At 41.3% G+C, this 123,030-nt stretch overlaps 2 protein-coding genes across 7 annotated transcripts; one reads left to right on the top strand and one right to left on the bottom strand.

Moving 5' to 3' along the window:
* Positions 1-7,006: 7,006 nt before the first annotated feature.
* arl13b (ADP-ribosylation factor-like 13b) lies at positions 7,007-114,047 on the top strand. 6 transcript variants are annotated; one of them, XM_072585067.1, is made up of 11 exons: positions 7,007-7,131; positions 13,371-13,489; positions 28,122-28,192; positions 33,389-33,638; positions 84,507-84,612; positions 86,712-86,914; positions 89,679-89,784; positions 92,222-92,432; positions 92,581-92,688; positions 95,431-95,499; positions 109,829-114,047. In XM_072585067.1, exons 2-11 carry the CDS (start codon positions 13,431-13,433, stop codon positions 109,903-109,905), a joined length of 1,260 nt encoding a protein of 419 aa, XP_072441168.1. In that variant the 5' UTR covers positions 7,007-7,131; positions 13,371-13,430; the 3' UTR covers positions 109,906-114,047. The 6 variants fall into 6 exon arrangements, with proteins under 6 accessions (XP_072441168.1, XP_072441173.1, XP_072441170.1 ...); XM_072585069.1 differs by lacking the exon at positions 7,007-7,131 and adding an exon at positions 7,282-7,520; XM_072585068.1 differs by lacking the exon at positions 7,007-7,131 and adding an exon at positions 7,282-7,483.
* On the bottom strand, positions 63,312-77,470 carry stx19 (syntaxin 19). The gene is made up of 2 exons (XM_072585073.1): positions 77,278-77,470; positions 63,312-66,561 (listed from the first exon to the last, which is right to left on the bottom strand). The coding sequence occupies exon 2, from the start codon at positions 66,459-66,461 to the stop codon at positions 65,580-65,582; it is 882 nt and encodes a 293-aa protein (XP_072441174.1). The 5' UTR covers positions 66,462-66,561; positions 77,278-77,470; the 3' UTR covers positions 63,312-65,579.
* Positions 114,048-123,030: the final 8,983 nt, after the last annotated feature.

Raw genomic sequence — 123,030 nt, forward strand, 5'->3', positions numbered from 1 at the left:
AAAAGATATCAGATTATTACAGAAATTTTTTTAAGCAAAAATACTTAATATTTTGCTTTCCAATTGTGTTTATTCTGCAAATACATTTTATTGAAAACTTGAACTGTAAACTAACCAGTGCGAATCATAGTTACATTTTGGCTACAAATGTCTCATCGCTGAACCTTGTAAAAAAAAAGTACTTTTCCTATCTACCTTATTTCCCTTTATTTTCTACTTCTCAGTTCTCATTTTATACGTGATTTGACATTGATTTTATTCATTTTGTATTTCTTACTCATTCTTCCAGTTTTTAATACTTCAAATCCATTACTTACAACATGGAACATTACAGCGCAGTACAGGCCCTTCGGGCTGCGATGTTGCACTGACCTGTTAAACCAATCTGAAGCCCATCTAACCTACACTATTCTATTCTCGTCCATATGTCTATACAACGACCATTTAAATTCCCTTAAAGTTGGCGAGTCTACTGCTGTTAGAGGCAGTCCATTCCACACCCTTACTACTCTCTGAGTAATGAAACTACCTCTGACATCTGTCCTGTATCTATATACTTAATTATGAATACTTTGTCTATTCGCAACAACAGCATACCACACTGTCTCTTTATTTGGATCACTGTCAATTATTCTTTCTCATGATTTCCTTAGGAATGTGAGGGAAAGAAGGAGAGGAGTGCAAAGAGCTAGGACTCTCTTCCTTGATAATTGGAAATTGCTGTAGTTTCGTTTTTGTATTAGTAGTGTAAGATTGCTAGGATTTGAATGTTTTATGCCTCAGTGAAAGGCACAATGTTGTAGGGATGCATCTCCTCTGTCAGCTGCAGGAGAACAGCTTGCACTGAGAATTTTTTCTGAATAAAATAAATTTCTCTTCTGATTCTAAGGTGCAAATGCCAATGGCAAGCTTGTCTGCTGGTTCTGAGGGTATGGGGGTCATTTTTAAAAAGCTCAGTGAAGAGGTGGATTCATTTACTGTTGAACAGCCTATCTTTCTGACTGCTTTGCATCAGTGTACATCCTACTTATAGCAATTGTATGATCATAGCAACTGAATGGTAATCCTTAAATTATGTTAACATCTTGTGAGTGACTTCTCCTTACTTGCAAGTTTTAATGTAATTTCAGAAATTCAGGGACTGCAAGTCAAGGGCTGCATTATTGTTTTGATTTTAAATTATGCATTTCATGATTTTAATGGCCCTTTTTAACATAATTTTTCTTATGTTATCTCTTATTTCAGATAACTCAATCACATAATATTATATTATTTAATATTATACTCACAGTGTTACCTGAAAATTCAGTACCTTTGACATGTTGTCATTACTGGCTTTTTAACGATTTTTTTCTTTTGATGCAGAATGAAATATTGCAAGAACTACATTATGTTCAGGTCCTTGGATCTGACAGATGTGTCAGGTTTGCTTGGGAGAGCAACAGGGAGTAATTTTGAGATCCTGCCAGCAGCCAGGTCTCATAAATAATGTGCAACTTCCTTTCTCTGTGTTATTAGTAGGCTACTGTCTGTGGTGTAGACAGTGGGTTAGTTTAATTACAGATGAGATTGTTTTTATTTTGCTTTTCATTTGAGAAACAATCCAAAATTAGAGCCTAAATTTGCGTAAGAATCTCATTTACATTTTCCAGTCACATTAAACTAATGCCTATAAAACCTAACTTAAAATTAATGCAAAATGTAAATAAGGGTTGTATACAAAGAACGTGCAGAACATAGAACAATGCAGCACAGAACAGGCTCTTCGGCCCTTGATGTTGCGCCAACATGTGAACTAATCTAAGCCCATCCCCGTATACTATCCCATCATCATCCACGTGCTTATCCAAGGATTGTTTAAATCTCCCTAACATGGCTGAGTTAACTACATTGGCAGGCAGAGCATTCCACACCCTTACCACTCTCTGAGTAAAGAACCTGCCTCTGACGTCTGTCTATCACCCCTCAATTTGTAGCTATGCCCCCTTGAAAAGCTGACATCATCATCCTAGGAAAAAGACTTTCACTGTCCACCCTATCTAATCCGCTGATCATCCTGAATGTCTCTATCAAATCCCCTCTTAGCCTTCTTCCCTCCAATGAGAACAGACCCAAGTCTCTCAGCCTTTCCTCATAAGACCTTCCCTCTAGACCAGGCAACATCCTGGTAAATCTCCTCTGCACCTTTTCCAATGCTTCCACATCCTACCTGTAATGGGTCGACCAGAACTATACACAATATTCCAAGTGCAGCCGCACTAGCGTTTTGTATAGTTGCACCATGACATTGCGGCTCCGGAACTCAATCCCTCTACCAATAAAACTTAACACATTGTATGCCTTCTTAACAACACTCTCAATTTGGGTGGCAACTATCAGGGATCTTTGTACATGGACTCCAAGATCCACATTACCAAGAATCTTTCCATTGACCCAGTACTCTGCATTCCTGTTATTCTTCCCAAAGTGAATCACCTCACATTTATCTGCATTGATCTCAATTTGTCACCCCTCAGCCCAATTCTGCAGTTTATCCAAGTCCCCCTGCAACCTGCAACATTCTTCAACACTGTCCACTACTCCACCGACTTTAGTGTCACCTGCAAACTTACTAATCCTATGCCTGTATCCAAGTAATTTATAAAAATGACAAACAGCAATGGTCCCAAAACAGATCCTGCGGCACACCACTAATAACTGGACTCCAGGCTGAATATTTTCTATCAACCACCACTGAAATTCCAGAAAGCCAGTTTCTAATTCAAAACTGCTAAATCATCCTCAATCCCATGAATCTGCAATAGCCTACCACTGGAACCTTATGAAAGGCTTTACGGAAGTCCATGTACACCATGTCAACTGTCCTACCCTCATCCACATGCTTGGTCACCTTCTCAAAAAACTCAATGAGGTTTGTGAGACACAACCTGCCTTTGACGAAATCATGTTGACAATCTGCAATCAAATTGTCGCTTGCTAGATGATTATAAATCCTACCTCTTATAATCCTTTACAAAACTTTTCCTACAACAGATGTAAGGCTCAGTGGTCTATAATTACCTGGGCACAACATTTGCAATCCTCCAGTCCTCTGGTACTAAACCCTGGGCAGCATGGTGGCTCAGTGTTAAGTACTGCAGTCTCACAGCACCAGGGACCACATTCTCCCCGTGTCTGTGTGGGTTTCCTCCTGGTGCGCTCCGGTTTCCTCCCATAATCCAAAGATGTGCAGATTAGGTGAATTGGCCATGCTAAATTGCCCATAGTGTTCAGGATGTGTCGGCTAGGTGCTTAAGTCAGGGGTAAATGTAGAGTAAAAGGGAATGGGTTTGGGTGGGATATTCTTCAGATGGTCGGTGTGGGCTTGTTGGGCCGAAGGGCCTGTTTTCACACTGTAGGGATTCTGATTCTAATTCTAATGTCAGTTTCTGGAAGCTCTGTGTCAGTTTCTCCTGCTGTCATTCCACATCCAGGCTGAACAAATCAAGTGCAGCAACCAGTACTGTTAGAAATTTTAAGAAATTGTCCTTATACAATGCATTTCACATTCACAGGATATTCAAAGCGATTTGTGGCCAATTAAATACTTTTGAACTGAGTCACTCTTGAAACATGGGAAATACAGTAGATCAACTGTGTAATGCAAGATCTCACAAATAAAAATGTGGTAATGTCCAATAATCTGCCTTTGTGCTGTAGATCAAGCAATAAGTATTGGTCAAACAACAAGGGTACTTTCCACAACCTTTTTCAAAATACTGCAGCGGAATATGTTACATCCGTCTTTGAGTGTTGATGGCACATCAGTTCAACATCTCATTCAAAGCTAGCACCTCTGACAGTTCAGAACTCCTTCAGTATTGCACTGCCATGTCATCCTTGTCCTTTATTTGGCTTATGTCCTGGAATGAACCCTTATTCTTCTGTTGCACCGCTGCCCTTTTAGTCCCAACTAACACTAACCAGACAATGAAAAAATTTGAATATTCATTGATAGGACTACAAAGTATTGTAAAGGGGTACAACCCATCTTTCAGAACAAACAAACAGATTTACTTAAATTATTGATGTTCATTATTTTAAATTTATTTTATTGTTGAAGTTAACAGCTTTATAACGTACCTTTGTGCCATTAGCTGTGGGTATGCCATTTATCCTCTTTAATTTTTCAAGCTGTTACAATCTATTTCCCAGTAGCATTACAGCTTCATCTTGTTCTTTGGAGTGTGCAACAATAGTGATTAAAAATGAACCACTGATTTTCAAATTCCATCACATTACATTAATACCTGGTACTTTCATGGACTGAAATAGTTTAAAATGGGAAACACTGATTTAAAACATCCATAGCAATCAGCTGACCACACAAGTTTGGCAAACTTTATCAAAACAACATGAAATAAACAAAAAGATCTGAACTGAAATTAGCATTTTATCAAAAGACATTGAAATCAATCCATAAAGTCAGGCTTGAAAAGGCTCTCATCTTTTTTGATTTCTACTTGTATGATAAGTTTCACATGTTGGAGATGGAAGACACCAGCTGAAATGATCAAGTTTGGAAACAATTAACTCAGAAATTGAAAAAACACAAATTTGCTTGCAACTCTGGGAATTGCTTCTGGCAAAACAGAGGAGGTAGATTTTCAAATGCCACGTTCATACCAGCTGGACCGCCTGATGTCTCGAAAAGAAGTTTCTGATGATAGAACTAATTATTTGACCTCTGCTTGGTCAAAGCACAACTGAAATATTAACACCTGCTGAAGATACAAGACATCAATTGAACAGTCATGGTCTTGTGTATAACCTTGTGCCTGAAGAACATCTAAAAGGGCTTTAAGTTGTATACCCCTTTCATTTTCCCTTTATAACAGAGACTTTCCTTTTTTAACTGTGTTCCTGTCAGTATGCATGCTTGGTTGCATTTTTATTGCCTTCTCAGAGTTAGCAGAAAATAAAATTGTTTTGTATTTCTATTCAAGAAAATCTTGTTAATGGTTCCTTAATGATACAACAGACATTGGGTAATTACATTGTTATTACAGAGGTATATTGATTTGTCTTAAGAATAACATAAAACTTGCAGCCAATTGATGAGTCTAAAATGCGCAGAATTAATTGAGCCCCCTCCTCACGCAGTAATAACAAATTTAAGAGCCAGCATTTACAGGGAAGGGAGGGGAGATGTAACATCTTGGTCAGTCAATGTAAGAGGCATTTGATATCGATCTGTAAGTTTCCCCAACAAAGTATCCAGTAAAGGTGTTGCGGTATCCATTTTAATCAGGATCTCAATGATGAAGCTTATTAATGAATGAAACCGCAAAATAACCAACAGTACATCCCCATTGCAAACATGATACCGCCAATATATCTAAACTATTCTGGATAATGATGATATCAGATCATTCTAGCCTGCCATGAACAACATCAGAAAGGTCACTGCATTGATACATTCAAAATCAGAGGAAGCAAGCACTGATTTGTAAGCTTATAGATACAGAATGCCCTAATGTTTAAGAAGTCAGAAACATCACTTCTTTATATATTCCAAACACTTTAGGGTTTTCGTTGCTCAAGATGCCTGCCTCTTCACTCTGCAGTTTTGTGCGTACCATTGTGACCCTGCAAAAACAGCGCACATATGCTTGAAGTCTTCTGCAGCTAACTAACAAAGCAGGGACTAGAGTACATAGTAGAAATAATGATTTGGACTTTCTGTTGGCTAGGTAATCATTTCTGAAGTATAGCTGAGAATTCTGCATGGGGACCCTGCAGAATCCCCATTCTAGGAGACTCCCAAAGAATTATCTGGGCGATTCCTCTATGCCTGGAAACCTATGAAAGTACCCATTTGAATTGGAGAATTTGGAGTTTTCCTTCGAAGTTAAATAAATAATTTCTCAAGAAACATTAGGCTATTAAAAACATAGTCTAACTCCTGAGTAGCTGTTCCACTCCTCTCTTTTAATTTACCACACACCCTCAGGTATACTTTCCTCTGACATTGAACCAACACCCTTGTACCCGTTCACCCCTGCCACCAGACCTGACCCTGCCTTCACTTCCGACCAGAGTTGATAAACTCCCCACCTCCCCAGGACTTGAACATTTCCCATTCCATCATCTGAAAACATGACCCCTCTTCCCTCAACACTGGAGCCAAGCCTCCTTCCACTCAGCCAAGAGATGACCACTTCTTCCCAAGTCATCGGACCCAACCTCCCTTTCCCTTGCCACTCGACATGACCCACCATACCCTTGCTGCTGGACACATCAACCATCCCTGACCCACCCACAACTGGTTGCACACTCCTATATCCAACAACTCCCCCATCCCGAGGATCCAACATCACCACCCCTCTGCCAGACCCATCTCAACTACCATCATTTGAACTCTGCATCAGTTACCTGGCCTGCTTACCACTTCCATCCTAGAACCCTGCCTTCTCATGCCTGGCGCACTACCCTTCCAGCACTTAGCTCATGCACTAACCCTTTCACGGCAGCTGTCAGAGTTCCTGACCCTGGTTCCCTGCTGTGAGAAAGGGGGCACGGTTTACTCTCGCCCTGACTGTTCTACATTGCCAGGAATGGAAATACTTCCACATTTCAGAAGGAGCCCTGATGGGGATCTCCTGTCAGAAATGCGCGAGCTGTTTCCTCTCGAGAGTGGATATCCGCGTGTGATTGCCAATCCTGACCGAGTCTGCCGGGTTTTCCCGGTGTTGTGTACGATTTGGGATTCTGCACCTTGTGCCCGTCTGAACAATGGAGCAATGTTGTTAGATGTACAGTACTTTGGTCGGATTGTATGCGACCACACTGCCGTGTTTGTCTGTGGATGCAGGAAGCGATGCACGTGCCAGCACCGCGCGCGCTCGGGTTGGGGAATCAGGGCAAACTGCCGCAGCGAGCACCGGCAGGCGCGCGGCGGGGCTGTGACGTCACCGCGCGGGGGGGTGGTTCCACCGTCACCAGGGCGACGGTGTGGAACTTGGCAACCTGCTTAGCAACGGACACCAGGGTAACCGGGAGGTGGTGGTGGTGGTGGAGGAGTCGGGGGCCGGGGGGGCAGAATACCCGGATATGACACTGTGAGTGGGGAGCTACGGCCATGGCCGGGCGGTAAGTGATGCTTCTCCGGGGGGGGCGGGGGTAAATCCACATCGAGCTGGGCCGCAGCCGCCACGCTGTCGGTTCGTGGGGCTCGCTGGGCAGCCGCTGCTCCAGGAGGCCCAGGCGACCCTTTTCTTTGTGTTGTTTCCCCCCCCCCCCCCCCTTGTCCATCCAGCCCCGCAGTGATTATGGAGGAGGCTGGCCTTGGGCACGTTCAAACCTGCAGCGCCTGCTTCCCTGGATCGGGGAAAGAAGAATCCCGGAGTTCCACCGTCTGATGTCGGGAAGTGGGCAAGAAGTGCAGGCCCTTTAAAGATGTCTCATCTTGAGGCAGTAATGTCCTTTCCTTCACACTTGGAAGGTGGGCCCATGTGGTGGGGATCAAGGAAAGCCGTACGGTACATCAGTCCCACCGCTGGGCTTGGTTGAGTTCCTTTCACGTTGCTCGCGGGCAAAAGTTTTTGTTTTAAAAGCAATGCGTTATCATTTTTTTGAAACTGTCTCTTTAGCGACTATTTGTGTCCCACCTTTCTTTGCACGTTCTGACTTGCTTGCTTGGTACAACCAGCCCAATGATTTGTGACAGCGTTATGGCACTGCATTTTCTAAACAAAGGTTTGCCTGAAATTGACATTGGCAGTCCTCTGTGAAATATACAACAAGCCGTACACCAGCACAATAAGCTGCTCAACTAGCCTGTGCTAGCATTCATATTCCCGTCTCCTCTCATTTTATCTATCAGAAATCTCAGCCTTTCAGCGTATTTATTTGAAAGCATCCAAGCCAGTTGCCTGAACCATTTACTCCTAAGTAAATCAATTTCTTGTTATTTCCTTTTTGATTTTATAGTATTGCTGCAAAAGGACGTTTTGTTGAAAACCTCAACGAATTCGACTGCTTGTCAACCAAATCAACACTCTTCTCAAACTGTGTAAATGCTGTTTCCCTTTAAGTTGATATTTTTGGCAAATTGTCCTGTTGAATGCAAGTTGAAAAGCATTGACAAAATGTCTTTTTCTTGGGTATATATACAAGAATATAGTGAAGAGAAGAGGAGGTGGTCTTGATGTTCTACCCAAATGAATCTCAGCCATAGTAAAATAGACTGATTATTATGCCATTGCTTTTTGATCTGTACTCCCAAATTATTAAATATATAGTCTCTAGTTTTGGATTCTTTCCACAATTGCAAGTCTTTATCTTTAGAAGTTACCCTAACCTGTTCAATCTCTCCTGGTCACTGTGAAATCAGTTCTGACTTTTTTTTGTTTTGATTTGTATGATATGAATGCAGGGTGGCTCGTGCCTGCTAAGCATGCAAATTGTTCTGATGTCTCTTATCATTTGCAGCTTTGTGAAACAGCAACAGGGTTGTGGCAGCTTGCAGCAAGTGCAAGGGAATGTCCCTGGTCTCAATAAAGGTACAGACAAACTCTGGTGCCAGATGAGGGTCAATATCAGAAGGAAGGTGGAGAAAGGCTCAATTGCAAAGGAGAAAACCCAGGGCAAGTAGTTAAAAAAAGTGAAGAAACAAGCAGAAAAGAAATAATTAGTAAAAGAACACAGCTGCCAAGAAATAAAAGTTTGGAAATGTAAAAATCTGAAGCTGAAGTTTCTTCTCAGAACCATCACATCTGTCTGAACAGAGCTGAACATGCAATAAAATGATCCCTATCCCACATCTGGTCTTAAGCTTAGTAGAGGTCGTTTCAAATTAATACAACAGCAAAACAACAAAGCTGCTGAATTCCATATGTATTTAGTGTTTATTAAATTCTCCACTCCTAAGTTATAATAAAGTTGCCCAGTAGATATTTCACTTGACATTTTTAAGTTTACATGCTCGCACATTGAATCATTTATACAATTTAGAGTCGAGAGAGTGGTGCTGGAAAAGCACAGCAGGTCAGGCAGCATTTGAGGAGCAGGTAAATCGACATTTCGAGCGAAAGCCCTTCCCAAAACTTCAATTTTCCTGCTCCTTGGATACTGCTTTACCTGCTGTGCTTTTCCAATACCACACTCTCGACTCTAATGTCCAGCATCTGCAGTCCTTACTTTTGCCCGTTTATACAATTCAGATATGTGGAGCAGTTCTTAAAAGGTTAGAAAATCTCGATGAACAAAGGGGACTAGGTATCCTTGTGGATAAGTCAATGAAAACTAATATGTAGGTGCAGCAAGCTATAGGAAAGCTAATAACGTTAGCCTTTCTTGCAAGAAGGTTTACAAGTAGGAGTAATGAAGTTTTAGTTCAATTATGTAAGAGTTTGATCAGACCGATTTGGATGTCAGCATAGGTATGGTTAGTAAATTTGCAGGTGACCAAAATTGGAGGCGTAGTGGACAGCGAAGATGACTACCTCCGAATTCAATGAGATCTTCATCAGATGGGCCAATGGCCTGAGGAGTGGCAGGTGAAGTTTAATTTAGGTGAGGTGCTGCATTTTGGAAAGGCAAATCAGGGCAGGACTTATACACTTAATGGTAAGGTCCTGGCTACTGTTGGTGAACAAAAAGACCTTGGAGTGCAGGTTCATAGTTTTTTGAAAATGCAGTCGCAGGTAGATGTTTGGTATGTTTGCCTTATTTGGCCAGTGGATTGAGTATAGGAGTTGGGAGGTCATGTTGTGACTATATACGACATTGGTTAGGCCACTATTGGAATACTGTGTGTAGTTCTGGTCTCCCTGCCATAGGAAGGATGTTGTGAATATTGGAAGGGTTCAGACCGAAGGGGCAACTTTTTCTCGATGAGGATGGTGCGTGTATGGAATGAGCAGAGGAAGTGTTGGAAGCTGGGACAAATACAATATTTAAAAGACATCTGGATCGGTATGTGAATAGGAAGTGTTTAGAGGCATATGATCCAAATGAGACTAGATTTATTTTGGAGACCTGGTTGGTCTGGACAAATTGGACTGAAGGTTCTGTTTCTGTGCTGTACAATTCTATGACTCTATGACCGAGCCTATGTGCAGATTTGGTACCCTTACCTCAAGAAATATGTTGTTGATAAATTTTGTTGCACACCTCTATTTCAGAGTTGTTCCTGGGATGATAGGTCTGACATGTATTCTCTATATGTTTGAAGAATGAGCGATGATCTCGTTGAAGCTTCTACTTGTAAAGCTGTCCTTTAAATCTTTAACAAAGCTTTTGGTCTTCTGACCCTAATATTCTTTTATGTTAGGTGTGCTAACATTGTTTTTTGTGCAGATAGAGGCTAATTTGGAGAGTCATTTGTTCTCTTAGCTGGTTAGTCATTGACTGTAAAATCCTTTGGCTTTCCTGCGATCATGAAAGGTAATAGATGAAATCACGATTGTTTTTAGTATGGTTCATGTCAGATTTTACTAATACTCCTCTGAAACACCTTGAGATGTTTTACCATGTTAAAAGAGCTATATAAATGCCATTTGTCATGGTCCTTTTATTATAGGGGTGGGAAAAGGCATCACTTCCTTAATTCCTCCAAACTTTTACAGATGTTAACTAATGACTGAGTAAAATAGAGTCATAGACATAGTAGCATGGATGTCTACAGCCCGGGAGAAGGCCCTTCACCAATCAAGTTTTCACTGATCAAAAGAGCCAACTAATTCTTCTACGGTCATTTTCCAGCACTTGACCCATAGCCTTGGACGCCATGGCATCACAAGTGGACATCTAGATTCCTCTTAAATGTTGTGAGCGTTTCTGCCTCTCCCACCCTACACGTAGTGAATTCCAGATTCCCACCACCCTATGGGTGAAAAATGTTTTCTTTACACCCCAAACAATCTCTTTTCTTAAATCTGTGCCCCTGGTCATTGATCCCTCCACCAAAGGCAAAGGATACTTCCCATCTAACCTATCTGTGCCCCTCACAATTTTATACATCTCTATCATGTCCCTGTCAGTTTCCAGTCTACTCATTCTCTCATCATAACTAAAACTCTCCATCCCAGACAACATCCCGGTGAATCTCCTGTTCAGTCATGAAAAAGGTTGATACTTTTTGATTCAATATCTATTATACTATTTCTCAAATATATTGCTCAATTTGGAATTACATTCCATTATATATTGGAAAACATTAAGTCCTTTCAAAATCTGTTTCAGTCCTGTATTTCCCTCCCTTGTTCACATTTTCAAATGTACTTTGATTCTCTAGAATTATAAAGAGGTATGGTTCAATGAGTCAGAAAATATGATGAAAACTGTATATTTGTTCTTTGGGGTTGGAAAGCTACATAGCTTTACCTAACCTAATAGAGGAGGTGACAGCCTGATGGTATTATCCCTGGACTATTAGTTCAGTGGTACAGGCAATATTCTGGAGACTTGGAAATAAGAGTTGCATGATCATCATTGCTGATTGTCAAGAGAACCTATCTGGTTCACTAATGTCCTTTAAGAAAGGAAACGTCATCCTCACCTGGTCTAGCCTGCATGTGACTCTAACAATGTGGGTTGACTCTTAATAGCTCACTTAGCAATTGGGATGGATAATAAATGCTGGTTTAGCAAGAAATGTTCACATCCTGTGAATGAATAAAAAACATTTGTAGAATAATTCAATGTAAAATTTATTGTTTTGGAGGGTGGCAAATCAACGCTCCATTTCCTTGTTCAAATGAGTGTGAAATATTTCACGAAACAAAACGAAGAAGCCTAGGGAGGTCTTGCTATCTTGGCATCATTTATTTTTATTTCAAACATACCAAGGAACGTTAATTTTGCTGTGCATAAAATCCCACTTTTTGCAACTTAGCTGCATTTGGCTACACAGTAATAATGATGGCACTTTGAAAATAAACTATTGGTTGCTAAGTTTTGCGACAGCCTGAGAATATGAAAAACACAATATACCCGGAGCTTAGCATTGAGTAGAATAAAACACATAGTAAAACAGTGTATGAAAGAAGTGAAAAGCCACTGAGAAAAAAAAGGAAGAAGTTCAGTCTTGAGATTAGATATAATTTATAAATATAACAGAATGAGTGACTTAAACTAGCTATGTTAAACAAGGTCCAGTTGAAGGATTACAAGAATGCAGATGGCTAAATGTAATATAACAAACATTGGGTAGAAGACCCGTGGTCTTAACTGATAATCTCTTCCCTGCTCCCAAACACCACCGAAACAAAATTGCCCTCCACATGCATACACTAATAGGCCAAAATGTTCACAAGGGAATTATGACACTAGAGAAGCCTGGGAACTGTAGACCAGTGAGTCTAAGGAGGAGTGGCAGATGAAGTTGAAGTTAGATAAATATGAGGTGTTACATTTTGGTAAGACAAGCAAGGGCAGAACTTGAGGAGTGTTGGCATTCAGGTACATAGTTCCTTGAAAGTTACGTCACAGGTAGACAGAGTGGTAAAGAAGGCATTTGGCATGCTTGCCTTCATTGCTCAGACCATTGAGTATAGGAGTTGGAATGTTATGTTGCAGTTGTACAGACTACTGGTGAAGCCACTTTTGTAGTATTGTGTACAATTCTGGTCGCCCTGCTATAGAAAGGATGTTATTAAGTTGGAAAGGGTGCAGAGAAGATTTAGCAGAATGTTACTAGACTGGAGGGTTTGAGTTATAAGGAGTGGCTGTGACTTTTTTCATTTAAGCATAGGGGGCTAAGGGGTGACTTTATAGAGATTTATTAAATCAAGAGGGATATAGGTAAGGTGATTAGGAAAGATCTTTTCCCTAGGCTAGAGGAGTTCAAAAGCAGAGGGCATAATTTTGAGGTGAGAGGATAAAAACTTAAAAGGGACCTGAGGGGGAACCTTTTCACACAGAGGTTGGTTCATATGTGGAATGAATTGCCAGAGGAATTGGTAAATGCAGGTACAGTTGCAACATTTAAAAGATATTTGGACAGGTACATGAATAGGAAAGGTTTAGCAGGATATGGCTAAGCATAGGCAATTAGGATTAGTTTAGTTTGGGAAATTTGATTGGCATGGATGAGTTGGACTGAAGGGTCTGTTTCCATACTCTACAACTCTATAAGTACATGGATGAACCTTCGAAATGTCAGAACATTCAAGGCAATGGACCAAGTGCTAGAAAATGGAATTAGTGGGGATTAATTGGCATAGTCTTGATGTGTTGAAAGGCCTCTTCTGTGCTTTATGACTCTATTTAGTAAGGAAGGAGGTTTTAGATTTTCTGACTTGTTATGTAAATAGTCTAAATGACTTAAATCATTTCCCATTAACTTTGCATGTTTATTCTTCTTGGTTTTCTTGATTTTGTTTCAGATGTTTACGTCTCCGTTGTTCGTGCATTTGCTGAAATTGCTTACAGAATTCTGAAAAGGGATGTTTAGTCTCATGGCTAATTGCTGCAGCTGGCTAAAACGTTGGCAAGAACCTGTAAGGTATGACTTAAGCATTTCTAATTAAGTTGACCATAAATGTTAGCTCTATTTCTCTGTTCATAGAAGCTTCCTGATTTACTATTCTTTTTATAAAGGATTTTATTTGTTTCAATTTTCCTGCATAATACTTTTGGCATTTTTTAATGAATTAAGTACTGCTGCTTTACCTGAGACTATTAACATAGAAATTTCCGATAATTTGTCTGCAATATTGACAAAGTACTTCCAAAAATTATTTAAAATTTTCACTAAATAAAATTTTTATATGACAATTTTATGATCTTTATGGACATAAATGTTGTTTTACAAAAGTTGAATTTCCCAGCAAGCAACAGAAGTGAACAGAACAAAAACTTTGTTTTTAGACTATTACTGTAACTAATAAACTAAAATCAACATGATCAAACAATACTTGAGGCAACCATTACATCAAATTAAAACTACTTTTAGATTAACTAATTAATGTAATTGAGTACCTCTTTTGCTGGTAGTAATATAAAATTACAAGATTGAGTTCAAAGTTTGCTTCCAGTTTAGCAGGCGGCTTGCTTGTCCCTGTCATGCCAGGTTGCAACATCCCAAACCAACTGATTGTAGTGATTCCAAAAACCTCCAAACCTCCTATCTATTCTATCTTTTTGAATAGAGAACCAACTCTCACCAATTTAGTTGCTTTTGTGGAAAACAGTTTTTATTGTTATTCAAAGTACTAGCTGTGTTGTCTCTTTCTGTCTTTGTTTCTCTGTGTCTCTGTCTCTCACTCCACAAGCAGCTATCCTTTTACTACATCAAGGCATGAAAACTGCAACTGGAAATTTAGTAGGTTTTGGTTTGTGTTTCTTTATCTATGCTGACCGGATTACATTGGCCCATCTCTGAGCAAAAGGTTTGTATTGCATCGTCATCCCCACCTTTCCTAACACTTAGTGTACACATGCAGTACCTTACCACGTTCTCTCTTGAAACCCCGCCTCCATCTTTAAATTGTTAGATTGCTTCTTCAACATTCAATATTGACTGAGCAGAAGATTTCACCCCTAAATCTTACGACAAGTGAACCCAATGTCTTTCAATATTACTACAAGCTCCCCTAGCTATATACACTCCTGGTTGCTCCCACATTTGGTCAGTGCTTGTTTATTTCTGATCGAACACACATCAGTACGCAAACATTTGCCCAATTGGCATTTGCTGATTGTTCATGTTAAATAACCTTTTGGGCTCACTGTTTCCTTTACTGGTTGGTGCCAGTGATCCAGTAAATCTGTTGCTGTCTGGCCTCAAACTCCAGACTGGACAGTCTCTTCTCCATAGCTACTATATTTGCCTGGAGAAAGGCAGTTTGAGGCTACAAACACATCTTTGAGACCCTTTCAGTGGTTCTGCGACTCACAGTTTGAAAACCACTAACCTAGCATGAGAGATCCATCTGCCTGCTGGAACAAAGTATCCAGGTAACTTCCTCCTCAATTATATATTAGAGTATCCAAAGTTTGATTTCCAGCTTGTTAACTGAGTTGATGTTCCTTGAGCTAAAGACTTTTACATCAGATGTGACCACTGTGGATGACACAGGTGTCCACGAGGTGCTATGTCTGCAACACAATATGTACTTCAGAGAAGTATAAAGAAAATTCAGTATACGAGTTAGCTTGATACATTTAATTTATTTACATTTAATTTTATTTTGAAATTAAATGGGTTTTGGTGTGTTTGCATGTGAGTGATCCTTGCAGTATTCTAAAAATATTTTTATCACTTCTGGCTTTCCAAAGTATGAAGATAGACCTGCATGATCCACTTTTGTTGTACAGAGTGTCTAAAGACACTTGATACAAGACAACTGTAAAGTAAATCACACAACATTTTATTGAGAAGTCAAAGTAAGCACATGGGAGGAAACACCCTCAGATAGTTCAAAAATGTCTCAACAATTCAACCACTCTCTAATGTATTTATCTCATTTTCGCAACATTACTTCATGGACCATAATTACATCATGAATGATATGCCCTTGTTTATGCACTCAGTTCTCCATTTACATGGGTTATTTTAAAAAGAAATCACACATGACTCTTGTTCCTAACATTAAAATATCCTGTCCTGTGATCTTCAGAACTTTCCATTTCCTCTGTTTGGTTCTCTTTTCATCAAGCATGGAAACTTAATAAAAATAGCAATGCCCTAGCCAATCTAACCTTATAATTATCAGCAAACCCATTCCCACTGAAGTCATCACTTTTGCTCATGTTGTTGTGTCCATAGCTTAGTATTAGGGCTAAGTCATTTCTGCAAATTCAGCAAGACTAAGCAAATTATATAATCTTATGCACCAATCTAACTTTACTGTTCTATAAAAAATATTATTAAAAAGGTGCAAAGACTAATGTATTGGATCATGTTTTAGAAAACAAGTGGATTGGGAGGAACAGGAATCTTGACTACCTCCCACATCGCTAAGTGAGAATGTGTTGGGTAGGTGGAAACATGCGTTAAAAATTATCAACTTTTGATTAGGAACCAAACCTAATTCCAATTATTCCATTTTAGTGTTTAACAGTGATGTGTTTGGATTTTGGTGAGAAACCAACTTTCTGTAGTCTGTGATCTAATTTATTGGAAGAGGGTGGATAGCTATTGGCATAATTAACAACTCATAAAATGACCAAATGCTTGGTCAAAGATGTAGATTTTGATAGTATTTTGAAGAAGGAAAGCAAAGTAAAGGGTGTCCGGTTTAGTGTGGGACTTTTAAAGCTTAGGGCTCAGGCAGCTGAAGGCATGGCTGCCAGTGGTCAAGAGATTTAAAATTAGGGACGTTGGTGAAGCAGAAATTAGAGGAATCTAGATGTCTGCGATTATGACACTAGAGAAATTGAATAGAAAGAAAAACATGCATTCATTCAGCATTTTCATGATCATTAGATGTTTAAAGAACTTTATACACCTAGTGAAGTTTTTGTTTGAAGTGTGCACATTGTTATAAGTAGGAAATACAACAGTTAATTTATGTTTATGTTACAATCGCAGCTGAGGACAGGAATTATACAGTTAATAGCAGGCCCTGGGGAGTATTGCCAAACAAAGGCAGGTAAGAGTGCAGATGTGTAGTTCCTCGAAAGTGGAGTCATAAGTGGACAAGATAGTGTGGAAGCATTTGGCATGCTTGCCTTCATTGGTCAGTGCATTGAGTATAGGAGTCAGGATATTATGTTGTGGCTATATAAGACATTAGTAAGGCCACATTCAGAGTACTGTGTATAATTCTAATCATCCTGCTGTGGGAAAGATAGAACGTAGAACATTGCAGCGCAGTACAGGCCCTTTGGCCCTCGATGTTGCGCCGACCTGTCATACCAATCTGAAGCCCATCTAACATACACTATTCCATGTACATCCATATGCTTGTCCAATGACGGCTTAAATGTACTTAAAGTTGGCGAATCTACTACCATTGCAGGCAAAGCATTCCATAGCCTTACTACTCTCTGAGTAAACAAACTACCTCTGACATCTGTCCTATATCTATCACCCCTCAGTTTAAAGCTATACCCCCTGTGCTCACCGTCACCATACTTGTAAAAAGGATCTCCCTGTCCACCCTATCTAACCCTCGGATTATCTTATATGTCTCTATTAAGTCACCTCTCAACTTTCTTCTCTCTAACAAAAACAGCCTCAAGTCCCTCAGCTTTACCTTGTAAAGACCTTTCCCTCCATACCAGGCAAAATCCTAGGTGACCAGAACTATACACAATACTCCAAGTGTGGCCGCACCAGAGTTTTGTACAGCTGTAGCATAACCTCATGGTTCCGGAACTTGATCCCTGTATTAATAAAAGCTAAAACACTGTATGCTTTCTTAACGACCCTGTCAACCTGGATGGCAACTTTCAAGGATCTGTGTACTTGGACACCGAGACCTCTCGGCTCATCTACACTACCAAGAATCTTACCATTAGCCCAGTACTTTGCATTCTAGTTACTCCGACCAAAGTGAATCACCTCACACTTGTCCGCATTAAACTCCATTTGCCACCTCTCAGCCCAGCTCTGCAGCTTATCTATGTCTCTCTGTAACCTACAACATCCTTCGTCACTGTCCACAACTCTACCGACCTTAGTGTCGTCTGCAAATTTACGAACCCACCCTTCTACGCCCTCATCCAGTTTGTTTATAAAAATGCGGTACACTACTGGTAACTGGACTCCAGGATGAACATTTCCCATCAACCACCACCCTCTATCTTCTTTCAGCAAGCCAATTACTGATCCAAACTGCTATATCTCCCACAATCCCATTCTTCCGCATTTTGTACAATAGCCTACTACGGGGAACCTTATTGGATTCGTTGCTGAAATCCATATACACCACATCAACCGGTTTACTCTCATCTACCTGTTTGGTCACCTTCTCAAAGAACTCAATAAGGTTTGTGAGGCACGACCTACCCTTCACAAAACTGTGCTGACTATCCCTAATCAAATTATTCTTTTGTAGATGTTTATAAATCCTGTCTCTTATAACCTTTTCCAACACTTTACCAACAACTGAAGTAAGGCTAACTGGTCTATAATTACCAGGGTTGTCTCTACTCCCCTTCTTGAACAGGGGAACCACATTTGCTATCCTCCAGTCTTCTGACACTATTCCTGTAGAAAATGACGATTTAAAGATCAATGCAAAAGGCTCGGCAAACTCCTCCCTGGCTTCCCAGAGGATCCTAGGGGACTTATCTATTTTCACACTCTGCAGGATTTCGAATACCTCTTCCTTGTGAACCTCAATCACACCTAGTCTAGTAGCCTTTATCTCAGTATTCTCCTCGACAACATTGTCATTTTCTAGAGTGAATACTGTTGAAAAATATTCATTAAGTGCTTCCCCTATCTCCTCTGACTCCACACATAATTTCCCACTACTATCCTTGATTGGCCCTAATCTTACTCTCGTCATTCTTTTATTCCTTAAATATCTATAGAAAGCCTATATATCTATATATCTCTCGATCAGGTTTACTCTGATCCTATCTGTCAACAATTTCTCATGTCTCTTCCTGGCTCTTTTGAGCTCTCTCTTTAGGTCTTTCCTGGCTATCTTGTAACCCTCAAGCGCCCTAACTGAGCCTTCACATCTCATCTAACATAAGCCTTCTTCTTCCTCTTGACCAGAGATTCCATTTCCTTTGTAAACCACAGCTCCTGCGCTGTACAGCTTCCTCCCTGCCTGACAGGTACATACTAATCTAGGAGCTTTTCCTTGAAGAAGCTTCACATTTCTAATGTGCCCATCCCCTGCAGTTTCCTTCCCCATCCTATGCTTCCTAAATCTTGCCTAATCGCATCATAATTGCCTTTCCCCCAGCTGTAACTTTTGTCCAGTGGTATACACCTATCCCTTTCTATCACTAAAGTAAACATAACAAAATTGATCGCTATCTCCAAAGTGGTCACCTACTTCCAAGTCTAACACTTGGCCGGGCTCATTACCCAGTACCGGATATAATGTGGCTTCGCCCCTTGTTGGGCTGTCAACATACTGTGTCAGGAAGCCCTCCTGCACACACTGGATAAAAACTGACCCATCTATAGTACTCGTACTATCATGTTTCCAGTCAATATTTGGAAAGTTGAAGTCCCCCGTGATAACTACCTGTCTCTCTCACTCCTATCGAGAATCATCTTTGCTATCCTTTCCTCTACATCTCTGGAACTATTCAGAGGCCTATAGAAAACTCCCAATAGGTTGACCATTCCTTTCCTGTTTCTAACCTCAGCCCATACTACTTCAGTTGACGAGTCCCCAGACATCCGAGTCCCCCCTCTTTTACCATCTTCTCTGTTCTTACTGAAAAATCTAAATCTTGGAACCTGCAACAACCATTCCTGTCCCTTCTCTATCCATGTCTCTGAAATGGCCACAACATCGAAGTCCCAGGTACCAACCCATGCTGTAAGTTCACCCACCTTATTCCGGATGCTCCTGGTGTTGAGGTAGACACACTTCAAACCAATTTCTTGCTTGCTGGTGCCACATTGCGTCCCTGAAACTTGATTTCGGACCTCCCTACTCTCAACCTTTTCTATACTCGAACTACAATTTTGGTTCCCATCCCCCTGCTGGATTAGTTTAAACCCACCCCAACAGCTTTAGTGAATTCCCCCCCACAATATTGGTACCCCTCTGGTTCAGATGAAGATCATCCTGCTTGTAGAGGTCCCACCTAACCCAGAAAGAGCCCCAATTATCCACAAATCCAAAATCCTCCCTTCTGCACCATCCCTGTAGCCACGTGTTCAACTCCTCTCTCTCCCTATTCCTTGCCTCACTAGCACGTGGCACAGGCAACAAACCAGAGACAACAACTCTGTTCATCCTAGCTTTAAGCTTCCACCCTAGCTTCCTGAATTTCTGCCTTAAATCCCCATCCCTCTTCCTACCTATGTCGTTGGTGCCTATGTGGACCACGACTTGGGGCTGCTCCCCCTCCCCCTCAAGGATCCCGAAAACACGATCAGAGACATCACGAACCCTGTTAGTAAACTGGAAAGGGTGCAAAAAATATTTACAATAACGTTACTAAGACTGAAAGGTTTGAGTTATAAGGAGAGGCTGGATTGGCTGTGACATTTTTCTCCAAGGGGCAAGAGGTAGAGGGAGGACATTGTAATGATTTATAAAATCATGAGATACATAGATAAGATGAATAGACAAGGTCTTTTCCTCCGTGTAGGGGAGTCCAAAACTCGAAGGCATAGGTTTAAGGCGAGAGGGGTAAGATTTAAAAGGGACCTAAACATATAAAACATAGAATGTTACAGTGCGGTACAGGCCGTTCAGCCCTCGATGTTGCGCCAACCTGCGGAAATAATCTGATGCCCATCTAACCTACACCGTTTCATTATTATCCATATGTACGTCCAATGCCCATTTAAATGCCCTTAACTTCGGCGAGTCTACTATTGTTGCAGGCAAGGCCCCTACTACTCTGAGTGAAGAAACTACCCCCAATATCTGTCCTAAATCTATCACACCTCAATTTAAAGCTATATTCCTTCACCATCCAAGGAAAAAGGCTCTCACTGTCCACCCTTTCTAATCCTCTGATTATCTTATACGTCATGATTAAATCACCTCTTAACCTTTTCTTTCCAACGAAAACAGTCTCAGTTCCCTCAGCCTTTCCCTGTAAGACCTTCCTTCCACATCGAGCAACATCCTACTAAATCTCCGCAGAACCCTTTCCAAAGTTTCCACAACCTTCCTATAATGCAGTGACCAGAACTGCATGCAATACTCCAGGTGCGGCCTTACAAGTGTCTTGTACAGCTGAAGCATGACCTCATGGCTATGAAACTCAATCCCCCTAGCAATAAACGCCAACACACCATATGCCTTCTTAACAACCCTATTGACCTGGGTGGCAACATTCAGGGATTTATGCAGCAAGACACTCAGATCTACCTGTTCATCGACACTGCCAAGAACTTTACCATTTGCCCATTTTCACTCAGAGGGTGGTATATATGGAATGAACTGTCAGAAGAAGTGGTAGAGGTGGGTCCAATTAGAACATTTAAAAGAGATTTGGATGGGTACATGGGTAGGAAAGGTTTAGAGAGATGTGGGCCAAGCACAGGCAAATGGGACTTGTTCAATTTAGGAAAACTAGTTGGCATAAAGTAGTTGGGCCAAATGACCCGTTTCTGTGCTGTGCGACTCAATGACTCTATAAGTAGAGCAGGCTAACTGGTACCTGATTGAGGTATGCAAAATTATGAGAGGCATACACAAAGTGGATCGTGACAACCTTTTCCCCGTGGCAGACTTGTCTAAAATTGAAAATTGAGCGGCACAAGTTGAAAGTGAGAAGTAAGTAGAGGGGATCTGAGGAAAAATAAATCACCCGGAAGCTGGTAGAAATATAGAACATGCTGCCTGAGAGGGTAATAGAGTCAGGTACTCTTGCAACATTACACAAATCTCCAGATAAGCACTTAAAATTCATAGTAGGCTATGGACAAAGTATAGGTAAATGGCATTAGCGTAGTTTGATGCTTCTTGGTCAGCATAGATGAGGTGGACTGAAGGACCTGTTTTCTATGCTATGTGACGTTATGCCTGTAATACTGTAAGATCATAAGAAATAGAAGCAGGCACAGGCTCATTCAGCTTCTCAAGCCTGCCCCACTGTTAAAGTAAATTTTGGATGACACCAGCTTCAGATCGCGGACACTTTCTTTCTGAAAACCATGGAAGAGATCCAGAGTGCCACCAAAGGAGTCTGGCAGTCTTCATGTTGGAGGCACTCCCAGTGAACCTCTGGACATTACAAGTAAACAGCATTTTTTGTATCTTATTTAAGTATAATTGATACAAAGGTTTCTGACATCACAAGGCAGAATACAAATCTTGTCTCATAGATATTTAATGGTTCTTTAAGTACGTTTGCAGAGCTGGGCAGAAAGGTGGCAAATGGAGTTCAATGAGGGTAAGTGTGAGGTGATTCACTTTGGTATGAGTAACAAAAAGATGGGGTACTGGGCTCATGGTCGGATACTTGGTAGTGTGGATGAGCAGAGGGATCTTGGTGTCCATGTACACAGATCTCTGGAAGTTGCCACCCCCGTAAATAGTGCGGTGAAGAAGGCATATGGCGTACTGGCTTTTATTGGTAGAGGAATTGAGTTCCGGAGTCCTGAGGTCATGCTGCAGTTGTATAAGACTCTGGTGCGGCCGCATCCGGAGTATTGTGTGCAGTTTTGGTCGCCATACTATAGGAAGGATGTGGAGGCACTGGAACGGGTGCAGAGGAGGTTTACCAGGATGTTGCCTGGTATGGTTTTCCCTAATCCTACCAACTAAGGACTTTTCATGTCCCCTCCTTGCTGCTCTTAGCTCTTTCTTCAGATCCTTCCTGGCTACCTTATAACTCTCAATCGCCCCAATTGAACCTTCACGCCTCATCTTTACATAGGCCACCCTCTTCCCTGTAACAAGGGATTCCAATTCCTTATTAAACCACGGCTCCCTCACACGACCCTTTCCTCCCTGCCCGACAGGTACATACTTATCAAGGACACTCAATAGTTGCTCCTTGAACAAGCTCCACATATCAATTGCGCCCTTGCCTTGAAGCCTTCTTTTCCAAGCCATGCATCCTAAGTTGTGCCTCACCGCATCATAGTTTCCCTGCCCCTAGCTATAACTCTTGCCCTGCAGTGCACACTTATCCCTCTCCATCACTAGAGTAAAAGTCACCGAATTGTGGTCACTGTCCCCAAAGTGCTCACCTATCTCCAATTCTAACACCTGGCCTGGTTCGTTACCCAGAACCAAATCCAGTATGGCCTCACCTCTTGTTAGCCTGTCTACATATTGTGTCAGGAAACCCTCCTGCACACATTGGACAAACACCGACCCAACTAACGAACTCGAGCTATAGCTTTCCCAGTCAATATCAGGAAAGTTGAAGGCCCCATAACAACCACCCTATTACTTTCACTCTTCTCCTGAATCATCCTCGCAATCCTTTCTTCTATGTCTCTAGGACTATTAGGAGGCCTGTAGAAAACTCCTAACAGGGTGACCTCACCTTTCCTATTCCTAACCTCAGCTCAAACTACCTCAGATGGCGAGTCTTCATCCATCGTTCTTTCCACCGCTGTAATACTATCCTTGACAAGCAATGCCACACCTCCCCCTCTTTTACCCCCACCTCTGACCCTACTAAAACATTTAAACGCTGGAACCTGCAACAGCCAATCCTGTTCCTGTTCTACCCATGTCTCCGTAATAGCCACAACATCGAAATCCCAGGTACTAACCCACGCTGCAAGTTCACCTACCTTATTTCGTATACTTCTTGCATTGAAGTATACACACTTCAAGCCACTTTCCTGTTTACAGGCACCCTCCTTTGAGATTGATGCCATGTTCCTAACCTCCTGACACTCCAGGTCCTGCACCCTAAAGCTACAGTCTAGGTTCCCATGCCCCTGCAGAGTTAGATTAAACCCCCCCCCCCAAGAGCACTAGCAAACCTCCCCCCAAGGATACTGGAGCTCCTCCAGTTCAGGTGTAGACCATCCTGTTTATACAGGTCCCAACTTCCCCAGAAAGAACCCCAATTATCCAGATACCGGAATCCCTCCCTCCTGCACCATCCCTGTAGCCACGCATTTAACTGTTCTCTCTCCTTATTCCTCGACTCTCTATCACGTGGCACGGGTAACAAAGCAGAGACAACAACTCTGTTTGTTCTAACTCTGAGCTTCCAGCCTAGTTCCCTGAAAGCCTGCCTAACATCCTCAGCCCTCCTCCTACCTATGTCGTTGGTGCCAATGTGGACCATGACTTCGGGCTGGGCTGCTCCCCCTCCCCCTTAAGGACCCGGAAAACACCATCAGAGATGTCACGTACCCTTGCACCTGGGAGGCAACATACCAAACGTGAGTCTCTCTCGCCCCCACAAAACCGCCTATCTGTGCCCCGAACTATTGAGTCCCCAATAACTATTGCTTTGCTCTGCTCTACCCTTCACTTCTGAGCAACGGGGACAGGCCTCGTGCCAGAGGCCTGAACCCCATTGCTTACCCCTGGTAAGACGTCCCCCCCCACAAGTATCCAAAACGGTATACTTGTTCTTGAGGGGGACGGCCGCAGGGGGGTCCCTGCACTGGCTGCTTCCTCCCAGTCCCCCTCACTGTCACCCATCTGTCTGCAATCTTTGGAGTTACTACTTCCCTAAAGCTCCGATCTATGACCCCCTCTGCCTCCCGAATGATCCTAAGTTCATCCAACTCCAGCTCCAGTTCCCTAACACGATCTTGGAGGAGCTGGAGATGGGTGCACTTCTTGCAAGTGTAATCAGCAGGGACAACGATGGCATTCCTCACCTCAAACATGTTGCAAGAGGAGCATTGCACTGCGTTCACTGCCATCCCTCTAAAAGTAACCTTTTAAAAAACACAAACTAGGTCTAAAGAATAGAACAAGCAAAATGCATCACTTACCTACTTACCACAACGGGTCTTATTATTAGGTTAGAGGAGGAGGGCGGGTGGGATGCACTACCTCCGTAGTGCCTCAGGTTCCTCTCCTGCGCGCTTTTATAGGGAAAAACACCTACCCAGGTAAGCTTGCGCTTCACCAGCTTTCGGGTCCCGGCTGCCCCTCTGGTCGTCATCACTTCCCCCTGCTGCTCCCGCTCTTTCTGTGAAGAGAAAAAAAACACTGCTGCCCGCTACCGGTAAGTAATTTTAAAACAAACTGTCTTACCTTAGCTGTAGCCTTTCGGGTTCGTTTAAACTCAGCTGCTGCTCGCACTCTGGGCGAAGTGCTGGTCCCCATGGTTGTTCTGTGTGTGTCTGGGTTAAGAGCTGGTCCCCATGGCTGTTCTGTGTGTGTCTGGGTGAAGAGCTGATCCCCATGGCTGTTCTGTGTATCTGGGTGAAGACCGGTCCTTCTCTTACCTTAAAAATATGCTCTCTTGTCTTGAGATATCCCAAGCTAGGGAAAAGACAACCACCATTAACTCTACTTATACCCCAACCTATTTATAAACTTCTATAAGGGTCGCCTCTGAACCTCCTGTGCTACAGTGCAATATGTCCTAGCCTATCCTTATAACTCAAACCTTCCATACCCAGCAACATCCTAGTAAATCTTTTCTGAACCTTCTCCAGCTTAATAATATCCTTCTTATAAATGGGAAACTAGAACTGGACACAATATTCCAGAAGAGGCCTCACTAATGTCCTGTACAACCTCAACATGACTTCCCAACTCCTATACTCAAAGGACTGAGCATTGAAGCCAAGGATGTCAAAATGTCTTTTAAACCACCCTGTCTATATGTGATGTAAACTTCAAAGAACTATGTATCTGCAGCCCTGGGCCCCTCTGTTCTACAACACTACCCAAGACCAAAGTTTGTCAGACTGACAGAAGAGACACAATAAACAGTGAGACAAAGTATCGTACCTCTGATAACAAGGAAAAGATAAACATGTAACCTCAACACCAAGGAGAGGAAAGCACTAAAAGCACTAAGAAACGATAAGAACATAATCATACTACCAGCAGACAAAGGCAGAATGACCGTCATCCTGGACAAAGCAGACTACATCCAAAAAGCGCAACAACTACTTGCAGATACCAACACCTACCAAAAGAGGGAGTTTGACCCCACCACACAGCTCACCAATAGGATAAACAACACACTGAGGAACCTACAAAAAAAGGACAGATAACCAGGTTTGACCTACAAAGAATGAAACCTGAAAGCAACAACACCCCCAGATTCTATGGACTACCTAAAGTGCACAAACCAGACATCCCACTCAGACTCATAGTATCACTACCAGGGACACCATCACACAAACTGGCCAAAGAACTCCAGCAGAAACTGAAACACCTGATCAATGGATCCAGACAATCTATACAATCAACACAGGAATTCTTGGACATCATCAGAAATACGCACATAGACAAGGAAGAAACCATGGTCTCATTCAATGTAACGGCACTGTTCACCTCTATCGACAAAACCCTAGCCAGAGAAACAATAGTCAACCTGCTGGACATACAGAACAGACAACAGGATGTTGAACCTATCAACAAAGACGGCATACTCAAACTACTGGACCTGTGCCTCACAACACACTTCACATTCAACAACCAAATATATGAACAAATCAACGGCACACCCATGGGCTCACCCATCTCTGGACTCATAGCAGAAGCAGTAATGCAAAGTTTAGAACAAACAGTCTTTCCACAAATTCAACCCAAACTCTGGGTCAGATATGTGGATGACACCTTTGTAATCATTAAAAACACAGAAATAGAGAACACACACCGGAACATCAACGCCACACTGACAGGAATCCGATTCACGAGAGAGGAAGAAAAGGACAACCAACTCCCATTCCTAGATGTGATGGTACAGAGAACACCAAACGGAAACTTCACTACAAAGGTATACAGGAAAGCCACACACACAGACCAAGTCCTGAACTACAAAAGCAACCACCCCAACACACACAAAAGAAGTTGCATCAAAACACTGTTCAAAAGGGCTACAACACACTGCAGTACACCAGAACTGCAAAAAAGAGGAAGAAGAACACATATACAATGTATTCGCCAAAAACGGATACCCTCGCAATTTCATCAACAGATGCCTAAGGGAAAGACAACGGAACGAGGACTTGCTGCAGCCCAAAGGACTAGCCACACTACCATACATCAGGAGCATTTCCGAACTGACAGCCAGACTACTACGACCACTAGGACTCATAACAGCACACAAACCAACAGCCACTCTCCGACAACAACTCACCAGAACGAAGGACCCGATACCCAGCATGAGCAAAACCAATGTAGTGTACAAAATCCCATGCAAGGACTGCACAAAACACTACATAGGACAAACAGGAAAACAGCTAACGATCCGCATCCATGAACACCAACTAGCCACGAAACGACACGACCAGCTATCCTTAGTAGCCACACATGCAGATGACAAGCAACATGAATTTGACTGGGACAACACTACTATTATAGGACAAGCCAAACCGAGAACAGACAGGGAATTCCTAGAGGCATGACGCTCATCGACAGATTCAATCAATAAGCACATTGACCTGGACCCAATATACCGGCCACTACAGCGGACAGCTGGAACTGACAACCGGAAGCGGCAGATTCAAACCACTACAAATGCCGGAGGAAACATCACAGGAGGCTCCCAAGCACTGAGGATGTCACCTAGACAGGGGACGAAACGTCTGCAACACAAATTCCCAGCTCGGCGAACAGAACCACAACAACTACCCAAGACCCTACCTTAAGTTTAGGAACTATTTGGAGTGAGCTGAATGAAAAAGGGAGAAGCAGGACTATCTTGGATAGTTGGGTTGTGACCACCTTTGTGTTCACTGTGGCCCAAAGGTGCTTTCCTCATTCACTTTAGCTTTAAATTGAAAAATGCTCTATGATTGCATCCTTTAATTCATCTAATTTTTATACAGTGAGTCTTCAAAACCAGTTGCTCTTCCTTTTGTAATACTTTCTCTCCTGCTCTCTCCCATCACCACCTCTCTCTCTCTCTTGCTTTCTCTCACTCGCTTGCTGTTTCTCATTCACGCTCTCTCTCTCTTGCTTTCTCTCTCTCTCTCGCACTTTCTCCTCAATAATTTGCCAGGATTTATGGCTGGAGCGTTACTCTTTAGCTGATAATGGTTTCCATAGGCACCAGTCCAACATCTACTTTTATGGTGACAATAGGTAGCTTTACCTCATCATTTTTTATAAAACTATAATCATTGTTGATAAATTGTTTTTGGGTTTTGTCCTCTTAATTTATGTGACGTCAGTTCCTTGTAGTTTGCTCCTTTTAAAGTATATTCAACCCAGTATTTTAACAGTGATCATACTAATATCACAGCACATTTGGGTCGTAATCTGGAAATTGTGGCTTTTAATTTTATGATTAAAACTGTATATTATTCCAGCTCTATTCATGCTCTGACATGATGCCTGACATCCATGGTCTAACATGCTTTTTGTAAAGTATTGTATATAGGAGAATTAATCTTATCTAAATACAACATGTTCTTTTCACAGGAAAGTAACTCTAGTGATGGTAGGGTTGGATAATGCTGGAAAAACTGCAACTGTGAAAGGAATTCAAGGAGGTAAGAAGTTTTTGGAGATCCATTGAAACTTTAACTTCTCTCTCTGCACATGCTGAAACATACTGAATTTCACATAAGATCTTGTAGCTTTTAAAGCATTAAAACTAAATTTAAACTCCTTTTCATATTAGACTATTCAAATGCTGTAGTGTGGCACTTCTCTCAACTAAGAAAACTAAGCTGTTAAACATACCTGAAAATTTTGACCTATTGTACCCATAGTTTTGGCACAATGGCCACTCTTTTGCTACAAGATGATATTTATGCTGAAGTGCAGACATAACAGTGAGGCAATTGTAAAGTGCACATATTGTGAAGCAGTCAGCTTGTATCACTGACTTGACACCAATGCTGCCATTTTGCAATCTTACCAATCGAATTAATGTCCTTTCTTAACCTCTCGCTGTTGAACATGAATTTTAGTAACTGAAATAAAGCCCCAATCAATACTACTCAAAGTGATCATCCACCCCTTTTGTATTAATTACTGATTATTCTGTCATAGTTTGAGTTTATGCAAGGGCATGGTATTTTGAGAAGTTGGTTAAAGTTGGGTGGGAATGGTGCTGCATGTAGCGAAGCTCTTTGTTGTCAACTGCACCCAACTATGAATGCTACAATTGCATTTCCCCATGGCTACAGCAAAAGAGCAAGATGAAGCAAATTCAACAAAGACAACAACAAACTCTTGCAGAGAGAACAGGAGGAAGAAAGAGAAGAATCGCTGTCAGCAGGATGCTTTATCATCCTGGGGTCTTCTGGAGCATTTCTCTTACCTCCAGCTAAACCAGGAGCTGTGTGTGCATAATCTGCTTTTTTAAAATTTCTGCCACTTTCTGAAACCAGATCTGCAGCTTCAGAATTGAGTGGATATCCCTGCCACTGTAAAGGTGACTGTGGCTCCTGAATCTCTTCATATGGCCTCCTGAAATAGGCAATATATCTAACAACTCTATTGCTGCGTTGGAGAATTGACAAATGCTCTTTATATTAGAACAGGGGACTTATTGTGTTCTCGCTGAAAAGAGAAATGTAGGCAGAAGACATATGATTTTACTAATCCTGTGGGATAGCAGGCTTCCCTATTATGCCACCAACTGAGTGAAACTGGCTTTGCAGCATCTCAATGTTGCAATGTACGACATCTACAAAGATTTGTACTTGCTGAATGCATATTTGGAATGTTGCTAGGTTCAGCACATGATGCTGTGAACTGTCCTGGGTACTTTCATTCTGAAAACGGTTGAACTGTTCCCTCAACCTCTGGAATTCTGCTTTCTCTAGCTTTCTTTTCATTTGTAAGTGACTCTATTCTATCCTTTTTAGGTCGAATGTGGATGACCTCCTGTTTTCCTTCAGTGAAATCCTGTTGCTATAGTTTTTTTGCCCATTAATTTTATTAATCTGTTTATAATGTTTCAATTTCCTCTTAACTAATTACTAATTTTGTTTATCTTGGTATCATTAGCAAATTTGGCATCTATGACTATCTAATTCATTTAAGTTATTAATAAATACAATGAATAGTTGAGACCCCAACTTAGCTTATTGTGGGTCACTACATGGGGCACTCTGCCATTTACACTTACCTGCTCTTTAGTGCTGTTTTATCTCTTGCTCAGCCAATTTCCAAACCAGGTCAATTCTGTAGTTATCTTTCTATTAAAGTAAAAAAAAAATCAGTTGGGTTCATCAGATGACCTACCTGTTACAAATCCATATTGGATTTTAAGTGAATAAAACCACTTATGGTACACGAAGCTCTTGGTTGTTACAGAAGTCTTGACCACAATATGTGTACTGTTGATGGCACTCAACCTTGCTGTAATCCTGGTAATCCTACTGTGACTGCAAGACCCATAGTCATTTCCTGCTGGCTTGTGTGATTCAGAAGAGGCAAAATAAATTCTTTAAATCTGGAAAACAGTCCATTTGTGATTTGTTTTTGCAGGAATGCATTGCAACTATACTTTAAATGCATTCAGCAAAAATTGAATCAGCTGCATTGGAATTTGGAGCTGTTGTCACTTTACTGCATTGCTTGTGTCAGTTAATAACATTGGGATTCCAGTCACATGTAGACCTTGATGAAAATGAAATCAGATAGATTGATTGGAGGCACGGGGGAGTAAATTTCGCATTTTTGTTTTCAAACCAATATTCCCGTATTTGTGCTTGTTAATGGGTTGAACATCGATCCTAATTCATGATACCTTTGTATGTAATTTTGGCAGTTTCTTTTTTTATTGCCAGTAAGATTTTATTTGGAGTTAACACAATGCCTGAGAACTAAAATGTTGAGGATTGTTTTAATATCAGCTGAATATTTTCCCGTTTCCATCTGCCTTAGAGCATGGATGCTATGATGCTATGATGTTGTGGCCATAACAGAGACATGGGTTTCTCAGGGGCAGGAATGGTTGCTGGATGTTCCAGGGTTTAGAGCATTTAAAAAGAATAGGGAGTGGGGAAAAAGAGGAGGGGGTGTAGCACTACTAATCAGAGAGGGTATCTCAGCTACAGAAGCTTCCATTGTCGAGGAAGATCTGCCTACCGAGTCAGAATGGGTGGAAATTAGGAACAGCAAGGGAGCAGTCACCTCGTTAGGGGTTTACTACAGGCCCCCCAATAGCAGCAGGGAGATGGAAGAGAGCATAGGTTAGCAGATTTTGGAAAAGTGTGGACGTAGTAGGGTTGTTGTAATGGGTGACTTTAACTTTCCCAATATTGATTGGAACCTCCTTTGAGCAGAAGATTTGAATGGAGCTGTTTTTGTAAGGTGTTCAGGAGGGTTTCCTAACTCAGTACATTGACAGGCCGACGAGGGGAGAGGCCATTCTAGACTTGGTGCTCGCAAACGAGCCGGGGCAGGTATCAGATCTTGTGGTGGGAGACCATTTTGGTGATAGTGACCACAACTGCCTCACATTCGACATAGCTATGGAGAAGGAGAGGATTAGGCAAAATGGGAGGATATTTAATTGGGGAAGAGGAAACTATGATGCGATTAGACATGAGTTAGGAAGCATGGACTGGGAGCAATTATTCCATGGTAAAGGCATTATAGACATGTGGAGACTGTTTAAGGAACAGTTGTTGCAAGTGATGAATAAATATGTCCCTCTGAGACAGGCAAGAAGTGGTAAGATAAAGGAACCTTGGATGACGAGAGCGGTGGAGCTTCTTGTCAAAAGGAAAAAGGTAGCTTGCATAAGGTGGAGGGAGCTAGGGTGAAGCTCAGCTCTAGAGGATCACAGGCAGGCGAGGAAGGAGCTCAAAAATGGTCTGAGGAGAGCCAGGAGGGGGCATGAGGAAAGGCTTGGCAAAACGGATTAGGGAGAACACAAAGGCATTTTACATTTATGTGAGGAATAAGAGAATAGTCAAAGAAAGAGTAGGCCCGATCAGGGATAGCATAGGGAATTTGTGTGTGGAGTCTGAGGAGGTAGGGGAAGCCCTAAATCAGTTTTTTGCTTCTGTCTTTACGAAAGAAACAAACTTTGTAGTGATGAAACCTTTGAAGAGCAGGTGTGCATGCTGAAATGGATAGAGATAGAGGAAGCTGATGTGCTGAAAACTTTGTCAAACATTAAAATTGACAAGTCGCCAGGACCGGACCAGATTTGTCCTCAGCTGCTTTGGAAAATGAGGAATGCAATTGCTTCGCCACTTACGAAGATCTTTGCATCCTTGCTCTCCACTGAGTCGTACCTGAGGCCTGGAAAGAGGCAAATGTAATTGTTCTCTTCAAGAAAGGAAATAGGGAAATCCCCGGCAATTACAGACCAGTAAGTCTCACGTCTGTCGTCTGCAAGGTGTTAGAAAGGATTCTGAGGGATAGGATTTATGACCATTTGGAAGAGCATGGCTTGATTAAATGCAGTCAACACGGCTTTGTGAGGGGCAGGTCATGCCTCACAAACCTTATCGAGTTGTTTGAGGATGTGACTAGAAAAGTTGATGAGGGTCGAGCTGTGGATGTGGTGTATATGGACTTCAGCAAGGCATTTGATAAGGTTCCCCATGGTAGGCTCATTCAGAAGGTCAGGAGGAAGGGTATACAGGGGAAGTTAGCTGTCTGGATACAGAATTGGCTGGCCAACAGAAGATAGCGAGTGGTAGTAGAAGGAAAATATTCTGCCTGGAAGTCTGTGGTGAGTGGTGTTCCACAGGGCTCTGTCCTAGGGCCTTTACTGTTTGTAATTTTTATTAATGACTTGGATGAGGGGATTAAAGGATGGGTCAGCAAGTTTGCAGACGACACAAAGGTTGGAGGTGTCGTTGACAGTATAGAGGGCTGTTGTAGGCTGTAGCGGGACATTGACAGGATGCAGAGATGGGCTGAGAGGTGGCAGATGGAGTTCAACCTGGATAAATGCGAGGTGATGCATTTTGGAAGGTCGAATTTGAAAGCTGAGTACAGGATTAAGGATAGGATTCTTGGCAGTGTGGAGGAACAGCGGATCTTGGTGTGCAGGTACATAGATCTCTTAAAATGGCCACCAAGTGGACAGGGTTGTTAAGAAAGCTTTTGGTGTTTTGGAATTCATTAACAAGGGGATTGAGTTTAGGAGTCATGAGATCTTGTTGCAGCTCTATAAAACTTTGGTTAGACTGTACTTGGAATACTGCGTCCAGTTCTGGTCGCCCTATTATGGGAAAGATGTGGATGCTTTGGAGAAGGTTCAGAGGAGGTTTACCAGGATGCTGCCTGGACTGGAGGCCTTATCATATGAAGAGAGGTTGACTGAGCTCGGACTTTTTTCATTGGAGAAAAGGAGGAGAAGAGGGGACCGAATTGAGGTATACAAGATAATGAGAGGCATAGATAGAGTCAATAGCCAGAGACTATTTCCCAGGGCAGAAATGACTAACACGAGGGGTCATAGTTTTAAGCTGGTTGGAGGAAAGTATAGAGGGGATGTCAGAGGCGGGTTCTTTACACAGAGAGTTGTGAGAGCCTGGAATGCGTTGCCAGCAGCAGTTGTGGAAGCAAGGTCATTGGGGACTACTGGACATACATATGGTCACAGAAAGTTGAGGGTGCATACATGAGGATCAGTGGTCTGTATGACATCGTGGGCTGATGGGCCTCTTCTGTGCTGCACTGTTCTATGTTCTACCTAAGTCCTCAGTCTCTGCTCTCCCAACATACTTTATATATCTTTTTAAAAAATCTTTTCTTGTCTTTTATAGAGTCTCTAGAGGATTTAGCTCCCACAGTGGGTTTTTCAAGAATTGATCTAAAACAGGACAAGTTTGAAGTCACCATCTTTGATTTGGGAGGAGGGAAAAGAATCCGCGCGATCTGGAAGAACTATTACTCGGAGTCCTTTGGTGTTATTTTTGTTGTGGACTCCAGTGATGTTGATCGAATAGAAGAAGCCAAAGACATCGTGGCAGAGGTCATAAGGCATCCTAAGATATCAGGAAAACCTGTGCTAGTGTAAGTATCTCTGCTGAGCATAAACCATAGATGCATATAATAGGTCTGTTCATATTTTCTTATCCAGTATTGGGTATGTGCATTCACAAAAGAGTAATAATTAGATAATATGTAACAACAACATATTACACTAAATTTTAGTAAGTAAAACATTTGGTCAGTGTATTCTATTTCTGTGTGCAACAGCCCACAATTTTCTGCCCATTTAAGTAAATAGTTGTTAGCTTGGATTATTGTGATGAATTTGTTGGACTTTACAGATTTAAGAACCTGTATTAAAGAGGAAATTGCAGAATTTCTGGGATAATATTAGAATTAGTGAACTTGCCTACTTTTGAGGCCACTAATGTGGTTTATATCACCCTATATAAGTTGCATTGTTCATAGACTATTTACTTTTAAGGTTTGGGCAAGGATTTGGAGCTCGGGTGCTCGTTGTTGTGGTTCTGTTCGCAGAGCTGGGAATTTGTGTTGCAGACGTTTGTCTTCTGTCTTGGTGACATCCTCAGTGCTTGGGAGCCTCCTGTGAAGCGCTTCTGTGCTGTTTCCTCCAGCATTTATAGTGATTTGTATCTGCCGCTTCCGGTTGTCAGTTCCAGCTGTCCGTTGCAGTGGCTGGTATATTGGGTCTATTCGATCCTTTCAAAGACGAAGGACCTGATACCCAGCATGAGCAAAACCAATGTAGTGTACAAAATCCCATGCAAGGACTGCACAAAACACTACATAGGACAAACAGGAAGACAGCTAACGGTCCGCATCCATGAACACCAACTAGCCATGAAACGACATGACCAGCTATCCTTGGTAGCCACATACTCAGATGACAAGCAACATGAGTTCGACTGGGACAACACTATTATTATAGGACAAGCCAAACAGAGAACAGACAGGGAATTCCTAGAGGCATGGCACTCATCCACAGATTCAATCAATAAGCACATCACCTGGACCCAATATACCGGCCACTGCAGCGGACAGCTGGAACTGACAACCGGAAGCGGCAGGTACAAACTACTATAAATGCTGGAGGAAACATCACAGAAGCGCTTCACAGGAGGCTCCCAAGCACTGAGGATGTCACCTAGGCAGGGGATGAAACATCTGCAACACAAATTCCCAGCTCGGCAAACAGAACCACAACAACTGTTTACTTTTGTAGTAGCACCTTTTATATGTCAGTGGATTACAAGACAGAAATGTGTGACAATTTAATTTTGTCCTGGTGATGAGTTGCTTATGAATGCAGATACAAACTAAACTGCCCAACTTCCAGTTCCCAGTTCAGATCAAAACAGTGTCCTTGCAAATACAGCTTTCGTCTAGCAAGTAACCGGGGAGAGGGACGAGAAATCTGTATCGTTTGGGATAATTGCAACTTGTAGGTAACATAATTCTGCTTTTCTTTCCCCCAGTCTTGTCCTGGCCTCAGGTAGCCATCTGTCAGTCCTCACACGTTTAAGTGCTACTTTCTATCATGAGGAGGTGGCAGAGTTTTAACATCTGATATAGTCTGAAAGAATGCCTAAGTTCTAATGGAGGGAGGGAACCGGTGATGGATTTATTAATAAGGATTTTATTAGGTTTTGCATGATTGTGTACATATGGGGAGTAAGTAAATAGGATGATGAGATTTTTACGGAGTGTGGCGAGCTAAATTAAAGCTCTTGCACAAACGTGTGGGCTTACATTCTGTCTAAATACAGTTGACTTTTGGAGGTATAACATTGGTAGCAGAGAATGGTCGAGTCAGAAGTAAGGTTTTAGGGAATGATTACCCATCCCTGTTTTCTGAAAATTAGCTTTATGACAAGTGGAAGAGCGAATTAGTTCTTTACCAATGAGGAAGCAAGTTATAGCCTCAGTACGTTTGTTACCACATAGAAGAATTGGAACCCGAAGGTTTAAACAATGATCAGTGTTTGGACATATTTCTTAACTTTTATGGATAAATTTTATCAAAAGGATTATCTAAAGACTGCTTATGAGGTGTAGTCAGATTTTGGCAAACTTAGAAAAGCTGGGGACAGTTCTACGAGAGAGCACAAAAGGAGTTTATCAGATTGAAGGCAAGACTGCAGAAATTTCATCTGAAAAATCGCCAGACGATGCTAGCATTTACATTATTGGACTGTGCCAGTGTATCAAGTATGGAGAAAGTTCTAGTTTTGATGAGAACTAAATTTGTAGATAGACATATACTACCAGGACAAATGTCAGAGCACTGAAAACATTGCTAGGACAGCATTCCTTTCCAGTAGCATTTATGTAGCACAAAGGGGAATACGACAGAAATTGGGCGACAGTGTTAGCAAATTGGTAAGGCTGTCTAGCTACAGTAAGTAGTGGTCTGAAAGGAGAAGTATAATTAATAGAAATGAGGGTGGAAATGCTATTGATAATTTTAAGAAGTGAAGAGAATTTTTGGATTTGTAATAAGTGAATGAATTCCAGAAATGCTCAGGGTGTGTTCAAACGATGTTTCAGGTGTGACTCAAAGTACTGCCATGCCTTGAACTGTCCCAAATGCTAAAGCACTTGAAACGAACATGAAACAGAGGATTCAGAGGAAGCAGATGAAAGTGTTGATCAAAGAGAGGACATTGTATTTTTCACAAGTGATGAATATATTGGTAGCAGAGCATTTCAACTTTGCAGTATTGGACAGTGGATGCATGTCTATTATGTGTGGATAGACTGGCTGCATTCCCATCCAGACTCGCTAAGCAAAAAGAATCTGGAAAAAGTTAAGAAAGTTGGGAGCTCCATCACAGTAAAATCTTTGAAATTATTATTTTCCTCGTAAAATAGCTGGAATCATTATATCATTAGTGTGGATGTAGTGACCAATGAAATACCTTATTTTAAAACAGACTACCAATGAAGAAAGCACAGATGAAACTGGATATATGAGGACAAATCTGTTATATTTGCAAATTTTTGAATTTGCAAATATATACAATTGGGAACATTATTGCATTCCTTCAATGGAATGTGACCCATCCACTGAAGGCATTTTAAACTATGTTATTCATATTGGGACAGAAATTTAGAAGACAAAAGTCAATTGTGTAAAAAATACATAAGAAGCTTACCTATCCATCTTCTAAAAGATTAAACTGTTAGTAAAGGATGCAGAAATAAGGGATGAGAAGTACAAGAAATAAGTAAGAGATCTGAGACCTGTAAGGAATTTTGATGGACAATATTGAGTCTTCTCTGAGCAAGAGATTTAAGTGAGGTAGTGGCCTTGGATTTAAAGGTTTGGGGTAAAGAAGAAGAGAACAGCTTTGTATTTTGTAGACTTAGCAACCAGATTTTGTTATAATATGTAATAAATATACAAAAATAATTGTGAATAACATAATAAAAATTGGATAGAGGCCAGACTTGGACCGCCAGCAAAATTTTCACTGATAATGGAGGGAGTTTTCTAATGATTAATGCAGAGTTATGTGTGTGCATATGAATATAATAGTTCTGAATCAGGCAGCAGAAAGCCTTTTTCACAATTGTATATGTGAAAGGAACCAAGCAGTAATAGAAAAAATAATTCATGAAAGTTTTGGCACATTAGCTTAACTGTGAGTTATCATCCATGCTGACATGGGCTGTACGTGCTAAGAAGTTTTTCAGATGGTGGCAATGTATGGTTCATATCAGTTTTTGTTATTAATCCTAAAGTTCCATAACTAATAGTAAACTCATCACAGCTTGGGAAGGGCCTAATTTAGTTATACATTTTTAGAGTATTTGAATGCACTTCATGCAGGCAGAAAAGCTTTTGTTACAGCCAATGAGTGAAAGAATCGGTGAGCATTCAGGACTGTGGCAAGGCCCTTGGAAACAAATTTCAATCTGGCTGATCGTGTTTATTAAAGAGAAAGCGGCTGAAAGAATAGAGACATCTAGGGAAGATTATTGGTAAAGATGGGTTTCCTCTTCAAGACTGTTTGATATGGATTACAAATTTATGAATTCTGAAGAAGGTATATAAAAAAAACAAGGAGTGAGATACCTCTCATATCCAACTGTTGCATAGCTCTGAAGATCAAACTGCCACAATGAGAAGTTTGTCTGATGATCACAATGAGGTCAGGATCCTCCAAAAGAGAGACGAAATGTAATGGGGATTTGGAAGTTAAATAAATTTTTAAATGACCTAAATGATGTTTCTAGAACTTTGTACTTCACAGTGTGATCTGTCACACTAAAATTGGGTTGATTTTGGTTTAAAGGTGAATCTACAATGCTTTACTGGCATTATAAATGATAGCTTTCAGCCATCTTTATGATGCATGTAGATGTTCTTATTGTGTGGTATGAATAGTTATTTTGAAAACCTCATAAGAGTTTAAGGCAGAATTCAGAATTGGAAGTCAGGCTTCTGTTGCCTTTAAGTCCATTGAATTGGAAATGAGGCAGAACAGTTCAAGTGTCACTTTAAACAGAATCCTATTAGGAAAATATTAGCCAAACTGGTATTCACAAAAAGATGCAGCTGCTTCCAAAACTGAAATGGAGTAATTGTGAAGTGTAATTGGGCATCAGAATTGGCTATCAAAGTGTGGTGTTGGGAAAGCACAGCAGGTCAGGCAGCATCTGAGGAGCAGGAGAGTCAACGTTTCGGGCATAAACTTTTCATCAGGAATGAGGAGGCGGGGGAAGGGGTTGAGAGATAAACAGAAGTGGTGCAGGGCTGGGGGCAAGGTAGCTTGGAAGGCAATCAGTAGATGCAGGTGGGGAATGATGGTGATAGGTCGGAGCGAAGATTTGAGCAGATATCCATCCAGGAAGATGGATAGGTAGGACAGTTCAAAGCAGTGCCGAGTTGGAGGGATCTGGGATGAGGTGGGGGGAGGGGAGATAAGGAAACTGGTGAAATCCGTGTTGATGCCGTGTCATTCATGGGGTCACAAGGCAGAGGATGAGGGTTTCTTCCTCCAGGCATTGGGTGGCTAGGGTTTGATGGTAGAGGAGGCCCAGGACTTGCATATCCTTAGCGGAGTGGGAGGGGGAGTTGAAGTGGTAGGGCACAGGGCACAGGGTGTTGGGATTGTTTGGTGCATATGTCCAGGAGATGTTCTCTGAAAAGTTCCATGAGTTGGCGTCCTGTCTTCCCAATGTAAAGGAGACCATAACAAGAGCAATGGCCACAGTAGGTGAGATGTTTGGATATGCAGGAAAATCTCTGCCGAATCTGGAAGGATTCTTTAGGGCCTTGGATGGATGTGGGTGCAGTAGCAAGAGAAGGTGCCAGGAGTGGAGGGTGAGTTGGTGGGGGGTGTGGACCTAATGAGGGAGTTGCAAAGGGAATGGTCTCCGTGCAATATCGATAGGGGTGGGGAGGGAAATATATCTTTGGTGGTGGGGTGGAAGGTGAAGACAAGGAGGGTTCTATTCTTGTTGCGGTTGGAGGGGTGGAGTTCAAGGGCAGAGATGCAGGAAGTGGAGGAGATGCACTGGAGGGTATTGTTGATCACGTGGGAGTGGGAATTGTGGTCCTTGAAGTAGGATGCCATCTGGGATGGTCTTTGAAGTAGGATGCCATCTGGGATGGTCTGGAGAGGCAATGCTCCTCATGGAAGCAGAATTGGCTTGGGATCCAAATAAAGTTGGGAGATGCTAGGCATATGCTTTAAAGAAATACTACATGATGGGTTCTCAAGTGCAGCAGGATTATAATTGTACTTGAGGGAAAGGGAGGCTCTATTCTCATTGCTATCACCCACTCAGCTCCAGGTCCTGATCACACTGCAGCAGCCTGCTCAGCTTCAGATCCTGATCACACTGTACCCACCCCGCTCAGCTCCAGGTCCTGATCACACTGCAGCACCCTGCTCAGCTTCAGGTCCTGATCACACTGTACCCACCCCGCTCAGCTCCAGGTCCTGATCACACTGCAGCACCCTGCTCAGCTTCAGGTCCTGATCACACTGTACCCACCCCGCTCAGCTTCAGGTCCTGATCACACGGTACCCACCCCGCTCAGCTCCAGATCCTGATCACACTGTACCCACCTTGCTCAGCTTCAGGTCCTGATCATACTGTACCCACCCTGCTCAGCTCCAGATCCTGATCACACTGTACCCACCCTGCGCAGCTTCAGATCCTGATCACACTGTACCCACCCCGCTCAGCTTCAGGTCCTGATCACACTGTACCCACCCCGCTCAGCTTCAGATCCTGATCACACTGTACCCACCCCGCTCAGCTTCAGATCCTGATCACACTGTACCTACCCCGCTCAGCTTCAGATCCTGATCACACTGTACCTACCCCGCTCAGCTTCAGATCCTGATCACACTGTACCCACTCCGCTCAGCTTCAGATCCTGATCACACTGTACCCACCCTGCTCTGCTTCAGATCCTGATCACACTGTACCCACCCCGCTCAGCTTCAGATCCTGATCACACTGTACCCACCCCGCTCAGCTTCAGATCCTGATCACACTGTATCCACCCTGCTCTGCTTCAGATCCTGATCACACTGTACCCACCCCGCTCAGCTTCAGATCCTGATCACACTGTACCCACACTGCTCTGCTTCAGATCCTGATCACACTGTACCAACCCCGCTCAGCTTCAGATCCTGATCACACTGCACCCACCCCGCTCAGCTTCAGATCCTGATTACACTGTACCCACCCCGCTCAGCTTCAGATCCTGATCACACTGTACCCACCCCGCTCAGCTTCAGATCCTGATCACACTGTACCCACCCCGCTCAGCTTCAGATCCTGATCACACTGTACCCACCCCGCTCAGCTTCAGATCCTGATCACACTGTACCCACCCCGCTCAGCTTCAGATCCTGATCACACTGTACCCACCCCGCTCAGCTTCAGATCCTGATCACACTGTACCCACCCTGCTCAGCTTCAGGTCCTGATCACACTGTACCCACCCCGCTCAGCTTCAGATCCTGATCACACTGTACCCACCCCGCTCAGCTTCAGGTCCTGATCACACTGCACCCACCCTGCGCAGCTTCAGATCCTGATCACACTGTACCTACCCCGCTCAGCTTCAGATCCTGATCACACTGTACCCACCCCGCTCAGCTTCAGATCCTGATCACACTGTACCCACCCCGCTCAGCTGCATGTCCTGATCACACTGTACCCACCCCGCTCAGCTTCAGATCCTGATCACACTGTACCCACCCCGCTCAGCTTCAGATCCTGATCACACTGTACCCACCCCGCTCAGCTTCAGATCCTGATCACACTGTACCCACCCCGCTCAGCTTCAGATCCTGATCACACTGTACCCACCCCGCTCAGCTTCAGATCCTGATCACACTGTACCCAACCTGCTCAGCTTCAGATCCTGATCACACTGTACCCACCCCGCTCAGCTTCAGATCCTGATCACACTGTACCTACCCCGCTCAGCTTCAGATCCTGATCACACTGTACCCACCCCGCTCAGCTTCAGATCCTGATCACACTGTACCCACCCCGCTCAGCTTCAGATCCTGATCACACTGTACCCACCCCGCTCAGCTTCAGATCCTGATCACACTGTACCCACCCCGCTCAGCTTCAGATCCTGATCACACTGTACCCACCCCGCTCCGCTTCAGATCCTGATCACACTATACCCAACCTGCTCAGCTACACGTCCTGATCACACTGTACCCACCCCGCTCAGCTTCAGATCCTGATCACACTGCACCCACCCTGCGCAGCTTCAGATCCTGATCACACTGTACCCACCCCGCTCAGCTTCAGATCCTGATCACACTGTACCCACCCTGCTCAGCTTCAGATCCTGATCACACTGTACCCACCCCGCTCAGCTTCAGATCCTGATCACACTGTACCCACCCTGCTCAGCTTCAGGTCCTGATCACACTGTACCCAACCTGCTCAGCTACACGTCCTGATCACACTGTACCCACCCCGCTCAGCTTCAGATCCTGATCACACTGTACCCACCCCGCTCAGCTTCAGGTCCTGATCACACTGTACCCACCCCGCTCAGCTCCAGGTCCTGATCACACTGCAGCACCCTGCTCAGCTTCAGGTCCTGATCACACTGTACCCACCCCGCTCAGCTTCAGGTCCTGATCACACGGTACCCACCCCGCTCAGCTCCAGATCCTGATCACACTGTACCCACCTTGCTCAGCTTCAGGTCCTGATCATACTGTACCCACCCTGCTCAGCTCCAGATCCTGATCACACTGTACCCACCCCGCTCAGCTTCAGATCCTGATCACACTGTACCCACCCCGCTCAGCTTCAGGTCCTGATCACACTGTACCCACCCCGCTCAGCTTCAGATCATGATCACACTGTACCCACCCCGCTCAGCTTCAGGTCCTGATCACACTGTACCCACCCTGCTCAGCTTCAGATCCTGATCACACTGTACCTACCCCGCTCAGCTCCAGATCCTGATCACACTGTACCCACCCCGCTCAGCTTCAGGTCCTGATCACACTGTACCCACCCCGCTCAGCTTCAGATCCTGATCACACTGTACCCACCCCGCTCAGCTTCAGATCCTGATCACACTGTACCCACCCCGCTCAGCTTCAGATCCTGATCACACTGCACCCACCCTGCGCAGCTTCAGATCCTGATCACACTGTACCCACCCCGCTCAGCTTCAGATCCTGATCACACTGTACCCACCCTGCTCAGCTTCAGATCCTGATCACACTGTACCCACCCCGCTCAGCTTCAGATCCTGATCACACTGTACCCAACCTGCTCAGCTACACGTCCTGATCACACTGTACCCACCCCGCTCAGCTTCAGATCCTGATCACACTGTACCCACCCCGCTCAGCTTCAGGTCCTGATCACACTGTACCTACCCCGCTCAGCTTCAGATCCTGATCACACTGTACCCACCCCGCTCAGCTTCAGATCCTGATCACACTGTACCCACCCCGCTCAGCTTCAGATCCTGATCACACTGTACCTACCCCGCTCAGCTTCAGATCCTGATCACACTGTACCCACCCTGCTCAGCTACACGTCCTGATCACACTGTACCCACCCCGCTCAGCTTCAGATCCTGATCACACTGTACCCACCCCGCTCAGCTTCAGGTCCTGATCACACTGTACCCACCCCGCTCAGCTTCAGATCCTGATCACACTGCACCCACCCCGCTCAGCTTCAGATCCTGATCACACTGTACCCATCCCGCTCAGCTTCAGGTCCTGATCACACTGTACCCACCCCGCTCAGCTTCAGATCCTGATCACACTGTACCCACCCCGCTCAGCTTCAGATCCTGATCACACTGTACCCACCCCGCTCAGCTTCAGATCCTGATCACACTGTACCCACCCCGCTCAGCTACACGTCCTGATCACACTATACCCACCCCGCTCAGCTTCAGATCCTGATCACACTGTACCCACCCCGCTCAGCTACACGTCCTGATCACACTGTACCCACCCCGCTCAGCTTCAGATCCTGATCACACTGTACCCACCCCGCTCAGCTTTAGGTCCTGATCACACTGTACCCACCCCGCTCAGCTTCAGATCCTGATCACACTGTACCCACCCCGCTCAGCTTCAGATCCTGATCACACTGTACCCACCCCGCTCAGCTTCAGGACCTGATCACACTGTACCCACCCCGCTCAGCTTCAGATCCTGATCACACTGTACCCACCCCGCTCAGCTTCAGATCCTGATCACACTGTACCCACCTTGCTCAGCTTCAGGTCCTGATCACACTGTACCCACCCCGCTCAGCTTCAGGTCCTGATCACACTGTACCCACCCCGCTCAGCTTCAGGTCCTGATCACACTGTACCCACCCCGCTCAGCTTCAGATCCTGATCACACTGTACCCACCCCGCTCAGCTTCAGATCCTGATCACACTGTACCCACCCCGCTCTGCTTCAGATCCTGATCACACTGTACCCACCCCGCTCAGCTTCAGATCCTGATCACACTGTACCCACCCCGCTCAGCTTCAGGTCCTGATCACACTGTACCCACCCCGCTCAGCTTCAGGTCCTGATCACACTGTACCCACCCCGCTCAGCTTCAGATCCTGATCACACTATACCCACCCCGCTCAGCTTCAGATCCTGATCACACTGTACCCACCCTGCGCAGCTTCAGATCCTGATCACACTGTACCCACCCTGCTCTGCTTCAGATCCTGATCACACTGCACCCACCCTGCGCAGCTTCAGATCCTGATCACACTGTACCCACCCCGCTCAGCTTCAGATCCTGATCACACTGTACCCACCCTGCGCAGCTTCAGATCCTGATCACACTGTACCCACCCCGCTCAGCTTCAGATCCTGATCACACTGTACCTACCCCGCTCAGCTTCAGATCCTGATCACACTGTACCCACCCTGCTCTGCTTCAGATCCTGATTACACTGTACCCACCCCGCTCAGCTTCAGATCCTGATCACACTGTACCCACCCCGCTCAGCTTCAGATCCTGATCACACTGTACCCACCCCGCTCAGCTTCAGATCCTGATCACACTGTACCCACCCCGCTCAGCTGCATGTCCTGATCACACTGTACCCACCCCGCTCAGCTTCAGATCCTGATCACACTGTACCCACCCCGCTCAGCTTCAGATCCTGATCACACTGCACCCACCCTGCGCAGCTTCAGATCCTGATCACACTGTACCCACCCCGCTCAGCTTCAGATCCTGATCACACTGTACCCACCCCGCTCAGCTTCAGGTCCTGATCACACTGTACCCACCCCGCTCAGCTTCAGATCCTGATCACACTGTACCCAACCTGCTCAGCTTCAGATCCTGATCACACTGTACCCACCCCGCTCAGCTTCAGATCCTGATCACACTGTACCCACCCCGCTCAGCTTCAGATCCTGATCACACTGTACCCACCCCGCTCAGCTTCAGATCCTGATCACACTATACCCAACCTGCTCAGCTACACGTCCTGATCACACTGTACCCACCCCGCTCAGCTTCAGATCCTGATCACACTGCACCCACCCTGCGCAGCTTCAGATCCTGATCACACTGTACCCACCCCGCTCAGCTTCAGATCCTGATCACACTGTACCTACCCCGCTCAGCTTCAGATCCTGATCACACTGTACCCACCCTGCTCAGCTTCAGATCCTGATCACACTGTACCCACCCCGCTCAGCTTCAGATCCTGATCACACTGTACCCAACCTGCTCAGCTACACGTCCTGATCACACTGTACCCACCCCGCTCAGCTTCAGATCCTGATCACACTGTACCCACCCCGCTCAGCTTCAGGTCCTGATCACACTGTACCTACCCCGCTCAGCTTCAGATCCTGATCACACTGTACCCACCCCGCTCAGCTTCAGATCCTGATCACACTGTACCCACCCTGCTCAGCTTCAGGTCCTGATCACACTGTACCCAACCTGCTCAGCTACACGTCCTGATCACACTGTACCCACCCCGCTCAGCTTCAGATCCTGATCACACTGTACCCACCCCGCTCAGCTTCAGGTCCTGATCACACTGTACCCACCCCGCTCAGCTTCAGATCCTGATCACACTGCACCCACCCCGCTCAGCTTCAGATCCTGATCACACTGTACCCATCCCGCTCAGCTTCAGGTCCTGATCACACTGTACCCACCCCGCTCAGCTTCAGATCCTGATCACACTGTACCCACCCCGCTCAGCTTCAGATCCTGATCACACTGTACCCACCCCGCTCAGCTTCAGATCCTGATCACACTGTACCCACCCCGCTCAGCTACACGTCCTGATCACACTGTACCCACCCCGCTCAGCTTCAGATCCTGATCACACTGTACCCACCCCGCTCAGCTACACGTCCTGATCACACTGTACCCACCCCGCTCAGCTTCAGATCCTGATCACACTGTACCCACCCCGCTCAGCTTCAGGTCCTGATCACACTGTACCCACCCCGCTCAGCTTCAGATCCTGATCACACTGTACCCACCCCGCTCAGCTTCAGATCCTGATCACACTGTACCCACCCCGCTCAGCTTCAGATCCTGATCACACTGCACCCACCCCGCTCAGCTTCAGATCCTGATCACACTGTACCAACCCCGCTCAGCTTCAGATCCTGATCACACTGCACCCACCCCGCTCAGCTTCAGATCGTGATTACACTGTACACACCCCGCTCAGCTTCAGATCCTGATTACACTGTACCTACCCCGCTCAGCTTCAGATCCTGATCACACTGCACCCACCCTGCGCAGCTTCAGATCCTGATCACACTGTACCTACCCCGCTCAGCTTCAGATCCTGATCACACTGCACCCACCCTGCGCAGCTTCAGATCCTGATCACACTGTACCTACCCCGCTCAGCTGCATGTCCTGATCACACTGTACCCACCCCGCTCAGCTTCAGATCCTGATCACACTGTACCCACCCCGCTCAGCTTCAGATCCTGATCACACTGTACCCACCCCGCTCAGCTACACGTCCTGATCACACTGTACCCACCCCGCTCAGCTTCAGGTCCTGATCACACTGTACCCACCCCGCTCAGCTTCAGATCCTAATCACACTGTACCCACCCCGCTCAGCTTCAGGTCCTGATCACACTGTACCCACCCCGCTCAGCTTCAGATCCTGATCACACTGTACCCACCCCGCTCAGCTTCAGATCCTGATCACACTGTACCCACCCCGCTCAGCTGCATGTCCTGATCACACTGTACCCACCCCGCTCAGCTTCAGATCCTGATCACACTGTACCCACCCCGCTCAGCTTCAGATCCTGATCACACTGTACCCACTCTGCTCAGCTTCAGGTCCTGATCACACTGTACCCACCCTGCTCAGCTTCAGATCCTGAACACACTGTACCTACCCCGCTCAGCTCCAGATCCTGATCACACTGTACCCACCCCGCTCAGCTTCAGATCCTGATCACACTGTACCTACCCCGCTCAGCTCCAGATCCTGATCACACTGTACCCACCCCGCTCAGCTTCAGATCCTGATCACACTGTACCCACCCCGCTCTGCTTCAGATCCTGATCACACTGTACCCACCCCGCTCAGCTTCAGATCCTGATCACACTGTACCTACCCCGCTCAGCTTCAGATCCTGATCACACTGTACCCAACCTGCTCAGCTTCAGGTCCTGATCACACTGCACCCACCCTGCGCAGCTTCAGATCCTGATCACACTGTACCCACCCCGCTCAGCTTCAGATCCTGATCACACTGTACCCACCCCGCTCAGCTCCAGATCCTGATCACACTGCACCCACCCTGCGCAGCTTCAGATCCTGATTACACTGTACCCACCCCGCTCAGCTTCAGATCCTGATTACACTGTACCCACCCCGCTCAGCTTCAGATCCTGATCACACTGTACCTACCCCGCTCTGCTTCAGATCCTGATCACACTGTACCCACCCTGCTCAGCTTCAGATCCTGATCACACTGTACCCACCCCGCTCAGCTTCAGGTCCTGATCACACTGTACCCACCCCGCTCAGCTTCAGGTCCTGATCACACTGTACCCACCCCGCTCAGCTTCAGATCCTGATTACACTGCACCCACCCCGCTCAGCTTCAGATCCTGATTACACTGTACCCACCCCGCTCAGCTTCAGGTCCTGATCATACTGTACCCACCCCGCTCAGCTTCAGGTCCTGATCACACTGTACCCACCCCGCTCAGATGTGGAAGGCTCTTTTTAGGACCTTGGATGGAGGTGAGGGAGCAGGTGTGGGCACAGGTTTTGCAATTCCTGCGGTGACAGGGGAAGGTGCCAGGATGGGAGGGTGGGTTGTAGGGGGGGCATGGACCTGACCAGGTAGTCACGGAGGGAACAGTCTTTGCGGAAGGCAGAAAGGGGTGGGGAGGGAAATATATCCCTGGTGGTGGGGTCTTTTTGGAGGTGACGGAAATGTCGGCGGATGATTTGGTTTGGGGCGAAGGTTGGTAGGGTGGAAGGTGAGCACCAGGGGCGTTCTGTCCTTGTTACGGTTGGAGGGGTGGGGTCTGAGGGCGGAGGTGTGGGATGTGGACGAGATGCGTTGGAGAGCATCTTTAACCACATGGGAAGGGAAATTGCGGTCTCCAAAGAAGGAGGCCATCTGGTGTGTTCTGTGGTGGAACTGGTCCTCCTCGGAGCAGATACGGCGGAGGCGGAGGAATTGGGAATATGGGATGGCATTTTTGCAAGAGGTAGGGTGGGAAGAGGTGTAATCCAGGTAGCTGTGGGAGTCAGTGGGTTTGTAAAAAATGTCAGTGTCAAGTCGGTTGTCACTAATGGAGATGGAGAGGTCCAGGAAGGGGAGGGAGGTGTCAGAGATGGTCCAGGTAAATTTAAGGTCAGGGTGGAATGTGTTGGTGAAGTTGATGAATTGCTCAACCTCCTCGCGGGAGCACGAGGTGGTGCCAATGCAGTCATCAATGTAGCGGAGGAAGAGGTGGGGAGTGGTGCCGGTATAATTATGGAAGATAACTGCTCTAGCCAACAAAGAGACAGGCATCGCTGGGGCCCATACGTGTGCCCATGGCTACCCCTTTGGTTTGGAGGAAGTGGGAGGATTCAAAGGAGAAATTAAGAGTGAGGACCAGTTTGGCCAAACGAATGAAAGTGTCAGTGGAAGGGGACTGTTGGGGACGTCTGGAGAGGAAATAACAGAGGGCTTGGAGGCCCTGGTCATGGTGGATGGAGGTGTAGAGGGATTGGATATCCATGGTGAAGATGAGGCGTTGGGGGCCGGGGAAACGGAAGTCTGGGAGGAGGTGGAGGGCGTGGGTGGTGTCTCGAACGTATGTGGGGAGTTCCAGGACTAGGGGGGATAGGACAGTGTTGAGGTAGGTAGAGATGGGCTGCTTTGTCCTGGATGGTATCAAGGTTCTTGGGAGTTTTTTGAGTTTTTGTACAATTCCATCACACTCCTGACTTGAACCTTATAGATGAAGAACTTTGGGGAGTCAGAAGATGAATTATTTGCGACAGGGGTTCCTAGCCTCAGACCTGTTGTTGTAGCCATTGTATTTGTATGGGTTGTTCAATTTCTTGTGAATGGTAACTTCCAGAATGTTGGCAGTGAGGTATTCAGTGATGGTAATGCATTGAATGTCACAGGGCAATGGTTAGATTTTCTCTTTTTGGAGATGGTCGTTGAGGATAAAATATTGCATGATTTCAAGAAAGACTTAGGTAAAGTCCTCAAGGTTAAAGGGATCAAAAACCAGGAGCAGGGTAACGATCATATTGAATGATGGAGCAAGTTCGAATGGCTGAATGATCTCCTTCTGCTTCTACTTTCTATCTCCTGGCACTGTGCGAATGTAATTTGCCACCTGACAGCCCAAACTAGGGTATTGTCCAAGCCATTCTATGTATGAGCATTGACTGCTTCAATATCCTTGAGGATTTTATACTTGTTCAGGGGATGTGGATATTGCTGGATTCTGGATTAGTGGTGCTGGAAGAGCACAGCAGTTCAGGCAGCATCCAAGGAGCAGCGAAATCGACGTTTCGGGCAAAAGCCCTTCATGTGGATATTGCTGGCCTGGAGGAATTGTATCAGTGATGTTGTAGTTTTATTTATCATAGAAAGTATCACAGAAACTATCTGAAAGCAAATAAAGTTGATATCCAGCTTGATAAGTTATAAGTAGTTATTACAGTGTTAGTTTATGTAGTAATTATTGATGCTTTGTGGGATAAATATTTAAATAGCTAAAGTTGCTATATTCTTCTGGACCACAGGGCTGCTGTGTCGTTAGAGAGAGACATTGGTGGTGGTTAAACCTGAGGGTCACCATGCCTCAGCCAAGGAAAGGAGTTGAGAAGGAAAACCCTTCATGGTAACCTCAACCCCCCCCAAGTGTGAGAATTGAACCCGTATCGCAATTCAGCAACTGGTTTTCATTGTCATTGCAGGATTTTAAAGTCATCAGTCAATAATTTGGAATGAAACCTTGTGTGCTGTGTATTACTGAAAGGGAAATGCTTTTGGAAGATATTATGCAGGTATTGAATCCATCTCATTGTCATTAGTACAGGTTGTTCTGTTGTAATGTGTGTTTTGTCAACGCGAATTCTCTAACATGATTGATGTATTGGGGGTGCTGTTTCTCAAGTGCGAACTGTTAAAATGTGTGTTGGCTACAGTGCGATTTCAGCGGCAACACTTTAAACACTGCTAAAGCGTGGTCTTTCTATAAAGCAGAGTTGCACAAGAAGACAGTTATCGTATTTTAGAAGAAATGACTATGTCTTGATTACTGCTTTGTAATTACTGCTTTGAACCTTGAGGTCATCCCCTATTGCATGTATTCTACTCAATAGACAATAGGTGGCACTGGAGCATAGAAGTATATCCACAAAAAGGAGTCTGCTTTATATGCAGTAACAAGGCAATGCATTAGATTTAAAATAGCTGAGAAATTATTGGCAGATTTTGCTCCCAAGTTAAAAGTGAGGCTAATGATGCTCATCATTACCGATGTGTAAATGGCACAACAGCTTCAGTTGAGGGACAGATCCTAGATTAGATTAGATTCTCTACAGTGTGGAAACAGGCCCTTCGGCCCAACCAGTCCACACTGACCCGCCGAAGAGTAACCCACCCAGACCCATTTCACTCTGACTAATGCGTCTAATGCTATGGGCAAGTTAGCATGGCCAATTCACCTGACCTGCACATCTTTGGTCTGTGGGAGGAAATCAGAGCACCCGGAGGAACCCCACGCAGACACTGGAGAATGTGCAAACTCCACAATGTTACCCGGTGCTGTGAGGCAACAGTGCTAACCATTGAGCCACCATGCTGCTGTATTCATTGTTAGCTGAAGATATTGAAAATTGTGATGAGTTTCCTCACTTCTCCTTAGATTTGTGCAAAAATCATTCACCATTAAACTGAATTTTTGTGGACGATACAAATTAAATTGGTCACGGAGCATTAAGCTTTGTCTCTTCAAACTTAACTTTTTTTTAACTGTGTGAGAAGTGTCATTTTACTATCAAGGGCTCTTTCCTAATTGACTTTAAGAAGGCAGTGGTGAGCTGCTCTCTTGAGTTATGTGCTCAGCATTTTGTTTGGGAGCTTTTTGGTGAGGTGATGTAGGAATATCTAGGGAATTAGGCCATTCAGTCATCCAAATCTATTCTGCCATTCAGTAAGATCATGGTTGATTTTCTACCTCAGTTCTGCCTTTTCATATGATTTCCGTATTCCCTTATTATCCAAAGAATTGTCAATCTCTGAATGCACCAAGTTCTTTGGGGAAGAGACTTCTAAAGATTCACAACTCTTGTCTCAGTTCAAAATGGATGACTTCTTGTTCTGAGACTGGTCCTCTAGTTCCAGGTTTGCAAGGCAGGATAAACATCTTCCTAGCACATACATTGTCAGCAATTTAAGAAATATACAAGTTTCAATGAGATTACCTCGCATTAAAGAATAAAGGCCTAATGTACTCAATGTAACCTCATGGGGCAAATCCCCTCATCCCCTGAATCAGTCTAGTCTCCCTTCAAGGCAAGAATATTCAGCCTTGGTTAATTGGCAGAAACATTCACTGGAGATCTTATCAATGTTCTGTTTAACTGTGTCGTGCTATTTAGTTTTGTGCTTCACTTTGATTATGTCTTGGAGTATGCGTTCAATCTCCTTCTGAACCTGTGCCAACTTTAGAGGGTTATGCCTATAAGACTGTTGCTTAATCGGAACAGCATCTCCTACCTGTACATCATGCACAATTAGGTTAGTACTTTGCAGTTTATTTCCTGCATATCTCCCCATGTAATAGTAATGACTCTTTCAAGTCATTTCAATCTGTGGAAGGTAACTTAATAATTTATCCCAATTTTTGACAACTTCCTCATTGTCCAATTTAATTTGAGGAATGTCCAATTCAGAATCCTCTGAACTTGGTTCTCTCTGTGTTGTAACCAATAATATAGTCTCCTTTTGGCTTTCCTTCCCTATCAAAATACTTTTTGAGCATAATCGCATGACACATACTGTGAGATTTCTTTCTGTCTTGAGTCCTTATCAAATCATTCACTTCACCCAATTTCCTTTCAACTTGATAAGGTCCACTAAAGTTCATTTTAAATGTTCACCTATCGCTGGAAGTAATACTAACATCTTATCTCTGATAGCAAGATTGTGAGTGTTTTATTTCTTCTCTGCTTCCTGTTTCATCGTATGCTGTAATACTTTTAAATGCTGTCTAGCCAACTCCTCTGCTCTATTTAATCACTCTCCAAAATTTAACACACTGTCCAAATGTGTGGTCTCTGAATCATGACTTACTAAATTGTCCTTAATCAGTTTTAGCGGTCTTCTCACTTCATGCCCAAAAACTAATTCAAATGGGCTGAATTTGGTCGATTCATTTGGTGCATCTCTGATCACAAAATGTACAAATGGAATTCCCATATCCCAACCATCTGGATAGTTCTAGCACTTGCTGTGACTCTGGATTGTACGCAGTAGATTTGAATTGTTCTTTTCCTAAGCTGTCCATAACTTCCTTGAATACTTTTCATGTAAAGTCTGATTGTATCTCTGAGGATAGTCCATATCTAGTGAAAAATTTCAGTAAATCCTCTACAATCCTTTTAGCTGTGATACTGCGCAATGGAATGACTTTTGCAAATCTAGTGGACACATGCATTATTGTTTACAAATACTAATTGCCACTTTTTGTTTTGGGTAGGGATCCTACACAATCGATTAAGACTCTTGTAAAAGGTTCGTCAAATGCAGGAATAAGTTTTAAAAGTGTGGGTTTTATTACTGCCTGTGGTTTTCCAATTACCTGACGTATGACATGTCTAGCAAAATTCAACTACATCCTTGTACTGTCCAGACCAGTAAAAATGTTTTTGTATTTTAGCTTGAGTTTTTCTCACCTGTCAATGACCCCCGACTGGTAGTTCATGTGCCACCCGCAACGCCTCCTTTCTGTAACCCACTGGCAATATGACTTGATGAACCTCTGCCCATTTCTCATCTGCCTGAATATGTGATGGTCTCCATTTACTCATTAAGACATCATTTTTAAGATAGTAGCATTCAGGGATACATTCGGATTCTTTTTCCTTGTATACCCTTTGATGCAATTGCTTTAAGTTTTCATCTTTCTGCTGTAACTCAGTTAATTTATCGGAGCTAAAGATGTCATTTGTCATCTATCTTCTGCTTTGTCTTAACCATCTGGTCACAGCTTTCTTAGCTATATTCTTTGATCTCTTCTGTTTCAACTGATGACTTTGTGACCTTGTTACCACACAATCAGGAAAAATCCCAGGATGTGTGTCCGGCAATAGTTCAGTTGCCTGACTTTCCACTGGCTTTACAACCACAGTCAGCAGCAGTTCCACCTGTGAACCAGCTATATCATTAGCAAGGACAAATTGTATTCCTGGAGCTGAGCGTTGGTCCAGTACTCCTATCATGACTCCTTCACTCTCATGCAACACTCTAACCTTACTCTATATAATTGAGCACTTCTTGTCTCATAATAAATTCCCATTACTAGCACCTTTTCTGGCAATAGTCCTTCAGCAGTACATATTTCCTCATCTTTCAACATCAAAGATTGAGAGAATGTTGTATCTCTTAATATTGTAACTTCTTTACCTGCTGCTCCTGGCCTATGCAAATAAACTCTACCTTCGCAAGTATATGGTTTAAGAAGATCTGGCACTTCCTCCTTAACCAGCCTCCGACCAGGTTGTACATTCTGGTGCTGCTTTCTAGCCTCCACTGTGCTTTCCGTTACCACGCCAACAAAATTCACTGGCTTATCCTGTTTTCCAGTGCTTTTCCTCACCCACCAACACTATGATTTCATGTGGCCTGCTTTCTTGCAGTGAAAACACTGGAGCTTTTTAACTCCTCTTTCCCCTTTAAGGGTTTCCTTTTTACCCTTTGGTAAGTTATCTTTATGATCTTCACCAAGATCTAGCTTTCCCTTTTCATGTGAGGATTTTTCTTTTCCCCAATTCCTATCCCTCACGGATTGAAATTGATTTGGAAGCCAAACTTTGATTTATGGACCGACTTGTAATCAGCCATTTCAGATGCTTAATTTTGCTGTTTTAACTCTCTGCTCTTCCACTTGATTTTGCACTACTTCAGGAACTGAATGTTTGAACTCCTCCAAAATAATTGTCTCTCGAAGAGCGTCATAGGTTTGCTCTATTTCTAATGCCCTTATCCACCTACTTTTGTTTGACCCTTTCAAACTCAATGAAGGTTGCACCAGGGTCCCTCCTTAGATTCTGAAACATTGTAGGCTTCTGGCACAGGCTCGTATGTACTTAAGATGGCTTTCTTCACCTCCTCATATGCCCTAGATACCTCCCCTGACAGTGATGCAAAGACCTCACTAGTCCTACCTACAAATTTTGTTGGGTTCAACGAAACCCACATGATCACGAGCCACTGCAATTGTTTAGCCATCTTTTCCAATGAGATGAAAAAGGCTTCTACATCCTTACCATCAAATTTAGGCAATGGATGAATATATTAAAACAGATCCTCACCAGGCCTTTAGCTACCATGGTTTTGCTCATCCGCACTCTCTTCCTCACTAAGCTTACTTTCACCTTTCATCTTGATCCTTTTAAACTGGCTTTCCTGTCTAGATGCCAATTTCTGAAGTTCAAGCTCCCTCTCTTTCTTCCTTTCCTCTCTCTCATTTTCTCTCTCCTCTTTTTCTTCCACTAAAGCAGTTCATTTGTTTCCTGTTTCCTCTGTTTTTAATCGTAATTCCAACCATTTCATTTCTGTTGCCCTTTCCTAGTCTTTTGCCTCTCACTCAAGCTGCTTCATTTGCAATTGACTTTTAGCCATCTCTAAAGATTCTGATGGTGTTTCCAGCAAATTTAAATGCTGAGCAATTGCTGTAATTATCTCTTTTTTTTTTGCCTCACAGAAGGAGGCCACTCCAGCTCCAGCTTATCTGCTAATTCCCGCAGCTTGGCCTTAAACGACTTTTGCAAACCCCCGAAGTCACTTCTTTCACCCCCAAAAATTCCTGCTGACTGAAAGAGCCATTGTCATCCCAAGCACTGTTCAAAGCAACCAAATTCAACACTCAGAACAAAAAACACTAACACCTACCACTCGCTGCCTTCGAGCCCAGCAACCCTAATCCTAAATTGGAACTATCGAACAAATCCCGTAAAGAGCCCCGGATAAGTTATGGACCAGACCACACCCCCTCAAAACATTTCAAGAAACTAGCCCAGACCCTAACTTTGTGAGTTGTTTTAAGCAGGTGTAGAGTGGATATTCTAGGAGTGTTGTAACTGGCCCCACCACTTAGATTTAAACAAAGCAGAATTTATTTGCAAGATTACTGAAAGAAACACAAACAAAAGAGAACAGAATATAGAATAACTTAACCTATTTGAAAACTGAACAGACTTTCCCAACTTAATGATGCTGTTCTAAATACTTGCAACAATCCCATAAACACTCTTCAGTAAAAATGGTAAAATTAAACACTGGATCTTACTGGAGAGATGTCAAAGAGATGACAGAGAGGTTCAGGATAGAACACCTTATTTCTTTGACCAGCAGCCTGAAAATGGACTGACTGCTTGCTCTGATCAGCCAGATTGTTAAAATCTGCCACCCTGGGCGGCACGGTGGCACAGTGGTTAGCACTGCTGCCTCACAGCGCCAGAGACCCGGGTTCAATTCCCGCCTCAGGCAACTGTCTGAGTGGAGTTTGCACATTCTCCCTGTGTCTGCGTGGGTTTCCTCCGGGTGCTCCGGTTTCCTCCCACAGTCCAAAAATGAGCAGGTTAGGTGAATTGGCCATGCTAAATTGCCCGCAGTGTTAGGTGAAGGGGTAAATGTAGGGGAATGGGTCTGGACGGGTTGCTCTTCGGAGGGTCGGTGTGGACTTGTTGGGCCGAAGGGCCTGTTTCCACACTGTAAGTAATCTAATCTTAAAAAAAAGCCAAAACCAAACCAAACCAGAGAAAAACTGAGCTGGGAGAACTGGACATTCCCCTTTCATTATACAAGTTTTTTTTAAACTTAAAAGCTTCTTCAAGTAGATCAAGCCTGACATTTTGGAACTCGTGTCTTATAAAACACTTGGAAAAAAAACAAGGACAATGCAGCCTTGTTAATGGAGCAGCATCATCACAACCTGCATGTTTAAGATTGGTGTGCAAGGACACCTTGTGAATTTCAATACTTTTATGGAAGAAGCATCAATTTTTTTTCGCTGCTCACCATTTAAACTGTCTTTTCTATTTTTACATTTCTCATTATATCCGTTTTTTTTAGACTACTTGCCTAACTTATCCATACGCCTTGTACCCTTTGTAATGTCCTTCTTTCTCATCTCATTTAATGTTGCATCATCATCAGATGCTTTACATTCAGTTCTTTCATTTAGCACATTGAAAGAAATTGGATTTTGGCAATTGTTATCAGTTGTGATCCATTAGGTACCTCACTAGTTATCTCCTGCCAGTCTGCAGATGACTGATTTATTCTTACCTCTGTTTCTGTCCATTAGTTACTCCTCAGTCCAATCTATTCTGCCCAATTCCATGATCTCTAATTTTTGTCTAATAACCTCTGTTATCAAATGCTTTTTGAAAATCTACAGCCATACGTTGTCCTTTATCTATTCCACTAGCTGTAACCTCAACAACATTCAGATTTGTGATATATTATTTTGCTTTCAAAAATCAGTATTATCTGAACATGGTATAATTTTCTAAGTGTTCTGTTATGATATTACATTGTAGCATTTTCCTCAGGTAGCAATACCAGATTAACTGGTCTGCAGTTCTCCAAATTCTCTCTCATTCTTTCTCGGATTGCAAGGATATGTTTATTGCTTTCCAATCCTTCTTGCAGAATCCTGGGAATGCTAAAGATCAAAACCAATTGTTCAGATGGCTGCAGGCCATTAGCCCATGTAAATGACTTTATCTAATGGTGTCTCTGGCTCCTCTAGCTGTGGAAAGTGTGTACACATTCAGCACTGAAGCAAGGACTAGATGACTTCAGGCTCATCCGTGAGAACGAGAATTTTCATGACAGGACCTTCAACAAGGTCATTACACTGAGCATGCCAGAAGAGAGAAGGGAGATAACGATGAGGAAGGAAGAAATGATTCAAGTACAAGAGACCCCGGGGGAAGTACTCTCGTGAACAGGTTGAATCTCTTAGAAACTGTCAAGACAGGTCTGCCAATCGAAAACTGGCGTGGCGGCAGAGCCAAGGAGTCAGACATCATGCAGAGCCATGGTAATAGAGGGCTCAATAGTGAGAGGGTCTGAAAGCGGTTTCTGTGGCAACAGGCCGGATTTGAGGATAGTGTGTTGCCTACCGGGTGCTAGGATCCAGGACATCACAGACAGAGTGCAGAGAATCCTCAAGGCTGAAGGTGAAGAGCCAGAGGTAGTGGTGCATGTCGGCACAAATGACGTCGGGAAGAAGAGGAGGGATATTCTACAGCGAGACTTCAGAGAACTCGGAAGAAGGCTGGAAAGCAGGACTTCCAGGGTGGTTTTCTCCGGTTTGTTTCCAGTTCCTTGGGCTGCAGAGGGCAGGAATAGGGACTTGAATGTGTGACAGAGGAACTGGTGCAGGAAGCAAAGATTTAAATTCTTGGATCACTATGGTATGTTTTGCGGTAAGGATAAATTATACAAGAAGGACGGGTTGCACCTTAATAGGTGGGGAACCAGCATTCTGGCAGGCAGGTTTGCCACTGCAACACAGGTGTGGTTAAACTAAGTAGTTGGGGGGAAGGGGACAAACTGGAAATTCTAGAAGGAAGTTAAAGGGAAAATGAGAATAAGAGAAGTTAAGAAAGACAACAGAACCAACGGAGCAGAAAACTCAAGAAGGGATCATACAGTATGGTCAAGTGAAATAGGGATTGATAGGAAGGGTGAGGGGAGTAACAAATTAAGAATATTATATATGAATGCATAAAGCAGAAGAAATAAGGTGGATGAGCTTGATGCTCAGTTGGAAATTGGCAGGTACGATGTTGTGGGGATAACTGGGACGTGGCTTCAAGTGAACAGGGCCTAGGAAATGAATATTCAAGGCTATACGTGCTATCGAAAGGACAGACTGACGGGCAGAGGGGTGGGGTGGCCCTGTTAGTGAGGAATGATATTCAGTCCCTTGCAAGGGGGGACATAGAATCAGGAGATCTAGAGTCAGTATGGATAGAGCTGAGAAATACTAAGGGTAGAAAGACTCTAATGGGAGTTATCTACAGGTCTCCAAACAGTAGTCTGGATGTTGGGTGTAAGTTGAATAAGGAGTTGAAATTGGCCTGTCGCAAAGGTATTACTACAGTTGTTATGGAGGATTTCACCATGCAGGTAGACCATCAGGATGGTACTGGACTCCAAGAAAGGGAGTTTGTGGAGTGCCTCCGAGATGGATTCTTAGAACAGCTTCTACTGGAGCCTACCAGGAAGAAGGCAATTCTGGATCTGGTGTTGTGCGACGAACCGGATTTGATCAGGGATCTCGAAGTAAAGGAGCTATAATGATGTAGTGACCATAATATGATAGGTTTTAATCTGCAATTTGAGAGGGAGAAGGGAGAATCGGGAGTGTCAATATTGCAGTTGAACATAGGGAACTATGGAGCTATGAGGGAGGAGCTGGCCGAAGTTCAATGGTTCAATACCTTAGCAGGGATGGCAGTGGAATAACAATGGCAGGTATTTCTGGATATAATGCAGAAGATGCAGGATCAGTTCATTCCAAAGAGGAAGAATGATTCTAAGGGGAGGCAGGGACGGCCGTGGCTGACGAGGAAAGTTAAGGACTGTATAAAGATAAAAGAGTAGAAGTATAACATAGTAAAAATGAGCGAGAAGCCGGAGGACTAGGAAACTTTTAAAGAGCAACAGAGGATAACTAAAAAGGCAATACGCGGAAAAAAATTGAGGTACGAAGGCAAACTGGCCAAAAATATAAAGGAGGATAGTAAAAACTATTTTAGGTATGTGAAAGGAAAAAAAAATGGTTAAGACTAAAATTGGGCCCTTGAAGACAGGCATTTATTATGGGGAACAAGGAAATGACAGAAGAGTTGAATAGGTACTTTGGATTTGTCTTCACTGGGGAAGACACAAGCAATCTCCCAGATGTAATAGTGGCTGAAGGACCTAGAGTAATGGATGAACTGTAGGGAATTTATATTCGGCAGGAAATGGTATTGGATAGACTGTTAGGTCTGAAGGCTGCTAAGTCCCTGGGACCTGATGGACTGCACCCCAGGGTACTTAAGGAGGTGGCTCTAGAAATTGTAGACACATTGGTAATCATTTTCCAGTGTTATATCAATTCAGGATCAGTTCCTGTGGATTGGAGGGCGGCTAATGTTGTCATACTTTTCAAGAAGGGAGGGAGAGAGAAAACAGAGAATTTATAGACCTGTTAGCCTGACGTCAGTGGTGGAAAGATGCTGGAGTCAATTATAAAAGATGAAATTACAACTCATTTGGATAGCAGTAAAAGGATAGCTCAGAGTCACCATGGAATTACAAAGGGGAAAACATGCTTGACTAATCTTCTGGAATATTTTGAGGATGTAACTATGAAGATAGACAAGGGAGAGCCAGTGGATGTAGTGTATCTGGACTTAGGCCACATGGTATTGGGGGCAAGGTACTGACTTGGATTGAAAATTGGCTGACTGACAGGAAGCAAAGAGCAGTGATAAACGGGTCCCTTTCAGAATGGCAGGCGGTGACCAGTGGGTACCACAAGGTTCGGTGCTGGGCTGCAGCTGTTTACAATATACATCAATGATATAGACGAAGGCATTAAAAGTAATATTAGCAAATTTGCTGATGACACAAAGCTGGGTGGCAGGGTGAAATGTGAGGAGGATGTTATGAGAATACAAGGTGACTTGGACAGGCTAGGTGAGTGGACAGATGCAGTTTAATGTGGATAAACGTGTGGTTATCCACTTTGGTGGCAAGAACAGGAAGGTAGATTATTATCTAAATGGAGTCAAGTTAGGTAAAGGGGCAGTGCAACGAGATCTAGGTATTCTTGCACATAAGTCAATGAAAGCAAGCATGCAGGTACGGCAGGCAGTGAAGAAAGCTGCTGGCCTTCATAACAAGAAGAATTGAGTATAAGTGCAAAGAGGTCCTTCTGCAGCTGTACAGGGCCCTGGTGAGACCACACCTGCAGTATTGTATGCAGTTTTGGTCTCCAAATTTGAGGAAGGACATTCTGGCTATTGAGGGAGTGCAGCATAGGTTCATGAGGTCAATGAGGCAGGACCATCATATGTTGAAAGATTAGAGCGACTGGGCTTGTATAGACTTGAGTTTAGAAGGATGAGAGGAGATCTTGATTGAGACGTGTAAAATTATTAATGGATTGGACACTCTGGAGGCAGGAAGCGTGTTTCTGCTGATGGGTGAGTCCAGAACCAAAGGACACAGTTTAAAAATAAGGGGTAGGCCATTTAGAATAGAGTTGAGAAACTTCTTCACCCAGACAATAGTGGATATATGGAATGCTCTGCCCCAGAAGGCAGTGGAAGTCAAGTCTCTGGATACTTTCAAGAAAGAGATGGATAGAGCTCTTAGAGATAGTGAAATCAAGGTTTACGGGGATAAGGCCGGAACAGGATACTGATTGTGGATGATCAACCATGATCATAATGAATGGTGGTTCTGGCTCGAAGGGCCAAATGGCCTACTCCTGCATCTATTGTCTATCTCATTTGTTAATCCAGTACTGTGTCTTTCACTGGTGGGAATTTCTTTAATTTCTTCATTCTTGCTAGACCTTTGGTGTCTAGTTTGCCCAGAATTTTATTGTGTCTTCTTCCATTAAGATATCTTTATCTTCTGTTATCATTTCTCTGGTCTCTGCATCTAAGAGCCCCATGTTAACTTTCACTAATTTCTTTTTAACACATCTATGGAAGCTTTGATGATTTGTTTCATATCTATTTCTTGTTTACTCACTATTCCTGTTCGTTTTTATGGATTTCTTGCATCATTCTTTGAATTCTAAAGTTTTCCCAATCCTCAGGTTTGCTGCACTGTTTGACAACATTATATGCATCTTAATTCATTATTATTATTCTGGCTATACCATGTATCCTATGAGGTTTTTATTGTTTGAAAGGATGTATACTCATTGCAAATTGTGAGTTAATTCTTTAACTGTCAACCATTGCTTATCTCTCATAACATCTTTAAGCTAAATTCCAATCCATCTTGGCAAGGCTGGCCTTCATACCTACATTGTTGTGTTGTTCAGGTTTCAGCCCATCATTGCAATCTTAGTAAATCAAATTTTAAATAAAAATCTGTCATAACTTGATTACTCTTCCTTGTTTGTTCTTTACGACAAGAATAGTCCTTTGTCATCGCCCAGAGCTACATCTAAAATAGCCTGTTCCTAATTCGTTCCTCAACATACTGATCTAGAAAACTATATTGTAGACATCCAATTAACTTCTCCTTATTGCAGCTATTACTGCAAGATTGGTTTTCCCAGACTGTGTGAAGGTTAATGTCCCCATAATGCATAATTATTGTGATAACTGTTATTTGCCTCTAATTAAGGAAGGCAAATTTCAGTTTCAAAAATCACCCATCAACATGTGAAAAACCTAAAGTTACAGATCAAAAATATGTTATTTTGCAGTGTTTTTGTTCAAAGTTTGAAGACTACTTGAAATCAGTTCATTGTCATGCCAGTAATTTTAAAATCAACTGAAGAAATGGTTCTGTTATCATAACTTAATTTATTTTATTGAAATGTAATTACTTTACAGTCAAAAGATTTTCTTTGAATGTGATTTGAACATTTTAACTAATCAAATGTTATTAGTTCATTAAGCAAAGAACAAGTACAATTCCAAATGCTAAATAAATATAACGATAGAACTTGCATTTCTTTGGTGCTTTTCAGAATACATCTCAAAGCAAGACTAGCATGGTTCCACAAACAGCAATGTGATATTGTTTGAAAGTCAAATGTTGACTTGTACAGTAGGAAAGCGCTGTTACTTTTTGCATAATACTATGAAATATTTTGTCTGTTTCAATGTGTAAGTGGAGCAGTACAGCATTGGAGTATCAACCTAGATAATGTACCAATGTCAATGGAGAATGGCTTGAAACCAAGATGTGAATTTGAAGGCGAGAGTGCAATTTTTTACACTAAGGCTGGTGCCTAGATCCAAATAGAATCAAAATTTTAAAGAATTTGAGTTGCTACCTCATTATACCAGCTACAGTTAACAAGAAAGTGTTGATAATGGAAAGAAAATCCTTAATTTATAGTCTATCATTCTGTGGTCAGTTTGCACAGGTACAACACTAATGCAGATGAGAGAAGCTCTTTAGGCTAAGTTATTTTTTGATTCATTGTTGTAAAATTAGTTTTCTCTCTCCCTTTGCTTGGTATCATTTTACAGTGATGAGCCTAAGGTTTTCACATTGGATACCATATCAAGAAGACCGGTCAAATTAGTTTTCAAATTCAACCACTCGATATGATTACTGTCTTGCATATATTTCTTTCGAACCAAAGTTTCAGCTGATGTGCCCTTGTTTTAATAGCTTGACCTTCCTTAAGGGAGTACTGTTTCACTCAACTGTACCGTTTAGTGTCTCTGTACTTTTTCCAGATCTACCCCCAGTCAGCCACTTCCAGAGTGGGCAAGCCTAGTTGCCTTGGTTTTTCTCATAATAATACTGCTTGATGTCAGGGGTCAGTTTATAATGTCTTAAAGGCTTGTAAATTTCCTTTGTATTTTGGTGAGCACAACTCTGGTGTAGTCTGAACTACATCCTGTACAACTTTATTATAACATCCTTTGATTTGTACTCTACTGATCAAACAAGTGCTTTTCAGAATTGTAATTCTTTTGTTCCCATATTATTGTGATTTAATATGTTAAAATGTTATTTTTCTCCCAGATTCCTTTCAACTGCATCTTTATTTCTGCAACCAGTATATATGCATTATGCATTGTTTTCTTAAAATATTTAGTGAATTTCATACACATGTATTTAATTTATTATCATTCAAAATTAATAGTGTCTAATGTGATATTGTTATTCAATTACTTTACAATACTATGGGTATGTCCAGGTATTGAGATTACAAGAGCAAATGTATATTATATTTAATCTTTAAAATGTGATTCCATGACAAAAAGAATTGCACCTACTGCCTCTTCTTTGACTGCTGCTACAGATTTTTAACAAGGTAGTGTGTATGATGCCAAAATTTTGTAGACATTTTTGCATTTAACATATAAGTATAGTTCTGGAGGTAATTTGTAATACTCTTGTTCTATAAGTTAGTAATGAATGGGCTAGCATTTAGGACCAAAGCATCATAAATTAGTATTTCATTTCCACTATCTTAATATACTATCTCTGTGTAGGGAATTTCAAGATAGAAGAGATGAGTGACAGCTCGCATGACAAAATGGAAATAGTAAAGTGAAGCCTCAAACATGAATAATGGCCACTTGGGTAGGTACCAGAGAGTGCCCTACACCAATGGAACCATACTGCAATTGGGTATCTGGGGAGGAATTGAAAATTTTTTTGTATGTAGTTTAACAGACAATTTTCAAGTACTGATAGAATGATACAATTCTACTTGGTATCTTAAGACCTCCTCAGAGATTACAAAATAGCTGAAATGACAGTCCAATAAAATCTTCTTTCTTCTGACCTTTCTTTACTTCCCTTAGTATAGGATTGAATACTATTAAGATTAACAATGGCACGTGCTGTTAATGTGTAAAATGGCCAGCAAATTCATGGATTTAAGAAGAGTTGATGAGATCCAAATTTACAGAATTTGTTGATTGATTTGTTTGAGCATCCTGTTATTTTTAAGTAATTAATGGATTTGTACATCAGTTGCCCATTAGGCTTGCAACAGAAAGTTAGGAGTAGAAACTCTCAGCGTCAGTACTGTTTTTTTTAAACAAAATGATTATTATTAATACAATGCAAATTAACTTTCCTGGTCCAGAAACAATTAAAACCATTTTCATTTCAACGTGTAATCAGTTGTTGTCAGAATTTGAAAATTATTTGTTTTTGTCTCTTTTCCTCTCTCCTAATCTATTTTTCTGTATTGTTTCTTAATTCCTAAATCTTGCTGGTTAAGAAGATACACTGTTGTTTCAGCCTTTCACTGAAATGATGTTGTGTTGCTCTCATGATCAGTTCACACTTCTGGAAAATGATGACATAAATATTTTTTGAATTGCAAAGTACAAAAAGCAGTTGAACTTCCAGTCTGTGCCTCAAGTTATCAAAGTCTAGCAAGAATTGGTCCAGTATTTTTAGACACTTATTGATGGATATGTTGAAATGCTTGACAACAAGAAAGGCACAGTGCCAGAGACCCAGATTTGGTTCCGCCCTTCGGCAACTGTGTGTGGAGTTTACATGTTCTCGCTGTGTGTGCACTGGTTTCTTCCACGTGCTCAGGTTTTCTCCCACACTCCAAAAATCACTAGGGGGACATTTTTAAGGTTAGAGAGATTTTGAAAAGACATGAGAGACTATTTTCTTTACATAGTGGGTGGTTCCTGAGGAAGTGGTTGATGTGGGTACAATTACAATGTTTAAACGACATTTGGATAAGATGAGGATCAGGCAGGTGGGACTAATCGAGTTTGGGATTATATTGAGCATGGACTAGTTGGACTGAGGGGTCTGCTTTTATGCTCTATGACTATATGACTCTGAACCTATGTGCAGATTAGGTGAAATGACTATGCTAAATAGTCCACAGTGTCCAGGGAGGTGCAGGCTTGGTGCATTAGCCATGGGAAATGCAGGTTACAAGGATAGGGTAGGGGTGAGAGTCTGGGTGAGATGCACTTTGTAGGCTCGGTGTGGATTCAATGGGCTGAATCCATGCTGTAGGGATTCTATGATTTGATGATTCTGCTCTAATTATTCAATATGAAACCGTATGCAGTGAGTAATATTTTCTTATACCATAATGTTTACATTAAAATTGAAGGACCAAAAAAGCCCTGCAAAACTGTATCTGTATTAAGTTATTCCCTACCTAACTTATTTGGAAGATAATTTCAGTCTGTCAACTATGTGATGTGTTTCCTGTGCATGATGCACATATTCACAATGCAATGAGTTCTGCATAAAGCAAATCTTAAAAGCTAAATCTTCATGTTCAAGTATTTCAGAGGTACCTGAATTAAGCAGTAGGACTTTTTTTTGGCAAATATATAAAACAATTAAAAGAAGTGTTTCAGGTTAGCCGTCATATTTTTAGGTCAGTTAAAATAACAGATTGAGATTTGTAGTTGCACTACAATTCCTGTTTAATCAATATCTTTGCTAATTGAGTTTATTTGTAAGCTAATGTTTGTTTCCTGGTAGGTAACAAGTAACTGCAGTATTATTTTTTCGCTTCTATAATTAGGAAAATAGACCCATTAGACCAATAGTTCCCAAACAGTGAGCTCCAAGGCAGTACTGGCAGCCCTGGAGTGGAGACCGTTTGGGACAGCCCTGAGAGTTGTTCCAAGACGCTTTGCTATCTCTTTGTCTGTGCTTACTAATATCCATGATTTGAATGGCCCTTCCTAAAAAAAACGTTCTTGGAAGTCCATCATTGCTTGCAAAATGGTTATGAAAAAATTCATTGCTCTGTAGTTACCCAGCTCTTCTTTAACTTCACCTCCCCCCCCTCCCCAAACTGACTTCAGGGTTACAGCAATTTTAAACATGAAAATTGGGTGGCAGTTTTGGCAAATGTTTGGGAAAGACTGCTTTAACTTAATTTATTTCTTAGAGTGACAGGTTTTGCAGTCCAGCCACAGTATTCCAAAACCTGATGTGTTTGTAAGTGAAACCTAATTTTTTAGTGATAAATATTTGGCAGTTATTGCTTAAAGTCACACTGTTCCCATACATAACATCTAATTATAAAATATTATGCACAACAAGGGAAACACCAACAGCACAACTTCCTGCATAGATTTTTCTTTGTTAATTTTACTGCTAGCTTGATATCATCCTTGCCTTTTTCTGTGTATTCTTTTGTGTTCAACACTGCCCTTTCAATATTGTTCAGGAAGTCCCCTTGCTCATGCACCAAAACCGAAATCTGCACAAAAAGATCTTGTAGCTCTTTGATTTGATTTTCAAGGTTGATTAATTCCTTGTGGCGAGTCTCAATTTCAGACAGATGACCTTTAGTAATTTTGACGTTACTGAGGAAGTTCTCATTGAAAACATACCATTTGTCATGCTCCACCATGTTGTTTAGCTCCTCTTCTGATACTTCCTTTCCAACAACTTCAAGCTGGCGCTGAATGAATTTCTTGCAATTTTCTTGCTTTGTATTTAGAACAGTATTGAAGTCTGACATGCCTGTTTGATATTGCTTCAACAGCATTAAATATTGTGTCCTCTTCATTCTTGAGATGATTGCATCTTCTCCAGCCTCAGCCTCTGATTGCTGTGCATCCTTTGATAATGTATCTAAATGTTTGTGAATGGACTCAGCTTGGAGTTTGATTTCTTTAACGAGGTTGGAACTGTCCTTTTTAATAATGCTGAACCGACGTGTGGAAGCCATGGTGGTACTCTGTTGACTCAGTTTCTTTACATCATTATTTAGTTCATTGATTTCATCTTGAATTTTCTGTGCACCCAATAAGAAATTCTCCATGACTGGCTCTTTTTCAAAAATAATGGCCTGTTGTTTAAAGTAAATACTGTCTTCGGTTTGCTTGCTTTCTTCGCCTTCATTGCCTGTCTTAAGTTCAGCCTCTTTTGCCCGTTGTCTAAGTTCTTGAAGTCGATCCTTCATATTGCTAGCTATGGTCTGCTATAGTAAATTATCTTTCCATCAGCACAAGTGCTGTGTCCACAGATCCTTGAATTTTGTGTCCTTGCAGACATTTTTTCACCTGTGTAAGCAGGAAACATTTTAAGAATGTAAAATGCAAACAATTTTATTTTATTTTACAAATTACTGTAATTTCTGAATAAAAGCAATGGGTTTACATTATGTTTTGTACAGATACTTTTGGTTTGAACTTTAGTCAGTAGGTTTTGTTGGATGCTAGTAGAAGGATTTTTATTCTGCAGATGGCTGTGTTAGACTTCTATTGAAGAGTTACTTCCATAGCTTAAGACAAATCATCAATAATGATTAGGGATAAAAGACAGACAAAATGTCATACTAGTCTGGAGCAAGTTTCTTAAATGAGTTCATGTCCATCTAGTTTGTCATACAGCATCAGGTAACTTAGGTGAAGGAAACACGTTGAATGTTGGGCAGCTTAATAAGCATTATTTTCACCACAAAGGTACAGGTATTCTGTAGGTCCTTGGTTGGCCAGGACATTAAATCTTTAAATACCCATGCTTACTGTTGGACAAAAAGTAGTAATGGCAAGAAACTTGAAAGTGTTTCTAAATGGATTTCAGCCTGCAGAGTTCGTAATTTGGGTAATAGATTGATTTCCAAGGCTAATTAACCTGCACAAACATGGACCTTATTACCACATGTGCAATCACATACGTAGCTATCACGGCATAAGTTGAGCTTTTCTCTTGAATTGGGGTACAGGTTGTTTTGCTATAGCGCAACAGTTGCATTCCTCTGCAGCCTTGCACATTAGAAATAATGCTATGGGAAATTGCTGGAGAAAATCATGCTGTGGAAGATCACTATAGAAAATCACTATGCCTACTCAGTAGAAAGGTTGCGTTATCCAAACAACATCCCCAATTTGTCAAAAGCATTAAAACCAATTCGTGTTAACGAAATACGCAATATACCAGAACAACCTGTATTGCTGTGTTTTGTATAGTTTCTCCAAAAAAGTGATGTAACCACACAGATTATAATTAGGAAGATTGTCTTTTGCTGGATGTAATAGTCATAGTCATACTTTTCACAATATGGAGGCTTACACAATTACTTAAAGTCTTGATAAGTCATCAACTGACTGTGGTGGGATGTGTAATATTTTACAGGGAAACCTGTCAAATGCAGATCAAAGATCAAGATGGACAGTCTGTAACTTTCCAGTCTGGCTTAGCTTTGTCTTTAGGACATTTGGTATGCTATTATTTTACCCAATTTGACATAAACATATATATAATTAACAGTGCAGATTGCACCACTTGAAAGATGAGCTACATCTATGCTCTGAAATGGCAAGTTAGTCCATCTATTCAGATACTGAGCCAACTCGTGGGGAATACAATAGCATTGATCTCCATAATGTGGATAAAAGAACTTTTGCTGCCTCCAGTAACTTATAACAAAATCAAGCCAAGTGTCACTTTCATTATATTTGAAACAGTTAGAAGAATAGTCCCTTTGGGTCTGTGAGGGGAACCACAGCTGATTTATGTCCCATGCTCTTTATATAACTCAAATAATGAATATTTTGTGATAGAAGTTACGTTGAAGTTGTAAGTATGAAGTTCTTGTGCATATTTTTTGCATCAGAAAGTGAGTTTTTTTTAATCCATCTGAAACATTTTGCACTTTCTTCTGCACCATAGTTTCAGCAAATGTGTAGCTCTACAATGTGTATATTTTTAAAATGTATTTATTAGAGAAGTTAGAGCACAAGGTGATGTGCCTTTCAAAAGGAAATTTATAAAGTATGATATATAAATGTTGGTGAAAGATGACAGTTAAGGTCAGTAAAGCTAAATATTATTTATAAAGTGAAAATGTTTTTTTTCATTAGAGCATTGAATACAAAAGTGAAGTTATGTAATTGGTTGATATTGGTTAGGTCACAGATGGAGGATTGTGTATAGTTCAAAGTCAGGAATCAGTGTTAAAATGCATTAAAGGTGAGAGACATTAGTTATATGTGCTTTCAAGTAGCTGGCGGTATTTCAGTAATCACTTTTAAAACTAAGGTAGAGACTTCTTTGAAAAATAAAGGAATTAAGGGATATGGTGAAAATGCGGGTAAGTGGAGCTGAGTCCATGAAAAGATTAGCCATGATCTTATTGAGTGGCTTATCAGGCTAGATGGGCCCGACGACCTACGCCTACTCCGAGTTCTTATGTTCTTATCATCTGTCTCATGTAACCTGTTACCTCACCTCCTTTCTCTTTCTCATAGAATTGGTCCTGGTATTAATTGCTACACTCTGATCTCTTTGGTACAGGTGTCAATGTAGCAAATTTAAACTATATAGCAGGTAGTCATGTCCATAATTTGTGCTGCTGCAATAAAATAGTAACAGTCTGTAAATAATACTCAGTGCCATGTGAAACACAGGCATAGTTTTAAACTACAGTAAACAATTTATTGAAAGTATGCCAGCAGCAAGATTTCTCTCTCTGTAAAGGAATGCTCTCGACCCTTGGTAAAACAGTTTGAATATGGGCTAGAAGTTGGTCTTTATGTGTGTATTCATTCTTCTAGCTTTAAATGTAAAACCTGTTTTGCTATACCAAGGAGGAAACATGGTTTTAGTTTCATATTTAAAGTTTTTTTTTAATGTGAGCTTTTTTACATGTTTTAAAACTTTTTTTTAACATTATGTTTTTAATGATCTTTGAAAACCCTTGAAGTGAAGAGATGTGGATTAGTAGTTTGCTGCGGGTAAAATAAAACTGTTCTTACCTAGCAACAGGGATTCAGGGACACATAGAGACACAGAAAAATCCAGAAGGAAATCAGTGATTCAGTCTGTATATTTAGTCCAGAGATTAGAGATAGGAATTTTAAACTCTGTAAGAAATCTAGCAAGACCACTGGGAACTAAGTTTACAGAGCTCATGTTTCCTTTGAAGTTTATGTAGCAGGGGGTTAGTTTGCAATTTATTTGAGATGTCACAGGAAACAGTACCAACTGAAGTAAAAGAAATCCAATGAATGTGCAGAAATTCACCAGAAGGAAACTGGCTGCATCTGTGCAAACATGAACAAGATACCTTTAGTGTGGACATAGTTGTAAACCTTTGTTTGGGTTTGGAGTTTGTAAGAAAATTGCTCGGATAAAAGGAATAGAATGATGTGAATCATTTTCTCATGTTTTTAATGATTCCTGTCCAACGCTTTCATCTAGTGTCATACAGTTTGCATCTTTTTTCAATTCTTTGTGTTGAAAGTACATAGGCAGACTCTTATGTATGTATTTTAAAACCCAAAGGTGAAGTTAATCATACCAAGTTTTAACCTGGAATCTGACTTGTCCATTGAGTACATTAGCTGGGATCGAATTAGCACAAATTGCTTGATTTGCCCTGTATTATCTTGTGGTATTTGTTTTTTCATGGGAAAAAAGCTAATGTCCTAACTATCAGAAGTTTGGGTAAATTCCACAAACGATACTTGCTTTCAAATGTTCATGTGCTTTTCTAAAGAACGTTACACAGTTGTGTACGTTAGTTTGAAATATATTATTTAAATGAAGTGAAACTTAGGAAAATAAATAACCAATGCAGGTCATAGGAGTGGGTAATAAAGGCTGAATTACATTGTCCATGTACCATGGATTGATTTTAAAAAAAGATTGAGTTCAACATCCTACTATGTATTTATTTTATATTTTGAAAGCAGCTTTTGTTTTTAATTTGTCTTCTGTAGAGTTTGTGTATCCTTTCGATCTGTTGACTTTGCTGAATTTTGGCCACTTTTCTAATGAACTCAGCTGATTGTGTCTCTTGAAGTTTAATCCATGAGGCATTTTTTAAAAAAAATGATCTTTTAAGTTGGTGATTTATACTTGTGGCTGATACTATGACTAATGCTTCAAAACTGTGTACGTTGTAGAGTTTGTCATAGTCCATGAGAGACGTACATAATAATGATGTCATATCAAGATACTATGTCATAAATGTGGGAAAATCACAACAAACATTTGGGATTATGTAACATTAGTTTGGAAAGCTCCTTATTCCTCAGCCAACCTTGCAATAACTGGTAAGTTTGCAGACAGTAATAGTTGGAAAAGGGCCAATACAGATTTTCTGCAAGAGACCTCGACTCAATACCCAAGACTGACTTGCTGGGGAAAGAAGACAAAAGACTCATTGCTAATTAGCTTATTGCTAATCTTCCTTATGAAACAAGAAATAGGTACTGTTTAAGAAGTTTTAAGTATAGCAGAATCTGAATAACATATGTCCATCACAGTCATTAGTATGCCAGCTTGTTTTCAAATAAAAGCTGGTGGCAACAAACATTCTGTTCCCTGTTCATCAATGGACCTAATCTGTCTAATTACAATTCCATGTTTTCAATTTGCCAATTATAAATCATAGCAATTACAGAAACATGGCTCAGGGATGGGCAGGACTGGCAGCTTAATGTTCCAGGATACAAATGCTACAGGAAGGATAGAAAGGGAGGCAAGTGAGGAGGGGAGGTGGCATTTTTGATAAGGGATAGCATTACACCTGTGCTGAGGGAGGATATTCCCGTAAATACATCCAGGGAAGTTATTTGGGTGAAACTGAGAAATAAGAACGGGATGATTATCTTATTGGGGTTGTATTATAGACCTCCTAATAGTCAGAGGGAAATTGAAAAACAAACTTGTAGAGATCTCAGCTATCTGTAAGAATAATAGGGTGGTTATGGTAGGGGATTTTAACTTTCCAAACATAGATTGGGACTTCCATAGTGTTCAGGGTTTAGATGGAGAGGAGTTTAAGTGTGAAAGAAAATTTTCTGATTCAGTATGTGGATGTTCCTAATAGAGAATGTGCAAAACTTGACCTACTCTTGGGAAATAGGAAAGGTGACTGAGGTGTCAGTGGGGGAGCACTTTGGGCCAGTGACTATAATTCTATTAGATTTAAAATAATGATGGAAAAGGAGAGACCAAATCTAAAAGTTGAAGTTGTCAATTTTGACGATATTAGGCAAGAACTTTCAAAAGCTGTTTGGGAGCAGCTGGAAAAATGGGAAGCCTTCAGAAATGAGATAACAAGAATCCAGAGGAAGTATATTCCTGTTAGGGTGAAAGGAAAGGCTTGTAAGTATAGGGAATGCTGGATGACTAAAGGAATTGAGGGTTTGGTTAAGAAAAAGAAGGAAGCATATGTAAGGTATAGACAGGATGGATCGAGTGAATCCTTAGAGTATAAAGGAAGTAGAAGCATACTTAAGAGGGAAATCAGGAAGGCAAAAAGGGGATACGAGATAGGTTTGGAAAATAGAATTAAGGAGAATCCAAAGAGTTTTTACAAATATATTAAGGGCAAAAGGGGAACTAGGGAGAGAATAGGGCCCCTCAAAGATTAGCAAGGTGGCCTTTGTGTGGAGCCGCAGAAAATGGAGGAGATACTAAATAAGTATTTTGCATCAGTATTTACTGTGGAAAAGGATATGGAAGATATAGACTGCAGGGAAATAGATGGTGACATCTTGCAGAATGACCATATGACAGAGGAGGAAGTGCTGGATATCTTAAAATGGGTAAAGGTGGATAAATCCCCAAGACCTGATCAGGTGTACCCTAGAACTCTGTGGGAAGCTAGAGAAGCGATTGCTGGGCCTCTTGCTGAGATATTTGTATCATCGATAGTCACAGGTGAGGTGCCGGAAGACTGGAGGTTGGCTAACGTGGTGCCACTGTTTAAGAAGGGTGGTAAGGACAAGCCAGAGAACTAGAGACCAGTGAGCCTGACCTCAGTGGTGGGCAAGTTGTTGGAGAGAATCCTGAGGGATAGGATGTACATGTATTTGGAAAGGCAAGGACTGATTAGGGATAGTCAACATGACTTTGTGCGTGGGAAATCATGTCTCACAAACTTGATTGAGTTTTTTGAGGAAGTAACAAAGAGAATTCATGAGGGCAGAGGGTTAGATGTGATCTATATGGACTTGAGTAAGGCGTTCAACAAGGTTCCCCATGGGAGACTCATTAGCAAGGTTAGATCTCACGGAATACAGGGAGAACTAGCCATTTGAGTATAGAACTGGCTCAAAGGTAGAAGACAGAGTGTGGTGGTGGAAGGTTGTTTTTCAGACTGGAGGCTTGTGCCACAAGGATCCAAAAAAAATCCAATCCCCCTCTTGAACCTGCCTCTACCACATTTCCCAGCAGCGCATTCGAAACCCTAAGAACTCGCTGTTTTAATTTTTTTTCTCACGTCACCCTTGCAAAATTAGAATTTTTCATATTGACAATAAAGAAAAGAATTACAGACATAATGAGAAAAGGTTTTGTTATATTTGCAGATTTGTAGCAAGTTCTCTGAGGGCTGGTAAAGCTATGAACTGCTTAGCATTGTCAAGGACGTCACTGAGGAAAGCTATGTGACTGTCCAAATAGCCCAAGGGGAATCAGCAGAAAGTGCATAATTCACCATGTGAACACATTGAATATGTTTCCTGTTTTTCTTTCAGGTCCTACTCATTCTCTCTGAAAGCCAGAATTAAGCTTGTCTTCACCATAGACTTCAAATGTATTCACATGCTAACAATTTGTTGTATTTAATAAAACAAGCTCCCACATCACTGTTTATTCTTTTCACAATTACTTTAAACTTGGTGTCCCTTGGTTAGGGTAGAAAAATAAATTGTGAAGAGAATATAAGGAGGCTACAAAGGACTACAGATAACTTCATTGAATGCAAACAGATCTACCAAATGGAGTATGATGTAATTGCCTATTTAGACAGGAAGAATAAAAAAAAAGAAGCATTTTCGCTCAATGGCAAGAGATGCGAGTGACCCACAGGCAACATTCCCACTAAGTTGCACAGTGACTGGCATTGGCATGCTGATCAGGGTACTGACTTCCAGTTCTGAATGGCGATGCTGTGCACAGGTCTCAGACCCATGCACCAACAGGAAAATTAGATGGAACACTGACCACAAGTCAAGAAATTTCTAGACTCCTATCCGTAAGAGTTTGGAAAAGTAAGAGATGAAATGTGTCAGGTCCAAGAAGGGGTTTGACAGTGTGGATGTGGGCTAGGAATCACTGCTTAAAAATGAGATATTTTTTCACAGATTAATTTACAGATGAGAATTTTTTGCTCTGAGAGTTGAGAATCTTTACCTCAAATGTGTTGGAAACTGCGACATTGAATATTTTTGATGCAGAGGTAGATTGATTTATAGTAAGTATGAGGGCTAAAGGTTATTGGGGTAAGTGGGAAAGTGCATTGAAGTTTAGGATCGGATCAACAATCATCTTATTAAATGACGGAGCTGGATTATGGAGTCAAATGACCTAATCCTGCTCCTGACTCTTCCAGGCATCCACGTACATAAATCACAAAAGGCTAGGATGCAAAAAGTAAACAAGAAAACCAGCAGAATTTTATTATTTATTGTAAGGGGAATTGAATACAAAAGTAGTGTGGTTATGCTTCAGTTATATACACTGCTCTGGTGAGAACGCAGGCAATGTTTCCACTAAGTTGCACAGTGATTGGCATTGGCATGCTGATCGGGGTACTGACTTCCAGTTCTGAATGGCGGTGCTGTGCACAAGTCTCAGACCCATGCACCAACCAAGAAAATTAGACGGAACACTGACCACAAATCATAAAAATCTGTACTTTATTGCTGTCCTTATTTAAGTAAAGATGTAAATGTGATAGAAGCAGTTCAGAGAAGACTACTACCTGGAATGGTGTAGATTGTTTTATGAGGAAAGGTTTGACAGGCTAGACTTGTATCTAAAAACCAAAAGAACTGTTGATGCTATGTATCAGAGACAGAATAGAAATTGCTGGAAAAGTGCCTGGCAGCATCTGTTGAGAGAAATCACTGATAACATTTCACGTCCCGTGACCCTCAGAAAACTTGACCTGAAACGTCAACTCTAATTTCTTGCCACAGATGCTGCCAGGCCTTTTCCAGCAATTTCTAGACTCATGTCCACAAGAGTTTGGAAAAGTAAGAGATGAAATGTGTCTGTTCCAGAAGGGGGTTGACGGTGTGGATGTGGGCTAGGGATCACTGCTTAAATATGAGATATTTTTTCACAGATGAGAATTTTTGCTCTGAGAGTTGAGAATCTTTGGAACGCTTTACCTCAAATGTGCTGGAAACTGAGACATTGAATATTTTTAATGCAGAGGTAGATTGATTTATAGTAAGTATGAGGGAAAAAGGTTATTAGGGATAAGTAGGAAAGTGCATTGAAGTTTAGATTCTGATCAACAATTATCTTATAAAATGATGAGCTGGATTATGGAGTCAAATGACCTAATCCTGCTCTTAACTCTTATGTTCATAAGGATCTTTGTCACACTATTAAAAAGCTGTGCCACAATCAACATATATTACGTTTCACAGAATATAGATTGACAAAGTCTGAAAGTTTTTCAAAGAACACCAGTACATTTAATAGGCAAGATTTCTCTCTTTCAAGTTCATGCTGACATTTTTTTACAGAAATGTTCATCACCCTCTTTCAGATTCCTTCTAATCTTTACCCATAACAGATGTTAGACTCTGCCACATTTTTTTCTGGGCTGTCACTGTGCTTTTTAAAGATTAAAGATAAACACCAGCTCCTGATTGTTATACTTGCTGCTTTCCAATCTTTGAGGGTTTTCATTTCTAATTCCTTAAACGTAATGTCAAGATGATTACTGATTTGTGTTGGGTGAAGTTCCTTGTATAAAGTTCGTTGACCTCTGCTGCCTTGTGCCCATTATCTTTCCTTAAATTGTCAGTGATCAGCTTATCAGAAATTTCTTCTAATTAGTTTCTGTGTTCTCCTTCTCAAATCAGCCATTAACCTGTATGTTTGGAGACTGTTCTAGTTTTTTCTAAAAAAAAAGAGTAATTTATCTTGCACACAGTGAAACCAAAGTTACTGGAAAAGCTCAAATGGTCTGGTAGGATCTGTGAAGAGAAATCAGAGTTAATGTTTCTGAGGAAAGGTCACCGGACCTGAAATGTTAACTTTGATTTCTCATCACAGATGCTGCCAGATCAGCTGAGCTTTTCCAGCAACTTCTGTTTTTATTTCTAATTTACAGCATCTGCAGTTCTTTCAGTTTTTAATTTATCTTGCACACTTGCTATCCTTGTTTGTGCTGTTTGCTATCCCAACTTCATTTTAAATTTGGTTTTCCTAATGAGCCTCTTAACCACGTTGCCTAGTTTTTATATCTTTCTCAATCAAATTGTGCTGTCCATAGAATTATACAAAAGGACCAACCTTTTTTCCCCTTATTCCCCCAATGATATGTTTCATTTGCTATCCACTGTATTTCCAAACACAAATCAATTTTAACCTTTCTTTTCTCTGCAACAGTTTCCTGAGCTGCCCCTCGTAAAACTGAATTCTGAAATGGAACTTATTCTCTTTTCTACCACAAATCTAAAGTTAAACTCCTCATGATAACTGCTACTAAGATGTTATCTTACTGTCACCTGCTTTACCATCTCCTAATGGTTATAACAATTGCACTGAAACAGAATCTTTTACTTTAGGTAAACATTTCATGGCATTTCACTGGAGCATAATCCGATAAAACTTGACACAGCCACAGGAAGGAATCTAAAAGAGATGGTGACGTAGTTGTCATGTCATTGTGCTCGTAATCCTGCTCTGGAAACCGAGGTTCCAGTTATACCACATTGAAATTTGAATTCAAATAATAAAAATTTGGAATTAAAACTAGTCTTGTGGTGACTGCAAAAATATTAGTTGTTGTTAAAACCCATCATATTCATTAACATCCTTTCAAGGAGGAAATCTACTGTTTTTGCTTGTTCTCACCTACATGTGATTCCAAACCTGTAGTTTTATATACCCACTACAAAGCATAAGAAAAGGAATAAAGCCAGACCTTCTGTCATTGACTTATTTATACCTGTTTATAATATATTCATATCATATTTGGAGTTTAGTTGTCAAAATTGTCACAAAATATGGATGTGAATTAGTGTTTGTGAGGGGCTTAAGAAACTATCTCTTCCAGAGCAGAGACCTAATCCAGCATGTCAGAAAGCAGGGTCCCCCTGGACTGTAATGGAAAATTGTTTTTACTGTGGTGGTTTGCGACACATTGGGTAAACATTGAAAAACATCAGCTTGTTTTTGGTTCAGCATAATCAGTGAAATATAGTTTTAGTATGACCTAATCTCTTGTTGGTTCCAGAACATGATGTTTTAAAAAAGTATTCCAAAAAACATTCTATGAACTCCTCAGCTCGGCTACCTTTGCACACTAAAGGATCAGGCTCGAGAGGCTGAATTGCCTATTCCTGCTTCTAGTTCAAATTTGATTTTTTTCAGTCTATAAGGAGATTAACATTCCCCATGATTGTCACCTTTCTTTTCTGACAAGCTCTCAATTGTTTAATACTTGATCCTGCCATGTCATTACTATTATGGAGCTTATACAATGCTTTCACAAGTGATTTCTTGACTGTTATCGTTTTTTTATCTCTACTCAAACCACTCTTGTGTACTGGTTTCTTGATCCTAAATCAGAATCTCTATTATACTACTGTGTGTGATCCCCAGTTCTGCACTAAACCTCTGTCCTGCTTCATTTCCTTAGTTTTGGAATAGGGTAAAGTATTTAAATATATGACAATAAATTTATGATCTTTTATGATTTGTAAACTTACATAACAAAATTAATGTTAACCACATATTACTTGGCACATGCAACTTAAAACATTCTTAAAACATCTATAATCAGTGTACAGTACCTTATGCAATCAAACTAGAATTAATGGCGTTTGTTCAGAATCTCAGCTGGAATTGTGGCTCCCTGGATATAAAGTGAGGAATCTATGCATTGTAGCTTCCATGGTGTGCTTGAAGTCTCTAACAGCAAGCTGCATTTTAAGACCACAATGGCTTTCCTTTAATAGTTGTGCATGTTGTAAACATTAGTGGGGAAGCAACTTCCGACTGCATTAAGTGTTGTGAGTTCTCAGACTTTGAAACCTGGCAATCCTCCAAAGAAGATGTTACCGGACTGTTTGGATGTTTAAATGACGTCAAGAACAAGAAAATTTCTTCATGTCATTTCCTGCTCTGGGAATCTGGTTCTGTCTGTGGGGAGCGTTTCAGAGGAGTACAGTTCTTTGTCAGCTGTCCAATAGCTTAAAGCAGAAAGAATTCCAAAACCCTCAGCAGTATGAAGTATTAAATAATATAGTTCAGAAAGAAGAAACACCCTGACCAATAACTTTATATAATTTTAATATATCTAGACCCCTAATAATATTATGCCATATTTTGTATTTCAAGCTAAAATATTAAATACTATTTTGGGACGGCACAGCCTGATAAGCAAGACTTTTCCCAAAGGAACAGTAGTTTCACTGATGTAATTTACAAATGTATGGTTGACAAGGCATCACAGTAATTTGCACTATAGTCATAATTTACTGCATTGAAAATAGTTTACCAAAAAGTTATTTTCTAAGGTCCATTTGGTGCTTATAAATCTGGCCTCTATTTAGCACAAATTGTGTATTTCGTTTGCATTGAAATTTTGTGCAAACAGTTGTTTTACAGCATTGTGCATATAGCCTCCTATTTTCTGTGAATTATGGTCAGTTATTTAAAAGCATATGGATTGCAGTAACTATTTAACATCTAAGGGCAAGAAGGACAATTATTTACTTTATAAATAAAATGAACAAACATCATTGTTTCATATTCCCCTTTTAATTGTATTGGCTAACATTAAACCATTGAATGCTAAAGAAGTAACCAGTAAACTTGACTAAGAGAGTGAACGTTGTAATGCAAGAGAAATAACTGCATTCGATGGGTCATCTCAAGTTGCTAAAGCACCTTGGTTTGGTTGTGTCAGTACATGTGGTGATCAATTTTCTTCAACAAAATATTATTTTTAACAAAATAGGAGAAAAAGTAGTACAAAGAAAATTAATTAATATTTGTTTTTATCATAGTGGGTTGAAATTCTGAACCAGAATAGAAAATCTTATAAATATACTTCAAGCTTGGATATGCAATTACAAATCTACAACTTGATCAATTTGCTAACTGGATAAAATTAATTTTTCAATGAATATTATTATGGAAAAGGAGTTTTTCTGAAATGCAGTTTTCTTCATACCATGACAATTAAGCTTTTAAGTTTATTTTCAAAGAGTTTCTACTTGCTCTCCTTTTCCACATCTGCAGCCTTTTTTCAGCAAGGGAGTTATGAAGGATAACCTGCATGAAATCGTTTTTTTTCGTAAGAAAATGACATTGAGGGGACATGGCTTGTAGGCTGCTCTTGGGAAGATAGTGGTGAACCTCCTTTGTGAACCAGTGCAAATATTACAGATGGTATACTCTCAGTGCTATTAGGGATGAAGTTCCAGGATTTTGAGTAAGTGACATTGAAGGATCGGCAATCCATTTCCAAGTCAGGATGCCCAGTGGCTCGGAAAGAAATGTGCAGGTGGTGGTGTTTGCATATACCTGCAATCCTTGTCTTTCTCAATTGTAGTGGCTGTTGTCTGGAAGGTGTTGCCTTCGTGAATTTCAGTTGTGCATTTCATAGACCAGGTACACACTGCTGCTGCTTGACATCAATGGAGGATATCATTGTGGATGTGTTGCTAAACAGGCGAGCTGCTTTGTCTTGGATGATATCAAGCCTCTTAAGTGTTGTTGAATTTACACTCATCTAGGCAAGAGCAAAGTATTCTATCACACTCCTGACTTGTGTCTTGTGGATGATGGACAGGCTTTGGGATGTCATGAGACAAGTTAGTTTTTGCAAGATTTCTAACATTTGAACCTGTCCTTATAGTTCATTTCTGGTCAACTTTGCCAGAACAGAAATGTTTTGATATTCGTTCATACACTGTGAACATTGCTGATTAGGTGAACATTTATTGCCCATCCCCAACTGTCCTTGTGAACGGAACAATGAGCTGTCGTCTTGAACTGCTGTAATTTATATGTGTAGATGCCCGTACCAAGAAATGTCTGAGAGGAAGTTCTGCAATTTTGATGCAGCCAAATTAAAGGCACACAATATAATTCTAAGACAAGATTGTGTGTGTAGCTTGGAGCGGATTTGTAGGAACTTGTAGGCAGCTGCTGTTCTCTTTCTAGGTGGTCGAGATTGCAGGTTTGGAAGGTGCTGTCGAAAGAGCCTTCCTGAATTGTTGCAGTCTGACTTTTAGATAGTGTGCACTACTGCCAAAATATGCTGTGGTAGAGAGAGAGAATGTTTAAAGGGCTGATCAAAGGGGCTGCTTTCTCTTATTGTTTTGAGTTTCTTTAGCTGAAAGAGCTGCACTCATACAGGTGGAAAGTATTCCATTATCATCTTGACTTCTGCCTGAGGTGATTAATTTGGCATTTGTTTTATTTGTATGGAGCATACTTTTGCCATCAGAGTTTTTAGGATACTTTTCATTTATGCAGTAGCCATGCAAGATTTTCGTTTGGGCAACTTACCAGCCTTTTGGACTCAACATTGGCTTCTGTCACAGATATTAAGTACTCCCATGTGTCTTTGTTTTGAATAGCAAATGCTGGTAAATAAACTTGCGGTTGCCATTTAGTAGCAGTGAAAGTAACATATCATCTCTGCTGGAGCAGGCTGTGGAACAGCATGACATCCTTTATAGGCATGAGAGGTGTAACCAACAGTGGAAAATACACTCTAATAAATAGAATTCACCACAATTCACCACTGAACTGATGTGTGATACATCAGGATGGTTTATCCTCTATCCTCCAGACCTATCTCTTTATTTCTTGTCCCAGTTTTATCCCCTTTTGCGTACACCATCGTCCTTATAGTACATTGTCTCTCCTGTTATCCTTCATAACACACAGCTTCCCTTTTGTTATTTTCTCTCCATGTTTGTCTTTCACTTTTTTTGTACTTTCTTAAAAGTTATTGCATGTCTAACCTTTTCCATGTATGATGAATGTTCATTGCAATGCTAACTCTCATTTTCTTTCTTGAATGCTGAAAGATGTTTTGATATGTCCAGTGATTCTGTATGTGTATCAGCAAATTACTTTTAATCATCTTGAAATGTTCTTGATCTTAGTTTATTTTAAAGTAATAATGTTTTTTAATCTTCTTAACAAACTTATACATCTCTATAAAATCCATGTCTCAGATATTTAAATTTCAAGATAAAATGGTCAAGTCAGTTTGTTCAGTGTGTCCAGGAAGCTTTTCTAACTCAGTATGTAGATTGTCCGACCAGAGGGGAGGCCATATTGGATTTGGTATTTGGTAATGAACCGGGACAAGTGATGGGCTTGTTAGTGGGTGAGCATTTTAGTGATGGTGACCACAATTCTGTGACTTTCACCTTGGTTATGGAGAGAGATAGGTGCATGCAACAGGGCAGGTTTTACAACTGGGGGAAAGGTAAATACGATGTTGCAAGACAGGATCTGAGGAGCATAAATTGGGAGCATAGGCTGTCAGGGAAGGATGTCGTTGAAATATGGAACTTTTTTAAGGAACAGATACGACGTGTCCTTGATATGTATGTACCTGTCAGGCAGGAAAGAGATGGTCGTGTGAGGGAACTCTGGTTGATGAGGGAGGTTGAATGTCTTGTAAGGAAAAGGAAGGAGGCTTACATAAGGTTGAGGAAACAAGGTTCAGACAGAGCATTGGAGGGATACAGGATAGCCAGGAGGGAGCTGAAGAAAGGGATTAGGAGAGCTAAGAGAAGGCGTGAAAAATCTTTGGCGGGTAGGATCAAGGATAACCCCAAGGCCTTTTATGCTTTTGTGAGAAACATGAAAATGACGAGAACGAGGGTAGGTCCGATCAAGGACAGTAATGGGAGACTGTGTATTGAGTCGGAAGAGATAGGGGAGGTCCTGAATGAGTACTTTTCTTCAGTATTTACAAATGAGAGGGACCGTATTGTTGAAGAGGAGAGTATGAAATGGACTGGTAAGCTAGAGGAGATGCTTGTTAAGAAGGAAGATGTGTTGGACATTTTGAAAAAAAACTTGAGGATAGACAAGTTCCCCCGGGCCTGATGGGATATATCCTAGGATTATGTGGGAAGCAAGAGAGGAAATTGCAGAACCGTTGGCAATGATCTTTTCGTCTTCACTGTCAATGGGGGTGGTGCCAGGGGACTAGAGAGTGGCGAATGTTGTGCCCCTGTTCAAAAAAGGGAATAGGGATAACCCCGGGAATTACAGGCCAGTTAGTCTTACTTCGGTGGTAGGCAAAGTAATGGAAAGGGTACTGAGGGATAGGATTTATGAGTATCTGGAAAGACACTGCTTGATTAGGGACAGCAAGCACGGATTTGTAAGGGGTAGGTCTTGCCTTACAAGTCTTATTGAATTCTTTGAGGAAGTGACCAATCATGTGGATAAGGGTAGAGCAGTGGATGTAGTGTACATGGATTTTAGTAAGGCATTTGATAAGGTTCCCCATGGTAGGCTTATGCGGAAAGTCAGGAGGCATGGGATAGTGGGAAGTTTGGCCAGTTGGATAGAGAACTGGCTAACCTGTCGAAGTCAGAATGGTGGTAGATGGTAAATATTCAGCCTAAAGCCCAGTTACAAGTGGAGTTCTGCAGGGATCAATTCTGAGTCCTCTGCTGTTTGTAATTTTTATTAATGACTTGGAAGAGGGAGTCGAAGGGTGGGTCAGTAAATTTGCAGACGATACGAAGATCGGTGGAGTTGTGGATAGTAAGGAGGGCTGTTGTCGGCTGCAAAGGGACTTCGATATGATGCAGAGCTGGGCTGAGGAGTGGCAGATGGAGTTCAACCCTGTCAAGTGTGAGGTTGTCCATTTTGGAAGGACAAATAAGAATGCGGAATACAGGGTTAACGGTAGGGTTCTTAGTAAGGTGGAGGAGCAGAGGGATCTTGGGGTCTATGTTCATAGATCTTTGAAAGTTGCCACTCAGGTAGATAGAGCTTGTAAGAAGGCCTATGATGTATTAGCATACATTAGCAGAGGGATTGAATTCAAAAGTCGTGAGGTGATGTTGCAGCTGTATAGGACCTTGGTAAGGCCACATTTGGAGTACTGTGTGCAGTTCTGGTCGCCTCATTTTAGGAAAGATGTGGAAGCTTTGGAGAGGGTGCAGAGGGGATTTACCAGGATGTTGCCTGGAATGGAGAATAGGTCGTACGAGGATAGGTTGAGAATGCTAGGCCTTTTCTCATTGGAACGGTGGAGGGTGAGGGGTGACTTGATAGAGGTTTATAAATGATCAGGGGAATAGATAGAGTAGACAGTCAGAGACTTTCCCCGGGTACAACAGAGTGTTACAAGGGGACATAAATTTAAGGTGAAGGGTGGAAGGTATAGGGGGGATGTCAGGGGTAGGTTCTTTACCCAGAGAGTGGTGGGGGCATGGAATGTGTTGCCTGTGGGAGTGGCAGAGTCAGAATCTTTGGTGACCTTTAAGCGGCAATTGGATAGGTACATGGATAAGTGCTTAAGCTAGAACAAATGTTCGGCACAATATCGTGGGCCAAAGGGCCTGTTCTGTGCTGTATTGTTCTATGTTCTATGTTCTAATCCAATCTTCTTGACAAACAGTATATGATCCATTAACCTTGTGTAACTTCATTGCGCTGCCTCTTGTTTCTTGGAAATTAGAACTGCAGAATATTCGACAAATAGCTGACAAGATCATTATATGCTCTTAACAATCCATTCTATCTCTGTATGATCATGCCAAACTTCATTTTCAAGCTTTTTCATTGCTTCTTCTGATGTGCAATTCTAGTGTTTCTAGTCAGTCGCAACAAAATTATATTTATATATAGTGGCATCTTTTAATATAACAGTTATCCTAAGCACACTCCCACCATTCAAGAGAAAATAAAGTACCTCAGGAAGGACTAAAAGTTAAAAAAAAAAGATTCTTAATAGTTTATGAAGGTCAAGAGAATCTTTGAGAAAGAATTCCAGAGTCTGATTCAGACAATTAAAGGTGAGGAGGAAGAAGTGTATAAATGGCCAGTGTCAAAGTGTTAAAGGAGAGCGAAGAAGAGGCGATTACAAAGAACAGTTCAAATCACTTTGGTTAACTATTCTAAAATAGGTGATGCAGTGAATTAGTTACACTTTCACCTTTTGATATTTGTCCAAAGTAATTGATGATATGGCAGTGTTCTGCTTGTTTATAAGATTGACAATTCAAGTGGTCTGATAATGTCTTCATTGATTTCAGCTCACAGCTTAAAACTGCCTATTCTTATCTGTTTAGCACATTAAACATACAGGGTCAATTGAATTGGAAATTGAAATGGTTCCTTAATGTAACTGAGAATACTTTATAACAGTGAATTTCAGATTTCATTGAAAGATTAACTTCTTTACATTATGCTGGAGAATTGCTAATGGTGAGCTTATGAATCAAAACAGAGTTAATTAAATAAATAATTGGTTCTTCACCTGTAGACAAAATAAATAAATTTGGTCCCATTACGTACTGCAATTTTACATCCATATAGCCATTTATTTCTGGTTCCTGGAGGTTTGTTATCTACATAGCTATATACTACTGTTGCATATTTTTCACAATTTAGATCACTTTTCTCCATTATGAATTCCACTGCTGAAATTCCCATTGGAAAAGCTCTATGTAAACCGGTTCCTGTCACACTGGTGTTGTAGCCTGGCATCAACAAGTAGAATTATGTTACTTTATCCTAATAAACTCGCTTGATGCTTTAAAACAAGTTTCTCATCCCCCATTTTTTCCACTAACTGGAATGTCTGATTTAAAAATAAAGCAAATAGATAAAAATTAACAACATATCGCAATAATTGTATTCATCCATTGAATTGTCCTTCAATGCTTTCATTAAAATTTTACTTTGAAATCTTTCAAAATTGATGAACTGGAAACTCTCAGCCTACGAGTACCAAATATGCAATTAACACAGTTACATTGTAGCATATCAATTAAACTGAAATATAATCAATTGTTCATTTCAGATTGGCAAATAAACAAGATTGTGATGGAGCATTAGCAGAGGCTGATATTATAGAGTACCTTTCATTGGAAAAGCTGGTCAATGAAAATAAATGTTTATGTCAAATTGTAAGTACTTGAATTTCACCTTCATATAATCAGTGTCTTTGCTGTGATTTTAAAAAAAGACTCCGTTTGTTTCATTTCTTTCCCATTCATAATTTCTGAATGAATCTTTTCTGTGCCCTGTCTATGGTTTTATCTTTATCTAAAATAATGTGTCCCATACTTGATAGAATATCTTTACTATGGTTTAGTAAATGGTTTGTATAGGCTTAACATTGCCTGTTTTGTATTTTACACCTTTATAAACTTGAGTCCCAGCTGTAGAAAATTGACCTCCCATTAAAACCCTTTAAGTATCACTGCTGCTTTACTTAGTCTTATTGGTTAGTGTCAATGTTGACTCCACATTCTTAGTACCAAAATACATTGTGCCAATACTTTTTTTTACTTTAAACTTCATGACCTGTTTTGAATAAAAGCTTTTATATTAATGTACCATGACCGCATTGTAAATTGCAAGCATTTCAATTTCCAGGCATGAATCTGCAGACAATTCTCAGAAGTAACCAATTTCTAAAACTGAAACTGTCATGCGGTTTTGAATTTGTTGATTTGATTGTTAGTTTCTAAATTAAGCAATCTTGTAAAATAAGCATGTAATTGTTCTTATCATTAATTCCCTTTCTAATGTAATGACACTGTTCACCAATGTAGCATTACCATGGCACATCTGTTTCACAATGAGCAATTTTTAAAATGCTTATTGAATTAGTTGTTTTGAAACAACATTTTAGTTATGTTATGCTTGTTTGCATGTTTTATTGTAATAATATTAAAGTTAATTGAGCTTTTAACCAGATCATTTAATTTTGAACCCATAATCCCAACTCTTAATGTAGTTTTGCTTTGATTTAACCATTAAATAGAGTCATAGAGATGTACAGCATAGAAACAGACCCTTCGGTCCAACTCATCCACGCCGACCAGATATCCCAACCCAATCTGGTCCCACCTGCCAGCACCCAGCCCATATACCTCCAAATCCTTTCTATTCATATACCCATCCAAATGCCTTTTAAATGTTGCAATTGTACTCGTCTCCACCACTTCGTCTGGCAACTCCTTCCATACGTGTATCGATCTCTGAGTGAAAAAGTTCCCCCTTAGGTCTCTTTGATATCTTTCCCCTCTCACCCTAAACCAATTCCCTCTAGTTCTGGACTCCCCCACCCCAGGGAAAGAACTTTGTCTATTTATCCTATCCATACCCCTCATGATTTTATAAACTTCTATAAGGCCACCCCTCAGCCTCTGACGCTCCAGGGAAAACAGCCCCAGTCTGTTCAGCCTCTCCCTATAGCTCAAATCCTCTAACCTTGGCAACATCCTTGTAAATCTTTTCTGAACCCTTTCAAGTTTCACAACATCTTTCCGATAGGAAGGAGACCAAAATTGCCCACGTATTCCAAAAGTGGCCTAACCAATGTCCTGTACAGCCGCAACATGATCCCCCAACTCCTGTAAGTACATCCTACCAAAACAATATTATGCTTTACAATTCTAGAATTCTGCTCAATGTTCCAGATTTTGGCATCTTTTCTATTTCTACCTTTTTCCTGGTATTCTCTATTCCTTCCATGGCTGAACTCTGACACTGCCCCAAAAGATTCGAATTCTAGTGATACCAATGCTCAGGATCGTACTCCATATCTGGAGGAGTTACAGCAGTCAAAGTTAACAGATCTCCCACAATTACTACCAACCTCTAAAAGTAGAGTTATTTCCTAACTCAACCCATTGCTACTGTTAAGCTCCTGCTTCTCAAGACTTTTATTAATGTTAACTAAAAATGAAATCATAGAATCAGAGAAACTCGAAGCATGGAAGATGAACATCCAGCTCATTGTGCCTGTGCTTTTTTTTAAGAAAAGTGAAATAACCTATAATAAGGGCTACTCCTATCTAATTTTAATGGTGATATTAACAGAGGCATGCAATTTCACCCACAAAATATCATGGGGACACAGTTTCTACAATTCCATTATAGCATGTACTAATTTCAACCAAATAAACATAAACCAGGGATTGACCCTGCACGCGTCTTTTCTTTAAAGTTTGGTAAACATTCCCTGTTAAACATAATGTTCAATTTATACCAATAGGAGCCATGTTCTGCAACTTTGGGGTATGGAAAAAAATTGGACAAAGCCATTAGGAAAGGCCTTGGTTGGCTTTTGAACACCATAGCAAAAGATTATGATAATCTACAAGAAAGGGTGCAAAAAGACACAATGGAACAGAAGGCACAAGAAGAGAAAGACAAACAAGATCGGGCAGAAAGAGTCCGTAGAATACGAGAGGAAAGGTAAAAGCACATTTAAAAGTTAGTTGTTCAATTCATTTAAATAATATTTGATTTTTAATATTATGACAGACCCTGACTTTTTTCAGGCAGTGCCTGCTAGTATAACTGCAGAGTCACACTTGCAGCCCATACAGCTGTAATGTCTGCCCCTAGTCCAAGCTATGGACTTGAACTCCAAGATCCTTCTGTACATCAATTCTGTTCAGTTCCTGCCATTAACTGTATACTTTTCCTTAACATTTGACCTCCCAAAGTGCAGCACCTCACAACTGGATTAAACTCCATCTTCCATGTCTCTGCCCATATCTGCAACTGATGTATATCCCGCTGTATCCTCTGACAACCTTCTACACTATCCACAACTCCACTAGTCTTTGTATCACCTGCAAACTTACTAACCCACTCATCTATATTTTCATCTAAGTTATTAAAAATGGATCACATATAGCAGAGGGCCCAATATGGATCCCTGTGGAACACCACTAATCACAGGCCTCCAACCAGAAAAAATACACTTCTACCACTACTCTCTGCCTTTATGGGCAAGCCAATTCCGAATTCACACAGCCAAGTTACTATGGATCACATACATTTTAATCTTCCTGATGAGCCTACTATGAGGGACCCTGTCAAAAACCTTAATAAATCCATGTAGACAACATTCACTGCTGCACCTGCATCGATCACGTTTGTCACCTCCTCAAAAAATTCAGTCAAGTTAGTAAGACATGTCCTGCCCTGTATAAAGCCATGCTGATTGTCCCTAATTAGGCCATCCTTTTCCAAAGTTACAATGGAATTGCTGAGTGGGGTGGCAATCAGATCCATGAGCACGGTAACATATAGCCAGCTGAATGGACTTCAGAGTGCCGATTGGAAGGGCAACAGGAGTAGCAAGTGGAGCAGGGTTTGGAGCTGGGCAGCAACTGGACTGTCAAATGAATGTGTGGCATGACCTTTGCAGAGGTGTTGACCATCGATGGGACCACGCATGCTCATGAAGTAGGAACTGCCTTCTGATTCCATGAATAATCAATGATGTCAACAGCACTGGCTTCTTCCCCCAGTGCGGTGGCAGGAGACCTTTTTCAATCCTTCAGAAAGATTTTAATTAATTCATATTGTAGACAGTTCTCCAGTTGTTTTCATATAATGAAATGGTATACTTTAATAATAGGAAGAGATTAAAATAAAACAATGAACTTGGGATGCTGGAAATCTGAAACACAAACAGAAATTGCTGGAGAAAGACAGCAGATAACATCTGTGGTGAGAAAGAGTTAAAATTTGGAGCCTCATGACCTGGTTCTATAGAAGGATCGTGGTCATGCCAACTCTGCTTTCTCTCCTGCTGAGTTACTTCAGTAATTTCAATTAAAGCAGTGACCTTGTCTCAAAAAGCATAATGTTAAAAATAAGGATAACATAATTTTTGAATGATTAGAATTATTGTAAAAGTGGTTCAGAAGATTTAAGTGAGAGGGGCTATAATGTTCTTCCTTGTTTGTATAGCAGGATATATGTTATTTTTAAATGCATTTCAACTCAGTGGTAACAATTTTTTCTGAGGCGATTGTGAATTCAAGTACCACTCCTGTGATATGAACACATTATCTTGGCTCACATGCAAGTGCTATATTGATGTATTTAGACATCTTTACATGCGCCTTCAATTTACCTTATTAGTCTTGGCATTGAGCTACTTATCAAGAGCTCATCTGCATACATTAAGTCTCATCTGCTCTCCAGATTAATATTTTTGCATATTCAGTGGAAAAGGAAGGATATGTGAGTCCCTCTTCAAATTTGTACTGGACATAATTCCATATCATAATACTTCCATGTTCAGAAAGCTGACTGTAGTAAAAAGCGAGGTAACTGTGTTTGTAAAGCAGAAGTCTACAAATCCAAAGAATGAGTATTCATATTCCTTCATGAAGTCCTGATGAAGGGCTTTTGCCTGAAATGTCGATTTTTCTGCTCCTCAGATGCTGGCTGACCTGCTGTGCTTTTCTAGCACCATACTCTTGACTCTAACCTCCAGTATCTGCAGTACCCACTTTCACCTCATGTTCCACGATGACAGGTTGAGAATTCAATAGCTTATATCATTAATTCAAAAAAGTGATCATGAAGTTCTTTTTTTATTATTGAGGGTGTTGCTTGCGCTACCTATTGCCTATCTGGCAGTTAAGATCCATTGCTGTGGATCTAGAGTCGTTTGTAGGCCAGACCAGGGATGAGGATGGTAGTTTCCTTCCGTAAAGGATACTAGTGAATCAGATGAATATTTCATGACAACCTACAGTGGATTTATGGACATCATTGAACTCTTGGTTCCAGACTTTTATGGAGTTCAGATTCCACCATCTCCTGTGGCAGGACTTGAACCCGGATCCCCGGAACATTACTTGGCGCTGAACCAACAATCCAGTGACAATACCACTAGACCATTGCCTCCTGTTAGAATATCATAAGTACTCAATTGGTTCCTTGTTGTTCTTTTGACAAGGAAATCTACAGTCCTTGAGTTTGTATGTCAGTCCAACCCCATTAACTTTTGATCATCCTTTAAAGTGCAAGCCACTCCTATTTAAAACTATCCAAGGCAACTAAAAATGGACACTAAATATCAGCATTGTTAATGATGTGCACACTGAAGAATTAATTTTGAGAAGTTCTTTCGATAGGTGAGATTGAACAAAGACTAAAGACAATTCACAGGGAAATACTAAATTTTCAAAAAGCATTTATGTCTTTGTAGAGAACAAAAAGAAAAGGAAGAGGGGAGCCCTCTAAACCAGGATGAGGATGATGAACCTGACCCAAAAGTAAACCCTTTTCAACCTATATCTAAGGTCATTTCTGTGGTAGGTATTAAAACACATTGCCAGAAAGACATTTTTTTTTGTTTAAATGTTGAATTTTAAGATTGAATCCTTGACCAGGATTCAAATTTAATCACATTACATTTTAATCATTTTAAACAATGTTTCTATCTTTGTGTTTATACATTGTTATTGAAGTGAGGTGAGAGTAATTGCAGTTGACACTAAGACAATTTTTGACTAAATGCGGTAGCAAGGAACCCTAGCAAAACTGAAGTTGGTGGAAAGAAAGTTTTCACTGATGGAAATCATACCCAACACAAAAGAGGGTAGTTGTGGTTATTGGAGATCAATAATTGTTCTCTGCTGTTTCATCAATTACTTTCCCTCCAACATTACCTCAGAACTAGGAATGTTCACTAGACAATAATAGGATGGTATGTACTGTTATGTAATAAGTAACATTCATATCATACAAATACCAGACAATGATCCTCATCAACAAAAGAGAAACAAACCATCACTTTAACCCTTGATAGTCAATGTTGTGATTATCACTGAATCCCTTACCCTCAACATCTTGACCAGAAACTTAAGTGGAGAAGCCAAATAAATACTGACATTACAAAAGCAAATCAGAAGCTGGGATTTCTGTGGTGAGAATATCACTGTCTCACTCCTCAAAACAAGTCCACGTGACCAAGGCACAAGTTAGGAGTGTGATGGAATATTCATCACTTATCTAGATAACCACAGATTTAACAACACTCGTGAGTCTTAGAGACATTTAACACAAAGCAATCTACTTGGATGATACTCCAACACAAGTATTAACGCCTTCCACCAGTACAGCACATTGGCAATATTGTATGCCATCTAAATATGCACTGCAGTAACTTACTAAAGCTCATTCAACAGCACCTTGCAAAGCTGCAATCTCTACCACCTAAAAGGCCAAAGGTTGCAGACATGAGAACACAGTCACCTGGAAATTTCTCTCCAAGCCACACACCATCCTTATTTGGAAGATGTTCAGGGTTACTTTGCTGCTGTTTCAAGAATTCACTCCCTCCTTAACAGCACTGTATGTGCAGAGCTGGCAATTCAACACTATCTTCATAAAGGCATTTGGGTTGGTAATAAATACTGACCTCACTATGGACCCCTACATCCTGTGAGTGAATAAAAATACATGTGCATAAAGTGTATAGATTTCCAGAAATCCAATAGTAGTCCTTAATTTGCAGCTTTTAGTGTAGGCCGTATATCAAAATCCAATCATCTTTGTTCTTAGTGAAAGCTATATTGATGCCCAGTTCTTGACTCAAACAATGCTGGATGGGTTTAGGTAGCTAGCTGAAAGTTTATTTTTGAAGGGAAAGTCTCGTTTAAAAATATACATGTTAGAGTTATATGTACTTGTCTTAGCATGACTTAGTATTACAACAAAATGCGAAAAAATATACACATATAAAATTGAAATGGAGTATAAAATTATAGACAAAAATAAATTACTAGAATTTACTAGAATAGTTGCTGATTGGTTATGATATTAATAATATAAATTAGCAGGATTATTATTGATTGAAAAATCAAAACATCTGTTGTTTCTTTCTACATGAATATAATGCACTGAGACTATTTCATTTTCATAGACTAGCACTTGAGACTGAGAAATTTTGTAACAGAATATTATACATAAAACAAATCAGTTGAGTTATGGCAAGTAAACGAGCTCTTAAATTAATCGACATAGCATCCATCTTTTCATAAATGTCAGCATTATAATGTATAGTTTTCCATTTGACATTGATTCTCCTTTTCAGTCCGAGTGCCTAGAATGAACAGCCCATGAATATCTAGTTTGTTTATATGCATTACAGAATTCCCTGAAGAGTTAGGAGCTTTGTGAGAGATATATGTAAAATATTTATGAACTGTCTGACATTTATATATTTCAGAATTATTTGACTTAAAGCAGTATAAAACATAGGGCTTTCTGTCTTTAGAAGTGGACTGCAGTCTGTAGGTATGTGTAGTTAACTGGCATTCTGAGCTTAGTGTAATAGAGTATTTTAAAAGAAGAAAATAACCAGGTGGCATGTTTAATGAAAAATCTAAATTGAAAATAAAGAACAGTTCTACTCAACAGATTAGGTCAACAAAGTTGGTAAAAATGTGTAACCCAGTTTAATGTAGCACCTTCCTGGTAATTCTGTTCAACTGGTTAGGCAACATTTTGTGGCACAATACAATAAGGTCATTATAGTGTCACAAGAAGAGACACAAAAAAGTTGCTAAATGGCATGTTTAAGGTCAGTACTTAATTAGACGGTGATTAGGTAAAGCGAGAGGGATGGCAGAGGCTGAGGTATTTCAGGGACAAATTTATAAACTCCTCAACTGGCACATGGTGTGATGTCAAAGGAGACAGCTGGAAGCTTGAAACATTTTGGAAAATAATATTTTTCTTTGTTAGAATGAAGAGAAAATCAGAAAACTGAAAGAGAAAAACAAATCAAAACCTAGTGGAGAGATTCTAATAAGTTCTTCAGAAAAGTCAAAATCATCTAAGATGCAAATGGAATCTGGCAACGGCAATCAGATGTTTGAGAGAGTGAAACCAGTCGCCCGTGTGTTAACTGAGCAACAAGAGGAAATTGAGTGCAACCAGAAAATGATAGACTCTGGTAATTATACAAATGAAATTTCTTAAAGAATATGAAGCAAGCAATACCATATAAGAATTCTGTTAAATTAACTTTGCATCGTGTTTTTTACACTCAAGAGATGATGTTTGTACATTATTGTATATTGAAAGCTATATATTTTAAACAGAGTCTACGAAGAGAAAAATTAAAAAGATTCCTATAAAGAGAAAGAATAAGGTCGAACCATTCAGTACAGATGATGACTCTGAAAATTCAAGCCCACCACCGCCACCTGGTGAGTAGGATTTCTTTTGGCATACACTAAGAAGGAGAACCTGTTATATTCGGAAACCAAGGATGTCAGGGATCTGTAGGTTAGGTGCATTAGTTAGGGGTGAATGTAGAGTAATAGGGTAGGGAATAAATATAGGTGGGCTACTCTTTGGAGGGTCGATGTGGACTTGTTGAGCCAAATGGCCTGTCTCCAGATTGTAGCAATTCTATGAAAAGTAGAATAATTATTCTTGAAATGAAGGAGTCATAAATAATGAAAAATTGAGATTCAGAAAAAAAAAATTAAAAGAAGAGAGTAACAAGTTTGGTCACAGGTTATAATAATTTTGCCTGTCCTCTTAGAATAGAGTTTACAAATACAGTTTTACTTTTTGTTTCAACCAGGAAGCAATAATCCAGGTTAGAGCTGTATACAATAGAAAATGCATTATGTTGGACAGTAAAAGCAGGAAAATCCCAGGTTTGTTGAGAATAGTAAGGTTGAAGGGCAGTTGCTAACATTGCCATTATATATCCCTGGCTAGGGAGGGGAAAAAAATCAATCAAGATATTTACTTCTATTGTCTGTTTAATGATCTGTTCCCAAAAATGCATATGCAAATATATGTTGGCAACTGATTTTATTTGTCCCAATTCAATAAAAAAAATCTGAAATAAAAAGTCGATCTAATGGCAACCTTCCAAACTCATGGCCACTTCTCCCTAGAAGGACAAGGGCAGCAGATATACGGGAACATCACCACCTTCAGTTCCCCCATCAAACTATTCACCATTGTGACTTGGAAATATATTAGTGTTCATTCACTGTCTCTTGGTCAAAATCCTGCAATTCTCTCCTGAATGGCATTATGGGTCAACCCACAGCAGATGGACGACAACGGTTCAAGAAGCTTTCATCAGGGCTCCGGCCTGAAACGTCGATTCTCCTGCTCCTCAGGTGCTGCCTGACCTGCTGTGTTTTTCCAGCAACACACTCTCCACTCTGTCTTCCATGACCTCCATCATTACACATACAAGGCTTTAACTTAGATACTTTAATTGGTCTGTAAAAATTCTAGTTAGAAACTTTGGGAAAAATTGTATCATTGTTGTAAAATAGCGGCAGAGTATGAAATATAATTTCCATACAAATTAGGAATTCACTTAACTTCCATTCTAGGCACCTATTACTGTTAGTACTTGATGCATCTTAGTAAGAACACAGAACAGAAATTAGTTTTCCTTGTATGCTGAACCCTGTGGGTAAATTAATTACATCTAATGTATTTCTATTGCAGGAAAAACATGTAAGTCTTGGTCAACATAAGCAAGAAGCTTGTCAGTTGTAAAATTCACCCTTAAAATACAAGCTATGTATCTGATTTTGTCACACATGTTATGTCATAAATAAGAAACTATATTTTAGTGCCACCTGCATAGGCTTTACAACTGAAGTTAATCTTCAGAGTTAATCTTTAAATTTATGCAATGTAGATGATCAGATACTGAGTTGGGGGGAGAAAGGGTTAGATTCTAGTTAAGAATCTAACCTTGCACTCCTCCAATCCATTCCCTGTCACCCCATCTCATATGTAAGTATCTAAATGGTAGTATCAGTCAAGTGAACACTGTCTGTTTGTCAAAAAGCTTTTCTTTAATGTTACTGTGCATTTGTCTCTATCTGTACTATTAAAATATTTAGTTGGTTGCATCAATTCTCTTTCATGGAAACTGTTTAATGCCAGGATAGTCATAGTAGTGATTATACCAATGTTCATGATAGCTGTGTTGAACAAACATTATGCAAAGATTTCCAATTGGAGTGCAGATCCCTCTGAGCCAAAGAAAATAAATTAGAGAAACTAAAGCACATTCAAATAGATATCTCTGTCAAGATATAGATATCATGTCTGAGGTTTCTAAAACTATTTTACAGCATTGCTATTAAACTCTATTTCATCCGAACCGAACGTTGCATTTCAGCTAGTGCTCTAGTGTCCTGGAGTGCAAGATACACTTCAGTGAAAGTTTCAAGTCAGCTGTGCAAATGTTATTTATCACTTCTTGTTAATTGATAAAATATCCAAGAACTTCCAAGTTCAAGTAACTCCGTTAATTAAAAATACTATGTGGATGGTCATTGTTGTCTTTTGCCTCCCTGTATGTCCTAGATATATCTATCAGATAGCAAAATTAGATTTTGGTGCTGGATTAAAATAGGCAGACTAATTCCCTATGTGCAGATCTAATTTCCATGCTGTACATCTCTATGACTCTATGACTCTATTGGAGGTCTGGTGACTTTTGGACTAGGTTTTGGATGCCCTTACCAACCTCACATAAACCTATTCTGTTCAATTCTAATCATCATAATTAATTATTAACAATTATAAAGTTTCATGTAGTTAGCCCATCTGCCATTCTAACATCTGTGTAGTAGGAATAACCAATATTAAATTCTGCAGTTTCCAGCACAACAAAGGAATTAAAGAATACTTTTATTGGTGCCAAACGTTACATTTGAGGGGAAGAAAAATGTTGATGTCATCTAATTAATGTTTTCTTCTATTCTCCTTATATCATATTTTCTGGAGCATTATGTTGACTGCAATTGTTTTTAGATCATTTCAACTTATCTGGATATTTTACCTTTTTGAAAGCTTTTTTTCTCCCACTTTGTTGGTCTTTAACATCAACATTGTAGCAAGATTCTTTTCAAACCAGACTTCAGTGTTTAATAGTGATTTTGTCTATTTTCCTTTAGTCGGCTGGGGTACTCCCAAAGTTAACAGACTTCCAAAACTTGAACCTCTCGGTGAAACCCAACATAATGGTAATTTTTTTTTCAACATTTAGTGTTGCTCAGCATGCTTATTTTGAACCCCATTTGTTCAACATCAGTCTCCAACAATGAACATATATAATATAAAGACCTGAAATTATCATTGCAATTTGTTTTTATTTTCTGATTGTTTTAGAGATTTTGATATTTTATATAAGAATATACCTGTCCTTTATAGATTGAATGAAAAATTCTGGGTGTATGTATTTGGACCTGCTGTTGCTCTCTACTTCTTAGTGGGTATGATATGTATTGCAGTCTATATAACTAACAAAGTATGATGTATTAATGTTAACAACAGTTACAAAGGGACAAAACAAAGTTTGATCATAACAATCTTACATATGTTGATATTATTATAGTAGAATGAGAATGATGATATTATTGATAAATCCCTCAACACTAGAGCAGTTTGCGCATCTCGAGTCTAGACCTTGAAATTGTTTTGTTGTGCCAAAGCCCCCAACTCTGTTTTCAAATTGCATTTTATGAACAAGGAACAAGAATAGGCACTCTACCCTTCGCAATTGTTCTGCCATTCAATGAGGTTGTGGCTAATCTGATTTTAACCTCAATTCTACATTCCTGAATAGCTCAGATAAGTTTTCATTTCCTGTAGTAATCAAGAACCTTATCTACATGCCTTAAAAATATTTTAAAATTCTGCATCCGTTGCCCTTTTGAAGATGGCAGTCAACCCTCAGAGAAAAAATGTACCTTCATCTCTGTCTTAAATGGACAACTACGACCCAACTATGGGTTAGTCCCAGCTATGAATTGCCCAACTACGGGGCGGCATGATCACTGTGCAGCTAGACTGTTGCTTCACAGTACCAGGGACTCTGATTTGATTCCAACCTTGGTTGGCTGTCACATTCTCCCTGTGTCTGTAGAGTTTCTTCTGGTTGCTCTGGTTTCTTCCCACAGTCCAAGATCTGCAAGTAAGGTGGATTCGCGGTGGTAAATTGCCCCATAGTTGGCTAGGGTTGTGTAGGCTAGGTGTGTTAGTTCTGGTGAATACAGAGTTATGGGGATAGGATGGTGGAGTGGAGGGATGCACTTCAGAGGTCAGTTGGCTCATTGAATCTGCACTGTAGAGATTCTGTGGCCTCTGGTTCTAGATTCTTGCTCAAGTTTTCCTCTTGCACACTTTTCTCATGGAATCAGCAGCCTCCATTTGCAGCAGGAGCAGTGAGAGTGAGGACTTGGGAAGGTAAATTTATCTCTTAAATGCTTACCTCATGAATAGGCGGAGTGCAGGCACAACAGGAATAGATGCAGACACTGGGATTGCTGGGTATGTGAAGTGACATATTCGGGCTGTGGCTAAATCCGAGATACTACACGTGTAGTGTCTCCTACCTGTCATCCTCCTCTAACAAAAAAAAAGACCATGTGTGGAGGGTTGGTAAGGTAAGGCTTTTCATTTATTCAATCTCTCTTGGCATTTTAGAACAGAGTGTATGGAGGCTAGGGCAGTTGCATGGTCCTCTTGCAGGATGTGGGAGGTAAGCGTCATCACTGGTGCCTCTGCTGACTTTGCCTGCAAGAAGTGCACACAGACTGGGTTAGGGAACTGGAGCTCAATGTGGATGAACTTGAGATTATTCAGGACACTGAGGGGGGTGATAGAGAGGAGTTATAGGGAGGTAGTCACACTAGGTTACATTTTAAAGGTGGGTGACTGTCAGGAGAGGGAAAGGGTAATAGGCAGACAGTGCAGGGACCCCCTGTGGTCATTCTCTTTAATAAAAAGTATACTGTTTTGGATACTGTTGTTGGGGGGGTGTGGGCAGTGGGGACCTACCAGGGGAAAGCCAGGTTTCTGGCACTGATCCTGGCTCTCTGGCTCTGTGGCTCAGAAGAGAAGGGGGGAGAAAAGGACAGTGATAGTGATGGGAGATTCAATGGTTAGAGGAACAGACAGGAGATTCTGTTGGCTGATGGTATGTTGCCTCCCAGGTGCCAGGGTCAGGAATATCTTGGATCAAGTCTACAGGATTCTTAAGGGGGAGGGAGAGCAACCAGAAGTTGTGGTACACATCGGTACCAATGACATAGGTGAAGAAAGGGAGGAGGACCTGAAAAGAGAGTACAGGCAGTTAGATTGGAAACTAGAAGGCAGGACAAGCAAAGTAGTAATCTCTGGATTGTTAGCAGTGCCATGTGCTGGTGAGGCTAGGAACAGAGAGCAAGTGCAGCTGAACACATGGCTGCAGAGCTGGTGTGGGAGGAGGGCTTCAGATAGAAGGTATCCCAATGATCCACCTGGGGAAGGTGGGACCTGTACAAGGAGGACAGGTAGCACCTGAACTGGAGGGGCACCAATATCCTGGGCAGGAGGTTTGTTAGAGCTCTTCAGGAGGGTTTAAGCTATATTGGCAGAGGGGTGGGAACCTGAGCTATGGATCTGAGGATGGAGCAGGTAGTGAACAGCCAGATATAGCACACACAGAGTCTGTGAGGAGGGATAGGCACCTGATAGGGTAAAGGTGCAGTCAGTGTGATGGGTTGGTGTATCTATTTTAATGCAAGAAGTATCAGGAATAAGGCTGACCAGCTCAGAGCATGGATCAGCACTTGAAACTACAACATTGTGGCCATTATGGAGACTTGGATATCACAGGGGCAGGAATGGTTGTTGGATGTTCCGTGGTTAGATGTTTCAAAAGGAATAGGAGGAGTTAAAAGTGGTGGAGGAGTGGCATTGCTAATCAAGGATAGTATTACAGCTGCAGGAAGGGAGATCGTCAAGGAGGGTTTGTCCACTGAGTCAGTATGGGTGGAAGTCCAAAACAGGAAAGGAGCAGTCACTTTATTGGGAATTTTCTACAGGCCCACCAGTAGCAACAGAGATACAGAGGAGCAGATTGCGAGGCAGATTTTGGAAAGGTGCAGAAGTAACAGAGTTGTTGTCATGGTTGACTTTAACTTTCCGAAGGTAAAAACTGTCGCCCACCTTCCGAGGAGCCCTTTGACTGCCTCCAACACACTCCATCCACCTGGATACCCTGTGCTGGCCTATTACCTGCCCTCAATCTCTTCATTTCCAATTGCCGCTGGGACATTAACCGCCTCAACCTGTCTACCCCCCTCCCGCACTCCAACTTCTCACCCTCACAACGTGCAGCCCTCCACTCCCTCTGCTCCAATCCCGACCTCACCATCAAACCAGCAGATAAAGGGGGTGCAGTGGTAGTTTGGCGTACTGACCTCTACACCACTGAAGCCAGACGCCAACTTGAAGACACCTCCGCCTACTGCCCCCTCGACCATGATCCCAGCCCCCATCACCGAACCGTCATCTCCTAGACCGTACAGAACCTCGTCACCCAGGAAATCTCCCACCCACAGCTTCCAACCTCATAGTCTGGGAACCCCGCACCACCCGATTCTACCTCCTTCCCAAGATCCACAAGCCTGACCACCCTGGCCGACCCATTGTCAGCAGCATACTCTTGACCCACCGAACTCATCTCCACCTACCTTGACACTGTCCTATCCCCCCTAGTCCAGGAACTCCCCACATAAGTTCGAGACACCACCCACGCCCTCCACCTCCTACAAGACTTCCGCTTCCCTAGCACCCAACGCCTCATCTTCACTATAAATATCCAATCCCTCTACACCTCCATCCACCATGACCAGGGCCTCCAAGCTCTCCGTTTCTTCCTCTCCCGACGTCCCCAAGAGTACCCTTCCACTGACATTCTCATTCATTTGGCTGAACTGGTCCTCACCCTTAACAATTTCTCCTTCGAATCCTCCCACTTCCTCCAGACCAAAGGAATAGCCATGGGCACCCGTATGGACCCCAGCTATGCCTGTCTCTTTGTTGGATACGTAGAACTGTCCATCTTCCATAGTTACACCGGCACCAGTCCCCACCTCTTCCTCCGCTACATTGATGACTGCAATGGCGCCACCTCATGCTCCCGCAAGGAGGTTGAGCAATTCATCAACTTCACCAACACATTCCACCCTGACCTTAAATTCATCTGGATCATCTCTGACACCTCCCTCCCCTTCCTGGACCTCTCCATCTCCATTAATGACAACCGACTTGACACTGACATTTTTTACAAACCCACCGACACCCACAGCTACCTGGATTACACCTCTTCCCACCCTACCTCTTGCAAAAATGCCACCCCATATTCCCAATTCCTCCGCCTCCACCGTACCTGCTCCCAGGAGGACCAGTTCCATCACAGAACACACCAAATGGCCTCCTCCTTTAGAGACCGCAATTTCCCTTCCCACATGGTTAAAGATGCCCTCCAATGCATCTCGTCCACATCCCGACCTCCGCCCTCAGACCCCACCCCTCCAACCGTAACAAGGACAGAACGCCCCTGGTGCTCACCTTCCACCCGACCAGCCTTCACATAAACCAAATCATCCGCCGACATTTCCGCCACCTCCAAAAAGACCCCACCACCAGGGACGTATTTCCCTCCCTACCCATTTCCGCTTTCCGCAAAGGCCGTTCCCTCCGTGACTACCTGGTCAGGTCCACGCCCCCCAACAACTCACCCTCCCTTTCTGGCATCCTCCCCTGCCACTGCAGGAATTGCAAAACCTGCGCCTACTCCTCCTCCCTCACTTCCATCCACGGCCCCAAAGGAGCCTTCCACATCCATCAAAGTTTTACCTGCACATCCACCGATATCATTTATTGTATCCGTTGCTCCCGATGCGGTCTCCTCTACATTGGGGAGATTGGACGCCTCCTAGCAGAGCGCTTTAGGGAACATCTCAGAGACACCCGCACCAATCAACCACACCGCCCCGTGGCCCAACATTTCAACTCCCCCTCCCACTCTGCCGAGGACATGGAGGTCCTGGGCCTCCTTCACCGCTGCTCCCTCACCACCAGACGCCTGGAGGAACCCTTCAACCCCAGGGCATAAATGTGGACTTCAACAGTTTCCTCATTTTCCCCCCCCACCTTACCCTAGCTCCAACCTTCCAGCTCAGTACCGCCCTCATGACCTGTCCTACGTGCCTATCTTCCTTTCCACCTATACACTCCACCCTCCTCTCTGACTTATCACCTTCGTCCCCACCCCCATACACCCATTGTACTCTTTGCTACCTTCCCCCACCCTCCTCTCTGACCTTTCACCTCCATCCCCACCCCCATTCTCCTATTGTACTCTATGCTACTTTCTCCTCACCCCCATCCCCCACTCATTTATCTCTCCACTCTGCAGGCACCCTGCCTCTATTCCTGATGAAGGGCTTTTGCCTGAAGCACGATTTTCCTGCTCCTTGGATGCTGCCTGACCTGCTGTGCTTTTCCAGCACCACTCTAATCTTTAACTTTCCTAATATTGATTGCAACCTACTTTGTTCAAATAGTTGGATGGAGCAGTTTTTGTCAGGTGTATCCAGGAAGCGTTCCTGATGCAACATATAGATAGGCCAACTAAAGGGGAGGCCATATTGGATTTTGTGCTTGATGATAAACCATGCCAGGTATCAGATCTCTCGGCAGGAAAACATTTTGGTGACCGTGATCACAACTCCCTGACCTTTACTATACTGGTGGAGAGGGACAGGAGTAGACGGTATGGGAAAGTATTTAATTGGGGGAGGGGGAATTACAATGCCAATAGGCAGGAACTGGGGTGCCTTAATTGGGAGCAGATGTTCTCCGGGAAATGCATGACAGAAATGTGGAGGTTGTTTAGGAGTCACTTGCTAATAGTGCTGGACAGATTTGTCCCACTGAGGTAAGGAAGGGATGATAGGTTGAAAGAACCTTTGGTGACAAGGAACATCTAGTCAAGAGGAAGAAGGAAGCTTACTTAAGGTTGAGGAGGTAAGGATCAGACAGGGCTTTAGAGGGTTACAAGGTAGCCAGGAAGAAACTGAAGAATGGACTTAGGAGAGCTAGAAGGGGGTATGAGAAAACTTTAATGGGTAGGTTTAAGCAAAATCCTAAGGCATTGTACACTCATGTGAGGACAAGAGGATGGCCAGAGTGAGGGTAGGACAGATCCAGGAATGTTGGGAGAACTTGCGTCTGGAGTCACAGGAAATCAGGGAGGTCCTTAATGAATACTTTGTTTCAGTATTCACTACTAAAATTGACCTTGACATTTCTGAGGATAGCTTGAAACAGACTGATATGCTAGAACAAGTTGATGTTAGGAAGGACGATGTGCTAGAAATTTTTAAAAACATAAGGATAGGTAAGTCCCCTGGACTAGATGGGATATACCCTAAGTTACGCCAAGAAGCGAGGGAAGAGATTGCTGCGCCTTTGGCGATGACCGTTGCGTCCGCACTGTCCTCTGGAGTAGTGCCAGATGATTGGAGTGTGGCAAATGTTATTCCCTTGTTCAAGAAAAGGAATAGGGATAACCCTGGGAATTACAGATCAGTCAGTTTTACGTCAGTGGTGGGCAACGTATTGGAGAGGATTCTGAGACACAGGATTTATGGTTACTTGGAAGAACAGAGCTTGATTACAGATTGTCAGCAAGGCTTTGTGAGGGGCAGGTTATGCCTCTCAAACCTTACTGAATTCTTTGAGGATGTGACAAAACAGATTGATCAAGATAGAGTAGTGGATGTGGTGCACATGGATTTTAGCAAGGTTCCCCATGATAGGCTCATTCAGAAAGTAAGGAGGCATGGGTTGCAGAGAAATTTGGCCATCTGGATACACAGTTGGCTAGCCCATAGAAGACAGAAGGTGGTGGTAGATGGAAAGTATTCAGCCTGGAGCTCGGTGACCAGTGGTGTACCACAGGGATCTCTGCTCTTTGTGATTTTTATAACTGACTTGGATGAGGAAGTGGAAGGGTGGGTTATATGTTTGCCGATGACACAAAGGTTAGTGGAGTTGTGGATAGTGTGGAGCGCTGTTGTAGGTTGCAACGGGACATTTACAGAATGCAGAACTGGGCTGATAAGTGGTAGATGGAGTTCAACCTGTAAAAGTGTGAAGTCATTCATTTTAGAAGGTCAAGTTTGAATACAAAATATAGGATTAAAGGCAGGGTCCTTAGCAGTGTGGAGGAACAGAGGGTTCTTGAAGTCCATGTCCATCCATCCCTCAAAGTTGCCACCCAAGTTGATCGGGTTGTTAAGAAGGCATACAGTGTGTGGCTTTCATCAGCATGGGGGTTGAGTTTAAGAGCTGCAAGGTTATGCTGCAGTTCTGTAGAGCCCTGAGTAGACCATTTTTGGAATATTGTATTCAGTTCTGGTCGCCTCATTATAGGAAAGATGTGGAACTTTTTAGAGAGGGTGCAGAGGAGATTTACCAGGATGGTGCCGGGACTGGAGGGCATGCCTTATGAAGGAAGGTTGAGAGGGCTAGCTCTTTTCTCATTGGAACGAAGAAGGTTGAAAGGTGACTTGATAGAAGTGTGCAAGATGTTGAGAGGTATAAATAGAGTGGTTAGGCAGAAACATTTTCCCATGGCGGAAATGTCTGTCATGAAGGGACATAATTTTAAGGTGATTGGAGGAAGGTTTAAGGGAGATGTCAGAGATAGGTTCTTTACATGGTAGTGTGTGTCAAATGCCCTGCCAGTGGTGGTAATATGTTGGAGCATTTAAGCGACTCATGCATGGGTACATGGAAGTTAGTACAATGAAGGGGATGTAGGTTAGTCTTACCTTAGAATAGGATAAAAAACTGGCACAACATTGAGGGCTGAAAAGCCTGTTCTGTGCTGTACTGTTCTATGTTAAGAGGACATCCACCTGGTCAAGTCCCATCAGGATCTTACATGGTTCAATTAACTCCCCTTTTACTCTCTGGAGGATACAGGACTAGCCTTGCTTTGTAATGCAATGCATATCTTCCAGGTTGAATTGCTGAATTGCTTTCAATACATTAACACCTTCTCCTAAGTATGATGACCGGTTCCGTACTCAGTATTCTAGGATGTGGTCTCACTAACACCTTGTATACCCTCCCTCGTTTTGCAAGCAATTACCCTCGAAATAAAACATAACATTCTATTAGTTTCCGGAACTGTAAACTAACCTTATGTAATTCATGCACAATTCTCTGTATCTCTGAGCTCTGCAATTTCTCATCCTTTAGATCATATGCATTTTATTCTTTCTGCCAAAATTGATAATTTCACCCTTTCCGTATTGTACTCCATTTGCCAGCTCTACATCCTTTTGTAGGCTCAACTAATTTCTTCAGAGAACTCCAATAAATTGGGGTTAAACATTGAGAAAATCATGTTGGCTCTGCCTAATTACTTTGAACTTATTTAACTGTCCTATTATAATGTCTTTAATAATTATCAGGCCAGGCAGTTTAAGGAGGTACAGAAGTCAACATTTCGGGTGTAACCCTTCCTCAGGACTGAGAAAGGTTTACACCTGAAACATCGACTTCTGCACCTCCTGATGCTGCCTGGCTTGTTGTGTTATTCCAGCCTCCTCCCTGTCTACTTTGGATTCTAGTATTTGCAGGGTTTTTTTATCTTTAATAATTATCGTTCAGGTCTGCAGCATGGCCATTGTGGCACATCAAATCAAACTCAGAAGAGATGATGAGCTGGCTGTGTTATAGAGAGACATATTTAAATTACCTGCATGTTTCCATAGGAACGTAGAATACAGGAGGAGGAATAAGTTACTTAGCCCATCAAGCCTGATCCACTATCAGTATAATCATTGGCTGATCACCTAATTCAATACCCTGTTCCTGCTTTCTCCCCATACCCTTAGATCTATTTCTTAGGGCTGAATAGATCAATCTCCTTGTTGAAAATATTTAGTGTTTTGGCTTCACTGCTTTCTGTGGGACAGTATTTATATGCATTTTCAGGGCAGAGATAATAATGGAACAGTCAGCATCGTTTTGTTCAGGGAAGGTCATGTCTCATCAACTTGAATGAATTTTTCAGAGGTGACCAAATATGTAGACGAGGGCAATGCGTCTACTTGGACTTCAGTTAGGTTTTTGATAAGGTCTCACATGAAACAAGATAGCAAAGGTGAGAGTCCATGGGATCCATGGAAACCTGGTAAACCTCTTTTTGCGTCCTCTCCAAAGCCTTCACATCTTCCCTATAGTCGGTGACCAGATTGCCACAATATACTCCAAATGTGGCCTAACTTCATACAGCTGCAAAATGACTTTTCAACTTTTATACTCAATGTCTCGACTGATGAATGCCATACGCCTTCTTTATCATCTCATCCACTTGTGTTACCACTTTCATGGAGCTGTGGGCTTATACCCCAAGGTCCTTCTGTATATCAATGTTCCTCTTGTATTTGATCTCCCAAAACATTTGCCCAGATTAAACTCCTCTCTCATTTCTTTGTCCAATTTTCCAATTGCTGTATTATTTGTCAATGTTCCTCACAAGTCCACCAATTTTCGCATTGTCTGCAAATTTACTAATCAGACAACCTGCAATGCAACAAACAGCCAAGTCGTGAAGACTTCAAGACTAGATGAAATGTTAAATCATTGGGGAAGGCACTAGATGTGAAGTGGGAGTCTGATTGAATTGTTCCCCTTCTAGACCACCTACCTATATATTTTTATTATTCATTCATGGAATGAGGGCATCATTTGGCTAGGCCAGCATTTATTGCCCAGAGGGCAGTTATGAGTCAACCACATTGCTGTGGGCATGGAGTCACATGTAAGCCAGACCGGGTAAGGAAAGCAGTTTCCTTCCCTAAAGGACATTAGCGAATCAGATGGGTTGTTCCACTAATCGACAATGGTCATCATTAAATGGTTATCATTATACTCTTTAATTCTCGACATTCTATTGATTTCAAATTCTACCATCAACCAAAGTGAGATTCAAACCCAAGTCTCCAAAACATTATCTGGGTCAACAGTCCAGTGATAATACCACTAGGCATCGCTTTCCCTTTTCAGTTGTCCCTTTTCACAACCCCAGCTTGGATCATGATAAGCAGCAACAATGTGCAGTTTAAACCACTGGATTTCCTGCTCTTTAATGGATCAGCCCTTCGTGGTGGCCAGCTGCCAGACACAAAAATTGATTTAACAACAAGTAGGTGAAAGGGGAAAGATTAAAAAAGGACCTGAGGGGTAACTTTTTCACACAGAGGGTGGTGAATGTGTGGTAGGATCTGCCAGAGAAAGTGGTGGAGGTAGATACAATTACAACACTTAAAAGACATCTGGATGGGTATATGATTACAAAGGGGTTAGAGGGATATGGGCCAAACGCTGGCAAATGGGGCTAGGTCAGATTGGAATTGTCTGGTTGGCATGGAAGAGTTGGACCGAATGGTCTGTTTCTGTGCTGTATCACTCTATGACCTACACTATATAAACAAAAGCGGTCCCAGCACTGATTATTGGTGAATACAACAAGTCATATTAATAAACACCTCTCCACAACTATCCTCTGTCTTATATAACCAAGCCAATTCTTGTAAACCTTCATTGTACTCCCTCCATAATCAGAACACCCTCAGATAATGAGATCGAAGCTGCACATAGTAATCCGGGTGTAGTCTTACTGACACCCTGTACCTTTGCAGCAAGACATCCCTGCTCCTCTCGATTCCTCTTGCTATGAAGGCCAACATACCATTTGCCTTCATTGCCTGCTGTGCCTACATACTTACTTTTAGTGACTGGTGTTGCACTTCCCACTTTCCAAATCTGTCATCATTCAGATAGTAGTGAGCTACCAAAGTGTACAATCTCATACTTATCCACAGTTTTACTGCATCTGCCATGCATTTGCCCACAAGGCCAAAACACGCAGAAGCTTCTCTGCATCTACTCATAGTGCACCTTTCCATACAGCTTTGTGTCATCTGCAAATGTTAAGATATGATATGTTGTGTCCTCATCTAAATCATTTATATATATATTGTGAATAGCTGGGGTGCAAGCACTGACCAGTAGTACACCACTTAGCCACTGGTCATACCTGTCACTGGACAAAAGACCTATTTATTATTTTTCTTTGTTTCCTATCTGCCAACCAGTTTTCAATCCAATTTCCAAGTAAAATTGATATTTTAAAATCCCAGTGCACATCAGAGTGAAGATATTGATATAAAGATAGAGAAAATATCCTAGTAATATATTTAAATCAGGAGGCTGAATGAAGAGAAAACATGGGGGAATTTATAATCATGAGGGAAGAACTGAGCAGATGGAACTGTGGGTTGATGAATCCCCAGTTCCCAATGGACTACAACCTAGGGTCTTAAAGGTAGCTAATGAAGTAGGAGATTCATTGCTGTTAATTTTCTAAAATTAATTAGATTCAGGAAAGGTTTCATCCGACTGGAAAGTAACAAGTATGATACCTCTATGCAAGAAGCCAAGAAAGTGAAAAACAGTATATTATAAGCTCGTTAGCTTGATATCTGTCATGAGGATGGTATTAATCAATCATTAAGGTTTTGTTTTTGCTGGGCACTTGGAAGAAATTAAAGTAATTGGAAAGTGTCAACTTGATTTTGTGAACGAGTAATTGTGTATAGTCTTATTTATTTGAATTTCTTAAACACATATTTGACAGTATCCATACAAATATTTATCAAGTAGTGTAGGAGCTTGTAGTGTATAGGGCAGCATGGTAACATAGCTAGAGTATTGGCTGACTACCAGAAAACAGAGTATGCATAAATGGGTCTTTTTTAGATTGGTAAGATGTGACAAACAGAATACTGCCACAGTCTGTGCTGGGTTTGCAACATTTTATGATTTGTATAAATGATTTAGATGAGAAGATCGAATGACAGAAAGATGGGTAGGAAAGTATGTTATGAAGATGACATAACAGGGTGCAGACCAATATGGGGATAGTTTAAGTGAGTGGGCAAAAAATCTGGCACATGGAATAACATGAGGGAAAGTGTGAACTTGTTCATTTTGGTGGGAAGAATAAACAGGCAGAGTATAATTTAAACAAAACAACCGAGGAACTCTGAGGTGCGAACGTATCTAGGTATTTTAGTACTCGAGTCACAAAACTTAGCGTGCAGGTACAAGTGATTAAGACTAATAGAATGCTGTCCTTTATTATGAGCAGAAGGTAGCTGAAACATAACCTTTTATACAGTGCATTAATAAGACTACATCTTGAGTATTCTGTATACTTTTGGTTTTCTTATTTAAGAAAGAATGTAAATACCTTGGAGGTGATGAGAAGGCACTTTATTAGATTGATATTTGGAATGAGTGGATTGTATTATCAGGGAAAATTGGGTTGGGCATGTTTTCACTGGAGTTGAGAAGGGTGAGGGATGATTTGTTTGAAGTTTATAGTATCCTTCATGGTTTTAAGGTGACATGAAAGAATGTTTATTCTTGAGTTTAAGTGCAGGCTAAGAGTACTGTGTTAAAATTAGAGATCACCCTTTTAGGACAGAGATGAGGGGAATACTTCTGAGGTTTGTATGACTTTGGAACTATCTGCCTCAGAAGATAGTGGGGACGGCGTCATTGAATATTTTTAAGGCAAAGGTAAATAGATTCGTGTTTGACAGGGAATCACAGGTTATCAGAGGAGACAGCAATATGTAATGAGGATCACTAACAGCTCAGCCATGATCTTATTAAATGATCAGGCAGGCTGACAAGGCTGAACGTTCTACTTTTGCTCCTACTTCATATGCCCATCAATTGATAGGCAATATTTGGTTATGGGTTGGATTTGTCTAATGTTTTGTGTGCTGGATATACCTAGGCAATTTTCCACATTGTCAGTCAGATGCCAGTGTTGTAGCTGGGCTTGGACAGTTAGCTTTGGAGCACAAACTTTCAGTAGACTTGCTGAAATATTGTCAGAGCCCATTGCCTTTGCAATATCTAGTGGGTTCAGCCCCTTCATAATATCAAGTGGAGTGAATTGAACTGGTTGAAGACCGACATTTGTGATGCTGGGGAGCTTGGGAGGAAGCTGAAGATCCAAAGGATCATCCATTTGACACTTGAAGCTGAAGATGGTACAAATATAGTAAAGTGAGCATAAAATCTCAATTTAGTCTCTCCAAAAATGAAGGAGATGACTATTCTTCAGTGCCAATTTTCTTGTTAAGAGCATTTTATCATCTCTGGAAGCATCTTCTGGCCCTAAGAATTCTGGTGCCTGATTGCTACCTAGTGGCTCTTGCCGGAAGTACACACATGTTATATTGTAGCAGATTTAGATTCAACTGTAATGTTCTCGCAATGTGTTACTATGCATGGTCAAAGCTCCATGTGAATATTTGTCCTTGTGGACTCAGGACCAGAAAGCAATTGTTCTCTCTTGAAACATACCTATAGTAAGTGATTTAGTGTTTTCAGAAGAGCAAGTGTAATGTACAGGACTTTTGGTACAAATCACCAGTGTCATTTCATTAAAATAAAATAGAGAACAGTGGATGCTGGAGATCTGAAATAAATACAGAACAGAAATTGCTGGCCAAACTCAACAGTTCTGACAACATCTCTGGAGAGAAAACAGATGTAATATTTCAAGCCCAGTGATCTTTCTCCAGAACTTGATACGTTAACTCTGCTTTCTTACCACATATATTCCCAATGCATGAGAGGGGAGAAAACGGAGCAAAAAGAAAAATGAAATCCAAATGCATTATTAAACCACCCAGTGTTGTTTCCTGTATTAATAGATCATCTTTACAATTTAGATCACTATTCCTGTTGTGTTTATAGTTATCCTTTATTTTGGATCACTGCTGTGATGAAAATAAAACCTTTTTTCTCTTTTGTTCCAGTTTTTATTGAGTCGCAAAATCCATTGGATTGCAGCAGCTCTGAAATATGTCAACCTCAGACACATGCACTTACACAGTTCCTCAATCTTGATTGATTTACCACTCATCCTACAAGGCAGTTGGGACAATTGGTTCTGATGAGCTAATTAACCACTGACCCCTATAGTGTTTTGAACAAAAATTATGAATGATACTTGATTTAAATGATTAAATCTTCTCATAAAGATTTGATGAGAAGTAGTATGAACTTATAAAATAACCACTACACTTTCTGTAGAAAACAATTTATTTCCTAAAACCTCATGGCAGAAATTAACATGATACATACGCTACAAATAAATACAAAGAACTGTCCAAGTATTGTCCAGACTAATATATTATGGTTATTATTTAAGCCCAAATATGTGAAGATTGTTTCCTAACATGAGTTAGTTTGTATGCAGGTTTCAAGTTGCACTAATTACTATTAAAAACTCGAGGTTGTGTTGAGAGTTAAGGTTTTACATTTGGTTTACACTTTCGTTGGTTGGTGCCATTAAGGAAATGCTGTTATTCCTTGCATTAATTTGTTACATTTTCTTTTTAACTTACTCGACAGATTTTTACAGTAAGCCGCTACCACCAGTACAAGTGAGCCAGAAACCAAATGCTGACACCCATGAAGTCATCTCCTAGCAGTATGGATCTCTTGTTACTCTCTGAACAAAACTAGGTAGTTTTTTTATGTTTTATTTAAAAATCAAACTTATGATTCATTCTTTTCCATCAGAAGAGATTTTTTAAAAAACTGAGCAAGGGAAAGAATCTATCATCACTTTTGAGAACAAAACAAAACTTTCCATACTGCAGTCAAGGACACTGTATTGCTACCACATCAGCATGTTCAGCAAAAGAATGGCTGCAATGGACAGGCTTACGTTTTGAGTAAAGTGTTGAATGGCTATCTTTAGCAAACCTTGGAGAAGAAAGAGGCAGTGAGACAATACACCACAGAAGTATTTTTTTCTGCTGTTTAAGCCAGTGGAATTTTGTATCAATTGAAAAGTTCATGAAGAAACTCAACCTGACCAAGAAAAACCTTTTTAATATAACATTTGATATTTGTACAGTACAAAACATGTTAATTGTGCTGAATGTTTTGTTTTGAGCAGTCTTTCTAGAAGATACAACATAGTCATGCAAGTAATTATGTTTCAAACTGCAAATATTTTAGGTTTTGTTTCAAAGTTCAAGCACGGACTCGTATTCATGTGGTCTTGAAACTCAGTGGATTAGATGTTTGCAAATACTGCAGCAAAGCTTTATTATATGTTCTATGTGGAACAAAATATGTCTTTAAAAAAAACATACCATATAAAATTGGCAAGCGTAATTCCTTCACTTCTCTCATACATTATTGAATTGCCTCTGGATAGGCTCTTATAACTGCTTGTAATAGTATCTCAGATTTTATATTGCAGAACTGCTAGTCTTTTGAAGACTCAAATTTTGCAATCAGTGTGAACAAATCACCATTATATAGATTACAGTCATATGAGATATTATTTTGGAAATTGCTTGTATTTTCCATTCAAAGCTGTAGGTAGACCTGTTTTTCTAGAGAACAGATATAATGTAGTATACTTCAATAATCATAAAAGTTGTGTGTAAAATTGAGTTTTTATCTTAACTAGAACTATCTATATTGTTTCTGTGATGCTTATTCATTTTCTTCAAATGTTTGACCATATTTGTTTATAATTGTTACTATTTTGTATTTATCTAATTAGTTTGTGAGTTTTTCAAGCACTTTGTACACTTTTCAGAAAGAATCTTGCATTTTTATAAAAGTATTACTTGTAGTGAAAAGATAGAGTGAATCCCTTGTTAAAACCTTAAGAAATAATAACAAGAGATGGCTAAATGGCCACTCAAAGATATTTTGCCATTATGGAAGATCATGGCCAAGCTTCAACCCCACCAGCTCTTTCACATATTTCTTGAGTGCAAAATATCTCAGCCTCAGCACTGAATAAACTCAACAACTAAGCATCTTTTTCTGATAGACAAAATTACAAAAATTCCTAACCCCTTGATGAAGGCAGTTATTCTCCATGATCCTTATCCTGAAACTATAACCCCTAATACTAGACTTTGCAGCCAGATAAATGACATAGCAGATGCTAGGGTGCCAAGTTTATTCAGAATATTTTTTGTTTCAAAGAGACCACTTCAAATTATTCTTAGCTCCAGAGAATGTAGAATCGCTGTATTCGCTCTCTCCTCGCATGACAACACTCTTATTCCCAGAAGTCAATCTGATGAAACTCCATTAACTCACTTCTAGGGCAATCATATCTTACTCTTAGGTAAGGATATCAAATTCATTTATGGTCTTTCCAAATCCTGTACTACTGCAATAAGACATCCTTACCTGGTATTTTATGACTCACTTGCAATAAAAGTCAATATGTCCTTGGTGCATGCTGCACTTATTATTTTTGTGTTCTATGTACATGAACACCTAAATCCCTCCGAACATCTGCATTTATTAGATCATTAATATTTTAAAAATGTTTTTATTCTTCCTACTAAAGTGAATGACTTCACATTTCTTCACACTGTCCTCTGTCTCCAACCTCCCTGCAGTTACACTGTCCTCTGTCTCCAACCTCCCTGCAGTTACACTGTCCTCTGTCTCCAACCTCCCTGCAGTTACACTGTCCTCCGTCTCCAACCTCCCTGCAGTTACGCTGTCCTCTGTCTCCAACCTCCCTGCAGTTACGCTGTCCTCTGTCTCCAACCTCCCTGCAGTTACGCTGTCCTCTGTCTCCAACCTCCCTGCAGTTACACTGTCCTCTGTCTCCAACCTCCCTGCAGTTACACTGTCCTCTGTCTCCAACCTCCCTGCAGTTACACTGTCCTCTGTCTCCAACCTCCCTGCAGTTACACTGTCCTTTATTGACCTGAAGTGAATAAAACCTGATAATGAATTTAATTGGAATAACTTCCTGTATTGACTTGGACATGTCACTTAATATCAAATGATTGTCTCATTAATCAAATCAAGAAAAGCAATTTTGCATCAGACTTTGGTGGAATACAATACCAACAAACACATTTAACAGTAAATTAGTTTTACGCATCTCAATTTCTCAAATTTGCCAAGTTTTTTTTGCAATTAAATTATTCTGTACCAATTACATTTATTCCACCAATTCTCCAACTTTGCTCTTTCCTTGCCTGATTGTGCTTCATGTTGTTGTGTGAATCTCAGGAATGTTGTAATGCCTCACCATGTAAAAACTTTACATGTATCAACCTGAACATCTTGTGTCCCTGATATATGTAAGAAGTGGGCAGCTATAATTGAGGTTAGTCTGTTCTCATCTAATATCGACACATGAATTTGACCCAAGAGAGTTGATAGCTATCAGAACTTGGAGCACCAGATTATTACCTCCATGCTTGCTTTTCCTTTCTTTCCCACTGTCCACTTACCCAAGCAAACCATTAGTTTTGGGAAAATGAGACATTTGTCAATAACAGTCAGAGGCCCATCTGAAATAAAGATAAAAAATGTTGGAAATATTCAGCAGGTCTGACAACATCAGTGGCAAGAGGAACAGAGTTCATGTTTCTGTTCAATGATTTTGCATGAAAACTTTATGAAATTGACAAATAACAGACAAGTCGTTGGACCCATCACTTTATTAAACACAATACCAACAATGATGGTGTATTCATTTTTGGTAACATTAAAGTTCTCAGATTTGTAACATTAGATATTTGTATTGAAGTATTTATATTTCTGCTAACTTTCCTACTATTTTTTCTTAATCCAAACACAAAGTATATAATTTTTATCACAGTCGGTTGTTACTGTTGTTGTTATTTATTTTGTTTCTGGACAAAGTATTAGATAATGTGCTCTGCAGTTAATTCACACATTGATTTGCATTAATATTTCTTGTAAAAAGGTTATTCTTTGGATTCAAACAACCCTAAGAAGCATTATAAAATAAATATTTTGACTTGCGTTGTGCTTACTCAAATTTCTTTTGAAAGTAGTGTCATCTATTATTTTGATCATTTCTGTTGTAATCTATCTTTGGAGTCTTGTAATTTTGTTTTTAAATGTACTAATTACTTATAGTTATTAGTTTATCTGAAGTCAATACAGGCTGTACCTTCCTAATCCAGCACTCTGTGATCCAGTATCCACATTACAGTTCCAGTCCTAGTTTTAGACTTTATAAAGTGGCATTTGGGTGTCAGGATCATGTCATGTACATGCCCAGTCTGCACTCACATTTATTTTATAGCATATTTTCTTTTCTGTCTGGAATAATTCAGATAAAATGTATTGGACCCTTTGGTAAAAAGGTTTATTTCGTTGCTCATAGCAAGGCTGTGCAGGAGACATTTAAAAAATGCTTCAACCTCACGCAGAAATAAATGCCTCTCGTGCCATTGGTGCTTATGGAACATCATCCCTTTCCAGATTTTCTATTCAGGTTCATTTGTTGTTTCAAAATATGAATTACAGGAAGAAAGTTCTATTGAATTTAATGATAAAATGCAGACAGTGATGAACATGTTGCACAGTGCCTTTTAAGATTGTGTATAACCTTCTGTGGTTCAGCAAGGCCTGGCCGCAACACTGCCTGATTACAAAGGTCAACCTGTATTGTACTGTGTAGTAAGTTTGAATGTCGCTGGAAAATGTCTTAGTCAGAAGGTAACATCTGATTAAATCAATTGTACTATGCATCAGATCTTCATTTAATAACTGAAGGTTTTATGATCTTCCAAAATAAAAAGAATGTCTTATAGAAGATGTTGCACAGTTCTTCTTCTATCAGGTTTAGTTTGAATATGTAGGTGTGACACAGGTTTACTGGTAATTATTCCTTTTATTTGGGTTCAGAGTCATACAGCACGGAAACAAACACTTAGGTCCAACTCATCCACGCCAACCAGTCGTCCCAATCTGACCTAGTGCCATTTTCCAGCAGTTTGCCCATATTTGTCTCAACCCTTCCCATTCATATATCCATCCAGATGCCTTTTAAATGTTACAAATGTACCAGCCTTCACCACTTCCTCTGGCAGCTCATTCCATACACACACCACCCTCTTCATTAAAAAGTTACCCCTCAGGTCCTTTTTAAATCTTTCCTCTCTCACCGTAAATATATGCCCTCTAGTTTTGGACTCCCCTCACCTCAGGAAAAAGACTTTGGGTGTTCACCCTGTGCATGCCCCTTATAATTTTATAAACCTATATAAAGTCACCCCTCAGCCTCCGACGCTCGAGTGAAAAAAGTCTCTGTCTATTCAGCTTCTCCCTGGAACTCAAACTTTCCAATCCCAGCAACATCCTTGTAAATCTTATCTGCATCCTCTCAGGATTTACAACATCCTTTCTATAGAAGGGTGACCAGAATCGTATGCAGTACTCCAAAAGTGGCCTTACTATTGTCCTGTACCAGGGGTGGGGAACCTGCAGCCTTCTAGGCCATTGTGTGTGGCCTTTTGAATGAATCCAAATTTTGCAGAACAAATCTTTTATTTTTTATTAATGTTTATTTCGTCCTTTATTATTTTTATTTTAATCTTAAAATGAATGTATTTAAAATACCGGAGAGTAAAAGAAAATTCAACGAAATAATCCTCACAGACTGACCACCACATTTAAAACAATTGGTAAGTCAGAAGGGCTATTTCGACACCTGCTGTGCTTATGATTTAGTTCTAATGCGACTCTAGAATGTACGTTACCTTCCCTGCCTGACTGGTGGCACTACGCTGCATTTCTCTATGATATCATGTCAAAGCAAACTGACTTGAATATTTCTTTGCAAAGTAGAACTAGGTCTACATACGATATGTGGCAAAAAAAATCCAAGCATTTCGAAAAAAGCTATTTTTTTTTCAAAACTCTTCTTCAAAAGGAAATTTCAGATGAACATTTTCTCCAGTTAGCAAAGGTCATTGATGAACAGGAGGATTCTTGAGTATCATTTGAAGAATACGCAGCTGTTATAGACTTATTAATTGGAGAATACAATGAAAGGTTCTCTGACTTTGAGAATTATGACATCACACTCAAATTAGCATTTCAACCTCACCTAGTTGATGTCTCCAAGGCTCCTAAAGAAATACAGATGGAATTGATTGAGCTCTCAGAAGATGACATTTTAAAGTTCTTATTTGACGCTAAGAAAGATCCTATCGAAATATGGAAAAATGCAATAGAATACCCATGCTTTCGGTAACATGCACGAAAAATGCTTTCTTGCTTCTCATCCTCTTATTGCTGCGAATCTATGTTCTCCTACTTAACCAAAATCAAGATGCTCTTAAGGTCACAAATGATGGATACCCATCTAGAGGATCAGCTAAAACTGCAGACCTCCATGCTGCAACCAAATATTCAAACACCTTCCTACAAAAAGCAGTCACAACAAAGTCATTAGAAGGTTAGTTAACTTTAGAATTAACATTTTTTTTCTTTTTTTAGTTAGTACATAGTAGTTAGATTTTTACAAAATAATGTGAATTTTGAAGAATATATAATTGAAGTTTCTTGGATGCGGCCTTTTCGATTACAACTAACATAATGCGGCCTTCCAACATGAAAAGGTTCCCCACCTCTGTCCTATACAGCTGTAACGTGTCTTCTCTTCGCCAGTCCTCAATATTATAACCAATGAAGGCAAACATGCCAAATGCCTTCTTCACCACTCTCTACCTGCAGCTCCACTTTCAAGGAACGATGCATCTGCACCCCTCGGTCTCTTTGTTCGGCAACACTCCCCAGGGCCTTACCGTTAACTGTACAAGTGTTGCCCTGGTTTGCTCTACCAAAATGCAATACATTGCATTTATCTAATAAACTCCATCTGCAACTCTTCAGCCCATTGGCCCATCTGATCAAGGTCCATCCAAATCGTTTCTGTAAATTTTGAAAAGCAATGGACCCAGCACCAATTCTTGTAGCACACCACTGGTCACAGGCCTGCAATCTGAAAAGCAACCCTCTACCACCACACTCTGTCTGCTACTTTCAAGCCAATTTTCTATCCAATTGGCTTGGTCTCCATGGATCCCATGTGATCTAACCTTACTAATCAGTCTATCATGCAGGACCTTATTGAATGCTAAAGCCCATATAGACAATACCTACCACATTGCCTTTATTGATCTTCTTTGTTGCCTCTTCAAAAAACTCAGTCAAGAATCATAGAATCCCTACAGTGTGGAAGCAGGTAATTTGACCCATCAATACCAACCCTCTGAAGAACATCCCACCCAGACCCCTCCCCCCATCCCTTTAAATCTGCATTTATCATGGCTAATCCACCTAGCTAGGAGACAGTGAGGTCTGCAGATGCTGGAGGTCAGAGTTGAGAGTGTGCTGCTGGAAAAGCACATCAGGTCAGGCAACATCCAAGGAGTAGGAAAATCAATGTTTCGTGCCAGAGCCCTTCATCAGGAATGAGGCTGGGAGCCTTGAGGGTGGAGAGATAAAAGGGAGGAGGGTGGGGCTGGGGAGAAGGTAGCTGTGAGTGCAATAGGAAGATGGAGGTGGGGGTAAAGGTGATCGGTTAGAGAGGAGGGTGGAGCAGATAGATGGGAAGGAAGATTGACAGGTGGGACGGCATGAGGACGGTGCTGTGCTGGAAGGTTGGAACTGGGGCAAGGTGGGGTGAGGGGAAATGATGAAACTGGTAATGTCCACATTGATGCCATGGGGTTGAAGGGTCCCAAGGTGGAAGATACGTTGTTCTTCCTCCAGACTTTGGGTGGTGAGGGAGTGGCAACGGAGGAGCCCAGGACCTGGATGTCCTCGGCAGAGTGGGAGGGGGAGTTGAAATGTTCAGCCAGGGGCGGTGGGGTTGGTTGGTGTGGGTGTCCTGGAGATGTTCTCTAAAGCGTTCTGTGAGAAGACGTCCAGTCGCTCCAATGTAGAGGAGAACACATCAGGAGCAATGGATACAGTAAATGACGTGTGAAAATGCAGGTAAAACTTTGGATGTGGAAGGCTCCTTTGGGGCCTTGGACAGAGGTGAGGAGGGAGGTGGGGGGCACAGGTTTTGCAATTCTTGCAGTGGCAGGGCAAAGTGCCAGGAGGGGAGGGTGGGTTGGTGAGGGGGCATGGTCCTGACCAGATGATTGCAGACGGAACAGTCTTTGCAGAAGGCAGATAGGGGTGGGGAGGGAAATATATCTCTGGAGGTGGGGTCCATTTGTAGGTAGCAGAAATGTTGGTGGGGTGGAAGATGAGGATCAGGGTGGTTCTGTCCTTGTGGTTGGAGGGGTGGGGTATGAACGAGATGCGTTTGGAGGGCATCTTCAACCATGGGGGAAGGGAAATTTTGGTCTATAAAGATGGAGGCCATCTGGTGTGTTCTGTGGTGGAACTGGTCCTCCTTGGAGCAGATGTGGCGGAAATGGAGGAATTGGGATTATGGGATGGCATTTTTGCAGGAGGCAGGGTAGGAGGAGGTGTAATCCAGGTAGTTGTGGGAATCAGTGGGTTTGTAAAAAAAATGTCAGTGTTGAGTCGATCCTCATGGTGGGAGATGGAGAGGTCTAGGAAAGGGGAGGGAGTTGTCAGAGATAGTCCAGGTGAATTTAAGGTCGGGGTGGAATGTGTTGGTGAAGTTGATGAACTGTTTGACCTCCTTGTGGGAGCACGAGGTGGCACCAATGCAGTCATCAATGTAGCGGAGCAAGAGGTGGGGAGTGGTGTTGGTGTAACATCAACATAGCAGAGGAAGCATTCCTGGACCTTATGGGCAATTTAGCACAGCCAATCTACCTAATCTGCACATCTTTTGATTGTGGGAGGAAACTGGAGCACCCAGAGGAAACCCACACCGATGCTGGGAGAATGCTCAAACTCCACACAGACAGTTGCCCAAGGTTGAAATAGAATTTAGATCCCTGCGAGGCAGTAGTGCTAATCACTAAGCCACTGTGCTGTTTGTAAGGTATAATTTACCCTACACAAAGCCATATTGACTAACCCTAATCAGTCCTTGCTTTTCCAAATACATGTAAATCCTGTCCCTTTCAATCTTGTCGAACAACACACTCACCAATGAAATAAAGTTCACTGGTTTTTAGTTCCCTGGCATTTCCTTACAGCCTTGCTTAGATAATAGTACCACATAAGCCAACCTAAAGACTTCCAGGACCTCACCTGTGGACATCAATGATACAAATATCTCAGTAAGGGGCCTAGCAATCTCTTCCCTATCTTCCATAATGTTCTGGGAAACACCTGATCAGGTCCCATGTGTCTACTTTTATATGTTTTAAAACCTTCAGCACCTTATCTTCCCAAATATGAAATCTTTTCAAGGCATCACCGTTTATTTCCACAAGTACACTTGTTTCCATGTCCTTCTCCACAATATTTGATAACCAAAGTTTGAATGTTGAGATCATCCCTGGGGCAACGTTCATAAACTATTATTCGATGAATGCAAATTCCTAGGGGCAACCATACTTTTTGAATTTAAGGTGATCAGTCTGCTGCACCAGGGAATGTGATGGCATAATGGTTGTGTCACTGGATTTCGAATCCAGAACACCAGATTATTATCTGTCATGACTAATTGAAATAGCCCCACTATTCATGGAATCATCACAAGTGGGAAAAGATTTTTAATTATTGATTTTTGTGGAATGTGAACGTCCCTAGTTTACTTTGAGAAGATGACAATGAGTTGTCCTCTTGAACGACTGCAGTCCACCTGCTGTAGGTTGACCCACAATGCCAAGGGCAGATATTCCAGGATATTGACCCAGTGACAGTGTAGGGATGGTGATAAGTTTCCAAGTCAGGATGGTGAGTGGTTTGGAGGGGAACTTGAAGGTGATGTTCCTATATATCTAAGGCCCTTTGTCCTTTTAGATGGGAGTGGTCATGGGTTTGGAAGGTGCAGTCTGAGGATCTTTGGAGAATTTCTGCAGTGTAGCTAGTTCTTCTGAATCTTTAATCAAATTATCCCAAATTCTCAATGTTTCTGACTGCCAATTCCAGAAGAACCTAAAAGAAAAAAAACAGAATTCTGTACTTAGCAAGAAAAGTTATTTATTGCAAACATTGGTTTTAAACCAGTGTTGGAATAGATATATTAATTAGATTAGATTACTTACAGTGTGAAAACAGGCCCTTTGGCCCATCAAATCCACACCGCCCCACCGAAGCGCAACCCACCCATACATTTACCCCTTACCTAACACTACGGGCAATTTAGCATAGCCAATTCACCTGACCTGCACATATTTGGATTGTAGGAGGAAACCAGAGCACCCGGAAGAAACCCACGCAGACACGGGGAGAACGTGCAAACTCCACACAGTCAGTCGCCTGTGTTAATTGTTAATATACCTCACTATAACTAAAGGTCAGTCCCTTTTTAAAAAAATGTCATCACATACAGCCACACACATATGGAATTACAGGTGGGGAAAGAGAAGAAAATTTCAGTGAAGCACAGTTTTGTCTGGATTACAAGTGCCAATATGTATTCCTTCAGATCCCTTCTGGTGCCTTTTGACTATTGGATAAGGATATAAAGTTGTGGACACGCTGATTCTCAAGCTTTCATATTTCTCAAGCTTTTTTAGTGTCTCTAAAGGTGCATTTCCCCATTTTCCTTTCAAAAAGGGAATTTGCAGGCAAGAGAGTAGCCGGCTGCTTGGATATGTTTCTATACTCAAGGGAGGAAGAGAGAGATTTTCTTGTTCACAGGTTGGATGTTTTTGCTGTATTGTTCAAACACAAAGCTGTAGATACTTGGCAAGATCCAGTCAAGAAGTTCTTAATATGTTGACTGCACACAGGCAAAATTCTTCCTCGTATTGAAAAACCAAAAGTCCAACACTGGACAAAACTGCCTGTAGAAACACACCCATGGGACCAAAATGTCTAGCAACCTCACCAACCTCTTCCGCACTTCCCTCTCATCCCCTCCCCACATACATGCACTGAGTGCAGCAAACTGGCACATTTCAAGATCAAAGACTATGTGCTAAGGGATGCACTAAAACTTGGAGTAGCTGTTGTCAAGGAATATTGGGGAAAAACCGCCAAAATATAAAAAAGGATCTGTTTAGTTATCAGACTCACTCATTGCCTCAAAGTGTATGTAAGTAGTGTCCTGCATGAGTGGCATTTGTCTTAATTTGCAACTGCGGGGATGCTCTGAGAAATATCAATTCCAATGTTTGTTTCTTTTATCAGCAAAGAGTGTACTGAACTACTTTAGTATCTGGTACATGTACATAAAGATTTTTTATGAATAAAGTATAGTCTTGCAAAAAATAGGGAACATTGAACATACAACAGTATTTTTAAAAAAAACTTCCAATCTTCCACTGCATCCTGGTTAAAGATTTTTTCCCATTGTCACATGTGTAATCCAAACAACATAAATGTTGTTTATCTTAAGGAGAGATGAAAATGGCATTTCAAAATGACTTTTCAGATATGTGAAATATGGACAACAAAATAAGTCTGATACAATTCTTATTATCTTTCTCTTAAATTCTTATTTCTTCATTTTTACCTTCTAGGTAATAAATCTGCTATTACATTATCTTTACCAGTAACGTGAACAATCTTTACATTAAATTGTTGCATCATTAAATTCTAGCTGAACAATCTCAAACCTCAGGTTTTAAAATTTTCATTAAACACTAGTGGATTAGTCAGTACTGATTATGGTCAGTAGATCCATATTTTATGGTCATAGACTCCAAAATAATAGAGGAGGCAATAGCCCAGTGGTATCATCACTGGACTGTTAACCTAGAGACTCAAGTAATGATCTGGTTTTGAATCCTGTCATGGCAGATGGTGAAATTTGAATTCAATAAGAATCTGGAATGAAGAATCTAATGATGACCATTAAACTATTGTCAATTATTGAAAAAAAACCTGTCTGGCTCACGAATGACCTTGAAGGAAGGAAACAGCCATCCTTACCTGGTCTGGCCTACATGTGACTCCAGACCTACAAAAATATGGTTGACTCTTAAGTGCCTGCAATTAGGGATGGGTAATAAATGCTGGCCCAGCCAGTGACACCCTCATCCCATGAATGATTTTTTTAAGAATCCCAAAGGCTAATTTTCTATTACAGAGTACTACCTCTCAAATTGGTTTTATTTCTTTTAAAAAAGTATCCTACTGGCTTCTATATTCCTGATTCCTCATCTTGCATCAAGACTGCATCAACTCCCAAGTCACAAGCATCAATTACCATTTTAAAAGGTTTGATAATTCAGGGTGGCCAACACTGTTGCTCATTGGTTAGGATTCCGTTCAGTTACTCAAAGGCTGCTTGGCATTCTGCTGACCAGAACACTTTGGTCTGTTACTGTTACAAATTTGTCAAAGATACAGCTATTGTCCTGAATATAAGCTCACATTTCTGATAAAACCCTAAATTCCTAAAAATGCTCATGATTTCTCACTTAGTTTTAGTAATGGGGAATCAATCAGAACCTTCACTGTAGCCATGCTTGGCAATAGCTTCCCTTAACGTTTGATACGTCCCAAGTAAGTTTACTTTTAGCCCGATATTTGCATGATGAACTTAAAAGAAACAAATATAGATCAAATTAGTTTTTGGTGAATAAAATGAGAGTTTATTCTCCTGTATCTGTTCATTTGTTCTGATTGTTCTCTTTGTCCTCCCCATATTTCAGACTATATTATATCAATTTGACTGAATCTTTTTTCCCAAGTAAGCAGCAGTATCAGCTGGTCCAATTAAAAGAGTGCTGATCTCAGAAAGGACATATGGAAATGTGAACAATAACCGAATTCATCCCAGGTGGCTAGTTTTGATCTGTGAAACATACAGTAAAAGGTACCTATTTCACTATTAAAATAAATACCAGTCATCAGCTAATGAAAGATGTTGGATTTTCACCTCAAATTAAGCAAGCTGAGCTAAAAACCGTTGTGCTTTTGCAAACACAATTGTTTTATTCAGTCCTTCATACAAAATACCTGTTAAAATGTTTAATAATTTAAAATATTTTTTCTAGAATATTTCTAGAACAGATTACATGTATTACCCTGCTTAAATTGCAATTTTGTTTTTTTAAAAAATTAATTCCTGGGATTTAGGCTGTGCTGGCTGGAAGGATATTTAAAATCCAACTCTAGGTGCCCTTAAGAAGGTGGTGGTGAACTGCGTTCTTGAATTGCTACAGTCCAATTGCTTTAGGTAATTCACAATGTCATTAAGGAGGAGGAAGTTCCAGAGTTTTGACCCAGCAACACTGAGAGAACAGTGATACAGTTTGCAATCACAATAGTGGGTGGCTTGGAGGAGAATTGGCAGGTGGTGGCATTTCCACGTAACTGCTACACTTGCCCTTTGAGATGATAACGGTTGTGTATTTGAATGATGGTGTCTAAGGAGCCTTGAAGAATTTCTGCAGTGCATTTCTTCTGTAAATATAGTTATTAGCAAATTTTTTTTAACTTTACAAACATATAAAATTATTGAAAAATACAATCAATAACAAATATCAGTATAAAAAAAGAAAAAAAACCACAAATTACAATACAACTACTGTCTACTAACTACTAACCTACCCTATAATACAAAACAAACCCTAATACTGTGCAAAGCAACACCAATAAATAAGTAAATAACTAATAGGTCAAAAAAAAAGTAAGAAAAGCAAAAAAGTAACAAAACAAAACACAGAATACAGAACAGCTATGCTCGGCAAAAAGCTTCCAAACAAAAGAATGGGGGCATTGTATATATACCCATA

The sequence above is a fragment of the Chiloscyllium punctatum genome, chromosome 15, assembly GCF_047496795.1.
Source record: "Chiloscyllium punctatum isolate Juve2018m chromosome 15, sChiPun1.3, whole genome shotgun sequence".
NCBI classification, from domain to species: domain Eukaryota; kingdom Metazoa; phylum Chordata; class Chondrichthyes; order Orectolobiformes; family Hemiscylliidae; genus Chiloscyllium; species Chiloscyllium punctatum.

Excerpts from the sequence above, each read along its gene's own strand:
- stx19 (XM_072585073.1), bottom strand. The coding sequence starts at position 66,461 with ATGAAGGATCGACTTCAAGAACTTAGACAACGGGCAAAAGAGGCTGAA.
- arl13b (XM_072585067.1), top strand. The coding sequence starts at position 13,431 with ATGTTTAGTCTCATGGCTAATTGCTGCAGCTGGCTAAAACGTTGGCAA. Across the intron at positions 28,193-33,388 it reads TGTGAAAGGAATTCAAGGAG|AGTCTCTAGAGGATTTAGCT; the intron begins GTAAGAAGTTTT and ends TGTCTTTTATAG. Across the intron at positions 84,613-86,711 it reads ATAAATGTTTATGTCAAATT|GAGCCATGTTCTGCAACTTT; the intron begins GTAAGTACTTGA and ends TTATACCAATAG.